General features: G+C 40.5%; 4 protein-coding genes across 12 annotated transcripts; 2 read left to right on the plus strand and 2 right to left on the minus strand.

Annotated features, from left to right (window-relative positions):
• Window positions 1–30,507: 30,507 nt before the first annotated feature.
• On the plus strand, window positions 30,508–76,038 carry GARNL3 (GTPase activating Rap/RanGAP domain like 3; the record flags this gene model as incomplete). The annotated part of the gene is made up of 29 exons (XM_082327814.1): window positions 30,508–30,563; window positions 37,282–37,351; window positions 38,804–38,878; window positions 40,335–40,434; window positions 40,864–40,982; window positions 41,787–41,851; window positions 44,332–44,395; window positions 44,645–44,671; window positions 45,086–45,161; window positions 45,788–45,886; window positions 46,441–46,544; window positions 47,807–47,915; window positions 50,783–50,828; window positions 55,242–55,348; window positions 56,202–56,317; window positions 57,130–57,234; window positions 59,721–59,795; window positions 60,750–60,861; window positions 61,577–61,675; window positions 66,458–66,574; window positions 67,257–67,429; window positions 67,739–67,897; window positions 70,084–70,150; window positions 72,164–72,271; window positions 72,694–72,812; window positions 73,246–73,381; window positions 74,496–74,705; window positions 75,019–75,130; window positions 75,882–76,038. 29 exons carry the CDS (start codon window positions 30,508–30,510, stop codon window positions 76,036–76,038), a joined length of 2,982 nt encoding a protein of 993 aa, XP_082183940.1.
• A 2,789-nt stretch (window positions 76,039–78,827) lies between these two features.
• On the minus strand, window positions 78,828–90,809 carry SLC2A8 (solute carrier family 2 member 8). 4 transcript variants are annotated; one of them, XM_082327798.1, is made up of 10 exons: window positions 90,434–90,808; window positions 90,070–90,229; window positions 89,116–89,322; window positions 87,841–87,940; window positions 87,491–87,702; window positions 86,621–86,764; window positions 85,936–86,044; window positions 85,009–85,182; window positions 84,264–84,382; window positions 78,836–84,089 (listed from the first exon to the last, which is right to left on the minus strand). In XM_082327798.1, the coding sequence occupies exons 1-10, from the start codon at window positions 90,490–90,492 to the stop codon at window positions 83,952–83,954; spliced, it is 1,422 nt and encodes a 473-aa protein (XP_082183924.1). In that variant the 5' UTR covers window positions 90,493–90,808; the 3' UTR covers window positions 78,836–83,951. The 4 variants fall into 4 exon arrangements, with proteins under 4 accessions (XP_082183925.1, XP_082183924.1, XP_082183923.1 ...); XM_082327797.1 differs by having other exon boundaries at window positions 84,237–84,382; XM_082327796.1 differs by having other exon boundaries at window positions 78,836–84,382; window positions 90,434–90,809.
• An 83-nt stretch (window positions 90,810–90,892) lies between these two features.
• Window positions 90,893–100,765, plus strand: FBXW2 (F-box and WD repeat domain containing 2). Of its 5 annotated transcripts, XM_082327801.1 has the most exons (8): window positions 90,893–91,155; window positions 91,335–91,427; window positions 92,602–93,111; window positions 95,296–95,490; window positions 96,267–96,400; window positions 97,029–97,115; window positions 97,749–97,918; window positions 99,312–100,761. In XM_082327801.1, exons 3-8 carry the CDS (start codon window positions 92,622–92,624, stop codon window positions 99,598–99,600), a joined length of 1,365 nt encoding a protein of 454 aa, XP_082183927.1. In that variant the 5' UTR covers window positions 90,893–91,155; window positions 91,335–91,427; window positions 92,602–92,621; the 3' UTR covers window positions 99,601–100,761. The 5 variants fall into 5 exon arrangements, with proteins under 5 accessions (XP_082183927.1, XP_082183929.1, XP_082183926.1 ...); XM_082327803.1 differs by lacking the exon at window positions 91,335–91,427 and having other exon boundaries at window positions 95,296–95,337; window positions 99,312–100,765; XM_082327800.1 differs by lacking the exon at window positions 91,335–91,427.
• A 3,770-nt stretch (window positions 100,766–104,535) lies between these two features.
• On the minus strand, window positions 104,536–120,511 carry LOC309597665 (uncharacterized protein). Of its 2 annotated transcripts, none has more exons than XM_082327290.1 (2): window positions 120,391–120,511; window positions 104,536–106,231 (listed from the first exon to the last, which is right to left on the minus strand). In XM_082327290.1, the coding sequence occupies exon 2, from the start codon at window positions 106,229–106,231 to the stop codon at window positions 104,876–104,878; it is 1,356 nt and encodes a 451-aa protein (XP_082183416.1). In that variant the 5' UTR covers window positions 120,391–120,511; the 3' UTR covers window positions 104,536–104,875. The 2 variants fall into 2 exon arrangements, with proteins under 2 accessions (XP_082183416.1, XP_082183417.1); XM_082327291.1 differs by lacking the exon at window positions 104,536–106,231 and adding an exon at window positions 114,102–116,141.
• Between the last annotated feature and the right edge of the window lie 1,385 nt (window positions 120,512–121,896).

A 121,896-nucleotide genomic window follows, 5' to 3' on the forward strand; every position in this document is an offset into this window, starting at 1 on the left:
AAATACAAGCTCAATGAGGAAAAGCCAAAGGTGATGCAGAGCGAGCTATTAAAATCTCGGTACAGATGTATGCATTACTTCAGATGGCGGAATGGTTCTGCCAGGTCAGATCCAAGCACCGGGTTCTAATGCGTGTCCAGCAGTGTCCATGATATTTCTCACAGCCTCCCATGTAATAGACAGCTCCCCCATCTGGGACCATGTTTTGCATGCCCCAGGCCCTCCCTACCCCCATTATTAAAGTCAAACAGAACAAATAAGGACTCTACTTAATCACCTTGGCCTCCAAAAGAAGCTTCCTTCCTCTGCTGATGGTCGACACCGATATCCCGGTGCTGTTTCTTTGAATGAGGGCTGGCCCTCGGATACCTGTACTGCCAAAGGAGGAGAAACTGATTACACTCCTACAACGCCCTCCATCCTCCTCTTGTTCTTCGAGAAATCAAAAGAAAGCTACCATCCCTGACCGCTACACAACAGGAGTCTGTGCAGGAGATGGCTGAGCCCATCCCCATAAATGGAAAACTCTGCTATGACGCTGCTTTGCCTTGCAGCACCAACACCCACCATTGAGGTGCCCCAAACCCATTTGTGACTCCCTAGGAAAATCAGATATAATTAGTTCAAAACACCTGGCAAATAAGACATAACCTAAAAACACATGTACCCCATCTTATCCCAAAACCAGTCAGATAGCTGGCTTCTTCCCACACAAAACTCACATCTTCAACAAATACACAAATCAGAACAACATGACACCAAACGTAACAAAATCCTTACCCTCTGACACACTCTGAAAGGGATTAGTGCACCCACATAATATACACTCACACTATCGACCCACGTACCAGACTTCCTCAAGGTCATAACTGCAACAACAGGAGGAATCCTGACACTACCTCCCCAGATGCCCCAGAGCTCCGCTCCCGTCTCTGCCACTCCCATCATGGGAAAACACTGGTGAGGATAACTACAAAAGGAAAAACAAAAAGAAGAGAGGAAAGGAGGAAAGAGAGCCACAGGGACCTGGATGTCAAAAGACAACCTGACCTTACCTGCAGGAATAAGCAGCAGAAATCCCGCAAAAAAAATTCTAACCAAAACCCAGAAAATATGGAGAACCCAGGAAGCTCAAAAACAGAACATTGCACTGTGCAGCAACTGAGACTGCCCAATGGGTGAAGCCACAAGGACTAGAGGTCCACCATGAAAGCAGCTCAAGACCCTTGAGCCTGATTACCTACAAAGCCCCTTAGAGAATTACAGTGGCAGTCTGCCAATGGAAAAACCACAATGGCATGACATGGTGACTCAAAGATCTAAAATGGACACCTTACAACTACAGAAACCAGTGCTAAAAACACTATAAACACAAACATCATTGTCATGACCAACACTAGAGTAATCCTCATTGGACACTTAAGGAAAAAGTCAAAAAGAGAAAAATAGAAAAAGCTTGCGTGCCCAGGACTGTGATAAAAGACACACCCCTCCCTGAAGACTTTTAAAAGCACAAATACACATCCTGTTCTCCAAGAAATACAAGGGAAGACAGTGACTTAAGCCTGCACTGGAAATAAGTGCCTAGTCAATGCCTCTAAGTTACAATTTCTGTGACATCCTGATGGACAGTGAAAAGGATGGATGCAAAAATTAGGTCAGGAAATGAAGTAAGCGAGAGGCACAGAGGAGCAGAGACCTGAGAGTTCCAGAGAGTATATTTTTATGTACCTTAATGTATGCTTTCCGAGTTGAGACTTATCCGATGTTTGGCCTTGCACGTTGCGATGCGGAAGCCCGGACAGTTCACGCTGCATCTCTCGTGACTTCGTTGTATCTCCCATCATCTGTGGGGAGACAAAACCAGAACAGACCTCAACAAAAACCAAATAAAACTGCAAAACCCATCCGAGAAAGGCTGATGAACCCACCTCCTTTTCCCAACTATCCCCTGGTCCCAAAGCTTTAAGAAACCCCTTCTGTTCTCCTGAACTGGCAGGGGAGGAAGCCCACTCCTTCCCAACAGTTCCTGCCTTGTATTTGCACCCCAAACCCCCCCATGTCAGCCACTCCTTGGGAGTGCTGTTTTTCCAAGTTGTGCCCCACGTTCTGTGAGCACCACTTACCTTTCATCTTCCCACAGACTCCAGGCTGTGCTACAGACCCACAGAATAAGTGAAGTCCTCATGCTTATGATCTATGAGGGGCCTGCTGCAATCCACAAAGGTTCTAGGGACAACATGGTACCCTGTCAGCAATTGAGAAAGGTGATGAACCATTCTGTACCCTGAGAGACACTCTGCCTTATACCCCTGCTGCTTTCTTGAAAAACGCCAAACCTCCATATACAGATAGATACAAGATGCCCAGCTTAACCCCTGCTAGATCATCTCACCATCAGTCCTATTAAGAGATAGTATCAAGAACTTGCATGGCAAAACTAGTGAGGAAAACAAGGTTCTATCTTCAATAGAACCAGGAATTCCAGAAAAATACAATGTGCTTAGAATAAAAAAAAAGAAAATCCAAACTTAGACTATTAAACCTTGCTACTCCCGAACACCCAATACAAAATTGATGACTAGAAAAAAAAAAAAAGAAAAAAGCTGTACACAAGCGTACTTTTTACTATATATGCTGCTGAACCTTGACTAGTCTCAAAGCCCTTACCTCAAAACACTTCTGCTTCTCTCAGTATCAAAACACACCTGCCCAAATAGCTGAGGCAGGCTAAAATCTGCAGTCAACTGAAGGAAGAACAGAGCACTAATACCAGAGAAGCCCAAAAGCAGAATGAGCTCCCAGAGCAGAAGCTGCGGCTCATATACCCTGGGCCCCACCCACCACCCTTCTCACATTCACCTGGGAAAGGGGAGGGGCAAACCACCAGAAGGCATAAAGGCTGCCGGAGGAGCAGCAGGTAGTTTTCTCCTATACCTTAGCTTTGCAACATGCAAAGCACTGAACAGAGAAAACAACAGTTACTGGAAATTACAAGATCTGCTCTTTTACTACAACTACATTTATTGCATCAGCAATATGACCAGGTAGGGAATTATACGCATTTTTTCTGGGGTGTGGATAGAACAAGGTAGATGTCATATGAAGCTATGTAGGAAAATAGCTCATTAAACACAATAGCAATAGTATAAAAAAACTATGCTCTTTAGTTTCCTCTAAAAAAAAACGAATTATATGGGGTTACACTTCGTTTCCAGCAAGACCACGTGTGCTACCTAACTTCTACTGGAAGTATGTTCCAGATAAGACTGAATGACAAAGCAGAATTAGATCCCATAAGAATCCCTTGTCAAAAATGTCTCTGGTTGCAAAGTGAGTTATTTACTATAAATCACCAACGATTCAGAGGCACCTCAATGGTCTCTCCAACAGACTCCATTAATAGAACTAGATGAGTCCTAAAAGACAAAAACCACAAAAACCCCATAGAAATACAAAAAATGTCTTAGAGGCTATATGAAGCAGCCTAATTAACACATAAGCAGCTAGAACAAATATAAATTGCAAAACGCAACAAAAACCACCATGGGAGATGAGTCGATAAAAATAGACGAAGGCTATCGCCTTCTCTGAAAAACTGAAGAGGAGATCTGAGCTGATGATAGACATCTTTGGGGTACCAGCTACCAAATAGAAATCTGGTATAAGACAAAAAAAAAACCAAAACAGACTGCTGTGGAGCACAAAGATGGCTTTAGAAAAGGTTCTGGCAGAACAAGAAGCGCGGTCACAGGGATTAGAGAGGTTCTGAAAGGGCCAGAGAGACCAAAGAAGTCTCGAGGATGCAGTGAGCTCAAAAGGGAGTTGAACAAAGTACAGATGTCCTCAGGGACCAGGGACTGAACAGAGATGCACCGAACAGGTGAGAGGACAGAAAGACTGACTGGGGTAACAGAGGCAGACTCAGGAAGGATTCAGAGGGGAAAAGAGGTGTGCAAAGTGCCCTGCTGAACTAAAACGGGGCTCTAGGGCATAGGGGATGTCTCGTGAGAGCTCGGCAAAGCCTCACAGATAACAATGAGGAACTCTGAGGGGGATTTCAACACAGTAGAGATGTCAGGGGGCCAGAGGCTGCATGAAAGCATCCTAAACGGCAAAGAGTAAGATAAGAGCGCTCTGAAGTGCACCAAAAAAAAAATTAAATGGAGCTAAAGTGCTACAAGAGTGCTGTGGAGTACAAGAAAGGACTTAGAAGGCATTGTTATAGAGAGTAGAGGAATTATGAGGGGGCAGGGTAAGGAAAAAAGTCTTGGAGACACAGTGAGAGCCTTGGAGTCTCAGGAGAACATCTAGGCAAACTACAGATGACTAAGTGAGAGAGGAACCAAATGAAGACACCCTCGATGGCAGAGAGACAAAAGAGCGCTGCGTAGCAAAGACAGACGGGTGGCTCCGAGTGAATGAGAGAGATGGAAAGGGAGATACGGTGCTATGAGGTGCCGTAGAGAATGAGGAAGGTCTCGGGAGGTGTCGTGACTGTGAGGAGAGGGGTGTTGAGGGTGGCTGACGGACAAGAAGTGGCTTGGGACGACGAGGAGGAACTCGGGTGATCATCTGAGCAGAGTACAGATGGTCTTTGGTGGCCAGGGACTGAACACAGGAATCCTAGATTGCAGACAGGATGCACCCTAGATGGCAGACAGGATGATAAAAGTGCTCTGAGGCACAAACAAACCCGAGGACAGGTTTCTGAGGGAACGAGAGAGGATCAAAGTCTGCTACAGAGCTAAAACAGGGCTGCAGTACACAAAAAAGGTCTCGGGAGGCAGGGTGACTGGTAGCAGAGGGGTCGTGAAAGGCTCGGAGGGATAAGAGAGATTGAAAGGGAGGTGAAGTGCTACCAAAATGCTGTGGAGCAGAAGGAAGGTCTCAGGAGGCATCCTAGATGGCATAGAGAAGACAAAGAATGCTCTTTTTTGGGAACAGAGATCTTGGGAGAGGGGGCTTACGAAACTAAAAGCGTGCTGGGGGGAACATCTAAGACCTCAGGAGGCTTCGTGACAGTAGCAGAGGGGTGCTCAGAGGGACCAACAAATTGATTGATTGCAGAAATAAGGCGAAAATTAATAAACAGTGATGGCGAACAAGACCAGAGGCGTAGAAAGAGAATCTAAAAAGCAAGGGCAGTAAGGCAAGAGAAGAACTAATTACAAATCAATAAATCCAAGGGGAAAAAGTAAACCTAGAACAATGGAAAAGCAACAGGGATTAGGGAAGTAAATGGGAAAATTAAAGAATAGGACAGGGAACTAAAGGGATGGAGAAGGAAAATTCAAAGAAGGAGGGCGCCAAGGAAAGACAAGAAATAATTAAAACATGAAGATGGGGAAATCAAGACAGTGAAGAGGAGAAAAGGAACAGAAAATGTTAAAGGGAACGGCGATGAAGGAAATAAGGAAGAAATTAAAAAATAGCATAGGTGAACTAAAACAGAGAGGGAAAAGAAAACATAAAAAGCGGTGGCACCAAGGAAAGGCAAGAAAGGAAAATTAAAAACTAATGACAGCAAACAAGATAAAGGTAGAACATTTTAAAAGCCAAAGGACTGAGAGAAGAAAGGACTAAAAAAGTACCAATGGTGAACTACAACACGGACATAACCAGCAATTTTAAAAAGCAGCCACACTAAGGAAGGACAAGAAATAATTAAAAACTACAAACGTTGAATGGGATAAAAGCAGGCATAGAAAGAAAACTTGCAAAGCCGTGAGCATTAGGGAAATGAAGGGGCAAACTAAAAACTAGGGACAGCAAACTGAAGGCGGAGAAAGAAAATTTAAAACAAAGACAGCACAATAAAGACAGCAAAGGGGAGAAAATGAGACAGAAAATTTTAAAAGCAACGGTGCTTAAAGAAATAAGGAAAAAAAGAGTAAATACTGTCAGCGAACTAAAACAGAGACATAGAAATAAAATTTTAAAAGTGAGGGCACTGGGGAAAGAAAAGAAATAAAAATTAAGACATCGAAGGGAAAAAAGTACACATAGAAAGAACATTTAAAAAGCGACGGGCATTAGGGAAATAAAGGGAAAAATGAAAAACAGGGACAGCAAAGCAAAAGAGACATGGAAAGAAAATTTAAAAAGCAACAGCACTAAGGAAAGACGAAATAATTTTCAAAGAATAGTAAACATGAATAAAAGTAGGCATAGAAAGAACATTTAATAAGCAAGGGGGATTAGGGAAATAAAAGGAAAAACTAAAGAATAGGGACAGCAAACTAAGTGATGTAGAAAGAAAATTTCAAAAAAGGGGGCACTAAGGAAAGACAAGAATTTATTAAAAGAAAAGACAACAAAAATAAAAACAGCAAGGAAAAATATATAAAATGTATAAAAATAAAAGTAGAAAATCTAAAAAGCAAAGAGGATTAGGGAAATGAAGGAAAAATTATGAAATAGGGACAGTAAACTAAAATGTAGACGTAGAAAGAAAATTTTAAAAGTGACGGCATTAAGGAAAGACAAGAAATTATTTTAAAAACATCAAAGGGAATAAAAGTAGGCATAGAAAAAAGCATTTTAAAAGCAACAAATACTAGGGAAATAAAGGAAAAAATTATGAAATAAGAACAATGAACTAAAACAGATGTAGAAAGAAGCTTTAAAAAGAGAGGACACTAAGGAAAGATAAGAAACAATGGAAAGAAAAGGCAGTGAAATAAAGACAGCAAACTAGATAACAGTAGACAGAAAATTTTAAAAGCAATGGGAATTAAGGAAATAAATTTTAAAACAGCAACGGCAAACTGAAACAGAGAAATAGAAAGACTATTTCAAAAGCAAAGGCACTAAGGAAAGATAAAATAAAAAAAAAAAAACAGCAAAGGGAATAAAAGCAGGCAGAGAAAGAACACTTGAAAGGCGACGGCAATTAGGGAAATAAAGGGGAAAAATAAACAATAGGGACAGCAAACTAAAACGGAGACATAGAAAGAAAAATCCTAAAAGTGAGGGCTCTAAGGAAAGAGAAAAAACTTTAAAAAGACAGCAAAGGGAATAAAAATAGGTGTAGGAAGAACATTTAAAAAGCGAGAGGGTTAGGGAAATAAAAGGAAAAAATAAAAAAATAGGGAAAGGGACCTAAAACAGATGTACAAAGAACATTTCAAAAGCAAGGGCAATAAGGACAGACAAGAAATAATTTTAAAAAAACAGCAAAGAGGATAAAAGTAGAAAATCTAAAAAGCAACAGGAATTAGAGAAATAGAGAGAACAAATTTAAAAATAGGGAAAGCAAACTAAAGCAGAGATGGAGAAAGAAAATTTAAAAAGCAAAGACACCAAGGAAAGACAAAAAATAATTAAAAAAGAAAAGACAGCTAACAATAAAAGTACACTGAAAATTTTAGAAGCAAATAGGGTTAAGGAAATAAAAATTAAATAATAGCAACACTAAACTAAAACAGAAGTAGAAAGAAAAGGAAACTAAAAAGTGATGGCAAAGAAGCAAGAGAAGAAATATTTTTAAAAAGATGGCAAAAGGGAAAAAAGTAGGCATAGAAAGAAAACTTAAAAAGCAATGGATATTAGGGAAAGAAAGGAAAAAATTATGAAATAGGGACAGCGAACTAAAACAGATATAGAAAGAAAACTCAGAAAGGGAGAGCACTAAAGAAACAGAAGTAATAATTAAAAGACAGCAAAGTAAACACTGCAAACGGGATAAAAGTAGAAAATCTAAAAAGTGATAGCAATTAGGGAAATAAATACGAAAAACTAAACAAAACTAGAAAACAGGGAGAGGGAGCCAGTCAGAGAGAGACACAGAAAAGGTTTAAAAGGCAACAGGGTACTGAGCAGAGTTGGGAGAAGATTGACAAGTGTTGGGGAGCTATACAGGTAGGTGGATGGGCAGAGAGGGAGACAGAGGAAGGGAGGCAGGCAGACATCTGGAGAAGGGTGGCAGACATGGACCAGGACGCAGAGGAGAGGACATGTGACTCACCGCAGCTCCTGGTGCTGGCAGGAGACCTTCACCACCTTGACGCTTCTCTCTCTGCCTCTGCCCCTTCCTCCTCTGCAGTGCTGCCTGCCCGACCCTCACCCATTCAGCAGCATGCAGCGGACACCTCGATGCTCCTCATCTGCAAGGCTTCCTCGATACATGGTGGCTCACACGCATGGCCAACCGAGCCACCGAGCTCCGAGCGCTGTGTGCTGGTGTCTGCTGTGTCAGGGGTGGCTTGGAGGGATCCTTCCTTGCCACAGAGACTGGCCATTCCTTGCTGGAGGCACCTGCCTGCAGGAGCCCCTTGGATTCCCTCCTCAGCCCGTTCCTCAAGCAGGCATGCCCAGGCAGCCTCCTTTACAGCTAGAGCCCCTTCACACAGCAGGGCCAGCCCCATCCTCAGCCTCACTGGCCACACCTGGGGCTGCCCCAGCGAGGGCCCATCAGGAATAGGGGCCATTGCCAAAGCCCCACAGCACATCACCCCCTCCCCTGCACCTCTCCACAGCCACGTGCTCTGCACCCAGGGGCTGCAACCACATCCAGGGGCACAGAGGAGGCAGGAAAAGTTTATTCATTAATGCACATAAGAAATCTTGGCAGTGAGTTGGCTGCAAGGCTCAGTGGCCAAATGCAGCAGGACAGAGGGAGAAAAGGGAAGAGAAAAGCAGGAGGAAGGACAGAGGGACATAGAGAAGACGTGTGGGACAGGGAGCCAGAAAAGGGGATGCTGTGAACAAGAGAGGGACAGGGAGCAGGACAACTGTGTAGAGAGAGGAGAGCAGAAGAGAGACTGCGGGGATAAACAGGGACAGAGAGATGGAGGAATAAATAAGGACAGGGAGCAGGAGAGAGAGGGAGAAGGGACAAGCAGGACAACAAGACAGAGACAAGACAAGGGATGGAGGAAAATTCTGATGTGACGAGGAAAGGAAATACAGGCAAGAAATAAAAAAATAGAAACAGCAGGATAGAGGTAGACATAGAAAGAAAATTTTCTAAAAGCAACAGGGTACAAGAAACATAGGGAAGAACTAACACATAGGGACAGGGAGCTAGAAAGAGGGAGATGTAGAAAGTGTAAAAAGTGACACGGTAGAGGACAGAGGGGAAAATTATGAATTAGAGACAGGAAGACTGATAGAGGGAGACATAAATAGAAGATTTTACAAGCAACAGTATACAAGAATCATACACGAGAATTAAAAAACCAGGTACATGGAGCTGCAGAGAGGGAGAAGTAGGAAGAAAACTTGAAAAGCGACAGGGTACAAGAAACACTGGCAAGAAATTAAAATTAGGTCAGGGAGACAGAGAGAGGGAAAGGTGGCAAGAAAATTTAAAAAGCGACTGGGTTTGAGAAACCTATCCAAGACTTTAAAAAATAGGGATGGAGAAGTAGCAAGAAAGTTTCAAAAGCAATGGGGTACAAGAAACATAGGCAAGAATTGAAAAATTGGGACAGGGAGCCTGATAGAAGTCAACTGTGGTGGGTTGACCTCAGCTGGCCGCCAGGTGCCCACCAAGCCGCTCTATCGCTCCCCCTCCTCAACAAGACAGGGGACAAAATACAACAAAAAAGCTTGTAAGTAGAGAAAAGGACAGAGAGGTCACTCACCAATTACTGTCACAGGAAAAACAGACTCAGCTTGGGGAAATTAATTCCATTTATTGTCAATCAAAATCAAGAGTAGGACAATAACAGATAAGAACAAATCTAAAAAACGCCCTGCTCTCTTTTCCTGGGCTCATCTTCATGACTTCTGACTTCCCTACATCCCACCCCCAAGCAATGCAGGGGGACAGGGAGCAGGGGTCGCACTCAGTTCATCACACATCGTCTCTGCTGCTCCTTCCTCCTCATGCTCTTCTTCTGCTCCAGTGTGGGCTCCTCGCCACAGGTGCTGCCAGGAGCCTGCTCCAGTGCAAGCTCTCCATGGGGTCACAGCTTCCTTCAGGCACATCCACCTGCTGTGGCGTGGGGTCCTCCATGGGCTGCAGGTGCATGTCTGCTCCACCGTGGACCTCCATGGGCTGCAGGAGGACGACCTGCCTCACCATGGCCTTCACCACAGCCTGCAGGGGAATCTCTGCTCCAGTGTCTGGAGCACCTTCTCCCCCTCCTTCTTCACCGACCTTAGTGTCTGCAGGGCTGTTTCACACTCACGTTTTCTCTATCACAGCATCTGCGCAGCATTTCTTACCCCTTCTTAAATGTCTATCCCAGAGGCACAACTACCATTGCTGATGGGCTCAGCTTGGACCGGTGGCAGATCCATCTTGGAGCTGGAACTGGCTGTGCCTGACATGGGGGCAACTCCTGGTGTCTTCTCGCAGAACCCACCCCTGCAGCCCCTGCCCCGCCTCAGCTAACAAAACCTTGCCACGTAAACCCAATCCAACAACAATCGCCTACAGGACAGAGAAGGGGGACTGAAAAATAGGGAAAGGGAGCCACAGAGGGAGAGGTACAGGGGGGAAAAAAATAGCGATGGGCTACAGGCCAGAGAGGAGGAAGCGACAGGGAATCAGCCTGAGAGAGATGGAGAAAAACAAAGAATAGCGATGGGCCACAGGGCAGAGAGGGAGGATTTTAAAAAGGGGACAGTGAGACGGACAGAGATAAACTGAGAAATGCCAAAAAACCTTGATGAGCTGAAGGAGAAAGACAGGGGAATTAAAGAATAGGGACATGGAGCCAGACAGAGAGAGAACGATAAAGAAAAAAAGCAGCTGTGGGACAGAGAGGGAAGAAGTTAAAAGACAGGGACCTGGAACGAGAGAATTTGAGAAAGAAAAAGTCTATCTAGAATACAGGGCAGGGATAGAGGAATTAAAAAATAGGGACACAAAGACAGAGAGGTGAGGGGTGGGAATTGCAAAGGGCTAAAGGGCGGACGAGGAGAAATTTAAAAAGTTGGGACAGGAAGACAGACATAGATGGAGAAGGACAAAAATAGTTATGGGCTGCAGGACAGATGCAGAGGATGAAAAAAAGGACAGGGAACAGGACAGAAGTGCAGAGAGAGAAAGAAAATATAGGGGTAGAACAACAGATAAAAAGGGGGACTTGGAGAATGAGGGAGGGAGAGGTGCAAGGAAGTGAAAAAAAAAGGGACAGCAGCGAGAGAAAGAGAAGGCAGGGCAGGGAAGGACTAGGATGCACAATAGGGATGACACAGCCCCAAGGGTCCAGGACTCACTGCAGCTCCCACTCTCCAAGCCGTTTAGAGAACTGGACAGCTCGGACGTGTCTTTATCTCTCTCTCTCTCTCCCCTGGCCCTGTAGCTCCGGTCGCTTGACTGTCATCTACCTAAGAGACTAGACTGGTGTCTTACAGCTCTTACAATACAAGGCTTCCCAGATACGTAGCCTCACACGTGCACGTGTTACCTGGCTGTGCTGTGCTTCCCATTATGCACACGGATGCTGCAGTGCACATTGGCAATTGGATCTGCTGAGGACTGCGCTAAGAGGGATCCTTCCTCACGCCAACAGGAAGGCTGTCTCCTGTCTGCAGCTGGAGGCAGCTGCCGGCTGGCTCCTCTTTATTTTATTCTTCCGCTGCTTTACCTTTTCCTGACCTCTCCAGCTTCAGCTGTGGCAGCTCCTGTCCACAGCCAGGAAGCGTCCAGCTGTCCATTTTTGACCATGCCGCTAGGAGAACGAGGCCAAAGGCAACCCACACAAACCTGAGCCAGATGCAGTCACCAACATCCCTGGAGAGGAATTGCCAACCGAGTCCTCAGTGCTGCCTCTGGGAGAGAGAAAGAACAAGGGAAACAACCATTATCCACAGGGATGACTGTAGCTCTCCTCAGGCAGGAACCCCTCCTTCTGCAGGAGCTGCTAGAGATGCCGCTCTTTCCCTGAACTGATGCTAATGGCACCTGCATTTAAGGAGAATAAAGCATATTCAAGGGCCAGCTTGCTGCCATGAGGACAGGGTTTACGGGCAGTCCATGCCTACAGGAGAGGCTTCAGGGGAGGTGCTGGAGCTGGGGGCAGTTCCATGGGGCAAGCAGGGCTGGAGGAGTTTTGTTGAGTTGGGGAGGCACCCAGTGCCTTTTCCAGGGGGTGGGCACCCAGAGGGGTGGGGGCAGCCATCTCCTGCCCCTCTTCCTGCATCCTCTCCACCAGCTCTCAGAAAATCCCTGGGACCTGCCCTGATGGGGCCTGACTCCAACTGACCGTCAGCCTGTTGCACTGGTGGGTTGGAAACATCCTTGCGACTCATCAGCATTCTCCAGCAGGCATGCCCCAGCAGCACCATCCTCTGGGGCTGCAGCCCTTCTACACAGAGGGGCCATCACCACCAGCCTCACTGGCCCCCCTGGGGCTCCTCCAGCCCCAGCTCACAGCTGCAGCCATGGCTCCTGACACCCACCGTGTAACCTGCTCCCCTGGACTCTCTGACAGCCACTCACCAAGAACAAAGGAGTACAAACACAGCCACAAAGGAGACAGCAAGTGTTTATTCATTAATGTGTATAAGTCCTCGGAGTGAGTCTGCTATGGGGCTCACTGCCTGTACACTCACCCTTCCCCTGGGACAAGCTGGCAGTCGTTACTGGAGCAGCAGATGCAGAAAACGAAAATATAGTGATGGGGAGCAGGACAGAGGAACAGAAAGAGGAAAAATAAAATGAGGAAGGACTGAGGAGCAGAGAACGAAAAATACAGGGAAAAGGACAGGGAGATGGATAAGTCAATAAAAAGGGGTCAGGGAGCAGGACAGAGGGAAAGAGAGAGAAAATGACGAGCAGGGAGCCAAACAAACGGATCGAGAGAGAAATCAAGTGAGAGCAATAAGGGAGGGAGGGAGACAGACAGGGAACAAGCCAGAGGGACTGAAGAGAAGAGAGAGAGAGAGAGAGATCAGGACAAAGAGAGGGAGAAAGAAAAACTAGCAGTGGGCTGCAGGATGAGAAAAAAGGAAGTAGAACAGAGGGGAATAATGGGACAGCAAGCTGGGCAGGGGGTTATAGCAAGAAACGATGGGAGAACAAGTGATATGGAGATATACAGACAAAGTTACGGGGAGGATGGAGGACAGAGAAAAGAGAAAAGGGACAGGGAGCAGAGCAGAGATGGTGAAAGAAACATTAAAGACGGAGAGAGGAAGAGAGTGACAGCAGCAAGGCAGAGAGACGACGAAAGAACAAACCAGTGATGGGTAGCAGGCCAGAGGGACAAGGAAAGACTGGGGGAACGACAGAGCGATCTAGAAAACAGGTGAGGGACAGGCAGCCAGAAAGTGGGATGCTGCAAAAGAGAGAGGCACAGGGAGAAGGATGCTGAGATGGAGAGCAAATGAGAGCAGGAGAGGCTCAGGGGGACCTCTGGTGAGTTGGGGAGGTGCCCGGCCTCTGCACCTGAGGGACGTCTGCCTCCTTCTCCTCTTCCCTTCTGTCAGCTCTCGGGTTTTCCATCTTTTTGTCCTGATCTGCATCCATCTCTTCCCCCCCCCCCTCCATTTCTCTGTCCTGTTCCCTGGTGTTCTTTTCCTCTTTGCAGCTGTACGTGCCACTCTGTGTCCTTGCCTTCCTCTCTCTCTCTCCTCCCTCCCTCCCCTTTCTCTCTCTCTCTCCCCTTGTCTTGCTCACTGTTGCTGTTTTCTTCTATTCCGTATCTCACTGTCCCTGTCCTCCTTCCTGTTCATCTCTTATTCTTTCTGACCCTCGTTGCTGCTTCCCGGTAAGGAAACGCCGCTCCCGCCCCGCGGGCGCGCTGTCGGCGGGCGCTCGGCGCGCAAAACGCGGACGGCGGCGCCGGTGCCGCCCCTGGGCAAGCGCCCGTGGGGCGGAAGCGGCGTTTCCTTACCGGGAGGCAGCAACGAGCGCGGCGGCATCACCCCGCAGGCACCGCGGTATCGCGTTGCTGTTACCGGCAACCGGCCGCGTGGGTCACGTGAAAGCCACCGCGCATGCGCGGGTTCCGAGCTGCAGTACCAACTTTTGGTCGCCGGGCGGAAGCAGCTTTTATCGATAAGGACTACATCCCCTAACCAGGATGTTCCTGCAGTCACCAGGTTCCTCTTCAACAGCTGCAGCAATAGAGTACTATCAGTCACTGTCATGTCAGCCACCACAGGCGTCTTCCTCAAGAACACCCTTCTCAGAAGCACTATGTCACTCCACTTGCCTTCTCCGCTCCGATTCCACAGTGAGATGGTGCTGTTAGTATATTTCCTGTGGTGCCTAGAAAACTAGTGACAAAGTGACCATTGTGTTCAAAAGCAATCGCCAGCCATGCCACTTCTCCCTCCTCCCCAGCCTCACCTGAAATCCTCAGCCACTTCTGAGGACAGCCCTCCACCGCACCTACAAAACCAAAGGGACAAACATCACTAGGTTGCCTTATGCTACTTTGTAATTGGACCCCAATCTGGCCAACATCCTCACCTCCTAGGACTGCTCATCAGCATGCAGCTTTGCCCTCCAGGACTGCATGCAGCACCTACAAAGACCAGAGCAAAGAGCACATGCTTTGTACATCCTCTCCTTCCTTAGGATGCAAAAGAATTTCAGATATAAGTGTAGACAACATGCTTGCCCTGACCACCACTATGTTCTTATGAGTCCTACAGAAGATGGTGACGATCCCTGCTTTCATCACCTCCAACAGATCCAGTAAGAAAACAACATTCCTTCTAGAGTAATCTCTGAAGTTCAAGAAAACGTAATCTAGATTTGTTAAAAAAAAAAAAAAAAAAAAAAAGCTGTTACATCCTCCACCTCAAACGCCCTTTAGTCATTTATTGACTTGAAAAACAACCGCACCCTATAAGCATGTGTGTGCAAGGCCCACTACTCAGCCTTGACTTATCCTGTTGGTCTTACCTCAGAGGAGCCTCTGCTTCCCTGAGCTTGAAAACAGAGCTTTCCAAATATCTTAACTAACTTCAAAGACTGCTATTGACAAAAAACAAACCCAGACCACTAACCCCTTTTGAAGCCACAAGCTAAATGAGATCCCTGAGTGAGACCTGAGGTTGATATACCACTAAGCCTCACCTACCACCCCACCCACAATCCTGTAAGAAAGGGGAGAGAAAACCAGCAAAATGCATAAAGACAGCCAGCTGGGCAGAAGTAAGTCTTTTACTCTGCCTTGGGTTTACAGCATGCCGAGCACAGGAAAGAGAAATAGACTGCTACTATGAAAGACCATATCTGCTCTTTTACTATTGTTGGAGACATGTGAGAAACAAAACAAAGGATACTATTCGACCTCTGTAGATAGTTAGTAAGACATGGCCCTGGGAGAAGGAACAAGATGGCAACATAAATCAGCCAGACTAGAAAATGCCAAGATAAGTGCAAAGGGAGTAAAACCACTGATAAGACCAAGGAGAATCACTTGAATTATGAGTGAACTATCCTAATTAACATAGTAAAAACCACACCTCCAGCAATAAAGCCCCCAGCCCAAGCAAAGACCCCTACCCACTGAGCATGTGCTGTAAATTTAAAACACACTGTACCTTTAAGTGGAGAAGGGGTTTGTGAGAACCAATAGAAGCAAGGATGAATAAGGGGAATTGTAAAAACACTGATAACAGCTACTCAGAATGTATAAAATGTCACTGTCTGTTAACCAAGGTGTGCTAGCTTTGTGGAGTTACCACCTAGCACTCATCTCTGTGCAGATATGAAATAAACAAATATCTTGACTCTGTGTGTTATTCGGCTTTTTGGGACAACATTTTGACTGCATATGTCACAGCAACAATATAAACAGGTAGGTAATTTAAATTTGCTTTTACTCTGACAAACACAAACCTTTCTTTTAAGCTCTTAAAAGCATTTGGGGTTATTGGAGGCTACACTGAAAAACAGTTGATCTAAATTAGTAATAGTACTAGCAACAGAAGCATGAGGCTGTAGTTTTCTTTCTAACAAAGAAAATACTATAGTGCTGCTCTTCATTTCTCTTGGGCCACATATGCTACCAAAGCTACACCAGGAGTGCATTGTGTAGTGCTGAATAAGACAACAGAAATATGTCTTGGAAGAAGACTTCACTTAAAAGACTTCCACTTCCTGAGGGAATGGTTTCCTGTGTAGCACCTACAATTCCAGGTCATCAGGGCTCCTAGGATGTCTCTCTGACCTACTCACTGAAGAGAACTAGAAGAGTTCTCAAAGGACTGGACAGGCTACAGAACACACTGGGGCACAAGGGGGCCTCCAGACCACTTCTCTGTGTGCAACACAAGAGATCCTAGAGGCCAAAACAGGGATCTCAGGTGGGGTAGAAGGAAAGCCTGATAACGATATGTGAGGGAACTCAAAAGGTCTCAAGGGTGCTACAATGGCAAATGAAGGCTCAGGGGAAAAAACTAGGAAGTTGAGAGGGGGTTAGAGAAGAGTATAGATGTTTTCAGAGGGCCAGGGATTTAATATGGGCATCCTAGATGGCACAGATGAAGAACAGTGCTCTGGGGTACAAAGGCGGCCTTAAGAGGGGTCCTGAAGGAGCTACAAAGACTAATGGGAGCTACAGAGGTAAAAGAAGGCTCAGAGACACAAAGAGAACCTCTGGAGTGGATGTGGGATGAGTACAGATATCATCGGGGGAAAAGGGACTCAACAGAAACATTCTAGATGGTACAGAGGGCAATACAAATGCTCTGGGGCACAAAGGTGGCCTTGGGAGGGGTCCCAAGGGGACTAGTGTGGTCCAAAGGAAATAAGTGAGTAAATAGAAATCTCTGAGACAGAATAAGAAATGCAGGAGGGGTCATAAGAGGACTAGGCAGGCAGCAGAAGGCTGTGAAGCAATCTCCTGGCTCGCTGCACAGAACAAAGTGGCTGATTGAAATTCTAGTGCCAGAAGACTTCATCTCCTGCCATGCTGCGTAGAACAACATGGGCGACCGGAAGCTCTGCCCAGTACAGAACAATACGGAAGGCTGAACTCCCGGTGCCAGAGGACTACAGCTCCCGCGGTGTTGTACACCACATGCCGCGATGCATACTGCTGTGTGAGGTGTAACCCTACATGGAGGTCTTTTCTCCCACTGTCGTGGTTTAACCCCAGGCAGCAACTAAGCACCACACAGCTGCTCACTCACTCTCCCCCACCGGTGGGATGGGGGAGAGAATCGGAAGGGTAAAAGGGAGAAAACTTGTGGGTTGAGATAAGAACAGTTTAATAATTGAAGTAAAATAAAATAGAATAGTAGAAATAGTAGTAGTAGTAGTAATAATAATAAAACCAAATAATAATAATCATAGAATCACAGAATCGTCAAGGTTGGAAAAGACCCTTAAGATCATCGAATCCAACCGTTAACCTATCACTGCCAAGTCCATCTATACCATGTCTTCGAGCACCGTATCTATCCGTTCTTTAAATACCTCCGGGGATGGAGACTCAACCACTTCCCTGGGCAGCCTGTTCCAATGCTTGACCACCCTCTCGGTGAAGAAGTTTTTCCTAATATCTAACCTAAACCTCCCCTGGCGCAGCTTGAGGCCGTTTCCTCTCGTTCTATCACTCGTTACTAGGGAGAAGAGACTGACCCCAACCTCGCTACAACCTTCTTTCAGGTAGTTGTAGAGAGCAATAAGGTCTCCCCTCAGCCTCCTCTTCTCCAGGCTAAACAACCCCAGTTCCCTCAGCCGCTCCTCATAAGACGTGCTCTAGATCCTTCACCAACTTCGTTGCCCTCATCTGGACACGCTCCAGCACCTCGATGTCCTTCTTGTAGTGAGGGGCCCAAAACTGGGCCAATAATACAATAATAACATACAAAGCAAATGATACACTGTACAATTGCTCACCACCCGCCAACCAATGCCCAGCACATCCCCAAGCAGTGATCGCTGCCCCCCGGCCAACTCCCCCAGTTTATATACTGAGCATGACATCACGTGGTATGGAATAGCCCTTTGGCCAGTCTGGGTCAGCTGTCCTGGCTGTGCCCCCTCCCAGCTTTTTGTGCACCTGGCAGAGCATGGGAAGCTGAAAAGTCCTTGACTAGTGTAAGCACTACTTAGCAACAACTTAGCACTACTTAGCAACAACTAAAACATCAGTGTGTTATCAACATTATTCTCACCCTAAATCCAAAACACAGGACTATACCAGCTACTAGGAAGAAAATTAACTCTATCCCAGCTGAAACCAGGACACCCACCCAGACCTGGAAGCCACTATGGAACGCAGAGCACTGCTCTGCAATCCCCAACACCGGCCCAGGGCTCCCCGGCAGTGCCGCTACTGGTCTGTGGTCCAACAGTGCCTGAGCTTTACAACCACGTACACACCGACCGCTCTCGGGCACCGTGCTATGCTTCTAGAATGGCCCCAAACCAAAAGGGAAAAAAAAAGAAACACCATGCAGTGATGGGACAAATGGATGCCTCTGGGAGCGCAGAAGGGCAAATGGAGGGCCTTAGTATGCACCAAAGGGCTCCTAATGCACGCAGTGGGGCTCAGTGGGGTCAATGGCAAGTCAGCTGTCATCATGGAAACTCCCTCTCCCACCCCTGCCAGCAAAGGCCCCACCCCATGCCACCAGACACACACCGAGACCATCTCAGGATGCTAATAGCAAATCCAGGGGCAGCCTCAGGACCTCACACAGCACTGAGGAACCCTGGCTGCCTTCAGGAGGATGCAAGCTGTTTCTAACAACTGAATGTCGATGGGACTGCAAGAAAAATTCCCTGCAGGCCTGTGAACAGCACTGGGGTTGTCCTGGAACGTTGAGGAACCTTAAAGTGGTCCAAGAGCCCTTGGGACTGGTCCCTAGCCTCTCAGACACAATGTGTAACCTCCTCCCTGGAGCACTGTGTTGAGGCACTTTTTACTCAACACAAAGGGACATGGTATAGCGGTCACGGTCACGACCTATGAGGGTTACCTGACCCACAGGTGTGTAAAGGTGATGACTGTAGGGTTCTCGGGATTCTGCAATACACAAGGACATGGAGGTCTGGGTTTCTGAGAATTTCTTTATTACAAATTACTACAAAACTACTATTATTAAAAACAAATATATATACATATATATACATATATATAAAAGTAGTATACATATAGCGTGTACATATATATACACACACTACAAGTCACTACAAAATTACCACTAGGAAAGCAAGTATCTGTATGACAACAGTAAAGCAAATATATGTGTATTACAAGATACTACAGAATTTCAACTAGTGAAGCAAGCACGTTTTTATAAACCTTTAGCTGTGTGCATGCCTATAAATATATTATGTAAGGTGTTACTGGTACAACACTCACCAAATGGCTCCCAGGAGTGAGGCTAATCGATGACAGAAAAGTCTCACTTCAAAGATGATCCGCATCGTGGAGTCTGGAGCCAATCATGTGTCCCTGGCGAGGGTCTGGTCTGTCCAGAAGATCTCATGCAAGGAAGCTCTGGTAGAGAAGCTCATTTTGGGTAGCGTGACAGATGCGCTTGACTCCTTGACCAGAGTCGCAGTGGTTTGGTGCAGGCTCCAGAAGAGGTAAAGGCCTGAGCCATAGCCAGGCCATGAACTCCTCTAGTTTCAATCTGTTCTCTGAAAACCCACAAAGGAGCAGAGTGACACAGTGACCATCGATGCATACGAGCTTGGTACACCAATCATGCCAACACATGAACACATGAATAGTGGATGGCTTTTCCAAGACTCATTTACCAAGGAACAAAGAAAGTTGTGGGTACAAGGAGTCTTCTACATACCTTTTCCATCGCATGTAATTTGACTACACGCCAACCACTTTATCCTATAAATATGACAGCCTAAGTGAGCCTTGATCTCCCCTTGAGCTGGGACACCTCTCAAGGTTGCTCCTTGAGGCAGAGAGACCTTTTACCAACAACAGATCTTCGGTAAGCAACAGATACCGCGCATAATGTGTAGTATGGTAACTTTGATTTTTGTCTTAGTAACTTTGATTGCATGCTGAATTGATGCTAATGAAACATTATATAAACTTTGCATGTACTAATCCCTTAGACATAAACCGTTGACCAAGTCTGAGACTAAGATTGGACCTAGCCGCACCTAAGCTCCATCAGGAGTTTAGAAAGCAAGGGGGTCTGCTCTGAACCTCATGACTCAATGGGAGGGTCTTCCTTACTCTTCACATCTCCGGTCTCTCTGTGAATCATTCTAACTCGAGTGTAACTCAATTTTCCTTTGTATGACTCTTCCATGCAGTAGTTAATAGAGTGAACCTTGCCATCGAACTTTGTTAAGTCGCACTTTTACAACACCATATTAAACCCACTTTTGCTAATACCTTTGTTGGTGATTCCTTAAGCGTTCTAAATCACCCATTCGCAACAGGTACACAGTGAGTTACTTTTTATACCTTTTTGGTGTGGATACATAAATGGGTGTAGGACATCAGTTCCTAGAATAGTTGTTGCCGATTCCTGTTTTTCTAGAAGGTGAGTTTGTTATCGCAGTTTCTTTGTCCTGTACCCATCAAAGTTTTTTTTGTCCTGCCAACTACTCCCCATCAAGGGAGTTTCCAGCTGAGCTTATCAGGGACATCTTGGGGAGATATCTTTCTTTGTCAATGTGTTTACCAGGTCGCCTTTGTGGCAGCTCCATCATATGGACAAGAGTTGAAAGAATAAAGCAATCATTCATTAATGAATGCACATAAATGACACTCAGGAGTGAATGTATCACACGGCTCCGTGCCAGCATGTTCCTCCTTCCCCTGTGACACCGGAGGAGCCATTGCTGGACCACTGTTCATCAGTCCAGTAGGGAAGGATCGCCTCCTGCTCCTGCCCTTGACAAGGCAAGAAACTTAAGTAGCTGTCAAACCCACCCTCGCTTTCCTTCAGGGATAGGATTCAGCTCTGGCATTTGAGAGGAAAAGTCCTGATTTCACCTGTCTGTACTCTGCCCTACCTCTAGAATAAAGCCCTTGCAGGAAATTTTCACAGCTCTCAGCTCACACATTACCTTAGCAGCCTGATTTTGTGTGAGGTGACTGCACCATATCAAATCCAGACCCTAGATGAGAGCCCAGAGCTGAACCCTTGTTGGCACAGGACAAGATTACAAACCCCAAAGAAGGGTTCACAGCCTAGTGTTTAGGGTTCAGGGCTTACAGTTTATTATCTTAGGATTTAGACGTTTCCATTTTTGTAAGTCATCAATCCTGAATCTAAGTTATAAATTTAAAATCTTGGAACCAAAATGGTTGTCGGGGATTTAAAGTTTATGGATGATGATAGATTTTTAAACCCTGATGGCTGATCAGTAAATGAGTAAGCTATAAACCCTGACAAATACTGAGCCTCACAAAATAAACTACAACCCCTGAGTAAGCAACCCTCAGCTACAAACTCTAAAAAAATAAACCGTAAGTGAAAGACTCTGAACCCTCAGCCTTAAGTAAGAAACACCAAAGCACGTATGAGCAGGAAAACAGTAAAGACAACCTGAGGAACTTTTGTCCACAGCTTTAAAAGCTTCCCTGCAGCAGAACGGGAAGAGACACATGAAAATGTACTTCCACTGAACCTACCTGCAGCTGTAAGTACTAATTCATTTGCATTAGGGATAATTAACATAATTCTTTGGGGTCCTCTCAGCTCCACGGGCAAACATCCAGAGCCAGTGACATTTATTACCAGCAACGAGTCTTTCCTTAAGGAAAGCAGAACCCGCTAAGAGAGAAGCATTTATGACAACTGGTAATATTCCTCCTGCAGTCATTAACAGCACCTCCAAAACCTTTGCCTCTGGCCAGTAAATCCCACCCTAAAGACTAACCAGAAAATGCCTCACAGAACAAAGGTAAAATACTGCAGCTTGGGAAATATTTCTTATGATGTGAAACAGTAATTTTTTTTCTTAGCCTGTTACCCACATTCTGAACATTTGTGTTCAAATCAGGCTGCTTAACCACTTGGCACATCACTCAAATTGCCACTGCTTTGCAAACGTGTGTCCTGCTCAGTACCTACACTCAGCTTTGGTCTCAAACCCTGCCCCCTAAAGCTTCTTCCACCCAGCAGCACGCGGACTGTCACACAGTCTTCCCCATCCCCAACTAGGACACAACCACCTTCCACATGTCCAGCCTCCCTCGTGCAACGCAGCTGCAGGACTTAGCCATGCCCAGGTTGCAAGTCTGAGCTTGTCCTCCGTGGCTGGCCACAGATCTCTACAGAGCTCCTGTTACGCTCCTTCAGCTGCCAAGCTATACATCAGCACCTGCAAAAGGCAAAAACAGTTACCGAGTGGCCAGGCAACTGCACAGCCCTCCCAGAAATATCGCCTACTTCAAGGCCTGTAATTGTTCTCGCAATTAAGATTGATTCTGCGCTGCTTTGGTCACCTCCTCCAGCTCCATTTCGTTACCAGGATGTCACATAGCCCTTGAGGACTGTCAGGCTCACTTAGGTACCCAGCTAACTCCAGCCTTCAGTAGATGGTGGCACTCAGAGAAACCGCGGCACAGACCGAGTCTGCAATGCTAGAAGTGTTTCTCTTACCTGGCACGAAAATGCACGCACCCAGCACAGAAAGGAGGAACAAGCAGTCATCTCTCACTTGCCCACCCTCTCACTTGCCACAAGCAGAAGGAAAGCCAGGGGACAGTCTGTCACTGTGCACGAGCGCTACCCGTTCAGTGCACTGTCACCAGAAGCGTGCCTCTCATCCATATGAGAGCTACGAAGACTGCCCACCCAGCGCCACTTCCCCAGCCCTCTGTCACACCTACTCCATTTATGCTTCTGCACTAAGTGGAGCCCTAGTCCTTCCTCCCTAGCGAACGCTAGCACGTAACTGCCACAGCACCCGGTATTTGCAGTCAGACCTTCAGACGACTCAGAAAGCTGTGCCCAGCCAAGACAGGATAAAAACCATGGCCTCTAAAACCTCCAGACACTGGAGGGACTGAGCTAATGGGAAACTGACCCTGGCCAGGACGATAACAGAAGCAGGGCTTCGCTTCCCTCTCTCGAGCTGCCTAACAGACAATGCTGCGCCCTCTCCGCCGCCCGCCCCGTGGATCCGCGGGCTCTAGGACCCGGCGACCGGCGCGGGCCGGGGCTCGGCGGCCTGCGCCCAGGTCCGCTGCCGAGGGCCCCCAGGCTGCCGAGGGGCCGCGCCGCAGCAGAGGGGGCGAAGGGCCGGCGAGTCGCAGCGCACCCCCAGCCACCGTGCGCTCGCCTGATCCGCGTCAGCAGGGGAGCGCCGAAATCGACGGGAACGAGGGGGTGCCGCGGCGGGAGGGCGTCCCGATGCCCTTCTCAGGTGCGCCGGGCAGCTTCACCGCCAGTTGCTGCTGGTGCCCGGCGCCTCTGAGAGTCCTCTGGTAACTACCTGGCTCGGGAGCGTCCGAGAGAAGCGGGCGCTCGGCCGGCGGGGTGGCGCTTGGAACCACCGCCGCTCCGGGAGCGCGGGCGGCGGGCGGGCGTGGCGGTGCCGGGCGGCCCCTCAGCTGGGCTTCCGGAGGGGCAGCAAGGCCGGCTGGTGCCGAAGCCGCCAGCCTGGGAGGGGCAGACGAGGTGCACGTTCTCCTCATCCTTTGGCAGCGGCCTGCCCGACCTGATGGTGACCCTGCAACATGAGAAAACGCCTTCAGAGATTTGTCTTAAATAAACCTACAAACAGAAAGTCTCTGAAGAACTCTTCCGAATGAGGTCTGGGTGAACTTCCAACCTTTGATAAGGCTATATTTTCTTTTTTGACGTCTGTCTTCTATATATATATATTCAGTTGTACTTATGTCTTTGTGTATATGTACAGATAGGCGTGCACACATATTCTCAGAGACATAAGAAAGTCTTGCCTATGGAAAAAGAAATTCTTGTCCTTTAACTTTGCCTTTAAAATTACTCAAAACTGTACTAAGAACTGTACAGATTAATTGTTCCATTTAGGAAATTTAGAATTTTTAAAAAAGCAAGGTGTTCTATTGTTTTTTTAAAAACTGGTATATTTTTTTTTTCTTGATCACTGCTTCGTTGAGGTATTTAAAATATTTTAATTACTGAGAATAATTGTGTTTATGGAAAAGGCTGGCTCAACCAGTTACCTGCAAAAATAGGTAGAGTTCAGTCAATCTTGTGAAGTTTCCGCTGCATTTTAGAAGATAATTACTTCAGTTCTAGCTATGTAATACACCTTCTTTTTTCCTCCAGAAGAAATACAGTTTAATGGTCGTGGGTTTTTTCTCTGTAAGTTACACATTTTGTGCATTAGCCTTCTTAAAAATACTCATTGAAGTTTTATCCCCATGTTGGAGTTGCCCTTGGTTGGTGTTGGTTTTTTTCCTAACAGCATTCTGGTTTGGGATTTATTGGCTTTACTGGATTTTATTTGGATTTTCACCCCTCTTTATATCAGCTGTGTCATTGCAAGAACTTTTCCTTCATTTCTAGTAAGCCAGAACTGTCATTAATATACCAAATTCTCCACTGGACACGGAGATTCTGCCTGTCTGCTTGGTGTCAAATGTGGTGCTGACTACGCTTCAGAGAATGCTATTGTGGCGCTTCTAGTTTCTTTCTTCTGAGTAAAATTTTTATTTTAGTATTTTGTCTGTGCACAAACTGTGATCACTGGCTTTTCCTCTGTATTCAGTACAACGCTGTCTAGATGCGTCTTGAATTCTATCGCTTTTCATCTGGCAGGCAAGTCACCATGCAAGCCCATGATGTTAGTCGCATAGTGTGAATGGAAGTCATTCGGGCGTGGCATCTTGACTTGAGAGCAGCATTCCACAGCAAATCTGACCTACCTGCTTGGCTATCTTGGAACTGACTAGTTTCTTCTATTTGCAGGCATACTGAATAGGTGTACTTTCCACAGAAAACTCTGCAGATGGCTGAAACTGTGTTATACCTTTACGATCCATTAAATGATCAGTGCACAGCAGGGTAGTAAGAAGCAGCTGAGGGTCTGCTCCTTCTGGGTCCCTTGCCTTGCTAATACTGTAGGTTTTTCTGGAAGTCTCTTTTGCTAAGCATAAACTGTTTTCCTGCTTCCTCTGCGCCGGTCATTGTCATTTTTAAGGTCTTTGTCCATTTTGTCACCAAGCAAATATATATATATATACAGCTAGTTAAGAGCTTACATGAAGTACTTTGTCTCTCATTCTATATGGTTGTTTTGCAAGCAGGCTGGAGTTTGGCCTTGTGAAAGCCTTCAGAGATGGCAAGTACGCTACACTGAGTGTAGAATCTCAGACTTGCCCAGGCAGTGGCCAACCCATGCCACTTCAGGTCTGCTGCACAGGTCCATTGAATGCACAGTGTGAAGGGGAAAGCTTGGAAGTAGTAATGGTGAGTAAAGTTTGTCTGTGCAGTAGAAACGTCTATGTCTGGATGGAAGGTAATGCAGACCTTCTAGTCGAGATTCGAGTGGTCTGGATTCTACATAAGTCCCTAACTGGCTAAATACATTTGAAGGTCCAAAACCAATGAGATGATAGAAAATGCTGGCTATGTGAACTTAAGTAGAATTTGAGCCATCTTACTCTAGTCCTGTATGTGCCCGGGGTTTTCATGACCTCATTACGTCTTTTGCAAATATTTAAAAAAAAAAAACAAACTTCAATTTTTTGTGGCTTAGTCTGCTTTTGAGAACTTTGCTTCTAGACTTGTTTTTTTTTTTTTGTAGCTATCCAGTGGTGAGAAAGATGAGTGTTTTTGATTTCGTCTAATAAAAGGAAATCGAACATATCTTCTCTTTTTGGATCACTGTATGTTATGTAAGTACTTTGTACTGCGTGCTTCAGAAGAACATGAGAGAAACGTCACCAGTGGAGACTTACAAAATGGTTTTGTTATAAAGGGAAAGTTCATCCTTTTAAAGTGTCACTAAAAGTGAGTTTGTGGTCTTTTGGGAAAGTCGAGGTGATAAAATGGATTGATAGAGGTATTTTGAAATCTTAACTGTAGTGTTACTTGTCAGGCTGAAATAGACCAGCTGTATTCCTGTCTTAAGAGCCTGCAATAATTTTCAAAGTATATTCCTTGCCTGCAAGGTGCTGAGGATCTCATCTGTCCTGAAGTTTGTTAGAAAGTAAACTTGTTTTACAGTGCCTTAACAAAAGTAATGATGAAGCATCCTTGTTTTGAGAGAAGAATAGCCCTATTTGAAATTGTTGACAGTACAGATATCGCAGCTGGTGAATTGAGCTCTTCATTGGTCTTTATATAATCCATACAAAATGGACTTGAATGACTCATGCTATTATGAAGGTGGAAGCAGATTAAGGGAGATGTAATTCTGGAAATTAAAGAAAGCAGAAGTTCATTTTGATGAACCTTCAGGTTTATTACCATCCTGGACCTTTTCAAGTGAATAACTTCTTTTTCTTAATATTCCCATAATTCTATTTCTCACATTTTCTTCTTTATAATTCATAGGCTGTGGGCTTTTTTATCTGTCCCTTTCTTTAAATATTCTCTCTCTGTTTCTCAGTACATATGCTTATAAAATCCATTTTTACGTAGTATGTTGTTGGTTTTTTTTCTTTTGGGAGAAGTATGGAACGTGACATAGAATCAGGAGTAATTACAAATAAAGCTAAGGCAGTTCTGCTGTTTGTGTCTCTGCCAGCCTCTTACTGCAGAGACATGCTGCATTCCTGCAACAGAATACTAGAACTATCTATCATTGCTAAAAGCTGCCAACAGGAATTCCAAATTTTAGCTAGACAGCATCCAAGCCAATGCATTTGCAGCATACCTCTTTAGACACTCTCTTTTCTTAATTTGCTACTACCTTTCTCATTTCCATCTTTGTGTGCTTGTTGTTTGAGAAAATGGGAAAAGAACTGCTGACAGCATGTTGTAAGGGAGGCAGCCCTTTGTGTAAAGAATATTGTGGTTTTTATTGTGTTCAAGATTTATTGCAGCATTGAAATTAGAGCATACTACAGAAATGCTTTTTTTTGCAAACATTTAAAAACCCCCAAACTTCAATTTTTGTGGCTCTTTTCCATGTGGAGGCTCTGTGCTTGCATTCCACCCTGGCTGGAATTTTAGCATGCTATTAGACTTCGGTATGGCGTAAGACAGGCCCAGAACTTTTTCAGGCTTTCCATTTCAGGAGACATACTTAGAAAGAAATTGACTGAGAAGAAGCTGTTGTTGCAATTGCTAAGATCTATGCAGAAGCAAAGTATGTTTCTTTGCTGTTTGAAAGAGTGGTTGTGTTTTAAAAGTTGGTATTCTTCAGGATGACAGAGGGCCACCACAGAGGTTCAAGGTGACTCAAACGTAGGTTTGAGTGAGTACATGTATTCATATTAACTCTGTTTTATACCTAGTGCACAGAAGGGAAGAGGAATGGTGTAAACAACAGCTGCATTAAAGTGGAAATTAAGTACTTTAAGTGGAAGGTTCTTTCTGTTTCATTATTTCCATGGAAGTAGGTTCTCCTGAAGGAACAAGAGAAATTAAGCCTCATTTTTGGCAATCTTGTAAAGCAATCCAAATATTTAGAGAGAAGGAAAGTTGTGGTTGAGTGCAAAATACTGAGTAGGGGTTATTGTTGGTATTTCTTTCAATAAAGATTTTTGTTTCTTTAGTATAGAAGTTCCTTTTAAGTTATTTTACTGGGTATGCATCCTTATGTTCATTAGGGTATTTCTTTATATATAAGCAGTCAGCTTTGAGTTTACAGTGGTACTAGTTGGAATTTCCTTTCAAATGGCACATGGTTAGATTTGCGTTTGGACATTTAAGTTATGATGTAATGAGCTTTATACAGGTAGTGTACAAACAAATAAGATATTCTTTACAGTTATTTTACTGGGCTAAAATAGATTATTTCAATTGATTTCCAAAATTGGAAGATCTTTTCCATGCATAGGAGATAATCCTTCAAAACCGCAAACAATATCTAGTGATACAGTTAACTACTACACAGCATTGTTTGCAGTAATTAACCAGTTATCTGCTTGGAGTTTCTTGCCTGTAGACATAGGGTTTTTTTAGATTTAATTTTTGAAAACAAAGGTGTACTTGCTAAGGTGGAGATTCCTATCTCTTTCAGCTTTGAGGATTTGTCAGGGGACAGACTGTAGAGGATTGACCCATGTCCATACATTTAACGTTGCGTAAAAGCACATTAACATAGTTAATGAAGGAAGATTATTCCAAAAATGGTTAAATGTTTCTGATTTAAATTTGATGGCATTATTTCTAGCCGGAAAAACTATGAAATGCTACAGTTACCCATATGAGGAAGAAGGCAGTGTGCAGGAGAATGCATGAAAAGATTTTACTCCAAGAGTGCCCAATGCATGGAATTCTCACTGTGTTTTAGCACTCGGGGTAAAAACAACAACAAAAAAGCATATTTAAATTTTGCTCATTGAGCATCATGTTGTGGACTTAGATGCGGTCATCAACTGCCTGCTTCTCTAGGAATAACTGCCAGTTTTCGGTGAGAGGCTGGGTGTATGGGTACGATTTTTTGATTTGGACCTGAGGTGCCATCTGCCAAACTGAGTAGCTGTGGGACATGTAACTTGTAGGTGGTCCTACGTGATGATGTGAGGTTCAGAATAATAGTATGCTGGGTTCCAAATGCATTTTATCACTTTATTCTTGCTTGCACTTTGCTCAAATCGATCTATCATTAAACTCACAATCCAACTGTATCCTGATAATTCCCTGGTTAACCAAAAAAAGTCTCTCCCTACCATTTTTGAAAGACTTTTTTTTTTTCTTTTTTTTAACCTCAAGTTACTTTATTGAGCAGCTGATAGCGTGACTCCTCAAACACAATGGCAGAATTGACAGCAAAGGGTGATGCTGTGACATAGGAGGAGTAAGTAACTGGTGGAGGGTGCAGACTCAGACAGAATTGCTGCCAGAGGCTCCATTGTGAAGCTATCCCCAGGTGTCAATATGTTGGAAACTTCACTTATAGAAGATTCAAATGGGTCTTAACTCTAATAAGCTTTAGCATTCTACGTTGCCTGAATTCTTTAAGGCAAGGATAATACCTGACAGAATTCCTCAGCAGTACATCAGCAGCTTGGGTCCAGCCCGGATCAGCATTACTTAAAAGTTGCTCTTTGGTGGCTTCTACTGCATAATGGGTGTGCTTTGCCCTCTTGTGTCACTCTTCATTTTCTAGTGTCTAACAGAATAAGCAGAGAGACCCAGAACTATATGAATTCCGGAAATTCAATTGTCTTTTAACACTAGGGAAGCTTTTCATTAAATTCGAACCTCAAAGAGGAGTTTTAGTATATTACGTGAAGTTACTATTTTGTAATAATTGTAAAGAAAGATAAGAATATATACACAAACATATCATATAGTAACTCATTACAGTTTACTACATGGATGGCTGCAGTATTTAATAGTACACAGAAATGCAGTGCAGTTCATTTCAGTAATTTCAATTGCTTGTATGTTTTGTAGAAACTTGTCTAAACTGAATATAGTCATCTAAGTTATGATTATCCATGATACAAGTTGTTATGTTAGCAAAACATTGGTTCATCTTTAGTCATAATAGTTGATTGTAATATTGGTTTCAACTCCCACTGGAAAGTTTTTTTAAAAAAGTCCTCACACAGTCAAAATACTTAAGGTCACCTTGCCATGCTGTGATTCTCAATGTGGGGCTTCAAACCTCACTCCAGGGTTTATTTCACATTAACAAGCATAGACTATGTTTACCTCCTGAAAAGGCAGAGAACAATAATATCTATCTGTGTAAAAGGAGAAAATAGAGGGAAGAGCTTCACACACCTGAAAGTGCTGCTGTTTTGTTATGTGCTAGACTTTTAAAGTCACACAGGTGGATATCGTTTAAGACTCAATTGCGATGAGGTGAGCTGGTGCCGGCTAGCAAGACGAAGGCTCTGCCCACGTGTTGTCTGACTTTTCGACTTTGTTAAAGAAATAATACTGAATTGAGCTGTCATTCCTTCCCCGGTAAGGGTTCACCCTGCTGGCCAGTTGCGATTGAACATGACAGAGAATATCAGTCTGTGAGACGACTGCACTCCTAAAGATTCTGAGCTGTAGGCGAGCAGGTTCAGAAAACATTTTATGTGGCTTTACTGATGCAACAGTAGTAGCATTAAGCCTGACTTCTAGAATGCAGCAAAGACCACAGGTGGATGGAGAGCTGGCAAAGGGTTTTGCTCCTTCCTACTAATAGCAGCCAGCTCCGAGCTAACGACTGCACGGGAGCCAGCTTCCCTACCTCCCCGCGTTTACCAAGCCGGCGTTCGCGGGGGGCGCAGCCCCGGGCCTGGCCCCTCAGGGCGGTGCCGGCTGAGGCCCCTCGCTGCGTGGGGGCGCAGGACCGCTCGCGTCCCCTCGCGGAGCTCTACTCCCGGCTGCGAGGGACGGGCCGCTCGCTCGCAGCCCGGGACTACAGCTCCCGGCGGGCCCCGGCGGCGGCGCGGCGTCTGAGTGGCTCGCGGGCTCGGGCGGCGGCCGTGCGCCGGGGTAGCGGGATGTGTGCGCGGAGCTCCCGTAGCGTCTCCCGCGCGGGACGGAACCGCGGGAGCGACGCTGGAGGGGTGAGGCCTCCGGCTGGCCGCCCGCATGGAGCTGAGCAGCGCAGAGGCGGCCTCCGCCCGGTTCCTCGGCCTCACTCAGCGGTATCGGAGCCGGGGAGGCGGGGGCCGAGCTCGGGCGGGGCGCGGCGCGGTGCGGGCCCGCGCTGTCGATGGCGGAGAGGCGGTGCTGTGCTTCCACCGGCTAGGGGGCCGGAGGGGCCGCCGGAGCGGCGGCGCTGGAGGCTCCCGCGGGGAGGGGCGGCTGGCCCTCGGGCAGTGTAGCAGCGGGAGTCCCGGAGCTGCAGCCGCCTCCCTCGGGGGCTGCTGCAGGCGGCGTGGGCGGAGCCAGACGAGCGTCTTCAGAGCCGATTTCGCAGCTTGTTCAGCGTTCCGCTCCTGCAAGCAGATACCGCTGGGATAGTAACTGCAATTACCAGATCCCTGAGCGCGCTTGTACCTGTGTCAGCCTCTTCAATGAAAATAGATTAACGGATACTGGGAAGTAAAGATCTAGGTGGTAAGGAGACTGGAGAGCCCAAGAGGTATGCAGGCTATGTCATTGTGATCACACAGGTGCAATCTGCAAACTCACCCCCTTCTGCCACTCCTCCCCGCCCCCCAAGAAAAGTGCTTTCCAGTGTCAAACTCCTAAAAGACAAAATTTGCAATTTGAGACTAGGATCCTAAAAATACGTGCCTAAATTTGGATTAGCAAATATGTTTAAACTTGCTTTGTTGTTCAACTTTCAGGACTGTTAAAGTTTGTAGCAACTTCTGTTGAAATGGGAGGAAGCTGGTCCTCTCAGGTCTTCCTTATTACTGTACCTTTATACAACAGCACCTGTGTTCCCAAACAAATAGGAGAGGGAGGTGGAGTATACCCTGGGTGCTCTACAAATGTGTATAAGCAGGTTTCTTTCATGTGAATAAAGGCTCATCTGTATTAAAACACTTTGCAATATTAGTAAATTTTAAATTATTAAGCCAAACTGGTCTGAGCCACTGGTAAGCTAACCTAAGTATTTCAGTGCTGGCAGTTCATCTTAATGGGATGAAAACTATTTTAAAACTGGCATGACTGGAGCAACAGTGTTTTTCTGATGTAGATCAGGTCAGGACTGAGAAAAGATGTAGTGCAATGAAGAAAATTAATAAGAAAAGGTAACATTAATCACAGCATATTTTTTAAATTAGACGATGTGATACATCAGAGATTTGATGAGTACAAATCTTGGTGGTAACCAAGAATGGGGAGCCAAAGAGGTATGCAGGCTGGAATTCATTGGGGAATATGTGCGCTTATGCAAATAGCGCGATAATGTAAATCTGACCTGTGCGTAAATTCAGGCTAAGATGCTTAACTTTCGCTAGGTTGTCTGTGTAGCACTTACGTTGGTCTGAGATTATGCTTTAAATGCTTGATACGAAGCAGATGACAAGTATGATGTGAAGTAGAAGTGTGATATGAAGTAGTTAGGTTGAGAAGAAGCAGAGATTAGCTATTGGGTATAATTCTGATTTTTAAAAGGACTGCTAGTGTGTTTGAAAATTAGGTATGTTTTAGGTACTTTGAATTGGGACACAAATGAATGAGAATATTAATATTAAACCACTATTGTTTTAATAAAAATTTTCCTCAGATATACTCCTATTTTTTAAATAGTGAGAGCGGTGTTGGAAAAATGCTTTTGATACCAAAGGGTGTCGTTTCTGGCGAGACAATGTATTTCCTTAAATTATTGGAATGTAGTTTGTGGAGAGGATAGGAGCATAAACCTCTGAGGTGCACAAACTGTTCTTTATGCTTTTCCTAAGCTTGTCTGTGTTTTCCATCTATATTGCGTGGTCTAAGAAAATAGATTATTTCTCCCATTAAGATTGCTTGCTCTTGCTGTTCTTCTCTGCATCATTGGATGAATATACCCTGTCTCGCTGTATCTGTGAATCTCTATACCATCTAGTAGGGATAGATCTTAGATATTTGGGCTGGAATGGCATCCTGTGGGTTCACCTTAAAAGGCATGCATGGATATCACGTCTGTCTTTTTCACCTGTGTTGCCATAGGTGTCTGTGACCGTGGGATTGCGGTAACTCTTCTTCTCAAGACCCGATGAACAACGGTGCAAAGCCTTTGCCAGTTTCCTTACAGAATGTGACAGTGCTGCCTCCTTGTTATTTTATGTGTACTGCTGTTGGCTACTATCTTCAATGACAGAACTCTGAAACAGCCCTGCTCCCTGTCATTCTGTGGCCAGCAAAGCTGATGAAATGTGAAATGTTGGCATATGTTGGAGTGTCTCCTAAAGGCAGCTATTTTAGGGCTTGACAGTGTGGAAATGCTAAAAAAACCCCAACCTAATAACCATACTGGTGTTGTTTAGATCAAAAGGTTTTTTTGAGAATCTGGAATAGAGGATATATTCGTGTGAGAGAGAATAGAGTTTTGTATACTTCACACTAGTTGTGAAGAGCTTTGTATTTTCAAGTGTAGGTAAACGATGTTTGTGGATCAGACGATCTCCTTCAACATCCTCTCTCTCATGGACATCAGGGAGTCTCTATGGTGAACCTTTCTTTGTGCTAATCGGCCTCCAGAGCTTTGCTAGAAGCAGTGTTGAGTACACCTGACAGTGTGGAGGACAATCATCTTTTCCATGTTGAGGAAAAAAAAGATTTGTATGGTCCAACCCAAACCGCACCTCACTTCGTCTTTTGTTTTGTTGTGACTCTGGTTGGGAAATGTTACTGCAGTACTTGCTGTTGGGATGTATCTTAATGATCTTAAGCTTAATTAAGACCAGACCAGATACACTGGTCTGCCACCATTCTACCACCATGTTTTGGACATTACTTTCCAGGCTCTTTACCTGGGCTGCCAGGCATATACCTTAATACGCATTTTGACTTTTTGTATTTCTGAATTAATGGCTTTCGTGTCATGTCCTCCTTTAACTCAATAACCTGTATTTTGTTACATTAGTCCATTCATGTGTTGTATACCTCTATCCATTTCTTAGCTATGCAATGTTTGGTTTTGAATACTCTCATCGTATTTTATTTTTTAAAGCTTTTTGTTAGCTACTGACTTTGTTATCTCTGCTGCATTAATATGCTTGGATCGCAGCATGCTTTTCCTGATAGAGTTTGACTTTCACTCAGCTGAAATAGCACCAAATTAAGGTGTAGGACTTAGTTTGTGTGTATGCAGATAGTTCTAAAATGCCTTCATAACTCCCTGGGTTTATCATGCAGGTAATTCACCAGATGGCATTTTCCTCTAGTTTCATGCATTTTGAGGTTAGCTTTGCCACAAGGCAGAAAGTAGTTCAGTTTTATAAACCTCAGCTTGCTTTTTCTCCTGCTTTGTGGAGCTATCACATGACTGATGAAAGTCTCTAAAAATTATCCAGGCGGATGTGGTTCCGTTCAAAGCACAGCAGGCCAGATGCTTTTTGTGGTGACTTTCTAATTCGTATTATATTTGTGTTTGGGGTTGTCCAGATGTCAGACACACAAAAGAGTGACCTGGCTTTCTGAAGACTTCAAAAGATTTATTGTGCTAGTGACTGTTGTTGGATTTCTTTCTTTCTTTGTGTTTTTTTTTTTTTTTTTTTTCTCTCCCCACGCCTTGAATTGTCATCTTACATACATTTCTTCATTTGATCAAAGACTGAATTTCAGAGCTCAGCGACAGCAAAATCTCTCAACTGTTGTTTCCATAACATCCTGCCACCGGTACTGACGGTGACAAGTGTTCATTGATTGTAAATTGCTTTTACAGTGGTTTCTAAGGCAACTAGCACAGCTAGCCACAAAAATTAATTCTGTAGAATAACAGTAGCACACAAAGAAAATGATGTATTTATTTTTGTTGGTAGAGATGCTAAACTTGAAATACTTTTCTTTTATGTTACCCGGTCTTAATAACTGCAGAGAAAAGTTGTTAGCCATATTTACATGTGTTTTCTTCTGAAAGGAAAGATGAGAACTCATGAGTAATAGCTTCAACATTTTTTTTTTACCACGAAACATACTGAGGTAAAGTTTGAGGTTTTTTTATACTTCCCCTCACATGATGGAAAGATGGAAGAAGATGATACATTTGCAATAAAATGTAAAATATGCATGATTTCCTTGTAAATGGTATGTAGGAGTAGGGTGAAGAGAGACTGTCCAAATACACTTTGAATGAGATGTGCAGCTCACGGGTACATTCAGTCTTTTCACTACTCTGGGCCATCTTCTCTGTGTTGCAGGCTCAGAAGGAGCTGTAAGTGTTGTGGCGCACTACAACTTCTGTGCAACAACGTGGCAGTATTGCATGGCAAGGTTCACTCAAAGGTCCAACAGCAGTAGTGGTAGGTGTATAAAAGTATTGGACATGAAGTCCTCGTGGTGTGTGATCGCTGAAGATTTGAACCTGGATGCTCAGACTTCCTGACTTAAGAACAGTTTCTTCTGTTGGTCTCCATTAAGACTGTTTCATCTTTGTCCAGTTGATAAGGCTCTGAAAATTCTCAGTGTCACAAATGTGAAAAGAGAAACGGAGATGTACAGCCGCAAACTTTGAAAATTCCATCTTTGGGCATGCTTTTTTCAGGTAGCAACCTGAAGTAACTTAGTGGAATTGACTCTTGTTGTGGCTCATTTGTAATTTAGGTATCTCGAAGTTTTTAATACTGTTTCTCTTCTCGTTTTGTCTCCGGCTACTTTCTGTCCTGCTGTGGGGAAAGAGGAGGAGTTATTGTTGTTACTTTCAATTAGAGTACAAGCTGTTGAACTGCAGGCTTTAACTTTTTTTTTTTTTTTTTTTTTTAAATCTCAAGTATGGTAAGGCTCTGAAATACTTACGTCTACAAACAGCACATCGTAACTAAGATCAAACTGTAGCTGCTTTGATGACAGGGGCTCTTAGACCAGGAGCCAAGCCCAATTTCTTCTTGTATCACAGGCTTCATCTATCTCTGCTGTGCAGATTCCTGATATGGGAACTTACTGTTTTCGTGGAATGTGTTTCATGCTGATTCTCAGGAAAGTTAAGATTAATAACTGTCCCAAGTCAAACATAAGCTGATTGTTCAGGCAACCACAAGCTGAAAGCTTAAGTAATTTTATTTGTGTTTAGGTCACGATACTTCCAACTGAGTGATTGTTCTGGAGTTTGTAAAAATTGCATCTAATGTGGATCAACCTCGGTTCTTGTAGGCAGTTTTCCTCAAGTCACTCGTATTACTGCTGCTGTGGCAGGTATGCGTGTGCCCCCTTAGGTGTCAGAACACAGACTGTGGCTTCACTGCCTTCAGGGCTCAAGGTGGCTGTATACGGTCATTTTTGCTTAGGAAGCAGTATAGATGTGTTTGTGCAGCAAGGGGTCTGGCTGAAAGACAACTGACCAAGAAAGTACAGGGTATATGTTACCAGAAGCAAGTGTCATCTGCAGGTTTTATTCACATGAAGTTAGAAAGGCAGCTCTGTTGTTGCAGCAGGTAACATTCTTGCCTCAGTGTGTGGGTCGTTTAAAATTACTATTATTGTCGTGTTCTCATCCTTCCTGCATAATTTACATACTGGAAGCAAATACTAGAATTATTTTGGTGATTTTTAAAGTTTTATTAGATACGTCTTGTTTGTATTGCTTCTCCTTGGGTAAAGACATGGAATCCAAATGGACAGAACTCAGAAATCCGAATCATGTTTAATAAATTTTAAGTACTTATAAATACAAATCCAAATAGAAGAGCTGTCTAAAAATTAAAATGTTTTGGAGTCCAGTGTTGCAGTATCTCCTACGGTCAAGGAGCACATATGAGGATGTTGCATTAAAATTTAGATATTTCTTCTGTTTATCAATGTAGCATTGCAATTTACAGTACTGATAATTCTCAGAAAATTTAATCTTTTATTGCTGGATAGAGAGTTTCTTGTTGTTTTGTTTTGTTTGGTTTTTTCCCATTAAAATTAAATGACTTTAGGGTGAACTGTAGGTTTGGAATACGATGGAGGGATTGAGCTGCTAGGCCTGGTACAGACTGGGTAATCAAGGTTTATGTTAAATTTGCATTTAAATCTTTATTTAGCTTGTATTTGTAACATGTATATCCCCACTGCAAAGGCAGAAGGCTTAGTGTTCATAGTTAGAAGAGGTGTTTGCTATCTCTTTTGACCTCATGAAGGACATAGTGATGTGCTTAATGTGACATGATGGTATGAGATTATATGTGATAATGCATGTAGATTTTGAACTTCACATTCTAGGATTACTTTTGCTTGCTTGACAATTCTATTTTTGTTAAGATTGGTGGGGGAAAACCTATGAAATGCTGTTCCTTCCTTATGCTTTTGAATTAAAGTAATTGTTTAGCTTCTCTTTGTGTGTAGGCTAAAAAAAGACTTTCTGACAAAACCGGTAGCAACATACTAAGCGTGAGCTTATTGAGCATAGTGCAGTTGTCCTATTCGAGGCTTTAAGTTTACTGTAGATTTTTCTTCCCTTAGATTAAATGGAGATTTCAAACATCGTTGTAAGCCACCACCCACTTTGGAACTCTGATCACAACATGACTAAATATTTAATTTAATCATAGCTTTTGCTTCCAGTCAGGACACAGACATTTCTTTTCCTTTGAGGGTAATATGAAATCCAGACTGCAATGGCTGCTAGAGGTTGTGCACGTTGTAAGGAGTGTTCCCTGCAGTAATGAGTTTAGGCACTGCAAACCTTGTTCAGCAGGAATATTATTTGTTAATGTCAGGGTGTAGCGTTGCAGGAGATCTAAGGCTAGTTGACTTATGTACACTGATGAAGCGTTTCTGTTCCAGCTCTGTCTCTGAAGATCTGGGTTGCAGACGTGGAGAGTTTAGCAGAAAACATTACGGATCTGTGGAGCTTGTAAGTTTACACAGCCTGTCTTTTGATTTTAGCAGCTTGTAATGCAGAGCTCAAATTCTTTTCATTTCCAGGTAAAAAATTGGAACTAGTTTGGAAAATGTGCTTTCTAATCTGGACTTGAAAGTTACAGGGTAATAAAGAGAGGCTTCAGAATAGATACATTAGACCTGTGCTAGGAAATCTTTTTACTACCTTATTTATGAATATTTCATCATAATGGGACAGGAAGTGTTATATAAATATCATGTTTACCCCCAGATGGAAACTGAGCCTTTTTTCCTCTTATAAGCTGAAGATTGCAAAATATTTGGGTAGTATTTTATGAAGTACTTGCAATTACATGAGTTAAAAACTGTGTGCATGCTCATGTGTGTACATGTATGTGTGTATGTGATTTTATGTGTACATGCCTCAGAGTAGTGGGAGAGGGTTAAAAATTAAAAGAACTAGTCAGAATAAGGATATTGAAAACACTTCCCTAAAATCTGTCAGTTATTCTGCATTGTCTTCATATTCAAAGATTAAGTTGGTGCTTCATTTTTTCTCATATATAAATTTCTTCTCTGCTGTGAAAATAGCAGTATGTCAGCAGTTAAAATAATGTTATATACAAGGCCATAATGAAATTACATAAACTTACTATAGGAAGAAGTGGGGAGGGGTAAAGAAACTGAACTCCATCTCTCACTGTGCGAAGAAATCACTAATTTTCTACTAGCTATAGTTGTAATTTAAAGTTCTTGGATAATGTATTTATTAATAGATATGTAAATTGGGTGTAAATTGGTGGCTTAGTTGCTGGAAGTTGCATTGCCAGAACACCAGTTTTTTGGTTGTTTTTTTTTTTTTTTTTTCTTTCCGTATATTCCACTGCTTTCTGCTAAGAGGCTCTTTCATTACTAGTACTTAGATTCTTTTGCTGGAAAAGAAAAATTTATTGGTAATTATAAAGTCACAGTAAGCTCACAGAAAAGGTCTTGTCTTTTGATTGTTTTTCTTAAAATTCTGCTAGTATTTTATGAAAGTGTGTCTTTTTATCTTTTGATGTACAAACAAGTAGAGTTTTAGACTTTGCAAGGCTGAGAGGACAAGAATCGTCATGTCTGTAAGACCTATTGTTTTGAAAGGAGCACGCTTCAAGATAAATTTCGGGAAAGCGGACGAGTCCCTCTGTAGGCATTCTGCGTGTTGGTGCAACCAAAATCTGAGCCAGGAGAATTTCTGATTAGTATTGGGATCTACCAAAAGAGTGAATGGCTCTCCTGCTCATGCCTCCTTAGAGTTATAATTGGGTCATTGCAAACCTGTACTCAGATTAGTAATAGCTGTGCTGATCTCTTCTCTGTGGGTAGTCATATGATGCCTGGGAGAAGAAGAAAACGTAGTAAGCTTTGATTGCTGATCATATGGGCATTTTTGGAACTAGAACCTCTATTTTAAACTCTCTCATAGCTTATATCTAGTGATGCTGATGGAGCCATTCAAAGAGCTGGACGGTTCCGCGTGGAAAACGGCTCCTCTGGTGAGGTAAGTGGCTAAAGATTCTTGTAGAAAGCTGAAAAAAATAATTCAGCTTCAGTTATTCTTCACCACTGAAAGATGTATTTGCAGTCAATTGCTAAGGAAGAGGACTTGAAAAATGCTAAATAATATGATAATGTAAAAATCTAAGAGGAGGAAGATGGTGGTTTTTTTTTCCCCCGAAGTCTAGCTTAGCTCTTCTTTCAAGAATATGCAATCTGACAATTTAATTTTTTGAGGGAAAAGCTGGTATTTCGTTCAGTTTTGGTAACATTTTGCTCACCTGATCATGTTAGAAGAAAAATACCTATCTTATCCTCTGAATAACACTTCACAGTCTCTAGTTCATCACTTTATATTGGTGTCCTGGTGATACTCCTATGTTCAAGCTGACCTTTATGCTTTTAAGTTTATTCCTTGGTGCAATGAGGTTATAGCTTCATTTTTTCCGCCCTTAATTGTCTTTTGGCAGCTATGCTTATCTTTAAATAAGAGATAAAGAAGCTGAGTGGAGCCTGAGAGAGTCATTCCCTCTAGATTCCTGTGCTGTTAAACTCGCAGTGTGTCCCTGCAGCCATTGCAGTGACACTTAGGTTTCTACTTATCTTCATTTTTTATGTTCCTTTGCAAAACTTTTTCAGCTGTAAATATTGTCTTAATATTTAAAGAAAGAAGACCTCATATTGTAAGCTTGTATTGAACTAATAAATATTAACAGTAAACTATTACTGTTCATCTGTTTGCATCAGCACTAAGTGCAGAGTTTAAAGCAATCTAACTATTCTGCATAGATTGTCTGTGGGGTCATGTTCTGTACACTGTCTTTTTTAGTTCAGTTTCATGCAGTTCAAAAGCTGATTAGCTTGTATCACAGAAAGATTCTCTGAGTGGGTGATGAATGGCCATATGGTGAATGGATATGGAGAATGGCTTTTTCTCTGCATATGTTAATTCTTAGTGGAAAAGGACTTGAGGGATGCTTGGGAATTTACCTTAACCAGCCTATGCAGAAACAACACTGAAGAACTTCCAGAGCATGCTCTGGTCTAGCAAGGAGTCCTTGACAATTATTTTGTGAAGAACTGAGAAAATGAAACCTGGAGGCAGAATTCTGTTTATTAATTTATTTATTTTTAAGTTTTAAAAACACTGGTCTTCAAATTCCACATTGAAATGTCTTCTTGTCAGTGGAATACTAAGCTATTACCTGTAATGGTGGTACAATAGGAAAAGACTGTAGTTACTTAGAAGGAAAAGAGGGGAAAAAAGAAGAGGAGAGGGAGAAATTTTAATTTCAGCTGCACAACAACTGACTTCAGAATAATTCTTTGTTTTTTAAAAAGCAGTATACAGCTAAAACTCTTCTGGTGCATCAGCCAATCTTGATTGGCTTTTGCCTATATTATGTTCTCCTTTTTTTTCACTCAGCATTTGATCTAACAGTCTTACAATTCTATTTCAGAATACAGACTACACTCCAGGTACATGGCACAGAACGGATGTGCATTTGGAAAACCCAGAGTATCATACAAGATGGTATTTCAAATATTTTTTAGGGAAAGGTAATTATGTTTTTGTGAATGGATTGAAGTTTTGATGAATGAAAATGCAATGTGGCTTTGAATTGCTACTATTTAAATATGGAAAAAAGTATGGTATTAATTTATTATTAATACATTTTCTGTCCTGTACAGAAAACAAGTTCTTGTTTCATGTATTTTTAACCTGAAGACAGAGGATGGCTTTCTCTAAGCAGCAGAACCCCTGCTACCAAAAAGGGGTGTTTTGAAACCGTTCTTGGCCTTGAAGGCTGTAGCTATCTCTTGTGTTTTTTTTTAACACATCTGTATGTAAATACATAGTTATTTATGTAGATAAGTATATATTTTTACATATGAATGCATATATTTATATACCTATACGCATGTCTCTGTGCGCGGGTGTGCGTGTCTTCTTTACGGTTGATAATGCTTCTTGTTTTTCCCTAACAGTTCATCAAAATTATGTAGGTACAGATGCAGAGAAGAACCCTTTCTTTCTGTCTGTTGTACTGTCTGACCAAAATAATCAGCGTGTTCCTCAATACCATTCAATACTTTGGAGAAAAACAGTAAGAAACAAATATTTAATTGCTGCTCTGACTTTTTTTTTTGTTTGCTTTGGATATGTTTCTCATACACTTTTTTGCTTTCTTCAGAATTTCAGTATTTAATACATATTTTTCATTTTCTACAGTAAGAACATATAATTCTACTATAGCAGATAAAACTAAACTAGCTTTGTACATAACATTATACTAAACTTTCTGACAGAAATCTGTGTTGCCAGGTATTTTTTAATTGTTCTGACCTGCAACTCTGTGTTATTTTTAGAAATGTTGCCTAAATGGTTCTTGATTGTGTCCTGTGATGCATTTAGGCAATGACTTTGTACTGCTTTTAGGATTTTCGTATACAACGTTAAGAAAATAGGCAGGTGTGATACTGGTTTCACTAGTATTGTTTAATGCATTTTTTTTTTTCACTTAACATTCCATAAGAGCCTTTTATCCAAGGAATTGGATAAAATTCCTTGTAAATGTCCTGTACACATGCATGGTTCACTTTTTTTTTTTTTTTTTTTTTTAAAGAAATAGTTTGTAACATCTGCTAGTTTCAGCAGCCCTCATACCACATGCCAAGGTAGTCAAAACTAAGTAAAAAATACTTTTGCACCATCCATGACTTCTCACATTCAGTTTTTCCTTTTTTTTTTTTTTTTTGGTCCCCCAAACCAGTAGTAAATATGGCTAAATAAAACTAGCATGGTTTTGTTCTTTGTTTTTTTATTTAATTGTTTGTATTAATATTCCTATTTGAATATACAGAAAAAGTCAGTATGTCCTGTAATATCTCCTAGCTTTTTTTCTTTTTAGGGTACTCAGAAAATGTGTCTCCCTTATAGTCCCACAAAAACATTATCAGTGAAATCTATATTAAGGTATGTATTTACAAATAAGTTACCAGTTAAGATATTTGTCTGTATGCCTTTTCCTGTAAGTCAGGGCTTGTATTGTATGGTTTTCATGATAGATTTACAAAAATAGTAAAAGCAGGTTTATGAATCTTCATCATTGAAGGCAGCAAAAAGTGATTTTAAAGCCTGTTCTGGAATAGACAAAGTGACAAAATGGAGAAAAATTCTTAGCACTTTTTCTTCAGCAGAGGGACTATTTTGAAGTTAATTGGAAAGCAAGTGCTAAGTGGAAGTGCAGTGGTTGAGAAGAAATATCTTTTTAAATTAGATAGACAATAAACAGACCTAAGGAACAGCAGATTTTGACTAGAGAGGTGGTTATTATGTGGCCCTATCAGGAGGAAGCAAACAGGGAAGAAACCAAGAATTATTTCTTCAGTTGATTGTCTCCATGTAAATCTCACTATGGGTGCGTTATACACACTGTCAGTGAAGCCAAGAAAATTCCTTCCTCCAGCCAGAGTCTGTACGGGCATGCTCGTACTCTGTCCTGCCTCTTTTGTGGCAGAAGAGAATATAAAGTGAGCAAGCCCAACACCATTTCCATTTCTTTCAACATTGTAATCAGCTGAAATGTCAGAGCATCTGTTTGCAAAGTGTTCAGTCAAATTTAATCTGCAGTCTTTATGATCTAATCATGTGGTGTGTTTTCTCAAATACCTCACTGACAATGTCTTCAAATGCATCTTCTGTAAGGATTTTACCTTCTCTAGAAACCCATAAAAAGTGCCTTCGTTGACTGAACACGTAGTGTGTACCAGATAAATGGGCAGTCTGCAGGTCTTCAAAACCTTTGATCTGTACAGAGTATGAGCAAATGTCTCTTGCTTGGTTGAAGCTGGTCCACTGGATAACACTGCCAGTGCTGATGTGAGAGAATTCTGGGAACAGGGCATGTGTTGTGAAGTCAGTACCACCAGATCTGGATTTTCCTACAGCTACAAGATTTCTGAGAGGTCCTAGACCACTGAATTTGCCAGAGAGGCTAGCAGGCCATTGACCCTCACTTCTTGGTTCTGCTTTCCGGGGCTGTGGCTCTGGTTTGCAGTGTCAAGATGGTGAGTTGAAAACACTTCAGATCTCTTTCATCTTCTTCATTGATAGGAGCTAAGTCCCCTTTTCTAACTCCTACAGCACTGGCTTGAATAGTGTTCCTAGTTGTCGGTACTGTATGCTGTACCTGCATAAGCACCTGATCTTCCATGTCTGCCCACCAGTTGCTGCAATATCTCTTCCTAACATCCTTTTCTAACCCAGGCTCTCCCTCCACTCTCACCCGCATCTACATTTTCGGTCAGGCATCCCAGAGTGGAGAAACTTTTTTGTCTGTTAGCTAGGGTCATGACTCTTTTGCTGAAACACCCTCATGTTCCATCCTGTGGTGCTCCAGTATTTTACAGAGGAAAATGCAGGCTTGTTTCAGACCTTGTTCCCCACTTCTTCCAGGGTCTGTGCCACTTGCGATCAGCTGGATAAATGTCATCTCCTTTTTCCCACTTGGGCTTGGCTTAAAATCTCTTCCTTGACTATTCTTTTGCTTTTACGGTTCTTGAGCCCTTCCCTCAGGCCTGATTGATATTCCTTTGACACTTCACTCTGTTCACAGCCAGTGTGGATCTAGGTACAGACTGTCTCAAAGAATTTTGGTAACATTAATAAACCTGTTTTTTTTCTAAATTAATTGGAACATTTTAATCTTTTTCAAAAGGAACTAAAGCAAATCCTATCTGCATTGTGATCTAACATAAGCAATGATGGAAAGGTGCATCAGATTTGACCTCCCTCTTAGTTCATTATGTGCCAGACAGTCTGCATTCCAGACTGCATTCGGCACTCTGACGTGCTGCGCAGTTCTATAAATTAATGCTGGGGAAAAAAAATGGGCAAAAATAATAGTAAATGCAGAAACATGAGTTAGGAAAAAAATGCTATAAATTAGATATTTCTGTTTATTGAGGCAGTTGATCTTGCTTCTTATTTAAATACTTTTTTCTGTTCTGTTTGTGGATCTTTGGCACGTGAATTTGATGCTGAACTGCTTGTTTTTCATTTGACTTGCCTTGAATTATTTTAGAAGAGAGAAGAAAAGCTTACAAAATAGAATAGGTTATTGAGCCCTCCTAAAATGCTCACAATGGTTATGTGTAAAGCTGAAGTGAAGGGTGATGAATAAAGCTCTGTGCTTTATAAGTAAATATAGTACATTTAAACCTGATCTCCCTGCAGGGTCTTACTAATTTCTGGTTTTAAAATCCAAAAGAAGTTTAGGAAGTCTTGGAGGTTAGTATTGTGGGAAAGTAATGGCTATTCCACAAAACATTCCATGTAAGAGAGGCTCTTTGAACAATTCCGTTTGTAACCAGTTCTAACTGCGAACAGTTAGTGGTTTAATGTTAAAATGTATACTTGCCCTTCTATAAAGCAGTATTTCATTTGCATTTCAGTGCTATGAGTCTTGACAAATTTGAGAAGAGCCCGAGGGAAATTTTTCATCCTGAGATACAAAAGGTAGGAGGTGACTTCTTTTTTTGTTTGGTTGTTTATTATTTTCTGGAAAAATAAGCCATTAAGTATAAATGCTACTAGTTTATTTCTTTCAGTAGCAGGATAGTAACGATGAGTAGGGTTACATGATACTACAAAGTAAACTGTCTTTGTCAGTTGAACTGGCCACTTCAAAACAAAACTTAAATATACGAGGATGTTACAGTTTTATTTGTGTCGTCTTTAATACTAAAGATACTGTTTTGTTTACAGGATTTATTGGTGCTTGAAGAGCAAGAGGTAAATGTAAACTTACCACTCCTAGCTCACGGATCTGTTCAATGAATACAGCTTTGTATTTGAAATATTTGCACTGACATGCTTGTGACAACTTAGAAATCAATTGCTTATTGCAGTAAAAAAATGTAGTATTTCTTTGCAACATATGAGATCAAAAATAATTTAAAGCACCAACTTAATATATCATATTAATAGATCACCAACTTAGTATATCATAAAATTCATAATCTATGGTCAAAGGTAAATTATTAGATATCCGCTACTTGAGCATGTAATGGAGTTGGCATGAAATGTGTATTCCCATGTGTAGGATGTATACAAAGGTATGTATATAAAAGTCCTTAGAGAAAACGTTATTTTAGGTCTTTTGTTTGATTGCCTGTTTATCATATAATATTTGGTTTTATTTCTCAGGGATCTGTGAATTTTAAATTTGGGGTCCTTTATGCTAAGGATGGGCAGCTTACAGATGATGAAATGTTCAGCAATGGTGAGCTTTTCACCTTTTTCTTAATTTTTTTATTCATCCAAATAAAAAAGAATGTAGGATAGTGCCTACATGTGGAAGCCAGAAGGAAGGTGATGGTTATGTGAACAGTAGTTTTGTTAGATTTTCATGTTTGTGTTGGGTGAAAAATTGTAGTGTAGAATCTTCTATTTCTATAAAAGGCTGCTGTAGGAAACCTACCATTACAACTTGGAAGATATTGAAATTTCTTTTCTAGAAGTAGACTACACAACATAAGATTTAGAAAAAGGAAGCAGTTGAAGGAGGCGACTTATGTTACCTGCAAAAAGTCACTGTTGTTCCTAGTTCTTTCACTCTTACGTTTTTGCAGCATGATCACATTCTTCTATGCACTTGAACAGTGTCTTGGAGTTAGCAAGAGAGGTCACTGTTTAATGTCACATGGTGATGCCTATTCTGCAAGGCTGGGATGCTGTTTCTGTGAAGGTAGAAAGTTTGGATGACATGAGGAGAAACTAATTCAGCTGAAACTTTGGTCCTTGTGTCCTGGGAGCAGGACCTGTTCCTGTATTTTGATTATTTTCTTTATACTTGTCCTATTACTACACGTGCTTTTCTGTTGTAATGTTTCTCCCTTCCACAAGTAGAAGCCGGAAGTGAAAGCTTTCAAAGATTTTTGCATCTCTTGGGTGACACAATTACTTTGAAAGGCTGGACAGGCTACAGAGGAGGTCTGGACACTAAAAGTAAGAACTCATCTGAAGCAAAAAAGTCGGGGGGCTGCAGTATAAATGTGTTTGCTTATTGCATGTGCATATTGTATATATTGTAGAAATAATACAGTCCTAAGACAGACTTCCTCATATGCATGCTAAATGCTCTGCTTCACTAGGGAAAAAGTCAGGTTAGCTTAAATCACTGGTATGGAATGCAGTTGAAGAAAAGTATGTATATAACCTATATTTTCAAGGTGAGTGGTTTCATTTTACATTGGAATGGGGTGAAGAATAACCTGACATGTTACTTGCTTCATGATAGTAGGGCATCATGGCTTGAAGAACCGTGCATGATTTCAGGAGGCTAGGTGAAGGACGTCATAGGTTTCAAGTGTGTGAATATGCAGATTAGGTTGCAAACTTGGGTTTGGACCCAGGTTAAACATGCAGTGTGGACATTTTCTAAAATGGATCAGAAAAAAGGATAGACTAAAGAATGTTTGGTGGAAGGACCTGAAATATCTTTTGATGTTTAGAAAACTTAAAGGGCATATTCCTGCTGAGAATGTTGTCTTCCCTTGCAGATGATACAACAGGAACCTGTTCCATCTATACAGTTTTTCAAGGGCATGAAATTATGTTCCATGTTTCAACCATGCTACCATATTCTAGAGAGAACAAGCAGCAGGTACATGGTTCTCTCTCTCTCCTTTTTTTTTTTTTCTTAATTTTTAATTTAATTTTATTTATTAAATAATGAACTCTAAAACTTTAAAAGAAACTAAGGGATTTCTTGCCTGTTAATATTTTAGAAATGTAAGTCTTAAGACTTTTGCTATATTTTTTTCCTCAATATTATACCTAATGCTGAAAATTTCATGATGTTTGTTTGAAGATAATGCATCATATCATCTCTATTAAGGTACAAAAGACAGTTGCGAAGAAGGTCAAAATTGATTGACTGAGAAGCGATGGAGTATTCTGTTATTCAGATGACTTGTAGAGCTTCACTGCTGCAATTATCATTACCTCAAAGAATTTAGGAAGGCTGGAAATTAGACTTGTGTGTGAATTGTCAGAGTACTCACATATGTAACACACAACTCATATTCAGGTAGCAATTCGTGTAGCTTGAAAGAAATTCCCCTTGTGAGCATGTTAATGGCAAGCTTTGTGCATTTGCTCTAAAGCACTGCTCTTGCCCTCTCATGGATTGACTAGGTGGGTTCTTGGGTAGTTGTTCAAATGTGCTGTCATCCATTGCTTGAACCTTTCTATGTATTATATGATGAAAAAATTACTTTATAAGAACATGCATTTAGCTATACATCACACATCCATAATGATTTACCTAAAATTACACACAAATTACTTGTTTTACTATTTTCTTATTTAAGCAATAATTATATATTATGTATTATTATAATAAGATAATTAGGTGATATAATTATATTGTCCTTTTTTATTTCCATGTCAGTTTTCTCATGCTTTTGCCTTGGATTGATGACAAGATTGCAGCAGAAACCAGAGGCCAAGCAGGACATTTATTGTTTTTAAAGAATAACTCAGTGTCAGGGTTTTTTTCCTTTTATTTCAAGTGGCGGATTTGCTTTTTTGGAATGCTAGGTGTTCCATGGCCAATTTGCAAATATTAATTATGGAAATTATGAGTGCTTTGCTGACTTAAAACTATGCAATAGCTGCTGTTTTAGCAGCTGCCTTGTGTGTGCTCCATGGCCTTGCTAGGTTTACTTGCTTATAGCTAAGTAATAATTTCATACTGGCTTCAATCATATTGACCATAATTTTTATGTTTGCAGTTTAGGAATATTGTTTTACCATTCTCTCACAGAATTGTTAAGGTATTTATTTATGTCTTTTAACTCATTGTGTCTGTCTCCCCCCCACCCCTTTTTTTTTTCCTTTTCTTTTTTTTTTTTTTTTTTCCAGGTAGAAAGGAAGCGACATATTGGAAATGACATCGTCACTATCGTATTTCAGGAAGGCGAAGAGTCTTCTCCAGCATTCAAGCCATCCATGATTCGCTCTCATTTTACACGTATCTTTTTACTTATATTTTCTAGTGATTTTTTTTTTTTTTTTTTTTTTTTTTTTTTTTTTAAAGATCAATGTTACTTTTAATTCTACCCCAAGTCCTTCCTGCATGCTGTTTATGGAAGTGAAAACTATTCTAGAAAGACAGTTGCATTCTTGCATTCTTTACCTTCAGCTGCTTGACTAGGAGTCTGTAAGTCTGCCTCATAAAACAATTTTTATGTTGAACCACTTAGAAGATAAGATCAAAGCAAGAATGTGATTTTTAAAGCATGTTTTTATTGAAGGCATTTATTTGGATCACTTGACAAATTAAACTTCATACGTTTTCATGAAATATAAATTCATAAAAATATTTCTGTTAGTGATGTGAATTAATTTGGCATTAACTACTGAATATTGCCTTTTAATGTTTAGATGCTGTTTATTTTAGGTATTTATGTATTTTAGATCAGTGTTTCTCAAACATTTCAGACCATAAACCACGTATTCTCCGGATTTTTGGCAGCCTGTTTTTCAGACTTTTGGTTGAAAACATTGTGAAGACAATATGATTCCAAAAACCAGCTGCCAATTGCTTGGGATTATCATGGGGTCACACTACTGGTCCATAGATCCCAATCTGGCATCTCGTAGGCTAGATGGAATGAAGAAAAATGGATGGAAAGAAGAAAACTCTTATTTCTATCCATGCTCTGTTGCTGAGTTTTTTAAAAATGATTGCAAAGCTTACGACTTCTAAACCTAGTTCTCAGGCTGACTAACTGTTGTTAGAACTTTCTTGCCAGTTTCGTCCATGGCTGGTCGTACTTTCTGGATTTAAGCTCTTAATATTAACCTCTTTTACTCTAAATGGAAGAAGTGACTAGAACAAAAAGAATTCCACAGTTTAAAAGAAAAATCTTTAGATATCAGAGGAACCTAAATATTGTTAATAAGAAATGTTTACCAAGTCAATGTACCTCTTCATCAGGGTGTCAGTATTAGTGAAAAAGGAATAATTCTTCCCTTATTGCTGTTAGGAGGACTTGCTGTGATGTAATTGATACACCCCACTCTTTTCCATTTTTTACAAACATTTTGAGGTTCAGCTGTCCTTGGTGTCATAATGAGTTGGAGGGGCAGATGTGCCCGACTCCATAAGGATGTGTTATCATTTAGATAATTTTAAGTAATCCACAGCTGGTCGATGGAATCATATCACCTTCCTGATGTTTTCAGTTGACAGTAGCCAGGGATAAAGGTGTCTGCAAGAAAACTGGGGGCTGACACTGCTCTATGTCAAATGTGGTAAACCTCAAAGCTCAGTGCTTCATACTCACTTTCTTACATCCTATAGCACCCCTTTTTTCTTACTTCTACAATGGGAAAAATTAGCATACAGATATCCCACTGTGCTGTCCTATACAGCAATGATAGCTGCTGTAAGGGTTTGCCATGTGTCACCTGTGGGGTAGGACTGAGTTACCCAAATAAAGGCATCCAGCGCCAATTTAGATGTCCCAACATACCTGAAATGTCTGTACAGGTCTAGCAGATATGATTCAGGGCCTACACAAGATCTGTGCCCCTTTTGGAATAGCAGTTGGAGACCAGGCAATGCACTCTCAAGCATCTTAAATAGCACTGGATGCTTACGTTGAAATAATTAAATCCCATCGTAAGTCTTTTTTATTGTGCAGTCTCTGATAGTGCTGATCACAGCTATTGGCAAAGGTCTCTTCATTCTATCTGGAACAAACCCATACAGCCAATGAAGTTACTCAAACTTAAGGTTTCTTTGACACTGTTTATAAGGACTGAAAACTTACAGATCTGATCTGAATTCTCTCAGTGCCAGGAGGCACACAAGGCGCGAACATCGTTCTTCCACTTTGATCGGTCTGTGGCTGCGTGCTCTGGAGTCCCAAGGGCCACAGTGCAGTCTTCTGTTGGTTTTTTCCTCAAGACATGACCGATCCAGTTCCATCTCCTCCTCCTCCTCACTTCATTACTGATTTTCTCCATCTCCAAGTTGATGCTCGTCGTTTCTGCAACTTTTGTTTTTGGTTTTTTTTTTTTTTTTTTTCCGGGAGGAGGTAGTTGGCCTCCTGCCCAACCCCCATGACTTGGAGGGCCAGTGGTTTTTCTGTCAGGGTGGCCTTCCCTTAGGCTGCGTTGGTTCACGGCACCTTCTTCAATTTTATCCGGTGCACCTTCCAGAGAGGGATCCCCTATCCACCACCCAGGGGACGCGCCTTCTAGCCGTGCAGCCCCAGCCGAAGGAAAAAACTTACAGATGGTGTTAAGAAAATCTATCAAAGCAAGAAGCCTCTAATTGAGTCCACAAAAATATCTTGCAAGGCAACCATAAGGATTTCTCTGATTTCCCCCCGCCCCCAGATTTGCCCAAAGTTATGAATTAAGACTGGTAATACATTTTTGTGTACTTGCACTTTAAATCCTCCTCTCTATGTTATTATAATTCTGTTAGCTAAATTATTTCATTGGAATCTTTTGTTCAGTGGAAGTTTTGGTATAAGCGAAGTGCAGAATCACTACTTTTTTATCAACTAAAAGAATTTTTAATCACAAGTCTATCAAACACACAGACAAAACACAAAACTATATAGCATGTTTTACGCTTCATGTAGCAGCAAGAAGTCTGTGGTACTAGCTCAATTTTTAAAACTGTTGATCAAACAATAGAATTTTGTATGGGACCTCCTTTATAAACAGTAAAATGTGTATAGTCTAGAATATTTTATATATTTACATTGATTAATATATTTTATCTTTATTAAATCTGTGACCTGCTGCAGGAAAAAAACGTGCATTAAAATACATGTGAGCTTCATTAGTACTGGATTAACTTCCTTAACTGCATGGCAGATATTTTTGCCTTAGTGAGATACAATAAGCAGAATGATAGTTACAGGTAGGTGCTGATTGTAACAAATAACTTTACACTGAATTTCTGATGGTTTAGAGATTATGGGAAAACATTTTATATCGTTCGCCTGTGTATGCCAGGAAGCCAAACGAACTTAGGAAATTGAAGAGCAACATGGACCTGGATGCAGATGGCTGTAAACTGACTATGAATAAGTTGTATGTTTCTAACCATCAGAAAAATGAAATTCTGGAACAGGCATAAGATAAGGGAGCAAAGTAAAACCACTTTTTAGATGAAATGTAACAAAATGATGGAAGATATGCCTGGAACATTCTGACCTGGTGAGATCAATGACATAGTGAACTACATGTGTGATGAAAGTTAATTAGATGTGATGTTGTGATAGCCATGGACTGTGGATCCTTAGAGGTCTGGGTTCGGTTGTAGCTAGGCAAACCAGTTTATTTTTAGGGATCTTAATAGAGTACTTGTACAGTTGGACATCGCATACTTAAAACCTAGTGGTAAAAACCTAGTGGAATTTTGCTGGTAAATAATGTGTTCTTCATCTGTTTTTCAGTTAGCCCTGGGACCCTCACATTTGGAGGCATATGCTGTCCAAGTCTGTCTGTTAGGTCTCACCAGAATCTGAAAAGCAAGCATTTCTGCAGCCTCATATCTAGGCTTTAATGAACAAAGTGGCTTTAACCAAATAGTTAATCCCAACTATTCTCTTGAGATTAATGGTGAGATGCCAGGGGTATCTGTCAGTCTTGAAAAAGCAGAGTGGCAGTGGGATGTCATTGTGCGAGCCCATGGAAGAGATTCCAAGTAAGCAGTGAAGAGAAATAAAAGAGCCACACTTTAGCTAACAGTGTGTGCTGCAGTTCTCAGTGTAGGCTGTAGACTTGCCACTGTTACTTCTCCTTTACAAAGTACTAGCAATGTCTGTAGGGATCCCTCTTCTATTGAAAAATATGCTAAGTCATTTACTACTTAGATGAGGTCAAAAAGAAATGGGAGAATTGTGTTCTCTTTTGGATATGTGCCTGAGGAGAGGATTGGTTAGGTTTGAAATCACGGCCAGCTCAGATGCTGAAGTCTGTCATGGCTAAAGAATTTATATTAGGAAACCAGAATGTTTGGTTTATCCAGCACTAGAAAGGAAATTTCAGGGCACGGAAGTAAAATTAAGCCTCAAACTGGAATATGTTTGTGTATGTCTACAACACTCAAAGCTAAAAACTTTGCAAGATGGAAGGATGAAGTCAATGTGTTAGGCTTTGAATGCAAATTTCTAATGGCTGTGTAAGCCTGCATGACATTACTTATGATTTAGCAAAATTTTAAACTGTTTGCAAATCATTCTACCCCACATTTGCAGGATGACAGGTTGACAGCATTGGGTCTGCTCCTTTGAGGTGAACTACTAGTTAGCTTGTAGTGGAAAGAAAGAAACTGAACTTGGAAATGGCTTCCAGGAATACAGGGTCCTTAGGTAGATTAGTTTTGCTTTCTCCTTCCTTGACAATTCCATAACTCTGAGGACTCAGGCAGATTGTGAAAGAGACCAGCAATGTCACTGATTACCTGGCACTAGTGCTTTTTTTTTTTTTTTTTAACGACATATCACTTTGACAGCTAAAAAATATAGTACAAGTGTAGAAGGCATTTTTTTGGCCTCTTCCTCAGTGCGCAATACAGACCACTGATACCAGCCATGGTCCATGGTTTCAGAAGCTGCTGCTCATATCCAATCACATGGTTCCAACCATTCCAACATACATAAATTCTGGCGTGCTTTGGAAGCTTTTGTGCTTCATAGGCTGAGCAATCTTCACAGTCATCTAAGAATCTGTTCTTCTTGCTGCAGTATAAGTTACTGGAACTTTTTGTATCTCAAAGATACAAGACTGACTAAGTCTTCTTGCTTAGCTTCAAAATTTGATTGTTAGCAGTAAGAGTTTGTGCTTCTTGTGCAACTGCAACTCCACCTACTCGTTTATGAATGCTACTTGAAATCATCTGCAGTGCAAATGTGGAAATGCACAAGAATGTGAAAGCAAGAAGATGGATTCATATTAACTAGATTTCTTCAAGAGAGCTGAAAGAAGAGCTTGAACCAGGACACTGATAAATATGTGTGCTTTCTCCTAACTTATCTTTTTCTTTGAGTCCTTTAATATTTGGGAGTTATTATTTTGGGGCATGCTGGAGGAGAAGGTTCATACCATCCTTGTTGCTCTTGATGTGGAGTATGAGGTGAGACAAAACATGTATATGCCAAATAGGTGCAGGAGTTGAAAGTCTACAAACTTGGGTGCTTGAGGTGCATGTCTATCCACAGGGGATACATATATATATATATATATATGTATGGACATAGTACATCTCAAAAGAATTTTTCACTAGAAATAGCTTTCTTTTTCAGTATAGCTAAGAAACTTAAATCTTGATTCAGTAAGATAAGAGAGATTTGTATTACTATGTTTCTCTAACATTCCATTAAATCTAGCTCCAGAGAAGAATCCAACAGCATAATACTTCAGTTTGTATATGTGGGATTTCCTCCTCCCCACCCCCCATTTATAGCTAAGGTTTGTTTTGGAGAATGTCTGTAGTGCAGTTTAAAAAAAGAGTAGTTTTATTTTGCTCTAAGATTTTGTGAGCACTTTCTTGCAATTTTTTTTTCAATTCATTGTCCTCATGGATTCTGTTTTTCAGCATTCCCAAGTTTGTGAGAGGCGCAAAACATGATTCCAATATGCAGTGAAAGCTCAGTTACTTGTTTCCTCCTTTTCTTCTTGTTTTGGGACAGAAACCTGGGCATACATCCCTCATTAGCCTTTAAGAAGTGAATGTTTTCCTAATTGTAAGGTAATAGTCAGTAGATGGGCTAGCTGTGGTAAATGTTTTTACATTGCTGTTTATTTGGTAAAAAAATGAGTAGCTGTAAATAAGATAAATTTGTCTCTCTCACTCTGAATAACTGACTGCCTTTACTAAATCAGTCCATCTTATCCCTTAGTTGCTTCATTCTGCCAGTCTTAACATATCTTCCCATAGTGCATACCATGCAGTATTTTTATGCTATATGACAGGCTTAATGCATTATTTCAGCTTGCCTTAATTACATTTCTTTCTGTCCCTTCACCTTAGGCCTGCATGGGACTCTTGTTCCTTCTGTTGTTTTTTTGTGAAGATGGTCTTCCAGGTGGCCAAAATTCCAGTCAAAAGAAACAGGGGATATTCTAGGCTTGCGAGACAAATTTTCCTTGTTTCATATGCAACGCCACTGTGAGGTCTGACACTGAATTTCTGCTTAGAATGACTTTATATTTTATGTCACTCAAGAAGTCTATTGCTTTGGTCAGTTTTGTTGTGGTTTTCCCCATCTTAACTCATTCTGCTCTAGCCAAGGAATATTTCACACCCTGTGTGGTGATAAATGATTATTTTTTTTTACCTGGATGGAATCAGGTAGACACAGGCATCTCTGAAATTGTGTCTCGAATCTGTGAAACTGGTATTAGAATGATCAGTATTCATGCAAATGTAATACTGCATTTCAGATTGTCTGTGCAATTTCTAAACTTTCATGAAAAAAGACTGGATGAATCCATTAGAATCCATTTGACTCAATACCAGTCAGTCACTGCTGTTTTTTTGAGCAGGCAGATTCTGACTGGTTTGTATAACAGTAGAGATGGGTTGAATCTATAATTTTACCACTTAACTTGCTGCGACCTGTGTCAGCTGCACATGCCACTTGGAAGATCTTTGTCTGACTGCTATCTTACAGTGAAGAAAATTGTGCAGACTGTCACCTGAAATACCAAGGAATGATTACTTACCTTAAAGAAGCTACGACTTGCTGAACGTGATGTATGCATGGTTTTTGTACCTGCCGTTCATCCTTGCCGTGCTGGATTCCTTATGGATCAAAAGAACTCAGCAGGTCCAGCTGTCATGGAAGTCATTCTGACTCTTTCTTTCTCCATGAAAATGAATTTGCTCTTCCTGAGATGCAGATTCAGCTGTAGTAAGCCATTGTTATTCAGAAAGAATCAAATATTTCATGCATGTGGTGAATACATAGGTAAGGTGGAAACCTATAAGGAGAACATATTTTGTAGGCAAAGAACTGTTCTTCTACAGCTTTTTTGAAAAGGACTAGATTTTGCTAGTGCCACTGAAAGCATTGCTCTATGAGTAGAACTGCGAAGTTCTGTTGTAATTGTTAGTGTGCCGGTGTTAGTTTGTGTAAAGGAAGCGGAATTTTGCTCTAATGAACAATTCCAAGTGAACGGTTTTTTTTAGACCTGTGGGAGTTCTTACCTGAGACATACCCAGGTAACAGTTTCCAGTTCTTTCTTCTGTTTTGAATAGTGTCTATAAAAACGGTGGGTTTTGAATAGGACTTTCAATATAGATCAAGATTTTTTCTTTCAACAGGCTGAAAATATTTTCAGAAGAAAGCGTTCCTCTCTTTGGGCCTCCCCTTCCATCCCCACCTGTGTTTACAAATCACCAGGAATTCAGGGATTTTGTGTTAGTGAAATGTAAGTCAGTTTTTCTTTTGCTAGAAACACTTTATTAAAAAAGTGCTTTAATAAATTGAAATTCATGATGCTTAAAATGTAAACACATTTTCTTGTGTATGCTGCTGTTCTGTATAGAGTTCTTTTTTCAGATCTATAGTGTAGGTGGGACGTCAGTTCTGTCAAACTGTTCCGGTCAGATTAACAAAAAACTGAATTTCTATGCAATTATGCTTCTCAGGCTATTAGATGCAAAATGACTTTTACATTTGCAGAATGTGCAGCCGTATTTAGCTTTGCATTTTCTTAAAGCACTTGGAGATCTGAAGGAATTTGTAACGCTGTTTGATATTTAGCAATAGAAGGTGTTAGGTTAGCAGCTCTGAAAACTTGAGAATATAAGCTTTTCTGAATGCACACTGCATAGGTGCCTTTCAGCACCTTTAAGAACTTTTTAATTCTGTAATGATTCAGCTGCAGTTTTCATTGACCCTTACTTGCCCCTCTAAATCAGTGAGAAAGAAATCCTTGAGAACTGATCGTGATGATTACAATTAGATGCTTACCTGACAGGAACTTGACTAATAACTCATTTCGCATATTTAAATTGATTTAGTACTTAAAGTGATTAGCAGTTTGTCTTTAATTTTTTTTATTAGTTAGGAGGTTATTGGGATGACTTGTAGAATTCTCCTGTTACTAACTTTTCTCTTTTAAGCTTAAGGGATCATTATTCACTAAAAAACATGCAAAAAGGAGGCAACTCTAACTTACTAAGGGGAAAACAGGTATTTTTGTACAAAGGCAAACTAGAGTCAGTGGAAGTTGTCAAAGTTCATTTAGGTAATCTACCTTCTTTTCCGTAATATTTTAGTAATAAATGGGGAAAAAGCCACCTTGGAAACGCCAACATTTTCTCAGAAACGTCAACGCACTCTAGACATGTTGATCCGCTCTTTATACCAAGACCTGGTGCCTGATCTACACAAGGTAAACGTAAGTCAGAAGTCTCTGCATCTCTCACATGTACTCTCCTGTTCTCACTAGTAGACTGAATGTTCTGGTGCTTTAAAAGACTATAATCCTAATGAGCACTGAATTGCATACACTAGGCTAAATACCAATTGTCGCATAATTTGTTTTACAGTTATATGAAAGCTGACAGACGGTCTTTCAGGATAGGACTCTTCATGCATTTGTTTGAACCAGGTGTGAGGAGAAGCATAGCAATGTTGTACTTTGTGTAAGCTTACCTGCAGCAAGGGAATAGGAAATTTAGGCTCTGTGAATACAGGCATTAGTCTCGTCACCATAAAAACTGCACTTACTCATTCCATTATGTATAAATATGGATCATTTTTACCCTTGGGTAACAATGAGATAACTTCATTTTAGATGGTGAAGACTTATTCTTAAGGTGATTCTTAACTAACTAAAAAGAAGTTCAATACTTCTAAAATTAGCAAGGTGCTATTTTTTTCCTGCTGTTTATTTCTCTTAGCTAAATAGATCTGCTTAAACTTTTTTGTCCATATATTCATGTCTGCTGTCTTTGTTATGATTGTATAGAACATGACAGTGGTAAACTGTGACAAGTTGGAAGTAAAGCACTCAAGGATTGAAAGGGTTGCAATTTCTGTTCTCTGAGAAGCTATACAGTTAGATTCATCATTACAGGAAAATTTAAAAAAAAAAAAAGTCAGAAAATTTAAATGATATCACATGAAGTTAACTCATATTAAAAAATTACGAAAATTTTTGGTTAGGTTTAAAAAAAGAAAAAGAAACGTTTTCTGTTTCAGAACATGCTCAATAGAAGGTCCTTCAGTGATGTGTTACCAGACTCCCCAAAATCAACACGGAAAAAAGAGGAAGCTCGCCAAGCAGAGTTTGTCCGACTTGGTCAGGTAGGATCAATTTAGGAGGTATGCACCTATGTTTACAAAGCTTGTGTCACCCCTTTTGTTAGGATTTGATTAGCTTGCAGAGTTATGTCAGGACTTAATGCAGTTCTCTGATCAGAAGTAGTTTTGTAGTATTGCATTAGTTTAAGCTACGTTGAGGTAAAATATGAATAGAAGTATTTATCTGTGACACCTGAGGTACACAACACAATTACAAATATTTATAAAATACATAAGCTAAAGGAAGGTTGGAAAAATCACACCTTCGGATCAAACCTAAAAGGTCTTTCCCTACTTCGTGCAGCAGATGCTTTCTGCCTCCCAGCAGAAGAGTGCTCTGTCTTTTTCTGTGCTTTGGAGAAACATGCTTTTTAATGGATTTCCTCTATATGTTTTATTAAGATTGAGTTTCTCGGGAATTATTTACCCTACTTTAGCCAGAAAGAAGTTTCAACAGTCTTTCTTCTAAATCAGAGGTTGCCACACATCTTTGAACATACTAGACGCTAAGTCCAATCTTCTGTGGGCTTATTGACATTTTGATTCAGCGAGGAGTAAAACTTCCTGATGATTTAGTCTGTTTTCATCTGACAGTTCATTGCAGCAGAAAAAAAAGACAGTGTCTATGCTCAGTTCCCGTGTCCCTTCCCGCTTGTCTCTTCTTGATTCTGGACTGGTGACGTGGTTCTGCTGCTTATCTTAAGAATACCTCTTTTCTGAGCTGATTTAACTCAGCAGGAGATAACAGAGCTGGAAACCAAAACATTAAAAAAAAGAAACAAAACAAACAAACAAAAACCCCACACCACCAACAAAACTGAGGCCTCCTTCCTTCCCTCCCATTTTTTTTATCTGATTTAGTAAGCTAAAGAGTGGAAGAGTCTGAGAAGTTCCAGATCTGGTTAAAGGTAGAGAATGGAGCCAGGTGGTTGAGAGCTAGTGCAAAAGAATCTTAGGGCTGTTAGAGCTTGCATTGGCAGGGCTGCAAAGTCTATTCCTCTGTGCTTTGCCCACCATTTTCCCAAACACCTTGAAATAGCTAGTCACTCTAGGAAGGTGTTTAAAAAAAAAAAAAAAAGTGTTTGTGATACTCAGACAAAAATAACGAATGATTTATTCCCAAGTTTACTGATTACTTTACAGAAGTTAAAGAAAAACATGGAAACATGGTTATTGAAAGTATAGAAACCTATAACCTTGATCCCCTCCACCTCCCCCGCGTTAAACTCTGATAAGACACTCATGTAACGAATCTAGTTTGGACCCATTTCTTCAACAGGAATTTGATCCCCAGCATGGTCTTCATCGAAGGGAAACCTAATATGTGGGTTAAAAACTCATAGATATCTGCTTGTTTGTGTTTTTCTTGGAGGTTCTTTTCACATTTAAATCTGTCCCTTCCCTAAAGAACTTTTCTCTAAGCTACAAACTGTAGGCTTGAACACATTTCAAGATGCCTTCCAAGTAGCTCTTAATCATTCTTGCCAAACTCTATGAATGTGTCTGTCCCTTAGTTATAGTCAGTTGAGTTTTTAGATGGTAAACAAAACTCACTGATGACTGGCTCGGCAGTATATTTAAATAATTTATTTATTGTCAAGGTGATCTCTACTGACTGGTGGGATGAAATTAAAATGTTAATGCAATGAAGTATTTCGTGCGTCTCTGTAAGCCAACAGCCTTGCTTAATGCAAATGTGCAGATGGTGCATGCAGCTGATAACTGCCACTTCACAGAGACCATGCATGATGTTAGGCAAACTTTAGGGCAGTAAAATTGGTTTAGGTAATTTCTAAACTTTGCATTAAAGAATGCTGTGACAGTTCCATGTGTGATCACTTTATAGGAACACTGCTGTAAAGGTTAGCAATGAAGGTATATCGGATACCTTAAACTTATTGTGTATCTCACTGAAATTATGTTTATACGGTATTTCTCTAGAGTTCTTAGCCTTTTCAGAATCAGCTTACTTCTAGTTACTTCTAGTTGAAGAATTTGTGATACTGTGACTGTGTGTCCTTGGCACCCCTGGCAATGTGTATATATATATAGTTTGACTTAGTGGTTTGTTATGAAGTTTTGCAAGTGAAAGGCCAGCTTGAATAATTAATAAGGATCCTCTATCCAGCTAGCTTATAGAATGAGTTGTGTAGATGACTAGCTTGTATGATTTGAGGTGGAGGCTTTTCTCTGTTACTAGGTTTGACACTTTTCTGATTTTGAGTTTCCATTTAAAAACAAAGAAACCAACCCCCCAAAATCCCAACCAACATACGTTTTGGCTGAGAAGATACCTAGCAGCCCTCTAGTGATTCATGCAGACTTTGTTCAGGACATACAGAATTCTGCTTCTTTCCTAATTACTTAAAATGTGATAGGAATTCCAAACTGGAGTTACTTTGTAATCCTAAATTGTCCTTTCTTTATAGTCTTTAGCTTGGGTATTGCTGACAAAAACTCAATTTAAATAAAACATCTGTTTGTATTAGGCATTGAAATTGAAAACCACTGTGAAAGGGGATGCCACAGCTAACTTGGCAACCACAAGCTTTTGTAAAAAGGAGGTGAGTGAACCCATCTGTCTGAGGAGAGTTACGACAGAATTAGATGCTATCAAGTATGGCATTGCGTATCAGTTCTGCATTGTGTTTATTTACTTTTGTAATTAGATGCTGTAACAGCAAAGATGAAATGTATACTATCAAAGTGATTCTGCAGCCAATATCAAATTAATAAAGGATGAACTTGGAGGCAGAAGCACTTCTCAAGTTAAAGCAAGTGTGGATATTTTTATATCTGAGAATATTTGACGAAAATGCCATTTTCCATACGCAATCATCTTTTATTTTAACTTATGCATCAAGTTTAAAACAAAATTTAGTTGTGTTTTTATTTCCTGTAGTACCAGATTTTGTTCAAGGGCATTAGGGAGTGAAAGATGCAAACCACACTCTTCAGCATGCATCTTATATACAGAAGCTTCAGAAGCGCTTCTAGAATTTCAGAGACTTCAGCTAATATTTAAATTGGGGGAGGAGGGGCAGACTCTGGGAGGTAAGTACAGAGAACACATGACGAAAGAACAATTTGGCAGAAAGGCAGTTTTAACTGTACCATGTGCTAGTGACTAAACATCACAAACTGAACCATAAAATGTAAGCAAATTGCATAAGCATGGTGGTACGTATGTTTTAAGTCTATAGCTCTTTTTTTTTTAAATAACATACATGTTGAGTATTTCCAGGGTTGCACTGAGTATTAGCCGCATGTGTTTTAATTCCAGTGTTTCAGAAATGTCTTACACTTATTGAGTCCAAACTCAATTAATACGAAGAGTATTTCCTCTGCAAGAAAATTAAATAAATTTTGATATTTCAAATTAAAAAAATATACTGTTTGGAAACAGATCCTGCCAAAAGCATTTACATGTTAATTACATGCCATTGTCCATCAAATTCTGTGTCTATGATCTGTATTTCTTAGTGTACTTAATACGTATCCCTTATGTTACTTCATAGCCGTGGGAATCTCAATCTTTCTGCAGTAATTTTCCTCATGAGGTTGTCTGTGCAGATTCTTGGGGCCAGTCCTTGCTGGTTTCTACAGATGCTGGCATCTTGTTAATAGACGGTTAGTAAATAATCCAGTGTGTTTGTGTCAATTTTTATGTATCTGACCATTTTCTTGAAAATGTATGTTCATAAGCTCTGTTCAGGTGTTGGTAGGTCTTCACCTACAGGGATAGTTACTAATCCAAGTGAATTTATTACATTTCTGTAACCTAGTTGCAAAAACTTTCTCTGCACCAGAATCAAGCCATATTGGGGAGCCAATGTTAATGCAGATTTCTGAGTGTTTTGTTATTTCAGCTGTTGTTTTCTTGACCATCTGAAAAGACTTATGAAGTCACATCCAAGGTCAAGGGGTGTTTAAATGGCTTGTCTGGATTTCTTAGCCCTTGATGGCTAAGAAAGGCTTATGTGACAATGAAAGCCTGCTTCTTCCATAGCAACAATATTGCTAGTTTGACCCCTTATCTTCTGTGTGCCACATAAAGCCAGCGGGACTGAGGGAATGAAGTTAGTTCTCGTTGATAATTCTCAAACCTTCCAAAGGAAGGTCCCTTTTAGGCTTCAGTTGCGTAATCTGATCCATGGCAATGATAAAACTCTCCTGTGAGGAAGTATTGGCTATGATGCTGTGGTATATGTAGCAGCTTTGTGCAGGTTTTTTAATTTTCATAAGAAAAAAACCGAGGCTTTTATTACAAGAAAGAAATAGGTCAAAACCAGTGACTAGGAAATTTTAGCAGGATTTTGCATAAATATTTGTGTTTCTTTTTTAGATGGTCAACCGTCAGTGCAAGTATTTGATAAAACTCTCCAAATAAAGCAGATGCATGTGTTGGAAGCTCTGGATCTTTTGATTGCGCGAACAGACAAAGGTAGGAGAGGACACTGTTCTTTGATTCTGATATGAATGTGGCTGGTGCTGGGTATATATGTCTCATGGGGCAAGTATATTAGATGCCTCATTTAGAATAAGGGAGCATGTACAGCAACTGCTGTTATTTTCTAAAAGGCTGGGTGGGGTGGAAATCCCTAAATGCTCATTCATGCTTCCTTCAAGGCAAGCCTGAAACTGGTCATATGGTCTTTCTTCAGCCACTATTGGAACTTGACACTCTTTGGAAATCTCCTTGACTGAATTATATGTTTATTCAGTTGCGCAAAAATGTGGGTGAAATTACTTATGCTGTCACTGTTTGACCAAATGTGTTTTATTGGTATTTATTCTGTTAACTGTCACCACATCGTAGTGCTATAAAATGTATTTTCTTGAAGGTTCTGGTGTAAAAGAACTTAAATGTTGTTTGGACTGACAGTGTTTCCTTTTTAACCTCATTTGAAAGCATTAAATGTGCATAAAATGTGCACTTTTTCAATGAGGTACTTTTTACCCTGTAGTCTGTAATTTGCATTTGACAAAATGAACATACACAAAGTAAGAACAGGATCTGTATGTGTAACACAGAGAAAAGAATTATAAATATGATTGCTTTATTGGGTTTTACCACATTATGTATTGGCTGAAGTTGTATTTACCCGAACTTAGGGTAAAACATGGTTCCTTTTGTATCATTGGGTGTTGCCCAATTTAGCTTGATGAAATTCACCCTAGGACCTTACAGAACTGGCTCAAACTACCTGAGAGCCATTTGCAGGTCTCTCTCAAGACACCTGGAGGGTGGGTGATGTTTCTGAAGATCTGAAAAGGGAGGTTGTATCTGAAGTTTAATTTGTGAAACTTCTAGAAAAGATTACACTTAATTGTCAAAACATGGTACTGTTTGGTTAAACCTGAAGAGAGAGCTGTAAGCAGGCATTTCGAGGTAACAGAACAAAGTATTACTGGCATCAGTTCATGACACTTCAGACATAGTCTGATAAAGTCTTACTCATGTAAAAAAATTGCAGAGATTTTTAATTCTTGATATGGATGCTTTCTGAAGCATTTAGGAGAAAATTCTTTCATACTCGCTAGAATTCTGGCCTCCTATTCTGTATTTGCATACCATATTGAAATAAAGATCAGGGATGGAAGAAAAATCATACTTGCCTTTCACTTTCAGGCTACACCTCAGCAGCAAAAATGAGAAAATAACGAGTTACATGAGCAAAAGCATGCTCATACTGGGCTCATAAACTGGGTTCAAAGACTGTGGGTTTTTTGGATAAAATGTTATATGCTGCAAGGTTAACTTTTTAAGCTTAACTGTCAGCAAGAGCTTATTCAGGTCAGCATTCCAAGAGAAGGTGTTGAAGAAGGCGCCAATACGGCAGGTATTAATGCCAGCAACACAAATTGCTTTGGTAGCGATGGCCTCTGTTCTAATGCAGACACAGTTACATCTAACACTACAGTGGGGTGGTTTGGTGTTTGGGACATCTGCTGGTTACATTTGTCCTAGTAATGAGAGGTAAGGCACAGAAATGGATCTGTTTTGTCCTTCAAACACATTTTTTTTTTTTGTTCTAGCTTAATTTTGTGAAATGCCTAGACACGAGGGTGAGGGGCAATGAGGAAGAGCTGCTTTGCTTGGAAGAATCAAGTCTGTAGGAGGTTAAGGAGAACTAAAAAAGCTCGGATGATAGTCACTTTTATAGGCAGCCACAGATAAATCTAACACTATGGTGGGGTTGTTTGGAACACCTGCAAAAGAACTAGTATTGTGAAAGAGGAGTGATGCATCGTAGAGGACACACTGGTCAAAGAGCCAGAGTTATTTTAAACAATTAGGAAAGGTAAAGATTTATGTCTGCTGAAAGGCAGGCTTACTGTCAACCTGTGGGGTGCACATCTCGTGGCATATGGGGATTTAAACCCCAATTCCTTTTTAAAAGCATATCAGACTAATTTCAGTGAAGGCAGCGGCCATTGTTCTGCCTTCATAGTGAAATGCCTGCCTGGGAAAGAAGTTATCGTGTGTGTTATTCTTTGCTGCACACACATAGCATCTTCACAGAGGTAAATAGGGCATGTTTGATGGAAGCATAAAAAGTCTTCTGAAGTTGGGCATAACCTCCAAAACCAAAAGTGCTTCATTTAGGTGGTATTACTTGCTCCCCTCTATGTCTGCCTGTTAACAACCATTTCTTGATTTGAAGAATGCAGACATTCACATTGGCCAGAAAGAGTTCTTGAGTTTTGCTATGGGTACACAGTTGTAGCATTTCAGAATTGTCTGCATAACCAAGAATGTTTGTAAAATACCTAGCTGAAATAGTAGCTCAGGTGCAAAGACTGAACACTACAGTTATCACTGGAGGGGCAACTACTTAATCAGAGGCAGAATCTAGGAGAAAATGGTAATAAATTTAGAATAAACTTTTTTCAGTCTTGAATGGCTGCACTAAAAACAATCTCTGATCTCAGTTCAAGGGATGGTAGTCATAAGAATTACAGCTGATTCTAGATCAGGAAAGATGGCCTTCCTTCAGCTTGTGTCAATAAGATGGCCTTCCTTCAGCTTGCTTTAGCTTAAAATCAAAGTTGGTAGAAATGGAAGAGCTTTTTAAGGTGTTTCGTCATGCGTAGGTTTTTATGTATGTGATGGTGTTTAAAGCAGCACCAAGAATTGTGCAGTAGTTATAAAACAGTGGGTGAACATGCAAGTCCTTGATTACATTTGTCGTTTCATAGCATTAAAATGTTCCATGAATTTGAGAGCCACTTTTGATTCCTGTCCTAAATAAAGATGCCACAAACTTGTTAGAGACTTTAGATTGACAAAAGCGATTAATTAGTTGCTAGGCAGCAACCACAGCCGTCCAGTTTTGGGCATGGGATTATAATTTGCACTTTCCAAGAGTTGGCAACAAGGTGTGAGACTTTCTGAGCAGTTATCACATAATCATAAGCAGTTATTGCAAAGGGTGATTGCAGGGCTAGTACTCAGTTAACAGAAAACTCTCATGATACAATGTTCACCGAGTGTCGTGTTTCTAATACTGACTCTGCCTTACGCCTTTTCTGAAGTGAAATCAGAGCATCCTATATGTTTTTATGTTGATTTCCCTAGTCCTGTGGGATGCTCTTGTTTACTGAGAAAATTTTGGATTACAGATTGCTATAGAGGCCCATTCAGTTGACTCTGCAGCTATCTAGCTCAGATTTTGCCATGTGACTATCAGATGGTCATCACTAGCCAGGCTCAAAATTATTGCATCTAGCATGGAAGATGTTAGCTGGTCAAGTGCCATGGGCAAGGATGGTTTCAGAGAAGTCGAGGAGATTCTCGAATAGAGTAGGAAACACCTTATAGGCAGCCTTACTCATCAAAAGGAGAAAGGCTTTGGAAAAGAACAGCCTAGTATTAAGGGACTTAAAGCATGGACTAGTTGACTTGCTCTAAGTCTACAGTGTAGTTTAACTTTTGGCACCTTGTTTGACAATACAAACGTAAGATGTCTGTTTTCTATGCCTTAATGTTTGTCTGACTAGTAAGATTTGTCCCCACCACAGAAAACGATATTTACAATCTTTGCTTGTTTGAGGAATTGCCAGATTCTGATGCCGGATTCTTCAGGTTGTTATGTTTGGAATAACTAACTGAACACCAAAGGCAGGAGTAAGTCCAAAGAGAGACTGAACTGATGAGAGCAGTAACACTGTCCTTGAACATTTGACTTAGCTCATGTTTTTTGGCCTTTCCTCCAAAAGACTGTGAATGTTGCTTGTTATTCTTCTTCCATGAACTCGTTCATGGAAGCACAGATTCTTTTGCACACACGTTCTTGAAAAGAGAGGGAGTGCATATATTTTATTTTCCTTTTGTCAGTGTTGACAGTAAGAATATGCTGAGTTGGATTACTCAATGTTTGAAATTGTGGCAGACTTAAGGAGGCGTTGCATCTTTTCTTCTCTTACACTTGCTATGGGAAAAGGTCATGCAGGGGCCAGATGTCCTGATTCATGTTGCTGTTCTTTCAGAATTGAAGGCAGCACCCATGATTTTGCTTTTGCCTTTATGGTGGGATCCACATCAACTGTGTATTAAGAAAGCATGCTTAAATTTTTCCAGCCATACCAGCTAGTCTAGTAAAAGAGTTCACCTTTGTCAGAAAATCTTGCCTTGCTTGCATTTTAAGAAACTTGGTTTCTTAGATGAGGAACTACTCTTAGGTCGCTTATTTCCCAACTGCAGGTAGTAATGCATCACTTATTTATTTGTTTTAAATTTAGGGGTTGTCGATTCCACTCATATCTATCTTCATGGGAAACAGATTTAGCCATGGAAGTAGATACGGTATTATTTTTGCAGTTGGAATATGCCTTGAACCTAACTTGCCTACCTTTGAAGAACCAATAAGCAAAACCAGTCCGCATACCGAAGGGTTTCAAACTCTATTAAGGATCTGGTTATCAGCTGCTCAGCTGGATGGTTCCAGCTTTTAAAGTTAACCTTTTTACCCTTGCCCTGTAGTTTATATCTATTATATTTTTGCTATCTGAACTGAACTGAAGGGATTGGTTACTAGAATTGTAAAGCCTAGAGAGTTCATAAGCAGTCTTGTATGATGTTGCGGCTCATCCCCAGAGAAGCACTATGCTTTGTTTATCTTTGCTCTGTTTGTTAGGTGCTGCTTCTCTTTGGAAGTATTAATTTCAAACTGCCACCATCTTTTTTCTAAATTCTTTTTTCCTGGCTCTCTTCATCCTTCAGGGAAAGACTCTCGTCTCCTTGTCTTCAGACTCAGTGCTGTCCAAAAAGATATAAAAACAAAGCAAATGATAAGAAGCAAATATGACTGCAGAGAAAATAAACTGGAGAGAACAAAAGGTGATTTTATTATCCTGTGTTAAAAACATCCAGTGTGGTATGATGCCTGTAGTTGCCAGGGGCTTATTAGCTCCCTTGAGGCAGTTGTAGGTATTCATCTTTAGCTTTTTGTCTGGACAGTCAATTCAGACTTTGTTAAGCTTTTATATGAAAATAAGTCTGGTATAGTCATGACATTTTAGAACTTTGTAAAAACACCATGTTACTTGACAATCACTACTGATGAAGAGCTCTAGACAAAAATAGATATGTTGCTTTCAGGATTGAGGGGTATGAGAAGAATTATGCAGGGATGTGAGACTGAAATAAAGGGCATTTTAAGGTGGAGGAACACTGGCAAATCTCCGTTAAATAGGGGTGCTTAGATTAGTTTGGGTGTTGCTGATTATTTTAGTAGTCATAAACATTTTTCTGGTCTTTAGAAGCAAGCTGCTTTGGAAAGCTGGAACCTGCAGAATAGTGAAAATCCATGCATTTAGTCTTTACTCACAAAAGGAGTAAGGGGAAAAATAGATTTCAAGAGAGTCCATAGCCTTTTGTCTTTTTCTAGAAGTTAATGTTATCCTATTGGGAGGTTTGTAATTCTGTGTTGAGCCCCATTGTACTAATCGTCATACAAATACAGAACAAAAGAACCAGACCCTACTCCAAACACTTACAATCTAGAGCATTATTTCCTCAGGCTGCCATTTGTATGCCATTAATACTCACCATGGCAGTGAACTGAGGATTGTTGTGGCTATTCGAAACAAACTACTTCTCGTCACAAAGAAATATAATCCACGCAACAGTTTAACCAGCAGCTCTCTGCTATCGTCATCTGAATCTCCAGTAGAGGAGTTCCAGTACATCCGGGTATGTGTAATCTAATCACTAATTACCTTAACAGACTGGGCAGCACTCAACTAGTGGGGGGGAGGGGAGAAGACAAAGAGCATGCATTTTTATCTTCCTGAACCTCCAGACAAAGAAAAGTGAGAAGCCATATGATAGAGTTCCATCATATATATGCCAAAGAAATCTTTCAGATTTTTTTAATTAAGTTTCTGCTTGTTCTTTATGATGTTTCTGTGCTTAGAGCACATCCCTTTAAATTCATGGAGTACCTGCAGCACCCACAGTAGGAGCTTGAAAAAGAGAATAATTCTGTTATTTACATTATAGGAAATATGCCTTTCTGACCCTCCAGTGGTTATGACGCTGGTGGATGGACCTACTGGAGACAGTGACAATATGATCTGTGTAGCATATCGGCATCAGTTTGATTTAGTTAATGAGAGTACTGGGGAGTCCTATAGATTGCATCATGTTGAAACAAACAAGGTAAGTTTTCATCATTGAAACTATGTTCTTGCAGAACCACACTGAACATAATTTCTTGCAGACTCAGTGCATTCTGTGCTGACCTCCTGGGAGTGTAATTTATGGAGATCCTCACGTCTCTTACTTTTCGCTTCTATAACCTCTGCTTTAGGGCACTCTGAGATATTTGTTCCTTTTGGGATATGTGATAATAATCACTCCCGAGAGAGGTAGTTAATAGGGTATGACACATTAGGAAAGAGCCTGTGTTTCAGGCTCTGGAATATCACTGTCAGCATAAATTAATTTTTCTCCTTTCTTAGTCAATATTTTGCTTTTTCTTTGTGGTCTTAGTGTTTTATTGTTTAAGAAATTGCAGCAAAATAACTTCGGTTGTTGGCCACCGGTATCTCATTCAGATTTGCCTATTTACATGTACTAAGGATAAAATATTTACACATAGCTTTTAATCATAAGAAACTGCTGCCCAGTCAACTAGTAAATTAACTGAAGAGTTGGGATTTAAGCAAATGTCCTGATTTTCAGAAAAAAGCTCCAGTATTTCCTGCTGCTGGGAAGATAATGATTTTCAGCATCTCTGATAATCTGATAATTTTAATTTTTTCTAAATATGGATGTGGACGTATAGCTTTAGACAAAAAAAATAAAGAGAAGATTTTGTACAGTTAATCTTTTTTGTTGTTGTTTTTAACTGACTGTTTTCCTCATAATAAGATAAGGGACTACTCTTTTCATTTGATGGTTCTTGTTGAGAGGTTATTTTCTTTTTAAATCATCTGTATTTTTATTCAGATCTGATGATGAAGAGGTTTGGTACTCCTAGCATGGGCGATACAGTGTAAGCTTCTCCACAGCACTGGAAATCTGTCTTAAGCTGGATGAGGAGGAACTACAAGTAAAGAATGGGGATGGAGAAGTACACCACCACCACCCCCTCACCCCCCGCCCCGTTCCTCTTCTCCCCAGGAGTCCTTATTTGCTTTGAGAACACAAACAAAGCAGACAATTAATATGAGCTGAGCCAGTAATTTTTGTGATGTTGAAATGGGACACCAAATTATTTCCACGGGTAACAGAGCAAAAATGGCTTTCAGTCACTACAAAGGATGGGTCAAAATGCATTTGGTATAGATACATAAACTTCCAGGTCTGTTTAACAGTTCTTGACCTATACAACAATCTCAAATCAAGAGGTGAACATTTAGCTTATTGTACAAAGGAAAGTCAAAGAACTGCTGTTCATGGAATCAGTCTCCAACCCCTCTCCGTACCCAAGTAGTAAGTGTTGTGGTCTGGGAAGCGTTTGTCTAATGTTATCTTACATATTTCATTAATAAGGTCTCATTTCCTGAACAGATACCCTAGTTTTTATGGCTGTTTTGGGCTTTTTAATCTAACTGTAAAAGACATACAGAGTTGAAATAGGAGAACTTATATAGCCTGTGCTATGTAAAAAATACTGTGGTTCATCCAGCATTCGTTCTCAGTTTCTAAATTCAGCCTGTTCAGTAATCCTTAAGTACATCCCTATCGACCTCTGTAGGCGTTAGTGGTTTTGAACAAGTACTTGGTGCATCTGATCTTTCTGCTAGTCATGATGTGCAGTGGAGCTTTTTGGATTTTACTTTTTGAAAAGATTTGTTATTTTTAGCATATCATGTCGATTCACAGCTGTCCTGAAATCACCCTATTTCCCAGACTTTGTATTGCCAAATAAGTTATGTAAGTTTTTATTGCTTTATACTTAGGGTGTAGTATTGAATATTCAGTATTGTACAGAACTGAATACAAAAGAAATTGATTTCCATCCTGAGAGCATCCTGAAAATTAATCACAAAAGAGGCTGCGTTTGATAAATTACTTTTTTTATTTTTTTTAATTTTTTTTAATTCCCCTCCCCCCTCCCCTCTTTTTCCTCCCTTCCTCCCTTCCTCCCTTCCTCCCTTCCTCCCTTCCTCCCTTCCTCCCTTCCTCCCTTCCTCCCTTCCTCCCTTCCTCCCTTCCTCCCTTCCTCCCTTCCTCCCTTCCTCCCTTCCTCCCTTCCTCCCTTCCTCCCTTCTTCCTTTTTTTTTTTACCTGTAGTTGTGCACTCATCCAACTGATTGTATTGCTTGTTAGCCAAAACCTGGTTGTAATAACCTCAGTATCCTCTGCCTGTTCATTACCCTTTCCCATTATCATTGCAGGTTAATTTTGTTGCAGCTATTGATGTGTATGAAGATGGTGAAGCTGGTCTACTGTTGTGTTATAATTGTAAGTGTTTAGGGAAGACCGAAAATGGTAATACCTCAATCTGCATGTGTAATTCATTTTTCATTGGAGTCTAGATCTGTATTTTAAAATGAATTTCAGTGTTTCATGGAAAGTTTTTCAATATACATTCTTTTGAATTTAAATGTGCGTTAGAGAGACTAGAAATTGAAGTATTATTTTATTGCACAGTATGTTGAATTTAGCTTGTTAGGTTTTAATTTCAGGTATACAGATGTGTATCTATATATTTATAGATGTTACCACCTTACTCACAGAAGTCCTATTTCTTCAGATCTAGCTCATTCTCTAGGTAGTTACACACTTACTAGGTGTTTTCCAGACATGTACAATTTAGCATTCCACCCCTTTTTCCTCTGTGTGCTGTCCCATTCTGTCTTTGTGCTTTTTCTTCTTCCTACTTCTTGGCACTGTTGCATTATTTCATTATAATTCTCTCAATCTCTTTTTATAAAATGGCCTTGGATATAACATGCATGTGCCCTTCTCTGCAGTACACAGGTACTTTTTCTTCCGATCCTCATGAAAATTGAAGCTCTTAGCATGAAGCAGCCTTTATGAGGCAATGCTGAAGGTCAAGGCACGGCTTTCTCTGTTGCAGAAGGCATGTCCTATTTGCATCTCCAAAGTGAACATTGATGGAGGCAGGATAAGTACACCTATGTTTCAACACTGGCTATCAGATTGGTACCACAGAGCAAGTTTTAAGTGTCTCTAAACTGTATCTTTCTATGCTCTGTGAGGCATTATTGGTTCTGGTAGCTTGCCAGATCCTACCTGGCTCTGGTTCACTTAGCACCGCTTCAGAACTAAAAAGCCATGTGACAGAGCACAGTGAAGTCCCACCTATATTTCTGCGCAGAATCAGTTCCCCTCTAGTAGACCCATTGCTGAGCCAAAGCTAACAAACTTAGCTGATCTTGAAGTTACAATAAAGGTGCTGCACAAACTTGCAGCAACTTGAATTCCTATTTCTAGGACAGTGTCACTGAGAAACCTACATTTGTTCTTTAGAGAGTTTTATAACTCTGAAAGTATCATCATGGAACAAATATGAAAACACAGGATTTGGCAGTGTCCTAAGTTTGTATTTAGAAAAAGGCCCATAATACATTTCTGGATATAAACTTTGATTCAGTCTAAGGACATCAATTACAGGAAAAAAACAGAATTTTGCCTAAAAAATAGAAAAAAGCTGGAAGCAGCACATATTTGAGAGGGTCATAGATGCTTACCTGGAGCACTCAGTACACTCATATGAGCTTGTCAAGAAAAAAAGATGATTGCAATTGCATCTCGTCTTTAAGCTTTCTTACTGTTTGCTGATGTGACTTCTCAAGTCCTGAACTTTAATAGATTTAATAGATGTTTGATCAGCACTAGTGCATGTGTTCAAAGGAAAATCCGTTGGTAGTGGAAGGTTAAGTTCCCCATTATCTAGATCTACCAAATTAAAAATTCAGAATTACATTGCCAGTAAGAAGCTGTATAAGCCAGCATTCATGTCTGACTCATAGCAAGACTGTTAATTTCAGTATCAGTGGACTTACAGCAGCTAAGAAGTAGGTTCACAAGTTATATGATTAATGAAATCTTGGTGTCTGTAATATCCCATGTGTATAAATCTTCAAAGAACGTAAACTGTGCTAGCATATGGCTGCTTGAAGGGCAGAGGTTCTGCTGACACTGCTTTCTGAAATTTTCTTGCCTATTCCTCTGTCTGTGGACAAGGTAAGGAACTGATAACTGTTGAAACAGAGTAATACTTACTTTTTGAAATATGACAACTTATTAAAACGTTGGTCTTTGATCTTTCAAATGCTGTGTTCACAGAGGAAGCACATTTCCCTTATCTGTTTAGATGTAGAGGGACTTCTACATAAATGTTTGATTATGTATATAATGCCCACACTTCTGCAAAATCTGCCTGTAAAGCTGGTGTTTGTCACTTGCAGTGTAAGATGATGCATGCTTCTTTTTTCTTTTTTGTTACAGATGTTTGCCAATACAGAAAGGTATATCCTTTCAATGGAGGTTCTCCACTGATCCAGCCATCAGCTTATGACTTCCACTTCAGCTGGAATCAAGTTCCTTATGCTGTTGGTAAGAAAATATCTCTTTTTACTAGATGGCTGGGTTTTTTTGTTACCTTTTAGGCTTTCACTTGGCTGTTAGTGGAATTACAGTATGTGTGCTAGGAAGAAGCATGTTACATTCATGATGCCACTTTAGCTCATTTTAAAAGGTGGAGCCTTGGTGCCAAGTTCTTCCTTTGCTGAACTTTTTTCCTTTCTCTTTTTTCTGTTTTTCGTTTTCCATTCAGTCTACGTTCTACCAGGTATGGAGAGTGAAGTTTTCTTCAGACTTGATTTAGCTCAATGTCCATCAGTATTTTAGACAACTCTTTTCATAGGAAAGGGAGATGCCAGAAGAGGTCAGATACTCAAGAACAGTTTTCATGGGGCATCCAAGAAACATTTACATTAACCATGTTTCCTTGCCAAATAACTTTTGTTTCATTGCAGTCTGTGCTTTCCCTTATATCCTTGCCTTCACTACTGATTCCATTGAGATCCGATTAGTGGTGAATGGGAACTTAGTCCACACAGCAGTTGTGCCTGAGCTTCAACTTGTAGCATCAAGGGTAAGACACAGGAAAATCACACTTGACTATTTCTGTGATATGTTGGGATCTCATTCACATAAAAAGTTGCTGCAGCCAAAAAACAAACGAACCAGAACTGAAATGTGCTAATTGATCTGTGGTAACTGTTCATCTGTGTGCTCTTAGTTTATATCAAGTACAAAGAGAATCAGAATTGATCTTGCTGTCCTTTATTGCTCAAGGTAATGCAGATCTGAGATATTTGACTATTTATGGGGCAAATGCTATCCTCAACATCACAGGTGTTCCCCCCACTTACAGTGGGATAACCTTTCCACAACCAAACCTAGTTGACTTAGCAGCAATACAGCAACAGTGGCAATAGAACATAGCGGACAAACATTTGAGCTCTTACTTAGAAGATGGTTAAGAAAGTCTCACTGTACTAATAATGAGTTATTTGTTATTTCAGTCAGATATTTATTTTAAAGCTACTGCTGCAGTAAGTGGATCATCCAACAGCAGCTCTAAGGAAATGAGTTCAAGGAGTTCTCCTGAAACACCAACAGCTTATGAAATGCCAGAGTGTCCTCTTTCTTCTCTAGAAGGTAACATTGTTTCCAGGCAGCTTGAATAACGATCTCTGATCCTTCAACAGCTATCACATCTCAGTGCAGCTGATCTCTGGTAAGATGAAATTGATCAGGTAAAAGATTTTGAGTTCCTAGCTGAGAACCTGGAAGATAGAGATTTTCTGTTTATCCACAGATCTGAAGCACTTGGCTGAGCTTTTGCCCCATAGTATCTCTTCTGAATGCATAGTAGCACTGTTTTGAAGAAATCATTTCTGTAGGAGGGGAGAAATTAAGCTTCAGTAGCTTGATGAATCTTTGGCAATATGGTCAAGACTAATAATGCAAAAAGAGGTATAAAATGGTGGGAAAACTTGAGATTTCACATAAGCCATTCATTTCATTTAAGAAAAGCTAGACTACCGCTGGATGGTTGAAGCTCTTTTGTGAACCAAAAGTAAGAAGAAGGTCTAGCCTGGAGTTTGCATAGTCAATTTACTGTAACATGATCTGCAAACAGTCAGTCTATAGGGGAAAAATAATGGAGAAACAAGGGAACATCAACTAGATAATGCAAGATGTATGTATATCTTCCTCACTTAAATCTGCTGCTGCACTGTTGGCAGAAGGGGAAAGGAGAAAGGAATCACAATTTCAGTTTTTAAAAGGCAGTGATATTTGATGGTAAGTTGGTGGGTTTTTTTTTTTCTGAGAATTAGGAAAACATATGGTATTTTATGTCACCTAAGAAGAGGAGCCATAATTTAAACCACTTGGGATCCAGGCTCCAACATACTTGCAACATATTAAAATACATGGGGAATATTGCACAGAGTGCAGAGTCATGGTGTAATAGTCAGAATACCAGCCTCAGGACATGTAAATTTACTTCCTGGTTTCACTGCTGATTCATCATATCGCCAAGAGTCTATCTTCTTTTTCTCTCTAAGTCAAATTGCAAGTCTCCACAATGTGGTTGTATTTCTTCCTCCTCCTAGCCTATTGATATTGAAAGATCTCTGGGGCAAGAAAGATCTTTGTTATTTGGGTTAAAAAGCACCCAGCACGAGTATAACTTTTCTGTATAACTTTTCGTTTGGAGCTGATTCTATTGTGAAAGTGTAAGATTCTTTTTTCTTCTGTGTTTCAGATTTAGTTCCGTGCAAAAACCTGTACAAAATTCCTCTCAGTAATCTGGTTGGGCGAAGCATTGAACGACCTCTGAAGTCACCTTTGGCTCCCAAGGTCATCACTACTACAACATCCAGTGGCATTGCCTCTCTTGCAGTTACTCACTCACTATCCTTATCTCGTATGGAAATTAAAGAAATTGCAAGCAGAACACGTAAAGAATTGCTGGGTAAATTCTCCTCATTCTTCAGTGTACATATCAGTTGCCAAGTATATAATTTCTAATCTTTGGACCATCACAGTCAGATTTGTAACATGCAACCAGTATTCATAAATAAGTAGTATAAACAAACAAATGAAACTGTGAGAAAACATTATTTGCAAATAGTCTAGCCAGCATCTGATCACATTTGAGGTGACCATATTCTAAGCCAGGTAGAAACTATTTAGTTAATAATGGAAACCAGCGACAGATACCTTAACATTTTCATGAATGCTTTATTTTCTGTTGAGAGTATTAAGTCTTTTATTCCTTTATTGAGGCCTCTTGGATGAGCCTATACCCAAGACAGAAAGTGCACAGAAGCAAAAAAAGATTCCTCGAAGACAGTCAGACCCCAAGCAGGGAGCAGTAAGATCGACTAGTAGTGACAGGTAAATATACTGGCTTTAGAAAAGAACCTAAGTTAGACTGTAAATGTTTTCAGAATTGATTGTTTTTCAATCTGTTCCTGCTTATCTCAGTTGGCGTGGGGCTGACTGAGACCTTTGTATACCAATGTGAATTTCATGCTAATGTGTTTGTTAGAGTATCTGAATACTGTAAGTACTGAAACAATTATACTTTTTGCTAAAGACATGTGAATGAGCAAAGCAAGACTATAAATGGGATTTTGTGGAGACCTGCTGCAGTTGAGCCTGTCATTAGGATTTGGACTACTAGATCTGCACTGTGCAGGCTCGCTTGCTGTTTTCTTCATATGCTCTTGTGTTGCTATTTCCAGAATAAATTTTGTGAAGAAACACCATTGCATTTGTCTGTTTGGCTCTGCTTATCTGACCCCACTGCCGTTCTCTTGTTTTCACTGTTTTCATAACCTATGTTTGTGTAGAGTAGTGGCAGAATTCAGCCAAGATACAGTAGACTAAGATTAACAAAACAAACAAAAAATCTGCTGCAATATATAACCATATTTCATTTATTTCACTATTTGATAGTTATTTGGGCAGGGGGCTTCATTAGCATTGCCTTTTGATGATTTTCAGTAGAGTAAAACAGAGAGAAACCAGTTTTAATGGTCTGTCTCGGTCTTTAGGATAACTTGATTGAATCTAGAAGTAGCCATTGATCCTGCTTGCCCTGATCTCTGTATTTTTTTAGTAACTTTTCTCTTCCTCTTTGCAGGATAATCTCAGGCTCTTCTGAAAGCTATTCTGAAGGACGTCATCTTTCCACTAGTTCAGATCCTGATACTTTAGCAAACAGGGAGGAGAGCTCACCATCTAGCTATCCATTTCAGCTGATTTCTTTATATGATGAAGACATCGTTGACTTGAAGTGAAGACAGTCTTAAAACCTTTCTTCCTTACTTCACATTTTCTTACAACTCTGTGAGCTCTATGGGAATGTCACAAACACTGCTTCTAGTGGTAAAATGTGGCTGGAAGTATTGGTGATTAATCTTTATAGAACCCATGTTGTTCTAGCTAGCTCAGCCTGATTTGGTGATGCTTATATCTTCTGACATAGGTATGTTTTCTTTTCTCAGTTAGTGAACGATTACTTTTTGTGGCATTCTAACAGAGTAGGTAATCAATGAGAGATTTAGGCTGAAACTGAAGTAAATAAAAAGTATTACTTGTTCTGAGTTTCTTATAATTTGAAGTACCTGAATGACATTCAGCGAAGTTAATCGCTCTTATTACTATCATGAGTTGTTTTACAACAGTGTGTGTCATGTGGGAAGAGGAATTTTATAACATAAATCACTCCTCTTGGTTTTTCAGTCTTTAAAAAACAAACAAAACAAAACAACAAAAAAAAGGCTTGCAGGCAAGGTCTTTCCAAACAGTGCAGTCTGTCCTTGAAATGATGCAGCAGTGGTATGCTCACTGAAGAATCAAGGATGTTCTATAAAGGTCAGGTAAGATATGAAGATGCTGCTTTCTTTGCTCTGGCCTGTCCATGCACATTTTTTAGAGAAACTTGAAAACTGTTTTGGCATTAAGAATCCTTGAGCAGAGAGACTTTTTATAGAAAACACAAACTTTCAAAATATTCCTTAACGATTGCAAGCTCAAAAAAAAAAAAACCCAACACCCAAACCTAACTGTATTTCTCCATCTACTGGAAAACTGTTATTGTAGTCCACCTACAGATTTTCCCATTACAGGGAGAAGACCCAACCCCTCATTTTCTTTCTGACTACACAAAGATTCCTGTGCAGGCATCAGCATTGGCTGTTGTCTGCTCCTGCAGCAACAGTATAAGTCATTATTCCAGATAATAATATTTTTTCTAACTGGATCCAGACTGAAATTTCACTGCTAAGAAGCTAGTTTTCTGTGATGAAATAGTCATCTTAGATCTTTCGTTATGTTAAAGGACAGGGTTTCATGTTTAAAGCTTGATTATTTTTTAACCCTTTCCTCTATGCCAAAAATCAATTTTAAACAGTATTTTGAAAGGGTTTTGTTTTGTTTGGGTTTTGTTGTTGTTGTTTTTCATGAAAGCGTGATGCTTCCAGGCTTTTTATATATGAAGATTTTAGCTTTATTAGCAAGTATGTCTTGTTTTATATGTAGAAATACTTCTGTATCCTTGATTTTATTTCATAATACCATTCGTGTGTCATGATTTCACTTTCTGTCCAAGCATGACCATCTGGAGATGTGTGCCTTTTGCTTCAGTCTGTCTGAGTGTAAAACTGTTTTTGCAAAGTATTTTTTTGCCCAGTTTATTGTATATAATGGCTTAATTGCTCCACCTAAGAAAATATGCAAGGCCTTATCTGAAAGGATCATTTCTTACTCTCAACTGGAGTGGCTAATCAAGGAAAGAAGCAATTATTTTCAACAGTAATTAATCTAGGAGCAGAAGCAATATTAACCAGTGGCTACTATTATTTTAGTATTTTTGCACCCATAGATGCATGGGGTGAACCTTAATAAGCATCTAAAAGGAAGTGCCAGCTCAAAGTCTTTGCAAGAGCTTGTAATTCTTTTTGAGAATGTTGTTTCCAGAGATTGTGTTAATTTACCCTGTCCTATTTATCTGGGCAGCTAAGGTTTAAAAAAAAAAAAATCAATCTGAAAGTATCACATGGTGCTTATTCTCCTGGAAGTTGTAAACACTTCTGTGGACTTAACTAAATCCACTTTGGGGAGCACTGCTTGCACTTAGATATTTTTAGAAAGCAAAAGCACCACCTTTTTCCAAAGGCGGATTTCTCAATATAGTATTTAATTTCTGTTATGTCGGTGTTCATTTGAAGACTGTACCAGTGTGTTGCCAAACTGGGGCTTTACTTAAAATGGAATTTTAGCTGGAAACTTTGCTTTGCACTGTTAGAATATCAGATTTTAAATATATTGCAGATGTTCACCTGTGCTATTCTAGCATGATTTAACATGACTAAATAGTTTGATAGCAGTTGAAGCAATATATGGAGATTTTAAAACTTGTTTTGAAGAACCTGAACAAACATATTTAGGTGTCCTGAAAGACAAGCCTTAGAGATGGAGCACTAGGGAGATCAAGAATAAGGAAAGCTTGACCACTGGCTATGATGGTAGTCAGGATGCATATAGATGTGGCATTTGGATCATAACCAAGATGTGATTATAGAAAGAGGGGCCATAAAGCAAGAGTTACCTTCTTTAACCAGAACCACAGCAGTGGCTATAAAGTATTGCCGTAAAGAGCGAGAGCAAGAGAGAGAGAGAGAGAGAGAGTGTGTGTGTGAGAACCTTCGAAGGTCTGCCTGTAATCACAGCATTGATGACATCTAGCAAATACTAACAAACAGCAGAAGAACTGTAAGGAGTACAGATAAATTTGATTGCTTAAGCTCAACAAAACCAGCTCAGAGTAGCTTCATGGTGCTTATCTGGAACACGATGTTGGTATAGTTTGAAGAGGGAAGCCCAGCAACTGCCTCCCCCACTCCACCCCTGAATTTTATGCTATAGCTTGACTTAATGGGTCAGGTGCAAGCTGTTATGCAGGTCACAATGGGAACTACCAGATCTACAGACTATTACTTATATAGGACAGGAACAATCTGAACCCTGGAAAAAAATTACCTGTCTTCATTCCTAATGTATGCAGTAAGTGCCATAACAAGGCTGCCACTTCTCGAGTTTTTGCTTCTGTAATTAGTCGGCATGTCTTGCAGGGATGTAGGGATAATATTAGACCTAGCAAAGAAGTTGGAAGGGACCAGGCAACATTTGTTTTATAGGACACCTAGAGATGGTAGCTGAGGCTTTAGGGTCATATATATGTAGTTTACTACCTACTTACTGTAGGAGAGCAGCCCAGAGTATAGGTAGAAGGCAGAGGACATGGTAATAATGTTCCAATTTTGTTTGACACAAGCCACAAGAACCAAATTCTGTGAAGATCTTTATCACGTTTATTGTATCAAAAGACAAAATATCACTGTCATGGTTTAACCCCAGCCAGCAAATAAGCACCACACGGCTGCTCGCTCACTCCCCCACCTGGTGGGATGGGAGAGAGAATCTGAAGAGTAGAAGTGATAAAACTTGTGAGTTGAGATAAAGACAGTTTAATAGCTAAAGCAAAAGCCGCACACGCAAGCAAAGCAAAACAAGGCCTTCATTCACTTGATTGCTTAAGCTCGACAAAACCAGCTCAGAGTAGCTTCATGGTGCTTATCTGGAACACGATGTTGGTATAGTTTGAAGAGGGAAGCCCAGCAACTGCTTCCACATCGTCAGGCAGGTGTTCAGCCATCTCCAGGAAAGCAGGGCTCCATCAGGCATAACAGTTACTTGGGAAGACAAACACCATCACTCTGAATGTCCCCCCTTTCCTTCTTCTTCCCCCAGCTTTATATACTGAGTATGACGTCATGTGGTATGGAATAGCCCTTTGGCCAGTCTGGGTCAGCTGTCCTGGCTGTGCCCCCTCCCAGCTTTTTGTGCACCTGGCAGAGCATGGGAAGCTGAAAAGTCCTTGACTAATGTAAACTCTACTCAGCAACAACTGAAACATCAGTGTGTGCTCAACATTATTCTCCTACTAAATCCAAAACACAGCACTATACCAGCTACTAAGAAGAAAATCAACTCTATCCCAGCCGAAACCAGGACAATCACACAATAATGTGAAATTGCTGGCACAACTGGACAAATATCCACTGTACAAGGATGTAGTTTCTGTGGGCCCTTAACAGTCTCATCAGACTGCCATGACTTACATGCCTCTTGGTATGATGAGTTGGCATCCTCTGAACTAGCTTCTAGCCATTGTTCCTCTCAAAATATTGTGTTAGGTCCATACTATTCAAACTGCTAATTAAAATCAAAACAAAAGTCAACCAGTGCTATTGATACATAAGCTCTTGTGCATTATTTATAAAGGGCAAGGTTTTTATACATCTATGCAACCCCTCCTACTTCAGACAGGTGTCAGATGACAGGGCTTGTTGGAAGGCTACTAGGATGTACACAGCTATATTGTCATTCACTCCAGCCTTAGAGCCATGTTGTTTCCCTTCTGCTTTTCCAGCATGTGCATGCATCTACTCATTAAAACTTAGAAAGCAGTCCTGAGCGCAAATTGTAGCCATGTCCACCCTAAGCACAAGCATTCCTACTTTCACATCTTGTGTTAAAGCTGCCTTTAGCCTGCATTCCTGGTGTGGCTGTCCATCTCATGGATGAGAGAAAAGATGATCTTTGAATCTACAGCTCTGTAAGATGGGTGGTGTTCTAATAGAGAGGAATAGTGAAAAGTCTTCCTACAGAAAGATGGAAGAAATTCTTTCTGTGAAGGCAGAATTGTTACCAAGTGGAACACTTGCTATCAAGCTAAGCTCAACTGAAGGCCCATTCTTGATTCTGCAAGAAATGTTTTCTGTCCCAACATGCTGGATTTGTTGAAGGAAGTGGGGCTCTTAACCCCTTCTGGTATTGTCATCACTTCAGCACTGTGCCTTAGTCTGACTAAATTATAGGAATGTCATTTACTTAGGGGCAAGCACTAGACTGTACAGGCAGTTAATTCAGAATGTACTCTGCCTCCTTGCCAGCACAGGTAATGACACATGGAATCATAGAATAGTTGAGAAGGGACCACTGCAGCTCACCTAGTCCAGTACCCACACCCCTCCATTCAGAACAGCATCAGTGTCAGGTTGTTCAGTGCCATGTTGTTGCATTTTGAGTCTGTTCAAAATGGGGATGCAACATTTTTGAGCTACTCATCATCTTTGTCCTGCATTTGCATTACAGTCAGGATTACAGGATTCAAGAGCCCCGAGACACACAAGCTAAGTTAATTCTTTCACACACATACACACACACAATATGCAGCTCTTAAGGCTAAGGCTTTGATGAGTCCTTCCCAAGGTCTATACAGTTAGGGCTTCAGGAACTGTTGCAGACTAATAATCATTTTTGTCCAGCTCTTTCTTCTAGTGGCAACGCAGTACACATAAATTTTATAAATGTTTGAAAGGAACAAAACAAACACTTCTAAGGAGAGATAAAGACCCACATGCAATTTGAAAGAGCTAGGTGCTATTCATGGTAGCGAGAGATCTGGACTCTACGTTGAATAGATGTATGGTTACTTTCAGGTTCCTAGTTTGCAACGAACAAATAGAACCTGTTCTGATTACAGTCCTTTCCTGGTTTGGGGCTGGGGTGGGGTGTTGTGTTTTTGGTTTTTTTTTTGGTTTGCTTTCTTGGTATTTTTTTGTTGGTTGTTTTTTTGCGATGCATAACATAGAGGATGCAAGTGGCACCCAGAATGAATAGCAGGCTTGCTGTCTGCCTTCATGTGACTGTTTCTATATATGTGCAAGCATTTGTAATTGCTTGGTAGACTAAAATTAAAATACAGGGGTTTTTTTGTTTGGGTGTTGGGGGTTTTTTTTTTGGTTTTTTTTTTTTTAGTACTAGGCCAGTCAACTGAATAAATATTTAAACAGTTCTTAATAGGGCAGGGGACAGGTAGCACTCACATGAAGTGTAATGCTATTACATAACCAGTTATACATGGTCAAGGTTGCTGCTCCTGACATTTACTTTCTGCTGTTCTACGTATATTTGCCACTATGGATTCAAGCTCATGCATGTTTTCCTAGAAGTGTGGATCTGTAACTTGTGCTTGCAGATGCAGCAGCTTTCCCAGAGCTGTTGGCCTAGTTCGCATTTGAGATATAGAATCCTTTGGGTTTTAATTTGTTTTTTAATATATATACACATATTTATGTATATACATATATATATGTGTGTATATTTGTAATCTTTACCGCAAGTTTTAAGGGATTAAAAGTCCTAAGCATATACAGGAATCTAAAATAACGTGATCTTACAGGGAAGGGGGACGGGGGGGGCAGAATCCCATCTGCAAGTGATAACGTATTTCAGAATCATTTTTGTTGACTTCTGTGTGTGAAAATGAGTACCACACTATTGTCATTATTAACAATTTGATGTCATGGTTCATACGCATAGTACTTGCTAATTCTGTTAAAGCAGTATTTTCTTAGATAGGCTCAGCCTGATTTTGTGGAGGAATAAATTTCACCCTGAGAACCGCATATTAACAATACAGGAAAGCTCATATGACAGTATGCAGCAAACATCTGTACTTGCATGCAGGTTAGAAAGTATTTTTACTCTTACTAGTTGAGCACAGCAAAGCCTGTATACTGCCTAGTTGCTTTGCTTTGTTGCTGACCTGCAACTAACTCCTGTTTGCTACTGGAAATCATGCTATTAGCACATGATTTGGAGAGAACATTTAAGAGATCATTTTCTGCATATTTGTTTATAGCTCTATTAGGTATTTATCCAGTTGAATGGAAAATGTTACGTCTCTATAAAGGTTTATGCAAAAAGTGTTATCGACCTGGAATGTCAGTTTTAACTAAGTCTTTGAATGTTAGCAGACTGCTTTGTAATTTAGTAACTGCATATTGTTAAGACTGTTGCTACATTTGTGATGAAAAACTTTATCTACCACTTGTCTTAAATGGCAATGTATTACCATTGTTTTTAATGTCATGTGATAGTGTGTATGGTTCATGTTTTTGATGTGACATCCAAATAGAAACAGTCCTGTTGCAGCTGGAACTGTTTTAAGTGCCATTTATCACCTTTGTGAAGGAGTAACAGATGATTTATTCCTTCATATGTAATAAACCATAAATTTGACTTCACTTCTTTCTTTCATACATGCAGAACTAACAGTTTTTCCAAATTTGGTTCATCAGACAAGAAATTAAAGACAAGAGGTAGTACACTATTGCAGACAGCTCTGGATTACTGTTTCCATTTGAGCTCTCTAGAAATTTTGTTTCAGAGATGTCATTCATTTAAGTGCTATAGCATACTTGTAAGATTGGTGTTTGTGTCTTAAGCGTTACCCATCTTTGACAAGAACTATAATCCAACATTGGTTTGTGTTTCCAGGCATCTTTTAGACTTTCAGAGACCTGCTCCAGTTGGAGATCTTTACCCCTTAAATTAACACAACAAAAGATAATTTTTCTCCTTTTCTGGCTAAGAGTATATTCTCGCTGTCTCTAAGACCCTGTAATTCCTTTTGAAAGAGCAGTGCTCTTTCCTGAATTCTAAAATACATCCTCCTAAGAGCTGCAACTCATCTTGTGCTTTAAATGCATTCCTAGCCAACTTGACAGCAATAGGAAAAAATAACACCAGCTTAACACTAACACCCATAAAAGCCAAGCATTCATATTCAAGCAGACTTATTCCATGGCCAGGCATCCCAGAAATAGTAGCAGCAACACAAAGGTGAAATACTGCATTAGCCAGGCTACATCATTCATTTCTTCACTGTAACATGTGCCATAAGGGAAAGGTAAAGTGGAGCAAGGAAATTTAATTTATTTATTTACAAAATTAGAGCTTAATTTACATCTTTAGAAAAAAGACACTGGCCAATACATTTAACATTCTTACTTGGTCATTACAGTCAGTCTGCACCAGGTGAAAAGAACACAGGAATTGAAGAAAAAGAATATGTCCAAGACCCACACAAGGGAGATTTACTACAGAGAGTATGCAGATCCCTATAGACTTTTTTTAAAAACAAACAAACAAACAAAAAAACAGATTTTACAAAATTCATTAAAATGATCCAATAGCAAGTTTAGTAACTGAGATGTCTGCCATGTGATGCAGTTAGTTTCAACCATAGCACTATAATTCATGATGTGAAGGTTTCATATCAATATAAAAAGCCTTAGGCTTAGGATCTTCTGAAGTAGGCCTCTATTTGTTCCAGGGTCTGTCCTTTTGTTTCAGGAACATAAAAGGCTGTAAAAGTTACACTGAGGCAGCAGAAGGCAGAGAAAAGCCAGAACGTGCCATAGGATGTTAAGAAACCCTGAGGGAGGGGAAACAACAGAAAACACAGTATTACAACTACAGATCCATATTGCCAGAAAAGACTGTGGCTCAAGGCTCTCCCAGGAGCATCTTTAATAAATTTCCATATGAAAAGAAAATACAGGTTGTAATTTACAATGCTTACTATAAAATCATGAAATTCTTTGGTTACCAAGAAGGCCATAATCCAGTTTGTTAACACACAAGCACCACTCGATATGCCTCTAGCTTTAAGTGGGAAGATTTCAGATATCACCAGCCATGGAACAGGACCCCAGCCAAGGGCAAAACCTGCAATTACAAACAGAAGAGAATAAATGCAAGTACGTATTAAAGGGAAGACTGAATGATGCCCCAGTTAGTCAAGTAAGGGAGATGCAATTTTCACTCTGGATTCTTGGATGATTCCAGTAAAACAGTACCTCTACCAGAAGGAAAGAGAATAAGTTATTTTAGGGCAGCATGATAAACGCTAGTGCATTTTACATCAAATTAATTACAAGAATATTCTCAACAAGCAGAACTTCTTGCCACTAAGTCTCTGAACTGGTAAGCTTAAGAACTGACCTCATTTCTAACTGCTGCTGCTTTGTACCATCACAGAATTCAGTGTGGCTCAGACACTAACAAAGACTGTTTTTTCCATTAATGACTGTAAAACCTGAGCAATTACTACTTACTATTAGCATAAGGAGGTATAAATTCATTTTTCAGGGAATTGGCTTAACTAAGCTGCTAGCTCTATCACCAGGGTTGTGAACACGCAGCCCAACTTTGCGTTATACACTGAAAAGGTCTGTCAAAAGACATAACTCATTTCCATTCATCAATAATGTGATAAAATGGAACAAAATCGTCACATTCATCAAAAAGTCCGAGTTCTGTGTAATGGCTACTCAGAAGTCTGTTCCACTTACCAGCAACAAAGAGCCCTAGGCTCACTACTGCAAGCCAGGATATGCTGCTTTCGGTTCCTGGGGATGCTGAATTTAGAGTGAACCATACATCAGGATTTGGTGAGTTGTTTTGATTTGGAAGGACCATTTTAAAGTAAAGCCCAAATAATGCAGTACTGAGAGCCATGATTATCCCTGAAAAGTAAGCAATAACCAAGTTGTCACTGATTGCCACTTGGGTATTCTTCTGAGAGACAGAACATAGTTGGTCAGCCAAATATAAGATATGCTGGCCCTCACAGAAGTGTTTCCTAAACAATACTGTTCTTGGAAATAAACACTGGCCTTGACAGGAGTGAAAGATGCTAGACAAGCATTCTAAACACTAGCTTGTGTTTAGACTAAACTATAGTCTTGACAGCAGTCATTACTATTGAGTATGCAGCACAACAAGTGTATCAAACAGAATTAGTTTTCTTTAGCACATTTACTTGTAAAGTTAAAAATTTTAACTGTAGTCTTGTATAACTAAACACCACAATGTGCCATGAAAGTAGCAGCAGCCACAAAGAAATTACTTTGAAATAGCCACTTGTTGACAACTTGGGTATGAGACTGTATCATGACAGTGACTTATTAAGCAGAAAAATTATCACAGTAGTAAGAACTGTCTCAGTGACATAGCTATTTCAAAATCAAAACTGGCCTGGTAAAAAGACAAAAAGATAGCCATATGTAGTTTCAAGGGTTCCACCTACAACATGTATATACAACACAATAGTTTCCTCTTATGAGTTTAAGTCTATAGTTATAGCAAACTATAAATATAAAGCAAAACACTTAAAAATACATAAATTGCAATACTTAATTCCCCCAACAGTTAAGACACTTTTTGGTACTATATATAGTAATTTTTCTTACTGAACAAAATTCAATAACATGTTTTACCAGATATGTAAAGCAGCACTTTTCGTCCAGTTTTATCTATGATAAGTGCAGCCACAGCAGTGAAACATACTTGTATGGAACCCACAACAACAGAAGCCATTCTGCTGTCCTGAAATAAAGAGGTAAGGAGAATTTGCTTTTTTAGCCTGATAAGAGGATCATTTATCAAGCATTACAAATGCATTTGTTTCTTGAATCTGAAAGAATACAAACTATGCCACAGAAATTAATGGTGGGGGGAGACAAGGCGGGGGGGGGGGGGGGGGGGGGGGAGAGATCACCAATTAACACAACATACTGGTCTCTTAATAAACTTTAAAATAAACCACAACTTTTTCCTATAGTTTCACTTTCTCTGAAGCACTGCATCTGCAACTCTACTAAAAAAATTTATATAGGAAATGACTATAATAGAAATTTCTATCAATATCGAAGTTTCAGAACAGCAAAACATAACATGCTTCCCCCAAAAAAACCCAGAACATTCAGGTATGCCAATGTAACACAGTCAAGAGGGTATCTAGAATCCAAACCAAAAAAGCCCTCTAAAACGCAAACCCTGTTATTTATGACACAGGCAGGATCACTATCAACTCAGTTTGTTACATGTTTCAGACTTACTATAGCACTGACTAAGCTGAAACTATTATAGACATTTGTCAGTTTGGAAACACACCCCAATTACCTTGAAGTTTGCATCTTCAAAGATAGTTTCTGCATAAAACATAACTGCATTAATGCCTGTTACTTGCTGGAAGAACATTAGAGCCACACCAATAAGAATTGGCCTGTAGATTGAGGGGTTCTTAAATTCAGAGAAATTCAGTCCCTGTTAAAAAGATTAAGCAATGATTTGGTGAAAAATTTCATCTTTTAAATCAAAGAACATCAACAACAACAACAACAAAACTTCTTCAGAACATTTCAATCTGTTCAAACTCAGTAAGTTTCCCACCCTCCCTTTAGCAAAACTAAGTGCCTCAGCAGTAAAAATGTTTACATTTGAAGTATCTGAGAACTCCCCTTTTCTCAGGTTCTAGAGACAGAAATTGACAGTACTTTGTAGAGAAAGTTAACATGAATGAATCCATAGTTTGCAGAAACCAAACTTCAATGACTAGACCTGCCTATTTAAGCACACATCTCACAAGAGGCTAAATGCTGCTTTTAGAGGTGCAAGAGAAAATGCATTCATACAACACAAACAATAGGAAATTAGTGTTAGGGGTATTGAACAATTCTACAAAGTTGCTAAATAAAGCAAAAAAATAGATAGGTGCCATATAATTAACAAGATCACGAGCATGACTGCTACTCATGTACACTGATGGCAGCCAGTGGTGATAGCAGTTGCAGCTGAAAGGCAGAGGAAAGAGATTCAAAGAATCTCACTAGCTTCTTGAGTATCATTTGTATAAGGGAACAGGTTTGGGCCACCCTTTGTAGAAAAGGTTATTAACTAAGCTTTGGTAAGCTTGGGTAAAACCCATCTATATGCTTTCAGATGTTAACTCCATACAAAAAGTTTTTTAAGAGTAAATCAGATTCTCATCACCTCTTCCTGAACACTAGCTTCAATCTGCCTACATTCCCATTCATGGTCCACATATGGTCCCCGCAGAAAGCGCAAAGAAGCTATGGCTTCCGAGCGTTTGTTCTGATTCAGCAGAAATCTTGGTGTTTCAGGCATGAAGGACATGAACAATAGCATTATGCAGGATGGAAAAGAACACAACACTGCCAGCCAGCGCCATTTTAGTCTTATTCCTGGGTAACAAAAAGAAAGAGGACTATGAACATCAATTAGTTGTACAAAAAATGAACATTTACTTTCAATTCTTTGGTGTAGTTGTTTCATTACATGTACTAATTCTTTTTTGTAACCTAGAGCACTAAGCCCAATACCTGCAACGTAGGCTCCCAGTATGCCAGTCACCACCATCAACTGAACACAAGAGCCAAGCATACCACGGACTTTAGGATGAGATACTTCAGATATATACACCTAAAACATAGGGAGAAAACATCTAATAATTACTTCTATCCAATTTTGGATTACTTTTTCTGGAAGGAAATAAAGTAATCCTTTTTTCAAGAATAATTTAGAGCTACAAAAACTTGGTATTACACATGACACTCTCCTCCGTCATCACTGCAGTCACACAGATCTTTTACTGTTGGCTGTGGGTTAAGGCCCTTACATACGGGAACTTAGAGCTCAGCTCCATGAAATAAAGAGAAAGCAGTCATTTGTAAAGCAGACAGAATTCCTGCAAAGACATCAACAAAACAGACTAAGCAACCACGCTTCCAACAAGAGAAAGTTGCACAAGATTATCATTTAGACCCTACCACCCTGAATCCTTTTTAGATTTTATTTTCATAACCATCTACATTGATAAAGAATGAGCGTTTATTCCATACTTCATTAAGAGTACTTCTTACAATTTGATTTTTAGTTTGCATCTCACTTCAAAAGCTAGAAATGCTGGAACCACCAGGAAAGAAACAAACTTGAATTCTAGATGGTTTATTTCACACTACTACCTATTCAGCTAGATGCAAAAGGCCAAATAATACCAGAGAAGACAGACAACAACAGAATGAATTATCTGTGTTTCCCTACTGCACATATATTCCTGAACGCATGGGAAAAGTTAATATTCAGAAGATAACAGCTAAATGGAATCAGAAGGCACTATTTGGCATTACTCCAGGATGAGCGAGCAGCCATAGCTTATTTGCAAAACCAAGATGTTTGGTGAAATATAACACTATTAGAAGCAGCTGTTAATGTGGGGGGGAACGCCCCCCCCAATGTTATATATGAGGAATTTGAAGAGATAAATATTACTACAGTAGAACATAAACAGAAGCAATCAAATAAAGGACTAATAACCTGAAAGATCACATCACTGTATCAGGAATGCATAGTACAGAAGTGCCACCAGAAGAAATAAAATTTGTTTTATTTATATTTTCTTCATGATTAAAACCAAGCAAAATATGATTCTATAAAAATCAGTTTCTTCTAAATCCACAGACTGCCTTGGCTGCAGTTATTCAGTTACTTCACCTGAGCCACCTATAATGCTGCTATGGAAAAAGAAACAAAAAACCCACAAACAAACAAAAAAGCAACCACACATGCACACACCCCCAGAAAAACATCTTACTTACCGGAACAACAAGTGAAGTAATTCCACTAGCTAAGCCTGTCAGCATTCGTCCAAAATAAAGCATCCAAACATTCTGAGCAGATATAATAACTATATATCCAAAAACATATGGTACTGAGCACAGCATTAGACTCAGCTTTCTCCCAACTTTATCCACAAGATAGCCTCCTAGTATTCCTCCAGCAGCAGCTCCTAATGTTACTAATGACTTCAAAAAAACAAGTAAAAAAAAAATTGTTATACATATATAAAAATAAATATAAAAATAAATAACAGACAGCAATTTCTTTTAAAATCCTGAAAAGTAAATAGCAGCCTTTAAAAAAATGCGCAAGAGTATGCAGGTGTTTTGAAAATCAAAATAAGCATTAACTTCTTAATCAAAACAGTCAAGAAGCACTACTCACCACAATTGAACAGCAAGTAATTTTCATATTACATACAAAGCTCTTTCAATGAAGAAAAAAAAACCAGCAGTAACTGTTTCTTAATCTGTCTACAAAGCTGCCCATTCACAAACAGGCCTTTCAAACTGTTTTAAAGGCCTGAAGATTGTGTTATCTTGACTAACCTGAAGTCCAGCCTGTATCCAAAAAGTAAATATTCCTCATGTTGATGGATTGCACTAACTTACTAAGAAGTTTATTTTCTGTGATCCCTTAACACGTTCAGTTGAGAAACATAACAATGGTTAGAAGACATTTTAGCACCAAAAATAAGTTCGCATAATAGGGGCATTTATTAATATATGCTGAGTGTTATCAGAGCCTAACAGCACTGTTGCTCAGGAAAAATTTCAATCACTGAGTTTAGGAAAAAAAAAATGGATTTCATTATTAAGATCTGCATTTACCCTCATTCTTAAGAGAAGTAAGACCTCATCATATAAGCAGCAACTTCTTGACCTATGCTTTCAAGTGAAATCGCATAATGGTAATGCATCATACGGACTTACCCCAAACCACGAGGCTTGATTGCTGTCCAATTTTAATTCAGGATCGTTGATATTCCTCAGCTCTGGAATAACAGGTGAGCTATAGCCTAGCACGAAGCCAAAGCTAAGCGGTCCCAGGACAGCAGCGAACGTGGCCAGGTACAGCTTCTTGTTCTGCACTCTGAGGCAGAAGAGGCCGACAAGGATCACGCCCCCCCCACCTCCGGCCCCTTACCAGGGCCGGTAATGCTCGGGGGGGCCTGCCAGAGGGCTCGACCCCGAGCTCGCCTCGGCCGCCCCCCGCTATCGGCCGCGGCCGAGCTCCAGGGCAGTCAGCGCTGTCCCTGAGCCCGCCAGAGCGACAGGTCGCGGCGCCCGCGCTCACCTCAGGTAAGAGTCCGAAGCAGGGTAACCCAGCAGATAGCGAGACTCCTCTGCAGCCATGCCCCGCCTGCGGGGAGCGCCTCAGCGCGGGCAGCCCCAGCCACTGCTCCACGGGCAGCCGCTACGGGCCGCGGCCTCCGTCCAGGCTGTGCGGGCAGCGGCGGCGGGCCGCGCTGAGGCCAGGCCAGGCTGGGCCCTCTCCGCAGCGCCTGCCACGGCGCTCTGAGTCCAGTCCGGACGGAAACGGCTAGCGTGTGGCAGCGGGGAGCGATGACGTCTAGGGGGTGCGCCGGAAGCTGCCTGACTACGGAGAGCGGCTGCTTCTGGGGAGCGCCTTCCCTCCGGGTGCCGGCCGGTTCGCCCGGCGCGGGAAGGGCAGGGTGAGCCCCGCGCCGCGGCCCCTGCGCCGGGCGTGGCTGAGGCGCCCAGTCCTGTCCGAGGGCGACCTCCTGCTGCGAGTGCCCTCAGGCTGTGGTGCGGGCCGCGGAAGTGCTGGGAGCCTGTCCTCCTGTAGGAGCGATGGCCGCAGGGAAGCCCCAGCCCATGCCGGACTCTGGGGGGCCGCGCGAGCCGTGGCGGCTGCCTGCCGAAGAACGCTTCGCGCCTGGCCGCTACCTGAGGTGAGCGCCGCGGCCCACGGGACTCGGGCGAGCGGCACCGGCAGCTGTCGGCAGCAGCGGCGCTGAAAGTCTCCGGTCCTCGCCGTGCTTTTTGCGTGCGGAGGTATATGGGAGCGGGCGGGGGGAGTGGATCGCGCTTGCTGGGTAACACCTAGGAAAGAACCTCGTGCACGTAGCACTGAGCACCGGTTTCGGGGCCTCACAGCAGCCCTTGATTTCAGTATTATATTCATGTATTAAATACAACAAACGCGTTAGAGCTCACCTATTTTTTATTCATAGGGACCCTGTTAGAAATTTTTGTTTCTTTTAAAGAGAACACATGCCCGTTAGAACAACAAATATATCCTCTGCCATATGTGCTGAGGAAAGCTGGTAAGTGCTGTCAGCAGTAAACGTTACTGTATGAACTTGTGACTTGATAGGAGCAGCTGTTTCTGCATTTGACACCCCGTACTTTCTTGTGTTTTTATCAACAATTGCATGCCATGTGCAGCCTTTCATAGTGAAGACTGTACTTTTCTGTACTACTATGCCATGTTAAGAGGTGTACTCTAAGATCTTATTCTATGAAGGTAAAATGTCTGTATAGAAATAAACACGTTATTGACTCCCACTCAGATTCCTCAATTCTTTGGGTTTGGGAGCTTCCATGAATTAAATTCAGCCAGTTGTCTAATGAATGGAATTAGATCTTCCAGAGAAAATAAATAATTATGGCTTTTTAACTGTTTGCCTGATGTTTACCTTGTTAATCACTTGTCTGAGCTTATTGGAGGAACTTGAGATGCCGCAGGATCGTATAAATGCATACAGATCACATAATTCAGGAGGCAATTCAATTTCACAGTTAATTGTTTTCATTGGAAATAAACTGAGAAAATAGAAAAAAAAAAACAGGAATTAAAAAAAAAAAAAGTGTTTAGGTCAAAGCAGTGCAAACATGTCAAAACTGATACTAGACTAGCACAATCTACAGTCCTTACACAAGTCAAATAGAAAGAAGGCTAACGTGTCCTTCAACAGAATTTTTCAGACATCTCTCTGTATCTTCCTTAAAAAAACCCTATAGCTACCTGCTTTGTGTTTAAAAATAGTCCAGGACAAAGGTATGAGTAAGTTCTGTTAGTAACTAGCTTATCACTCTGTTTATATGCTTTGGTTTCTTCCCTTTATCAGTACAATCCATGAGTAAACTGTAAGACAATGTTTATTTGCTATAATAGGTTTAAAACTTAAACTAACCCTTAGCTTATTGGATTCAGAATTTGAAAGCCTTAACCTAGAACAAGAAAGATGCTAACATTCATAATGAATGCTAACATTCACTAGTTCCACACAGTTCACTTCTAAGTCTGATGCAGGACAAGTGATAGTTAAAAGTGCATGAAAATCCTTAGTCCTAACCTAATGAATATTTTAAAATGTATTTGGTCACTTCTGTCTATGTGTTAACATGCCATTTCAAATACTGATGTACCAGTAATAAAGATGTGATGCTTACCTTGTTTTCTGAACGGAACTAATACAGTATTTTGATGTATCACAGGTAAATTTTTCCATAACCTTATGGAGAAAAAGGACTTTGAAGCATGGCTTGATAACATTTCTATTACATTTCTTTCTCTGACGGACTTGCAGAAAAATGAAACTCTGGATCACCTGATTAGCTTGAGTGGAGCAGTCCAGCTCAGGCACCTCTCCAATAATCTAGAGATTCTCCTCAAGAGGGACTTCCTCAAACTTCTTCCATTGGAACTTAGTTTTTATCTGTTAAAATGGCTTGATCCTCAGACCTTACTCACATGTTGCCTCGTCTCTAAGCAGTGGAATAAGGTTATAAGTGCCTGTACAGAGGTGTGGCAGACTGCATGTAAGAATTTGGGTTGGCAAATAGATGACTCTGTTCAGGATCCTCTACATTGGAAGAAGGTTTACCTAAAGGCTATTTTAAGGATGAAGCAACTGAAGGACCACGAAGCCTTTGAGACATCCTCTTTAATTGGACACAGTGCCAGAGTATATGCACTTTACTATAAAGATGGACTTCTGTGTACAGGTATGAAGGACAGAAAACTTGGAGTCTTACAATTCTTTCCCCTCCTCTGCCCCCTGCCCCCAATATGATTAACAGCAGTTTGCTTTTCCTTTACCAGACAGATTATTTTCATAGCGCTAATGCAATTTAAGATGATTCAAAATTACTTCTTTTTTTTTTCAATTTCTGAAACACCTGGCACACTAATGAACTCATTAGTCACTTTAATAGGAAAACAAGGAGACCAATTTCTTTGTCAGTTAAAAAACCCAGTAACAGCAGGTATCATGCTTCAGATTAGTAAGCCCATTTGAGAAGTACAGATATGTTCCAGTTAAAGGGACCTTGTCTGGGCTATGTGATCACTGCAGTCTCCCAAGGTGTGACAGGAAAAGCCTGTCGTCTTCCTTGAAACAAGACCATTTTTCTGATACAGTCTGTAAGTACTCTCAGTTCTTAACGTAAACTAGATTTAACCTTGCTACTAGTCTGACTTGCACATTGTAATGATAATTTCAGGTTCCTCCCTGAAGACTGCAGACTTCAAGTTTTTAGTTTGAACTTAAAAATACAGCCAGAACAAATATGAAACCTTAAGTATGAAAGAATAGTAACAAAGTTACAATGAACTGCTGTCAGAGCATATTCCAAGGTTTTCCCCATCACTTGAGATGACAATGCTGTAGAATAAGTTGGGAATACTGGCTAAGTATTCCCACATTTGTTGGTATGTTAAGATGGTTACCAGAAACCAACAACTAGACTCTAGCCAGTCTTTCACTTCCCTGCTCAGCAGGGAATGTAAATACACAGGAAGCAGCATTGTCAAAACTTTCTGAGAAGTGGCACACTTTTGTGATGGAACCACCAGGAGAAACAACAGGTGTAAGGGCTGGGGGTTTTATTCTGCTCTCCAAAGCCAGCAGGCTGGAATTCTGAGTTAAAAAAAAAAAAAAAAAACACCAAACCAAACAAACAAACAAAATCCAAACCAAACCCAACAACTTTGGGGAGAGAAAGGAAACTGGCAGGTGATGGGGCCTGGTATTCGTCTGCTGTCTTTCAAGATTTGGTGGATTCCTTTCCTACCTGAAACAAACTAAAGCTTGCAGTATAGTCAGTGGCTCTGCAAACCTGAGAGTGATGTATCATGTAAAATTTCCATGCATCTGTTTCAGTAGATGCTGTCAGTCAGAGGCAGTGCTGGAATCTATGGAAGGTGCTGAAAGGGTATGAGGAAACTGGAAGGCCAGACATCTAGTAGCTTAACTAACATGAAAACAAGAGGCTTTGCTGTAGTGCTGAGACTTAAAACTAGGGCTTATTCCCCATTCAAGCAGCTTGAAAGTACTATTTAATGAGAAAAAGCTCAACAAGGGGAAATGCAAAGCTCTGCACCTGAGGAGGAACAACTCCATCGCACCAGTGTATGCTGGATGCCACCCAGCTGGAAAGCAGCTTGGCAGAAAAGGACCTGGGGGTCCTGGTGAACATGAGCCACCAATGTGCCCTTGCTGCAAAGAAAGCTAACAGTATCCTGGGCTGCTGTAGGAGGAGTGTTGCCAGTAGGTTAGGGAGGGGCTCTTTCCCCTCCACTCAGCACTGGTGAGGCCACACCTGGGGTACTGTGTCCAGTGCTGGGCTCCTCAGTACAAGAGAGACACGGACACACTGGAGAGTCCAATGAAGGGCCATGATGATGAAGGGACTGGAGCATCTCTCATATGAAGAAAGGCTGAGACAGCTGGGACTTTTTATCCTAAAGAAGAGAGGGCTCAGGGAGGACCTTATCGATGTACATAAATATCTGAAGTGAGGGTGCAAAGAAGATGGAGCCAGGCTCTTTTCAGTGGTGCCCAGTGGCAGGACAAGAGGCAGTGGACAGAAACTGAAGCACAGGAGGTTCCCTCTAAAACAATTTTTTACCATGGGAGTGATTGAGCGCAGGTTGCCCAGGGAGATTGTCGAGCATCCATCCTTAGACATACTCAAAAGCTGTCTGGTTGTGGTCCTGGGCAACCAGCTGTAGGTGGCCCTGCTCAAGTAGGAGGGCTGGAAGAGTTGACCTCCAGAGGTCCCTTCCAACCATGATCATTCTGTGATTCCATGACAATACTATATTTAAGACAAACATGGAAGACGAGTATAGGATTGGAAATATAATTTACTCTTTGCTTCCAATTACCCTGTTCTTTTATATTCTAGGATCAGATGACTTGTCTGCAAAACTGTGGGATGTAAGCACAGGTCAGTGCATATATGGTATCCAGACACACACTTGTGCTGCAGTGAAGTTTGATGAACAAAAGCTTGTAACAGGATCTTTTGATAACACAGTAGCCTGTTGGGAATGGAGCTCTGGGGCAAAGACACAGCATTTTAGAGGACATACTGGTGCAGGTATGCTGAACTTTTCCATTTGTAATTTCACCAGTCAAGTAACATACATCATCATCAAACAAATTATAATTTAAGTTAGCTCTTTGCGTGATAGCTTATTTTTTTTAGGCTCTATCCCAAGTCACCTTGGAGGGGGGTGGGGAGTGGCCAGAACAGATCTAGATTTGTCTGCCCTTGAATAATGCCAAAGCTTAGCCATGTAGTGTTTTGCAGTTGCATGGAAATAATGCCATGGTTATTCAGTACTTTTGAGTCTACCAAAAAGATGCAAACCCTAGGTAGCAGGGAGCACATGGCAATAGCAGTTCTTTATATCGTCAGACTGGAGATGGGCTTACAGCAAAGAGCACAGTAGGACCTGGGAATCTGTATTTGCATTTCCCTCATAATTAACTTCTCTGTCCTCTACTGCAAAGTATCCTCAATTCAGCTATAGGTCTGTTCCCCTGTGAGTAATGAGATATATCAAAGGTACTAATCCTGCTGGAATTGACTTACTAAAAATGCTAAAATAGGAACTAGCTTAAGTTACGCTTTGCCATAATCAAACCATAAAGGAACCACTGATGTACATGCTCTTAATTTGGACAAAAATCAGTAATTTTGCAGTGTAAGCTTAGGAATCCAGAGCAACGATTCACGTATACAGTTCAAGAACAACAGTGAAAGCTACAGTAGCATATGAATTTAGAGGCTATATGATCTAGTTAGTGTCTCACAGAAAAACGCGTGCATAGAGACTGGTATTCCTCATTTAGTACCCTCTTTGCTTGTAGTTTTTAGTGTGGATTACAACGATGAACTTGATATTCTGGTCAGTGGCTCTGCAGACTTCACTGTGAAAGTATGGGCCTTATCAACAGGAACGTGCCTGAATACCCTTACTGGACACACAGAATGGGTCACTAAGGTGGGAATATTGATTTTTGAATTAATCTTGCAAAACACTTACTTGCAATAAGTTTGTAACATGTTCTATTTCCTACTCCTAACCCTGCACCTAAGTGTAGAATCTGAAGACCATCAGGAAATACTGCAAAATAACATTTCGGCAGAAGAAAATACGTAAAGAAACTATAATTAAACCTTTCAGACCACTGAAGATATTTCTATTCCAGAGCAGCTGGAATAATATTAGGAGTCAGTGTTTGATTCAAAGACTGAATAAAAACAATGGTTCTGAAAGAAAGCTACTTTAAAAATTATGTAGAAAAACTAATGATATTGATAACCAAAATCTGAGCATGAAAAGCATTCTGAAGTCAAGAAACAGTATCCTTCTTATGAGTATTTCAGAACTTGGAAGGTAGGGGGGTAATTCTAGAGGTGAAGTACATATCTCTGCTTATTAATACAGTAAGTTGTCACTAGTAGGAACAAGAAAAGTGTAAACTCTAGTTTCCCTTCAGTTGCAACAAGTATTTGTATTGCCTTTATACAAGAGTACAGTATGCAGGTTGTCAATGAAGTGAAAAATGCAAACGAAAGTTTGGTTATTTAATAGCATCAACATAAATCCTTACATCCCTCAATTACAGGTAGTTTTGCAGAAGTGCAAAGTCAAATCTCTTATGCATAGTCCTGGGGATTATATTCTTCTAAGTGCAGACAAGTATGAAATCAAGGTATGTACCATGTATCATACATCTATCATTTTGGTACCCAGGGAAATAAAATGCTTGAATGCTTCACTGAAGTTTACAAATAAATATAAGACTTTATTTTCTCACATATTCCCTGCTTGTAAAGTTGCATACAAGACATGCAACTCTTTGGAAGCTAACTTTTCAATGCTTTCCTTCATGTTTAGATTTAAATGATAGCTCTACATGAATGGTAATGCAAAAAATAAGTGCTTTCGGTGCATGTCTAATGTGCTAGCTTGACAGTGAAGCACTTAACTGCAAGTACTGTTGGGGACTTTTGGGTTGGAGAATGCTGTAAATAGTTTGTGGCTATGGAACTGCTTCATACCTGAAACATTGTTATATTTCTGTCCAATTTGGATGGTTGATTTTTTTTGCCATTCTTTGAAGCACCCATTTTCACTGGGATTTTTTAGGCTAGAAACAATGCATGCTGCAACAATACTGTAAGACAAGTCACTTACTTACAGAATTGATGTTCCTACCTAAGGGAGATAAATATTTCTGAAAAAACATGCACACATACCCAGTGCTGAAAGGGAGGCTTGCTCTATTTGTGTAATGGTTTATAATGTGAATGTTTTATTGTCTTAAAATGTGTTTTAATTGTAGATTTGGCCTATTGGAAGGGAAATAAACTGCAAGTGCTTAAAAACATTGTCTGTTTCTGAAGATCGCAGCATCTCCCTACAGCCCAGACTACACTTTGATGGTAAATATATAGTGTGCAGTTCAGCACTAGGATTATACCAGTGGGACTTTGCCAGCTATGATATTCTCAGGTAAATCTTTCAGTTTAAGACTTAGTCTTCTCTAAATAAGTAAGAAGTAGAACATACTAGTTTTAGTAACTTACTTTTTAGATGTAGGCCAAAAGAATCTTGATAAAAATTCTGTAAACATCTTACTTTACACATATTGCCAGATTTAATTCTAGTTTATCATCTGTTAATACAAATCATTTGATTGCTGTTTTGGTTTCTGGCCACAGGCAGTCCTCTTTCATATTTTCATGCCATAAGCTGAAGAGTTTCAATATAGACTTAAATCAGATTGCAGTGCTGTAGTTGTGAATGTGAAACTGTAGCGACTGGAAGTTAATGTTGCCACGGAGACTGCTCTATAGAGAACCAGGCGGCCATTTCTGGGGGTCCTTTGATGAGACAAGAAATCAAAAAGACTATTTTTCCTTATAGCACTACTGATCTGTCATTCTCAATAACACTGTGGAATGATAGTGAAATCTATCCGTCTGTAGTAAGGGATCAAACAGGATCGCATTCTGTTTCCATAAAAAGAATAAGGCTGTATCTGTTAGAAATGGTGGCATCAAAGATTGTAACTTATTAAAGAAAAAATTGCATTTTAGAACTGTTAGCAGACTCTTAATTGAAATGGCCTGAATATTTGTAGAGTATCTACCATAGGAAGATGTACTCCAAAAGAAGTGCTTCTTATCAGTAAGAATAACTGAGTAATTTCACCTCTTAGTTTACCCTCCCATCTTCCTGATCAAATGCTCAGTCAGTTGTGGAAAACTTAATCTCTTCAATTTCTGTTCCAAGTTTTATTTATTAAGGCAAAAATATCCTAAAGGTGTAGGGGAACTAACAAATACTTTTATTTCTCCCTAAGATGAAAATGCTTAACTTACGCTAAACATCAGTAAAACAGCATTCTGTTAAGGACCAATCTTGAATGATTCATCTTATCTTCTTATCACAAGAAGGCATTTCTGTGTTTTATTTCCAGCTTTTAAGAGAGTGGTCAAAAGAATAATAAGAGCTTTTAACTCTTAATTTAAAGGTATTGAGGCATGAAATCCCTATGAAAATTTACTGTAAAACACAAGTACATTTGCTCTCTTGTGTGTATCTGGAAACAAGACTTTTTTTTTCCTTGTGCTCTGCAGAATCCCTTTCAAACCCTAACCTTTACTTACGTTCAGAAGGGTCTGTCCTGAATGCACAAAGCCAGACCTGAAACCACAGGCCTGACTGAAGCTAAGTGTTCAGTTGCTTAATTTGCAAAATTTCCATCCAGTTCTTTCTAAATCCTTTCAGAATGATGAGTTTAGAGACTTATTTTCTATAGACACATAAGGATTTGTTTTACTAATGCAGGTTCACAACTACATTGTGACAGAGTTTCTAACAATGTCGTCTTGTCTTCCAGGGTTATCAAACCGCCTGACTTCTCAAATGTGTCCTTGCTGGGCTTTGGAGAGATATTTGCTCTACTGTTTGATAACAGATACCTGTATATAATGGACTTGAGGACAGAAAAACTGATAAGCCGCTGGCCTCTACCAGAGTATAGAAAGTCAAAGAGAGGTTCAAGCTTTTTGGCTGGTGAAATGTCTTGGTTAAACGGACTAAATGGCCAAAATGATATGGGCTTGGTGTTTGCCACCAGTATGCCAGACCATAGTATCCATTTGGTGTTATGGAAAGAACATGGCTGAAATGCTCACATATGCAGAATCTTCAGGAATATATGGACTGTCAGCAGTGTGTCCATAAAATGAGACTTTGCATGAACCAAAGTTGCACACCTAATGGTATCATCCTGCAATGCACAATCATTTACTTTTATTTGGGCATTTGGGAATGGGTTGTTCTGGACATAATGCAATACAGCATGCTAACAGTATTCACCACAGAATTTTGTCTGTACTCATGTTTAAGCATACCTGTTTGGGCTCTGAAGCATAGCTTGTAACATTTAAACCATTCAAATCCACCATCAAGTCTGAAATGAAGTAGTGCTTGACCTGACTTGTGACCTATTTTTTGTTGTTGAAACAGAAGGTGAAGCTACTGTTTTAGAACCATATGCTTTTGTACACGTACCAGCAAATACTTGTTACAGTGCATGGCTTCTTAACTCAAATGAGACAATAGCAAACCCTTTCTCTCTCCAGTACCATTCTCTTCAAAATGTTTTTTCCTTATGATAGCTTTAAATACTTAGCCTTTGAAATAGAAGAATCAAATGAGTCCTTTAACTAGGATCAGATGCTAACAATAATAATTGAAGTTCAGGAACATGTCAATATGAACTCTCCTCAGCGAGAATAAGCCAACTTTTCATCTATCTGATAAAGCTTGCCATCGCAATTAACCTTAGAGCACCTCTGACAGTACCTATCATATTTGCTGATGGTAACTCAGAATAGCTTGATCAGTATTTTATAGTCCATATTTCCTATAGTTTGTGTGAGAATGTAACTTAGTTCACAGGTAGGTAGAAATATAATGAGTGGGAAGATGATGTTCAATCTCTACAGCAAGAGTCACTCTCTTACATTAAATGATGTCTAGCAGCCACTCACTTTTTCCAAAAGTTGCAGTTAATATAATCATGCACTTAAAGTAGTTGCTACATCTAGATTTGGAAAGCAGGGGCAAATAACAGTGAGAATGCTACATCTCTGGGGGAAAAAAAAAAACAACCCAAAAGTCTGAAGAAAAGCATAGGAGTAGAAAAAGGTTTGATCATCGTAGGACACCTAATGTACACAAATTAACTATTGAGTAGCAAATACCTATCCACATACTTTTGTGGTATTTGACATGTACTTAAAAACTGTATCTGTGACATCACATGCTTTAGAAATGCTTTAGGTTGGTTCCCCCTCCTCCCTTACAATAAAATCTCCCCTTAATGTCTACTTTTTTTTTCTTTTTTTCTTTTTTTTTTACACAACTTGAAAACATGAGTTTTCATGAAGCTTGGCTCACATCCTTGAAAAGATAAAACTGCCTAGCATTACTGTTGTTAGTATGATTTTTTTTTTCCTTCCCACTATCCAGAGAGACCTAATTTCATACTTAGTACTGAATAAAGGCCAAGGTTCCCAAATGCATGCAGTATGAATTACACCAATGGAGGAGGAGTTTTTGTATGCAAGAGTCAGTATTTGAGTGATGTAGTAGGAATTGCATGCAGTCGTAGTGTCTCTCGAGTACAAGGTTAGAGTCTTAAGTACTCTGTTTTCCACCTTTATTCACACAAACCTACTTTGAAAATGTGTTTGTAGTCAAGGATTTTATCAATTGCAAGCCAAATTTGCAGCTCTCAATTCAAACCACACTGACTAGGGCACAAATGATGATCTCTTAGAGCTTTTATTGTCTCACTCAAAGGTGAAGAAAACTTACATGAAACAGAAACCTTTCAATAACTTGTCTTGAAACCCAGTTCTCATCATTCTTAATGTGGAAGTAACTATTCTGTGTATGATGTGTGCAGTAACTTAGCTCACTCTAAAGAAGCCACGTGATGATAGGTCACGTGTAAAACATTGCATTATATCTTTGAAAGATTACTTCATAGCAGGAGTTAAGACAGGAACATGCCAGAAAGGTCCTTGTACCCAAATCAGTGAAATATGGAGTGAATATTTGGACTGCAAGATGAGTGTGAAATGGGCTGGCCTGCCAAGCTGAAAGAGTGGTCATCAGTGATACAAAAATCTAACTGGTAACCAGTTAGTAGAAGCATTCTTCAGGGGCTAGAATTGGTTAACTACTTTATTAGTGACCTTTATGATGCAGAGTCCACTCTCAGCAGGTTTCCAACAATACTAATTTGGACGGGAAGGGGAAACCATAGGAAGGGGAAGCAGTCAATATGCAAGAGAACAGGGAATGCTATTCTGAAGGTCCTCGACAAACTGGACCAGTGGGCTGTAACAAAAGCAAATGCACCATCCTGCACCTCAGACACAATCACCCCACACAACAGGCAGGCTGGAGCCAGTTAGATGGAAAGCAGCTTTACAGGAAAGGACATGGGAATGCTGTTGCACAGCAAATTGAGCAGGATTCAGCAATATGCCCTTGTGACAAAGAAGGCCAACTGTATACTGAGCTGCACTAACAAGTACATAGCTAGGAGTTCAAGGGAAGGGATTCTTCACCTCTGTTCTGTGCTCAAGGCCACATCCAAGTCCAATGTTGAGTTCCCCAGTACAAAACAGACTAACACACTGGAGCAAGTCCTGTGAGAGGCCAGAGAGATGGACGAGGAGGTGGAGCACAAGATTTCTGAGAAACTGAGAGCCCAGTTTAGCCTTCCAGAGAGAATGGTGGGGGAAAGGAAGGTGGCGGTGGGCATGGGGTGGAGAGGCACTGCTACTGTCTCCAGCTACCTAATAAGAAGGTATAGAGAAGACAAAGTCAGACTCATCTCAGCATCATGCAGCAGGACAAGGGCCAATGGTCACAAACTGCAACGAGAAATTCCAACCAGCTCTTCTCTGCTGTGAGGGCAGTTTAAGACTGGAACAGGTTGCCCAGAAAGACTGTGTATCCAGCTCACCTAGACAAAAAGTCCTGAGCAAACCACGCTACTTTACCCTGCTTTGAGCAGGGAGCTGGACTTCCAGATGCCCCTTCTAAACTACATGAGTCTAAAATTCTAAATGGATCTCTTGCCAAGCAAGAGAGTACCGCTGCAGCAGGCACCTTTGATGTTAATACAACTGCCAGAGTTTGTTGATACAGACTTTCGGAGATGCTGCTGCCACTGTGAAGCAAATACTATGGTTTGTTAAAAGTTGTGAAGTGGGAGTTGGGAAGGGATTCTGCCACAAGTATTTCACGAGTTGCAGAAAATTTTAAACAAATTAAGAACTCTAAATTCTCCTTTTCTACATTGTCCCAGAGTACGCAAGCAGAAAAGCATGATGAGAAGCATCCAGTACACATTACACTGCTCTTTTTTAGTTTTATAAATGAAGTTTTATCCTGTTACATAGCAACTGATGATTATTATAAACACAATTAGCAAACAGTTATTTACAGACTGTCTCTTGAAGACTTCCAAGTAAAAGTTCCACCCGGACATTTGCTAGCTAATGATTCTAATCCACTAATGACAGAGCTCCTTAAGGGCATAGGTATGTGCCACCACAAAACAGATGAAGTAATGAAAACATGACACTGGTGTAGAAATTAAAAAAAGCATACCTGCTCTCACACACATCTCTGTCACACACTGAAGTGTCAGACTATCACTGCCCCCAGATGTCCCTTCATAGGAAGGTTCTAATACATTTGCACATCAGTACAATGCACACAGCTTTGGGGGCTTAGCAAACAGAAAAAATATGACTGAAATTGTGAAACTACAGTGAGCAAATGTTTTTTTGCTTGCTTTGCTTTCCATCTGACCCTTCAGCAGAAGTTAATAACTACTTGGCACTACTTTTAGACAGAGGTTGGAAAAGATGCAGCTTCTGTACGCTTACACCTATATAAGGAAGCAACAGAATTCAACTTACCCATCACATAAAGGACTAAAATCCACCTGATGTCTAATTCTTGTGAACGAAGGAACAGTTTGTTATGAGGCTTCAAGGTCCCAAAAAAAAAAAAAAAACCCCAATGAAAACCTATTATGTATCATAAGTAGTTGTTTGTCCACCCATCTTTCCACCTGGAAATAGCCTTCTTTTCTGTTCACAATAGTCTCTTTTTCTTCAACATCAATCTGTATCCCTTGCCTCTGTTTTAAAGCTTTCCAACACAACTCAGCACTTACTACTTAAGTAATTCAGAACAGCTATGGGTAACAAAAGAGGGGTCACCCTTCTTCTTAAACTTATGTGTCTCAAAAACACAGCTGAACAGTCATTTGGATCAGCAAAACTCCAACAGCTATGTTTAGTGTTACATCACCGCTTTAACAAACACTATTTCCAAGAATTAAGGGGTTCATTTTTTTTTACAATTGAAACTGGTAGATTTTGCTCAATTATTTTCACAATGTATTTGTTTCCCTTTCACTCAACTTGGTACATACAAATTTTGTATCCAAACAGTAACATACAAACTGCAAGAATTACGCAATGTTGCCTTTAATACTAATGACTGTAGTTGTATTTTTTTGTACATAGGTGGAAACCGTCTATACGCTTTTACATTATTTGAATCGGTTGAGAAATATTGATTGTTTTTAATTTAAGATAATCTCATTTTACATTTTCCAGAAGAATACCATCTGCATTGATCCTTGGTATCATTAATTGACTCATGGTTCTGCTACAAATTCCTGTTTCCCTTAAGAAATGCCTCTAATACGTGACAGCTCAGTGCTACAGCTGGTGTCTTTTCTTATCCTGACTCTGTGATTATAATGAGTTACAGTGTTAATGCCAATGCAGCTCTTCATCTGCAAGATGCTGTCCCAAGCGATCTTTTAATAGGCACCACTAAGCACAGCTGTATTTTTTTATCCACCAAGTACTTCAGAGATACAAATAACCAAAAATCAATTCATTCCTTCTTCAGGTAGTTTACAGGTTCATTGTGCTAGCTAAAACATATATGAAGATGGGAAAACAAAAAGAGAGAAAGCTGGAAATCAGTACATTAACTTCCTAGGCCTTGAATAATGCCCTTACATAGTTATAGGAACGTAAAAGAGCTATCTTCTCACTATGCCTGAGCTCTCACATCTTACAAAGTTGCAGTAGAGACTTTACCTGAGGAACCCATTTCTTAACCAGCTCTCGATCACTGTGGACTCTTACAAGGTACATGTCTCAGTTCACAAATGAAATACATTTACCTTTGTACAATACATTAAAGGGCTGTTCTCCTAAATCTCCATAAGATGTAAACTTCATCTGGAAGTGATTTTAATATGATCTTTAAATGATATCCTCTGCCTCCCCACAATATGAGTAGCTCTTCACTTTCCCTCCTTAAAACAGAGGTTTCATTTTGAGCTTACAGTACAGTTTGATATAGCACCTTGTTAACATTCATGATTAATGATGAATTATATCTCCACAGTGTTGTATCCCTGATGAGGGATTCTCTGGGAAGGTTTCCTTGAAGGGGCACCCGACAGTGATAGATGAGGGCAACATCCATGGGAACATTCACACTGTTCCCATAAGCACGTAGGACAGAGTGGACTGAAGTCTGTATCACCTTTCGAGGATCAATTATCATTTTCTTGGGATTGATTACATCTTTCCTGTCAGGCTCTCTGTGAACGTGCTGTAATATATTAACACCCGGCACAGTATTCCAGGACGAAATGTTGAACACGTGAGTAGATACGGTTTTGGGGAAGATATGGTTCTCAAAGAGGAAAACGCCAGTCCCTGGGTTTTGCTCCTGAAGACTGCTCATCATTGTTTTCCAGTCCAGGTGCTTAAGGGGAAGAATTATTTCATCAGCATCGTTAAGAACCACAAACTTGCTCCTCTGCATGTTACGGTATATACAGTCATTTAGAGCTGTGATTTGTCCATAGTAGCCAATGTGTGTTCCATCTTGCATGAAGTGCCATTTAGAGGAAACCTTGAGGTGTGAGTTTATTGGCCAGGGAATTATCTCTACAGTTCCTTCTTCCATATAAAACTTCAAGACTTTCTCCATCAGATGGCTGCAGTTGTTCTTATAGATCACTACTTTCTGTGCCCCAAGAATCTTGTACATTTCCATACTCTGTATAAACTGCAAGACGTTGTTGTAATTTCCAAACATGGCAGAGATGCATACAGTGAAGTCAACAGAAAAGGTCTCAGCCTTGCGGTTTTTAATTTCAAACCTTGGCAGCTGGTCAGTATCTCCATGTGGAGACTGATGAATCGATACATGTGTTGGATCGCAGTTTTCGGGTTCCAAACAAACTATATCTGTTGCACCATAAGGGAATCCAAATCTATCTGAGTGAACATCAATGTTTGCTTTTGATACATATATCTTTCCATCGGGCTGACAGCAGAACCAGCAGTATAGTTGTTTTACATCTTCATGGTGAACAATCCCAATCACACGAGTGACTTTGCTCTCTCTGTCATCAAAGTATGGGGATATAATAAAAGTTCTGTTATCTTTTAATGCTGTTATTGTGCTATTGGTAATTTTCCCTCTACATCTGCTATCTTCTTGAATTATTTTTGGCAGGTGAGAAAGTCTCTGTAGCCTAAGATAAGAAATTGTGACCACTGAAGTTAGAGTAATAATGCACACAGCAGCAGCAAAGTAAGATTTTTTCCCACCACACAACATTTTGAATGTATCTAAGTGTGGATGCAAATGTCTTTGTCCTTGAACTTTATGCTGCCGCATCTGCAGAAAAGAAAACATGTAGTATGAGATAATACTGAGTGATGATCATTGCTCAAGAATTTCACAAACAAGATGGGGGGCAAACCTCTATCATTGTGCACTGACTTAATCAGAGACCCAGCTACTGTGCTTTTATGAAAAATCAATCACAGAGTGCTGCTGCAGGAATAGAGAGGCATCCCTGAGTACCTGGATGGCCAAAGTCTTTAGCAGCACTCGTGCTTGCAAGTGTTAATGCCTTACAGGGAGCTCATGGCACTCTCAAGCAGTAATTAGTGCAGATTAGTGCACTAAAAGTGCAGATGAGTTTCCTCTACAAATTCATCTTTAGGCATCCAGATATGATCCATAAACAGTACGGTGACAGCAAGTCTCTTCAAAGGCCTGCCTGTACTACAGAGATTCTTGGAAGAAGAGTGCCCCAGATTAATCAAATTCATGTTAGATCAGAAAATTGGACTGGTAGAAGACAGTATCCCCGACTGCCAGCAAGAAGCATGGGGTAAAATGCCAAGATGGAATAAACTGATCCTATCACACAAGATGAAGAAAATGTTTCTAGTAAGCATGTCATTGCTGCACAAAGCCAGCTGCTGAGAAAAAAAAAAATCATACTATTAAAAGACCCTGATTTCTAAGTATGTATTTTATAGCTAAAACAGATAACAATGTCATAGGTGTAGCAGATATTGGAAAATTCTCATGTTTCTTGTCCTTTCATTTACTTCTCAAGACTCGTAATAAAATCACTTGCTTAAGTACTTAGTAATCTAAGTATCTTCAGAGAGTATGCACATGCTAAACATCTAACAATATTTTTTCCAAAGCATATTACTCAGTCTATTCTGAAATAATAAGTAAACCTAATATTTCATACTTTTTTCACATTTCACACATTGTGTAAAGCTATTTTGAGAGCCTCTGTCTCAATACTGTTTTGTGATAGAACAGAAAACTAGCATTTTCCAAGAAAAGTAAGAAAGATACAAAACTAGAAAGAACCTAAATCCGTATTTTTGATCCAAATATCATACTCAGCAGCTTCATAACTTTGGAAATGCCTAAATTCACTGGCAACTTCACTGCTTGGCTTGAAAAATTCCCCTAGGGTCTGGTTTTCTGCTTAAACATAGTATTTTCCAACCAGTAAAATCTAGCTTCTGAATACAGCAATCTAGCTTCTGAATCTCAACTGATTTTAGGCAAAAAATAACTGCCCATGCCTTCAGAATAACATGCAATATTTTCACAATTGCTCTTTCCTGAAAAAGCAAAGTAAGGAGAACTATGGTCATAACATATCGCTTAAAATGCCCCATGTGCCAAGGCTGATATGATTTATAGCAGCCTTTCCTAGCTACCAAGAAATTGCTTTACAGACCTGAACAGTCATAGGGCACCAGAAATCTCACTACATCACAAGAGGCACAAAGCAGAATAGCAGCAGCAGACAGCACTGACTCTTCTGTCTTTGAAATGGAGAGTCCCCCCCAGAAGTCCTTACAATTTAGAGCATAACTGCAAATACATGGCAAGAGCCTGCTACTGTCATACAACTTTCTGCTGGAGATTTGTGACTGAGAACAACTCAAATTTTTTAAGTCTTTTTATCAAACATTCTAAAGTCAGACAAAAAGTTTCCCCTGAGCATTCTTATTCCCAGGTTGTTATACACTTTAGCATTCTTACAACATAGAGTAGGTCACATTTAACATTTTTCCCTTGGTCTTACCTATTTATGACTTCATATATTCTTCAGTCTTAAAGAATAAATAGTTTTTACTAAAGAAATATCAAAACATGTCAACATTACATATACATAAATTTATTACCTGTTATTCCTTCTGCTTTTGCTAGCTATAAATAATGAACAATTAAAAAAAAAAACAAAACTTTTCAACTGTGTTTTGAACAGTGAATATCAGAAAGGAAAAAGTACCTCTTAAAGCAGATAGCTGAGTGAAGTTCTCTTCAGTCCTCCATTTATTTTTTGCTAAGGTATAATCTACAAATTGTTTATTCTAACCAGATAAACACTTAAATACTTTAAGATAAATTGCAAGAATTGTTCAATACAGAACAATACTGAGGAAAAAATGCTGGTAGGATATCTAAGACACTCGCCGACACATTTTATTTCAGATGGCTGGTGTTCTTTAATGTCAGTAACAGCAGCCACACCTACCAGAAAAACAAGTTTTCCTTCTCTTGCGCAAAGCATACAGTTGCCTCCCAAGAACTTAATTACAAACTTGAGTGTGGAGTTGTTGAAGCAAATCAAACCTAGGCACTCGGGTGATTTTTTTAAGGCTACTTAAGTTTCCTTCTGGAAATTAATCCTGCGTCTTGATATATCTGCAGTTCACACACATACTTAAAGAGAACTAGAAAAGTATACTATCTATCTGTATTCCTTGAGCAATCATTTGTTTAGTAACATACTATAGGCCTAATTAAAATAGGTAAATACAGACTCTGATGAGGAACTGTGAGAGAGATCTGAAACAACAGCAGGTTCTAGAAGCAGAGAAAAAGAGCAAAATACAGAACTCAAGACACACCAGAACACAGAATCTTAAAGAAAAGAAATATGTAATTATTTAAGGAGTGAAATTCATGGTTTTCCCAACACGTGACTCATGAATTTTGATCTCCTGAAATTAACAGCACATATATGTAGTCAGAAAATATATGAAGTCAGATTAATTAGGAACATTACATTTATATTTCCTCACTATAGAAAGTACTTGGCAATTTTAACTTAAAAAATCTGCTTCCAGCATATTTAAAAGAGTTTATTTTATAATAAAAATAACAACAATAATTCATTTTGGTTTTGTGTCTTTTAATTCCAATTACTATTCAAGTAGAACATGATAGAAATTATGCAGACTTGCTTTAATACTAAATTTAGCTAATAGTATCAATGGCTACTTTGCACCAGTTTGTTCTTTTTCAGTATTCCTCTTAATAGTAAAGAGACTTTCGTCCTCCCTATTGCATTTATGGACTGCAGTCATTTCACCTCCTAGTCTTCATATTTGCTACTTTTTCATTAAACACAACAGGTTGTTCTAATACCACCTCATAAGAAACACTCTTCCTTGACTAGGTGTTCCTTCTGTGCAGTTGGCCCAGTTTCAATTAATCTCTAGCACAGGAGACTAGAAATCTCTGTTCCTTGTCCATTTGTACACGACAGTGATAAGCCCTCATCATTGCTGGAAATTTTCTTAACATATGCTAGGATTATATTTTTTGCAGATGCATCACATTGCACAGATACATCTGAGCTTGTCATTAGCCGAAGATTAATACATCTACCCAATCTTTCAGCCAGGTGCAGTTACACAATGTGTTTTCCTCTGCATCAAGGTCATAAGAAAAAACTCTTGTCCCAGTTAGAATCATAGAATCAGTGAATGGTTTGGGTTGGACAGGACCTTCAAAGATCATCTAGTTCCAACCTCCCTGCTGTAGGCAGGGACATCATTCACTAGATCAGGTTGCTCAAATTAATCACATTTCTCCTCATTTCTTTTGTCATAGTCCTTCTAAAATCTACTCTAAAACCTTGTATGTGACCAAGGTTGCACTTACAAACTTAGAATCATAGAATCATTTCGGTTGGAAAAGACCTTCAAGATCATCACGTCCAACCATTAACCTAGCACTGCAAAGTCCACCACTAAACCATGTCCCTAAGCACCACATCTCCCCTGCTTTTAAATTCCTCCAGGGATGGGGACTCAACCACTTCCCTGGGCAGCCTGTGCCAGTGCCTCACTACCCTTTTGGTGAAGAAAGTTTTCCTAGTATCAAATCTAAACCTCCCCTGGAGTAAATTGAAGCCATTTCCTCTTGTCGTGTCACTTGCTACTTGGGAAAAGAGACCAACCCTACCTCGCCACAGCCTCCTTTCAGGTAGTTGTAGAGAGTGATAAGGTCTCCCCTCAGCCTCCTTTTCTCCAGGCTAAACAACCCCAGCTCCCTCAGCCGCTCCATGTAAGACTTGTGCTCTAGACCCTTCACCAGCTTCGTTGCCCTTCTTTGGACACACTCCAGCACCTCAATGTCCTTCTTGTAGTGAGGGGCCCAAAACTGAACACAGGATTTGAGGTACGGCCTCACCAGTGCTGAGTACATGGGGACGATCACTTCCCTAGTCCTGCTGGCCACACTATTTCTGATACAAGCCATGATACCATTGCCCCTCCTGGCCACCTGGGCACACTGCTGGCTCATATTCAGCCAGCTGTCAACCACCACCCCCAGGTCCTTTTCCGCCAGGTAGCTCTGCAGCCACTCCTCCCCAAGCCTGTAGCATTGCATGGGGTTGTTGTGACCCGAGTGCAGGACCCAGCACCGAGCCTCGTTGAACCTCATACAGTTGGCCTCAGCCCATTGATCCAGCCTGTCCAGATCCCTCTGTAGGGCCTTCCTGACCTCCAGCAGATCAACACTCCCACCCAGCTTGGTGTCGTCTCCAAACTTACCGAGGGTGCAGTCGATCCCTTCATCCAGATGATTGATACAAATACTAAACAGAACTGGCCCCAGTACTGAGCCCTGGGGAGCACCACTTGTGACTGGCTGCCAACTGGATTTAACTCCCTTCACCACCACTCTTTGGGCTCGGCCATCCAGCCAGTTTTTTTATCCAGGGAAGAGTAAATTCTTAGAATTTTGGAATGGAAATTATTCAGTATCACCTTCCAACTGGAATGTTGTTTTTACCTTTGCTGTACAACTTCTATTTTCCGACCTTCTTTTCCATCATCTTTCTTTAACTCTCTACAATTAGCACTGCCCTTACTAAAAGGTGGAACAAAGTGCTAATTTAGTTCAAGAGCCATTCCTAGGTCATTATTAATCTCCCCCACATGTTCTCTGCATTGTGGCCTTCCTTTGTAATTTGTTTGATTTGCATTGAGGCAGCTGAAGACCTTTTATGCTGCTCATTTCAGTATCTTCGCAATGTGTACATTGAGTTTAATTTTTGATAACTCTTAGCTTATTACTTTATCTCCTGATCTAGGCTGGGGATAGGGGGCAACTGACAAGAGGTGACTGCAAAGTTTCAGTCGCAGTATTACATTCAGTAGTATTGGAACAACAGACAGCCTAATCCTTGGTTTATCCAGGGTCTAAGTAAAAAGCCACCACTAACAAATAGCCTTATTGATTTATTGTTTTTGGAGAAAGTTATTCTTTATCCTCTGCATTATCATTTTTGCCAAAAGTAACAACACAAACCACTGGTACTTAGATAAAAATAAAAATTCCAAAGACTAACAATCAGTTACCATCTTCATCTAGATTGTCTATTGCACATCTTTTGATAGCTTATCTTTTTCAGAAAGACTCTTTGAAACACCAGTGTCCTTCCTCTCTTATATGATCCAAAGTCAGAAGAATATTATTTGAAGGATTAAACTGCAGGCAGTATTATTCCACTATTTGTAAAATATTGCTCTAAAAATATTAAGATGGCCATTTCTATTCTAAATACAAAGCAAGTAATCCAGACCAATATACAGTGTTGCCATATACTTAATTTGTGCCATTAGAATTGATAAACCACGCATTTCCCTGTACACTCAAAAACTTCTCAGTTATAATCTGCTATACATCCCTAAGACAAATTTGTCCTATTGTAAACAACTAGACTTTGTATCCTTTGAAAAGAAATAGATCAGGCAAAATAAAAAATTGCATGACAACATTTAAAAGATTGTTATTTCAACTTTTTGTCTTTCACACTGTACTTGTTTTAGCTGGGACAGAGTTAATTTTCTTCACAGTAGCTTGCAGGGTGCTGTGTCTTGGATTCGTGACCCAAACAGTATTTAAAACACACTGATGTTTTAGCTGTCATTGAACAGTGCTTACACAGCATCAAAGCCTTCCATTTCTCATGCTGTTCCCCCCTAACCATCCCAGCAGTAGGGTGGCACAAGAAGTTTGCAGGGGACACAGCCAGGACTGCTGAACCAAACTGACCAAAGGGATATCCCATACCATACGATGTCATGCACAGCAATAAAAGCTGGGGGAAGAAGGAAGGGGAAGACATGCGGCATTATGGCATTTGTCTTCCCAAGTCACTGTTAAATGTGATGAAGCCCTGCTTTCCTGGAAATGGCTAAAAACCTGCCTGCTGATGGGAAGTACTGAATTAATTCCTTATTCTGCTTTGTTTGTGCACGCAGCTTTGCTTTACCTCTTAAATTGTTCTTATCTCAACCCACAAGTTTTCTCACTTTTGTCCGTCCGATTCTCTTCCCCATCCCACTGCGGGGGAGAGTGAGTGGCTGTGTGGTGCTTAGCTGCCTACCAGGGTTAACCCACAACAAGCGCTAAAACCAGCCTTTCGAGGACTTATGCATTCTTTAAATCTAAAATCAAACTCCAGGCTTGGAGAGTATTCAGATGGAGACTTCAAAAAATTGCGTTGTACAATTAATATATACCTTTAACTTACCGTTAAGTGGTTAGCACCAGTACCGAAAAATAATGCTACAGCTGACCACCATCTTATTTGCTATCTCTTGAGTGGAAATAAAATCCCGAGCCTGCCGAGCCTCTTCTACAAGCGATGCCAGTTACAGGATCCTAAGCAGGAGCCGCAGCCTGACACCCTCCGTGGTCCCAGCAGCCTGACCAGACGAACACGCCGACAACAGCGCGCCCGTCTCCCTGCTCCCCCCGGCCCTCCGTCCCGTGGGCTCGCCTCTCCCGGCGCGGGGGAGGCCAGCGGGGCAGCGACTCCTCCGCCGCCGGAGCCCCGTGCAGGCACGACGGCGAAAGCTACCGGGGCCCTCGCGCCCCCTCCCCGGCTCCGTCGGCGGCACCGAAGCCGCAAGGCCACCCCTGTGCCGGCTACGCCAGGCCGTCTGCCGCTGCGGCCCGGGCAAAGGCGGAGACGCTCGACCCTGTCACCTGCCGCCTGGAAAGGTGGCGGCAGCTGCGGGCGGGAGAGCGAGCGGCGCAGGGAAACCTGCGGGCCCTCGCCCGGGCCGTGCGTCCAGGAGGGGCCCCCCGCGCCGATCCGGGTGGAGCCGTTCGCACACACCCACGCACCGCTCGCGCGGGCCGCAACCTCAGCGCAGCGGGCCGCTCTGGTGCCGCCCCAGCGGCTCGCTGCACACGGCGCCGGGAGCGCGGCCCCAGGAAGCTGTCCGGCGAACGGCGGGCGTCGGCCGGGGGCGGCGGGAAGCCCGCAGTGAGCCGCACTCCCCAGGACCGGCCGCTCTTCCGGAGCGCGCGGCCGCGGCCCTTCCCGCCGCACTGCCCGCGGCTCTGGCCGCTCCAGGCGAATTGCGGTCGCTCCCGCCACCGTCGCGGGTTCCCCGGGGCATCTGTCGGGGAGGCCCCGCGAAGGCCGCCAGGTGGGGCGACGCGGCGGCCGGTGCCGGGCCGCTGAGGCAGGCGGGGCCTTGTGGCAGGCCAGCAGCGGGGAGGGGCGTGGCGGTGGGCCGCCGCTCTGCCCCGGCGGGCCCGCAGAGCCATTTGGGGAGCGGGGCCCGCCCAGCCCGCGCTTGACCAGGACCCCGGCGGCTCCACGGGTGCCGTTCGGCCTGCTCCCCGTGCCGTGTCCCGGAGAGGGCCTTCCGCACACGACATCCCGGGAATGGGCAGCACAGACAGCACAAGTGCAAAAGACAGACCCCAGTAGAGCTGTGCCTTGCTGCACCTTGCTGGAGGAGGTCTCGGGATTCGACCCCAAAGTTTAACTGTCAGTTCGTCTAATTAAATTGTGTAAAATGGAGAAACACAAGCAAGCCATTATCTTTTCAAAAAGTAAATACATTTAAAAACAGCAAAGAGAAATTTGATAATTGCATAATGATAAGTTCCAGTCATTTAGACCATTTACACTTTTTACAGGCAGCAACTGCTAGCTGAATCAGTCTTGCAACAAAATACAATGTCGGCATTTGTAAGGGTTCTGTGGTGGGATTTTTTCTAGTGGTGAAGGCCATAAATTACAGGCCTTTTTATTCCTGTGAGTAATAGATTATCTTAAATATCCAGTGCATTTATTGTTGGGGAGAACATAGCATTAAATTCCTATTGCAACACCTTTAACTTTCATTACTGCACTTAAAATTGTAGCACACCCAACACAGTTAACTTTCAGAGCCAAAGATGTATATCTCCAAAGGGATGTATCCCTGACAGGAGCTATGTCACACCAATTTCCTGCAAAGATACATGACAATGGCTCTTCCCAACCGTGTGCAAACATCTCTAGAAAACAGTGGACTGAGGCCTCAACCACCCTTCTTGGATCATATAATTTTTTCAGTTTTGAAACTCTCTTCCCTGGATACCTTGATTCAGTTCACAAATGAAATGCATTTACCTTTGTACAATACATTAAAGGGCTGTTCTCCTAAATCTTCATAAGATGTAAACTTCATCTGGAAGTGATTTTAATATGATCTTTAAATGATATCCTCTGCCTCCCCACAATACGGGTAGCTCTCCACTTTCCCTCCTTAAAACAGAGGTTTCATTTTGAGCTTACAGTACAGTTTGATATAGCACCTTGTTAACATTCATGATTAATGATGAATTATATCTCCACAGTGTTGTATCCCTGATGAGGGATTCTCTGGGAAGGTTTCCTTGAAGGGGCACCCGACAGTGATAGATGAGGGCAACATCCATGGGAACATTCACACTGTTCCCATAAGCACGTAGGACAGAGTGGACTGAAGTCTGTATCACCTTTCGAGGATCAATTATCATTTTCCTGGGATTGAAAACGTTTTTCCTGTCAGGCTCTCTGTGAACGTGCTGTAATATATTAACACCCGGCACAGTATTCCAGGACGAAATGTTGAACACGTGAGTAGATACGGTTTTGGGGAAGATATGGTTCTCAAAGAGGAAAACGCCAGTCCCTGGGTTTTGCTCCTGAAGACTGCTCATCATTGTTTTCCAGTCCAGGTGCTTAAGGGGAAGAATTATTTCATCAGCATCGTTAAGAACCACAAACTTGCTCCTCTGCATGTTACGGTATATACAGTCATTTAGAGCTGTGATTTGTCCATAGTAGCCAATGTCTTTTGCATCCATAGAAAAGTGCCATTTAGAGGAAACCTTGAGGTGTGAGTTTATTGGCCAGGGAATTATCTCTACAGTTCCTTCTTCCATATAAAACTTCAAGACTTTCTCCATCAGATGGCTGCAGTTGTTCTTATAGATCACCACTTTCTGTGCCCCAAGAATCTTGTACATTTCCATACTCTGTATAAACTGCAAGACGTTGTTGTAATTTCCAAACATGGCAGAGATGCATACAGTGAAGTCAACAGAAAAGGTCTCAGCCTTGCGGTTTTTAATTTCAAACCTTGGCAGCTGGTCAGTATCTCCATGTGGAGACTGATGAATCGATACATGTGTTGGATCGCAGTTTTCGGGTTCCAAACAAACTATATCTGTTGCACCATAAGGGAATCCAAATCTATCTGAGTGAACATCAATGTTTGCTTTTGATACATATATCTTTCCATCGGGCTGACAGCAGAACCAGCAGTATAGTTGTTTTACATCTTCATGGTGAACAATCCCAATCACACGAGTGACTTTGCTCTCTCTGTCATCAAAGTATGGGGATATAATAAAAGTTCTGTTATCTTCCAATGGTGTTATGGCATTTTGAACAGGTTTTCCCTTACAAAGCTGCGCTGCCGGACTGGCAGTTGTTGCCTGGGGGAAGATTTTTCTAGTTATGTTATTCTGTAGCTGAGGATCTTTCCAGGAGCAGATTAAAAAGCTTGCAAAAAAAAGAATGCATGCAACAACAGCAAAAATATGTTTTTTTCCACAGTGCATCATTGCTGAATTTCACAATTTGGAACTTAACAGACATTTACACTCAGTCGTCTATTCACTTTCTCTAAAACAAAACAAACACACAAAAAAGCACTCTTTCAGTGATTTGCCAAAAAGAAGTAATGTTTTGTATTGAACTATATTATCTTAAATGCAATAGTTACTGTTGTGATACTTCAAACTTTAGTATGAAGACCTGACTTTTCATACAGGTTTGGAAAAAATGGAAAGATTCTTTTACACCTTCTCATTCCTAACTCTATTATATTTTACTCTACAATTGGGCCCAGTGCAACAGTTTCAGCTGTTTTGGTATACAGTAATGGTAATATAGTGTAATTTGAATCACTTTGAGGCCTGGAAGAAATTTTATGTTACTGAAAACCCACATTCTTTATCTTTTGATATTCTGAGAAGCTTGTAAAACTATAGAGTTCTCCTTCCCCTCTTCTTCCTAAAAAAGGTGCTGTGAACGTAAATTCAAACTGCATTCTTTTCTATTGGGTAGGATTAATCCTGTCATAGTGTCTCATTGTTCTGATGCCCAAGTCATAACGAAAATGTTTTCAGAGCCTAGTGTGTTGTCAGAGCTTAGTAGGATCCTATGGTATTCAACATATTACCTAGGAAAAGAGGTTTGAAAAGAATGACCTTTTCACTTGTTCAGGTGGCTGAGATTACCTTAAATGTAAATTGCTTTTGCCATTTAAGTTGCCAAGTCTTAGACCACAGTTCTAAATCGGCAGTTGATTTCAGTAGGACTTTGGGTTAATATTGTGTCCCTTCATCGGGACCACATGCACTACTGAACTTTTTAACCATGCCATGGAAGCTTCAAGTCCTCCAAGATGTTACCAAATCAGACTACAAAGTGAAGATTTTCAGTATACAATCACAGCTTGGTATTTACACATGCTTAAACCATCAAGCAGATGGAAGGCAAATTAAAACAAAACCAAACTAAACCAAACCTCGCTTTATTCTATGAGCAGCCATGAGGGTGTCATATAATGTGACACATCACAAGAACACATCAGAACAATTAGCCATTATCTGTACCTTTTTTCTGTCCTCTTTTGTATACATTGAATCTCAGCTGAATGACAACCACTTTCTAATTATGCACAGAATTGCCACTTTAGTTACAGCTCTATTCTGACTTCAGAGTACTAGGTTTGAACACCACGATGAAAGCACTGCTGCCTGGTGTAATTTGCAAATCCAAGATGTTGCTCAACTGTTCTTTTTCATTTTTGACCTCAAAAAATATAAGTTATTTTGAATTATGTATAATGACCCATTCTCTAAAGTTAAAATTTTGTGTTGCTCTCTAAGTTGTACATCTTCCCCTTTCATGCAAGTAATGGTATTGACCAATTTTAAGATTACACTGCATGTGCAGAATAGTTTTTCTAATATGCTGACAAAGATTAAAGTCACTCAGTTCTGCAGATGTCTCCTCATCTGCTTTAAATACTTCTAATATTGCCTCTTCAATTAACCGATAAAATTCAAATATGCATTTATTTTATTTTGCAAATATGCAATATGCATTGGAGAAGAGGAGACTGAGGGGAGATCTCATCGTGGTCTACAGCTTCCTCACAAGGGGAAGAGGAGGGGCAGGCGCTCATCTCTTCTCCCTGACGACCAATGATGAGACCCGAGGGAACGGCAGGAAGATATGCCAGGGGAGGTTTAGGTTGGGCATTAGGAAAAGGTTCTTCACCCAGAGGGTGGTGAAGCACTGGGACAGGCTACCCTGACAGGTAGTCACAGTGCCAACCCTGACAATATTTAAGAAGCATTTGGACAATGCCCTCAGACATATGGTGTGAATTTTGGGGTTGTCCTATGCAGGGACAGGAGTTGGACTCAATGATCCTTGTGGGTCCCTTCCAACTCAGGACATTCTATGTTTTTGTCATTAGCTCACTAGTAGCTAAGCAGGACCTTGCAAGTGATATTTGCATAGAAAAGATGACACTATGTATAAAAGTAGGGTTGCATCATCAGTTATCAGCTTGCACCAAAGTTCTTCAAATACCTATTGTTATTCCTATTTTGGGATTAGAAACCGTTTACAATTACTAACATGCTGTCTATTAGAAAACTAAGAGAAAATATTTTAGAGTGAAGTGGGTTTTTTCATAAGTATTAATTGGGAAGTGGGATTGAAACATGCTTACAGAAAACTTCAGGGGAAAAACAAAAACACAAAATAAAAAGAAGCCAACAACAACATGGAAGAATAGTCAGTTCAAGTTCTAGTTCTTGGGTTTTAACCACAATTGCTTTTATTTTCCCCCTTTTTTTTTTTTTTTTTTTTTTAGGGAGTAGGTCTGAAGATCGAGAGGCATGTAACAAGGACAGAGGACAGAAGCTTCAGTGAAGTTGTAAAAGTAGTTTATGGGTCCAATCTTCCCATCCAAGAGAACAATAAAGTGACTGAGGAAGGTAAAGAAAATCAGAGTCCTGATATAAACTTTTCTGGGGAGGATGATTTACTGCATAAGAGATGGGACAAATTTACAAAAGGGTGAGATGAAACAAAGCGCTAATAAAGTTCCTCATCGTTAATGTCTGTCACGTTTATTTACAGAATTTTTTTTTGATACAGATGCAAAGTGCAAAAATCATTACACTGTTCTGGTGAAATATGTTTTCAACTGTCAGTCTTTCTTACACCAGGCAGCAATACACCTTAAAAATTTCCTGTTAAATTAGGCTTGGGAAATTTACATGAAAATTGCATTTTTTAAGATTTAAGAAATATTAGAAAATTAATAGTTTCTTCCTGCAATAAAGACCTAATGTTAAAATCCACTCATGGCAAGTACTTTCATTTACCCCCTCTTCCTTTTGGAACACCACTACTTTCTAGCCAATGTAAAAAGAGAGCAATTCCTGAATATCCCGCTGCACAGAAGTCTCCATCTTAGTTTTACATGCAAGTTACACAAAGCAGGAAGTTCACTCAAATGTCCCCTTGCATCTCACCTCTTCTAGGTGAAACAATCTGTTGTCTGTTTTTAACTATGTGCAAACAAACTTTTGATATCGTTTCTCTTCACAAATTTTGTATGCATACATTACCCAATTTGGGCAATACAAATTCATCCTAACAGCTTATTTTTAGACTAACAAGAACGAGTGGTTTTAGTATGCCAAAAGCATTATTAACCACTTGATCTGGAAAAAAAGTAAACTAGCATTCTTATTAGAAACCAGAGGTCTCCTAGGGCATGCACAGTGACTGTGAGTAAAACTTTACAGACAGAGACAATAAAGAAACAAGTAAGTCCCTTTTACATAAAGAAGTCTATAAAAAACTGTAGAGACACATAGAGTTCTATATAGTCTGTTTAAATAACCTACTGTTTTCTCCTCAAAGAACTGTGTAGTTTCTGGAAATCTCCAGTGGTTGCTAACCTTCATCCCATTTCTGTCTTTCATCTTGACCTGCTCAAAGGGAGATTACACGAATTTTCCAAGAAAGGATGGCATCAGTTCCTAAATATGAAATATGATTTTGGGTTCAAGCTTGTGCCACCTCTTTTGGAATCCACAGGTTGCAACCATTAGCTGACGTCCACTGAACTAGGTGACTAAAAACGCCAAGTTTCTCTTTTTCTAGCTGGGATGGGATCATTAAAAAAATGCAGGATCTCAACTATTGTCAGGGCAATAATTTCTGACCAGAAATAGCCACTGTCATTCTGAAAAATGATTATAAATGTGGAGTTACTAAAAGATACTTATACTGCTTTGTACTGTCCTTTGTTCAAATGAACATATGTTGGCAAAGCATCGCTTCATGTAAGATGGCATTCCAGTGTTGAGCAAATGACGAGTTTCACCATGTCTGATATCACTATGGTCTCTGTTACTGAAGAAAATATTTTATGTGCTCTGAAACTGAAAAATATCCCTCCCCTTTAAAAGAGGAGTTTTAAAATATGTTAGCAAGTCTGGACCTTCTCTGCCTGTTTAGGTTAGTATCACTTGCAGTACAGAGAAGAAACCGGAAGACGACATTTTACTGCAGGTATGTTATATCAACAAAGTTCAAGAAACTTACTCACACAAATAAGAGCCTTGCTTTTAATAACTGTTTTAGTGAAGCTTTGTAAAACACTGTCACCCATTTTGCCTGGAAAAGTTAGACAACACCTCAGCATTTCTCAGTTGTTACGTAAAGAGAAAATAATGGAGTCTATGTTTATTATGTGCAGTCTTGATACTTCACCAGAACGCGCAAAATCATGCCCTCCTGAACGTAAAAGGAATCAAACAAAAGTGTATTTACTCACAGTTTCAAGCCTCTGTGTCTAGCACTTCATGCTTTCCAGTGCTGCAATTCTGCCTTATGCTCCCACTGAAATGCGAGACCCTTCAACCTTGCTTGTTCCCCAACATCTGCTTCCTCTACAATTGTACTTGTACTTTTGACTGTCTGTGGGAAATCCCGTGACTTGGTTAGCTTCCTGTTCACCAAATCGGTTTGCTTTCTGATCTGTCATTTTCTCAGATAAACAACTTTGACTTAATTGAATGACACATTATTCACTTGATGTTTAATACCATCTCAGCCTCTCGACAGTCGTATTTGTTAACTGGGAGAATGATAGATGATAATTTTCCTCTATTTATGGTGTCTGTGTGTATGTTCTTGGAGTTTTATCTAGATCAGGATTTAAATACTTCCCATTAGATCAACTGTAACTGTGTTTCAACAGTCTAATTTTAAATAGTCCACTGTGTTTTTCAGAGGAGCTTTTGGGTAAGCTTAGTCCTCTGTTACAATTATCTCTTTCACTTTATAATGACACAAAAATCAACAGAGCAATTGTGCGCACAGTTGTGAGACCAGAAAATAGAACTTAGTATTTAATCACATCAGCCTTTAATCTACCACAGCACGTGTCTGAAATAGTAGGTGGATATAACTTGAGTCAACACTTGATTGTCCGGTGGAGCTGTATTAATAGTTAACATAAACACTAACTTAAATGGGTGGAGTAGACTGGGTGGGGACACACGTAAAAGAATAGAACAATTTATTTTGGGGGGGCAGACTGGATTTGCCTGCTGTATTAACTATTTAGAGAGAAAACCTCTCTCTTCCTCTTAATAGGAGTGTGGTGCTTGCAATTTTTGTTTTAAAGAACTTTCATTTCTATGGAAAGACACACATCTTCAGCTCTCTTAGAGGGAAAAAGGGAAATTGCAAAGGTGGCTTGATTATAGCTGAAGTATTTTGAAGGGGAAATTCAAATTGTAACTATGCAGCAATGGTAATTCATGACTAAGGAACAACCTGGCATGGAGGGCAAGGTGGCCTAACTGCTGAACGGGTTAAGCTGTCTGGGACCAGGAACACCAGAAATAGAATGACCGTGTAAGGGGGATAACTCTCCCTTGCTGATAAAATAAGAAATGCCACAGTAACAACTGTCCTGTAACTATTGATCAAGTGTGTAAGAGTGCTTAGGAGCCACCTTTGGCCAGCAGAGCTGACAGAATTTTGTCAGTTATATTTGACTGCCAACTGTGTTTTAATAATCATCAAATTTTAGTAATTTCCTTACACTAATAATTTGCACTTCCATAATTCAAAAGGAAATTAAATACTTGGCACTATCTTATCCACTCTATTGTGTGTTATACTATCTTGCACTTCTTGTGCATTTTATTTAATTGTACTAAAAGTTCTTTAGGTGATAGGGACAACGGAATTTATAACACTAGTGGCACTTTCTTCTTTGGTGACTGCAACCAATACATATGAACTAGAGAGGAAACCTTGGCAGAAACAG

This window comes from Platalea leucorodia (assembly GCF_965183815.1).
Source record: "Platalea leucorodia genome assembly, chromosome: 15".
NCBI lineage: Eukaryota > Metazoa > Chordata > Aves > Pelecaniformes > Threskiornithidae > Platalea > Platalea leucorodia.

Coding starts and splice junctions, on each gene's coding strand:
- FBXW2 (XM_082327801.1), top strand. CDS start 92,622: ATGGAGAAAAAGGACTTTGAAGCATGGCTTGATAACATTTCTATTACA. Junction 93,112..95,295: donor AGATGGACTTCTGTGTACAG/GTATGAAGGACA, acceptor TTTATATTCTAG/GATCAGATGACTTGTCTGCA. Junction 95,491..96,266: donor TAGAGGACATACTGGTGCAG/GTATGCTGAACT, acceptor CTTTGCTTGTAG/TTTTTAGTGTGGATTACAAC.
- SLC2A8 (XM_082327796.1), bottom strand. CDS start 90,492: ATGGCTGCAGAGGAGTCTCGCTATCTGCTGGGTTACCCTGCTTCGGAC. Junction 90,230..90,433: donor GCTTCGGACTCTTACCTGAG/GTGAGCGCGGGC, acceptor CTTCTGCCTCAG/AGTGCAGAACAAGAAGCTGT. Junction 86,045..86,620: donor TTGAAGATGCAAACTTCAAG/GTAATTGGGGTG, acceptor TCTTTATTTCAG/GACAGCAGAATGGCTTCTGT.
- LOC309597665 (XM_082327290.1), bottom strand. CDS start 106,231: ATGCGGCAGCATAAAGTTCAAGGACAAAGACATTTGCATCCACACTTA.